The following is a 144,179-nucleotide window of genomic DNA, read 5'->3' as shown; positions in this document are numbered from 1 at the left end:
AAAGTGATTAAAACTACCAACTATTCTAAATAAAATTTCCTATAATTCAAATGGTCTACATTGTGAGTATTCCTGCCAACTGAGTATAGTCGCTGGTAAACTATGTTGTAATTTGACTTTTATCACGCCTCTTTCTTTGGTATTTTGATGCAAGAATTACAAAGTTTCGGAAGTTGTTCGTCCTTATATTCACCCCGGCTCTTTGGCTGGCCTTAAAGTCTCCGTTCTTACCCTTTGTATCATGTTTCAAATGTTTCTCTTAATGTTTTGCTTTATATCTTTGAAACATTTCATGTTGGTCTGGCTAAAATAATTTCTTAACTATTTCTCTTTGTTGTTCTTTGGAGTAGTTTGCATAATATCTTCTTTTGCTTTGAATTTTGCAAATTTGATTTCGTTTATTTGTGGCGAAATTTAATGAAATTGTACAAGTATGGATTGCAGCTGCTGGTTGTACTACTGCTTTGCGGGGTCTTTGGTAAGAATAGTCTTAGCCATAAATTATTCATTCTATCCGTAGAACAAATAAACTGCAGCTTTTGAAAAAAAATGTATAAGATGTGGTGTGGTTTAGTGTTTTGGTTGGCACCTTTGAAATATTTCAACAAAATGATATACAAAGTTCGTTTGGAGACAACCGTGGAAAGGGGTCCCATAAATAAAGATTTATTTCCTTATAGGAACAAATTTTCCTAGAAAATATTTTTTTCAAAATTTTCATTTCTAATGAAAGTTTATCTAAATCATTTAATATTTCATACTTGAGTACGGATTTTCTTTTCGTAAGTTTGTGTGCCTCACCAAAAATATCGTGCGTGAGTAAAAGTTTTCCGCCGTGAGTGTACGTGATTAAAATATTACGCCATCATAAACTACACGAAATTAGTTCTGCTGTATTTTGGTCCATTCAAAATTCCCCAATGGCAAAATTTCAACGGATTCAGATCCGAGGATTTTAGTGGCCATTATGCGGTAGAAATGAATAGAAGAAATTCCTTTTAAAGTTATTCTTGGTTGATGTATGCTGTGTGCTATAGAGTCCTCTTGGAGTGTCCATGGTCTCACAGTTGCCACAGATAGAATTCTACTAAAAATAGTAGATTTTTTACTGTTTGGTAGATAGGTAGTATTCTTGATGTTTTGATAGATTGTGCAAAATATTCCTCTAAGAGGTAATTCAAAAATTTTCTACAGGAACACAATTTTGAGTAAATTGTCTATAGAAGTAACATCTTGACAAAATTTCCTATAGAAATAAAATGTTGACAAAATTTTCCATAAAAATAAAATTTTGACAAAATTTTCTATAGAAATAAAATTTTGACATAATTTTCCATAAAAATAAAATTTTGACAAAATTTTCTACAGAAATAAAATTTTGACAAAATTTTCTATAGAAATAAAATTTTGACAAACTTTTCTATAGAAATAAAATGTTGACAAAATCTTCTTTAGAAATAAAAGTTTGACAACATTTCCCATAGAAATTAAATTTTGACAAAATTTTCTATAGAAATAAAATGTTGACCAAAATTCCTATATAAATAAATTTTTAAAAAAATTTCTATAGACATAAAATGTTGACAAAATTTTCCATAGGAATAAAGTTTTTGACAAAATTTTCTATAGACATAAAATTTTGACAAAATGTTCTATAGAAATAAAATTTTGACAAAATTTTCCATAGAAATAAAGTTTTTGGCAAAATTTTCTATAGAAATAAAATTTTGAAAAAAAATTTTTAGAAATAAAATTTTGACAAAATTTTCTATAGAAATAAAATTTAAAAAAACTATCCACAGGAATTAAATTTTGACAAAATTTTCTATAGAAATAAAATGTTGACCGAATTTCCTATATAAATAAAATTTTGAAAAAATTTACTATAGACATAAAATTTTGACAAAATGTTCTACAGAAATAAAATGTTTGTTTTGAATTTATTTCGGCATAAGTCGGCTATCAATGCAAAACCTTTTTTCGGAGGGTTCAAGTGTGGTTTTTGTTGGGTTTAATAAACTGCCTGAATTTATTCTGATAATTGGTTGATAGTTTTGCTGCAAGTAGAGGATGCTGATGAGGAATGTGGTAATTCCGAAACGTGCGTCCATCCAACCATCTTGCAGTCTATAGGGCTTTGCCCAAATAAATTTGACAAACATTCTTTCCCTCTGTTGGTTAAGCTACACTTGTAGTTTAATCAATGTATGGTTTTAAGCTGCAATAAAAAACGACAACGAAATAAAATTTTGACAAAATTTTGTATAGAAATAAAGTTTGACAAAATTTTGTACAGAAACAAAATTTTGTATAGAAACAAAATCTTGACAAAATTTTCTACACAGAGAATACAGATTGGTTGTGACAATCGAATTTATTGCCAACCTCCTTTTGGCAGTTATAGCAACTACCAGTTGGCAGTTGTGTCACCCGACTGATTCGGTCGACACAACTAATATGTCATATGGTGTAGGTTAGGTCTGCCGACGACATCGGTTGTTGCTACCTTCATTATTCGGTTGTGCTGCCCGACCTTAATAGTGCTCATGACCAAATTAAAGACCAATTTCTTCTCAATTAAATATTTTATTTTATTTTATTTTATTTTATTTTATTTTATTTAAATATATATAGTATAAATCGAAAAACAATGTATTTGATCAAATGTCTTGTAATTACGCTACAGCCTTCAATAATGAAGTTATCGTGTTGAAATTCTTTTGTCTGCAGGTAGGTCAAGTTTGAAAATGGACTATATCGGCCCATATTTTGCGTTCTTTATCATCGAGACATTGCAATTTCTATCCGATTTGCTTGAAAATTGAAATCTTAAGTTATTATAGGTTCGCAAATGTGTGTGTGGTATAAGAAGTGTATCGGTTTCGTCTAACCTCAATAAAGGCCGATCTTCCGATTTGAATTCTTGAATCTAGAAAACCGATATTTTTATCCGATTTGATTAAAATTTGAAATCTACATGTACTTTATTTTCCTGAAATTGTAAATCTGGAACCATTAATTGATATATCAAATTTGCTTTATACCGGTATGGGTTTGATATATTCCTCATTTACACCGCTCTCCCGTATTAACTTCAGTGAAAAAAGCGTACTAATCACCCAAATTGGATGTGACTAGAAGTAAAATTTCCGAGTTTAGTTTTGGTACTCATTCGATTAATGCGGGTAAAGATATGTAGAATTTAGATTTGACATCATATTAAGTCCAGAATCTTATGGAGACAACATATGTATAAACTTTATATTTATCTTCGGGAAGCATACCATTTGAACCAATATCTTGGGAGAGTACCGGAACCAGCAGGATTCAAGTTAAACCACTCCTCCATGTTTGTTTGCCATACATGCTAGAAATTCGGTACATGGAGTTATTTTGAGTTATCTAAAAAAATATTTTCAATACAAACCAATGTTTTGTTTTTTGTCCACAGGAAACATCCCTTTCATTATGTGTTACGATTCCATCCATGGTGAAGATTCCACATTCCTCGATTTAAAATTTCGATATTAAATATGAACATTTTTCTTCTTCACTTAATTTTAATATCATCAAATGACATTTAAAAAGTATTTGAAATATCATTCGGCTGTAACCACTAAATGAAAATGGTGGCTACTAACTGATACTTAAGAAATGTTTTTACGGTTGGTCGTATCAACCAATTTGAATCAAAATTATTAAAAGGAGGTAGATTTGGTTGCCACAACCATTTATCTTGTGACACGACAGAAAATTTGTTGAAAATCTCACCAAATGGTTATAAGTACGAACAAATACATGTAAATACTGAAAATTGATATGAACAACTTTTATATATTTCTAAATATAGAATGTTCCTAGCTACAACCGAATTCCAACCAATCTCTTCTCTGTGTGTACAGAAATAAAATTTTGACAAAATTTTATATAGAAATAAAATTTTTACAAAATTTTGTACGGTAATTAAATTTTGACAAAATTTTCTATAGAAATAAAATTTTGACAAAAATTTTTTACAGAAATAAAATTTTGACAAAATTTTGTATAGAAACTAAATTTTCTATAGAAATAAAATTTTGATAAAATTTTCTATAGAAACAAAATTTTCTGTAGAAATACAATTTTGACAAAATTTTCTATAGAAATAAAATTTTGACAAAATTTTCTATAGAAATAAAATGTTGACAAAATTTTATATAGAAACAAAATCTTGACAAAATTTTCTATAAAAATAAAATGATGACAAAATTTTGTACAGAAATTAAATTTTGACAAAATTTTGTACGGAAATAAAATTTTGACAAAATTTTCTAAACAAATAAAATTTTGTACAGAAATAAAATTTTGACAAAATTTTCTAAACAAATAAAATTTTGTACAGAAATAAAATTTTGACAAAAGTGTGTACAGGAATAAAATGTTGACTTAATTTCCTCTAGAGATAAAATTTTGAAAAAAATTTCTATAGATATAAAATTTTGACAAAATTTTCTATAGAAATAAATTTTTGGCAAAATTTTCTACAAAAATAAAATTTTGCCAAAATTTTCTATAGAAATAAAATGTTGACAAAATTTTCTATAGAAATAAAATGTTGACAAAATTTTTTACAGAAATAAAATGTTGCAAAATTTTCTATAGAAATAAAATGTTGACCAAATTTCCTATAGAAATAAAATTTTGACAAAATTTTGTATAGAAATTAAATTTTGACAAAATTTTCTACAGAAATAAAATTTTGACAAAACCTTCTATAGAAATAAAATTTTGACAAAATTTTCTATAGAAATTAAATTTTGACAAAATTTTCTATAGCAATAAAACTTTCACTAAATTTTCTATAGTAATAAAATATTGACCAAATTTCCTATCGAAATAAAATTTTGAAAAATTTTCTATAGACGTAAAATTTTGATAAAAGTTTCTACTGAAATAAAATTTGACAAAAATTTCTATATAAATAAAATTGTGCCAAAATTTTCTATAGAAATAAAATTTCAACAAAATATTTTAGACATAAAAATTTTTTACAATTATCTATAGAAATAAGATTTTAAAAAATAATGTTTATTTATCGATTAATTACGTTTAACATAAAATTATAAATTTAATTGTAAGCTTTGACTGCTATGGTCTTAAGCTTGACCAAATAATGTTTATTGACAGTTTTTTCTTTGGTAAACATTTCTCCAAAATTTGGTAGATTAGTTTTGTGCTTACAATAGTGTTTCAAGATATATTCCCCATAATATTCGGCATTTAATTTGGGATCCTGGTCAGTAAATACGAGCGGGTAATGACCAATGGGCGCTACGGCGGCCTACATTATTACTTACTTGAATTTTGGTGGCCAATCGTTGTTCCTTCTGGACAACGATAGAACTCACTTGTAAGAGCTTCAATAAAATACTTAATCTTTTTCTTGTCTTTATTTATAGAAATAAGATTTTACAATTAGAAGTGCCCTTTTTTGTAGAAAGAAATAATTGTACATTTTTGTGGGTTGTTCAATTTGTAATGGCTTCTCATTGGCGAAAAATTCCACTTTCGTGCAAGCGAAGCAAATCATTGACTCTTTCAGGTCTAATTTTTTTTGTGCGTCAACGAGTTCTCGCACTTTATGGAACTTCAATGGCTTTGGTGGAAATTAATTGTTCAATATGTAAAGCATACGTTTTCGCAATATGTTATGCTCACCAGCAAGTTTTCTACCACTGCGGCATTAATTTCGATCAAATCTGGTCTTCACTTTTCGAATCATTTCAAACGTTAAACGTTTTCTATCATCAACTTCTTGGACTCGATATAAAATCTCCAGTATCACAGTAAAGAGCAATAGAACGAGACACATAGTATTTATTAACATATAAATGCTGGCATATAAACAATCACACTGTCACAAATAATTTTATTTGAAAATGAAATAAATCAAAATGCTTCTGTGAGCGTGTAAACAATAAAATGAACTGTCACTGGAATAAATCTTATCCGAGTGATTTATTCCAGTGACAGCAACCTGAAATTGGTTTTTGTATATATTGCATTTTCACTTCAAATTAAACTTTGTTTCACATCAAATGAAAATTTAATGAAACAGTTTTCATATTTAATGAATTTTTTTTTCTTTCAATATAAATGAAACCGGCCCGTTGAGTTCGTGGGTAAATTTTGAATTTCAATTATTGGAGGTTCGATAACCGATCGACCCCATCTATTGCACTAAGGTGTCCTTTAACCATCTCTAGAACACTTCCCTATCTATAAACCAGAAAAATACTTGCATATCAAAAATTAGTGGACTGGGAACAAACTCAGTACAATTTTCGTTTTGATTGCGATTGTGGCAACTGGTCTATGCTATTCTAACACCACAGTCACAATTTCCCTTTACTAAGACAATGGAATAGAAAGAAGCCACAGTGCTACAGTACTACATTCATTTGTATGTTTAAGGACGCACATTATTGTCAGCAACAACATGGTGGAGAGCCAGCTACAAACACAAAAAATGAGGAAACCCTCACAGCAGCGGTATTCAACTGTGAATGCGGGAATCTAAAAATGTGGTACTGGAATTCGTGGCATCAAAAATTTCACCACTCTCCAGCCCCTCGATCGTAACACCATTAATAAATGTTTCACTGAAAATGCAATTTAATGGAGCTCCATTAAATTCTCACTTGTTTATTATTTTGTAAAGGCAATAGTTTTTACTAGATTTTATTGCGTTTTACAGTAAAAAGTATTGTTAAAGTTGCAATCTAAATGTATTTTAATTTTTTTTTCCAATATATATTTTTTTAATTTTTCGCATACAATATATATATTTTTAATTTTTCGAATGTATGACACGCGGTTTTAATAATTTTTTAATATTCTTTAGAATATTAAGCTCTCCTTTCGGTGTACATTTTAAAGATATTGTTTTATCTCAATTTTAGCAATTTACTATTAAATTAATTTGCATACCCTCCAACAAAGTATGGGGATATAATAACATTGTCATTATGTATATAATAACACTGTCGTTCGCCTGATAGCAGACTGATTTATTTCAATGATGGAAATCAAGCATAGTAGTCCGTTTGCTTAATATTTAGCTGGAAAATCAAAAAATATGTGCAAGTATAATTGATTCTACACCTACAGATTTGTTTACCACTTAAATTGAGTATATTATTAAACAAGTAAGTAAAGTAGAAAGTCGGGTGGGCCGACTGTATTATACCCTAAGCCGCCCCTACTGAATAAATGCAAATTTGAGTAAGAGAGGTTAATAAATAAGGGCAATATTGTCAAGAATAGGGCGATACATATATATTGGAGCTATATGTAAATCTGAACCGATTTGGATGATATTTCTCAGCTTTCTTTGATATCGCAGAAGGTTACGTTTTGCTAAATTTCAATAAGATCCGATTATAAATAAGGCTACAATGGCAAAATTTTACAAAATTTGATTTCGATTATTCTTTCTATATAAAGTGGGTACTATAGAAGATTCATTTCTGCAAACTTTGATAGAGATCGGTTAATAAATGAGAAAATCGGGCGATACATATATATAGGAGCTATGTCTAAATCTGAATTGACTTCAATGAATTTTTATACCCTTCGAAAGCCATATCGGGGGATCGGTTTATACGGCCGCTATATATAATTATGGACCGATGTGGACCAATTTTTGCATGGTTGTTAGAGACCATATACTAACACCATGTACCAAATTTCAGCCGAATCGGATGAAATTTACTTCTCTTAGAGGATTCGCAAGCCAAACTTGGGGGTCCGTTTATATGGGGGCTATACGTAAAAGTGTGCCGATATGGCCCATTTGCAATACCATCCGACCTACATCAATAACAACTACTTATGCCAAGTTTCAAGTCGATAACTTGTTTCGCTTGGAAGTTAGCGTGATTTCAACAGACGGACGGACGGACATGCTCAGATCTACTCAGAATTTCACCACCACCCAGAATATATATACTTTATGGGGTCTTAGAGCAATATTTCGATGTGTTATAAACGGAATGACAAAGTTAATATACCCCCATCCTATGGTGGAGGGTATAACAACAATAATGATTTTTTATGACAATAAAATAAGATCAAAATAGATTATTTTTATGATAACCAGTTGAACCGGTTATGCGGGTTAAAATACTGTCCGCCGGTTAGAAAAAAAGTCCGGACTTTTAAAACCGAGAAAAACGACTTACAAAAAACTCGGGGTTTGATCACTCTACTGCATACCAAAACCCGATACAATTTTTAATGAATGAGGTTCGTCATTAGAAATAAGAAATATGGCTTTAAAATATTTTTCTATTCGTCAAATCCCTATTTTAAATTTTTGACCTTAAAAACCTAAAAATGAATTTATATCGTAAAACACTGATTATTGGAGATCATACAGTCATTTCTATCCAACTAAAGTAAGTCTTGTTTAAATGGGGCAACAGGATACATAGTAGGCGCAAAGAAGAGCGTTGTTTTAGTGGGCGAAGTGAAGCCTCACACCGTTATTATTCCGTGAATATTCAATAGCATGGGCAATAGAGATGCCCTTTGTGACCATGGAATAGCATATGTCTGCCCCTTTTCATAAATTGTCAAGATGTTGTATTCACTTTTCTGTATTCACTTTGGACCTTGTCTACCACCAGTTGTGATAACAGTAAGAAAGAGATAAAAAAAAAACTAAAAAAACGAAACTTTTCAAACATCTTGAATTTTTCATGTGAAGCAGCAAGCATCTTATACATCGTGATATTGATGTAGTTTTTCTTTTGGACATTTCGTTCTTGTTTTTTTTTTCATGCTCATTTAGGGACTGTTGTGTAAACACTGTCCTTTTGCAAGTTTTAAGTTTTCTTAACATATTTCAAAACTTTATCATTTGTCACTTTTACTTAAGACGACCAACATCAACAAAATAAGACCAAAGAAAAAAAAAAACGGCACAGAAAACCAGAATGATAAATAACAACAGCTAGGAAATGGTAGAAAAAAAAACCGACAAGATAACAAATAAGAAATTTAGCAATCAGTATTAAGTGACCAGATGAAATCAACACTACTGTAGACCAGTCACAAGTGCAACACAACATTCTAGGAACTAATTCTAATTTATGGAAATGAAAAATAAACTTTCTTAAGCTTTGCAAGTAGATAAGATTTTTTCTTTTCTATTTGGCTTTGACTTTTGTCAACAAGTCTACAAAATTACATTTTATACAAAAATAAATCTAGAGAAATCGGAATTACTAAATTGAGATGATAAACGAACAAAAACTAAGTTACAAAGAAAAAAAAGAAACGAAGTGATAAGACTTACAATTTTGTTATTAAGAATTAGTTTATAATATACTTGATAGAAGTTGTAACCAAAAGGTCTTAAGGACATCTTATTGCATATGGAGCGATATATGAGGTTAGGTAGAGTGCTTGCCTGTTTTTCTTTTCGAAGATGGCGAACTTCTCTCTTTACGCCTTCTTTAAAAGCCATTAAAGCATAGAGCTCTACACTTCGCAGTAAGAAACAAGTAGGGGAAGTTTAAAGTCGGGCGGGACCGCCTGCCTATATTATACAATATAATTTGAAGTTCTTCAAATTTGTGTTGAACTATCTATAAAGACTTATATTGTCCTACATATATATTTAAATCTGAACCTATATAACATTTTTTATCCTCCACCATAGGATGGGGATATATTAACTATGCCATTCGGTTAACATATCGCAATATTGGCCTCTTTCAAATTTTTATACCCTCCACCATAGGATGGAGGGTATATTAATTTTGTCCCACATATATAGTTAAATCTGAACCGATTTGGATAACATTTTTTATCCTCCACCATGGGGTATATTAACTTTGGCATTCCGTTAACATATCGCAATATTGGTCTCTTTCATATTTTATACCCTCCACCATTGGATGAGTGGTATATTAATTTTGTCATTCCGTTTATAGCACATCGAAATACTGGTCTCAGACACCATAAATTATATATATTTTGGGTCGTGGTGAATGTCTGAGTCGATCTAGTGATGTCCGTCCGTCCGTCTGTTGAAATGACACTAACTTCCGAACGAAACAAGCTATCGACTTGAAACTTGGCACAAGTACTGGTTATTGATGTAGGTCGGATGGCATGGCAAATGGGTTATATCGAACCATCTTTTCGTATAGCACCCATATAAACGTACCCCCAAAATTGACTTGCAGAGGTTCTAGGTGGAGCAAATTTTGTCAGATCCGGTTGAAATTTGGTAAGTGGTTTTAATATATGAATTTTAATAATCAGGCAAATTGGTTCATATCAGTCTATAATTATACATAGCCCACATATAAACCGATACCCAGATTTAATTTGTGGAACCCCTGGAAGAAGCACATTTCATCCGATCCGGTTGAAACTTGGTACATGGTGTTATTATACGGCTTCTAACAACCATGAAAATATTGGTTTATATCGGTCGATAATTATATATAGCTTTTATATAAACCGATCCACATATTTTGGCTTGTAGAGCTTCCTCAAAGCCAATTTTCAACCGATCTGGTATAAATTAGACATATGGTGTTTAACAGCCCTGTAAAAATTGGTTCATATTGGTACATAATTATATATAGCCCCCTTATAACCGATCCCCAAATTAGATTTTCGTTGCCACATGGAGGTGAAATTTTCATCCGATCTAGTTGAAAATTGGTATGCGATATAAATATATGGCCTCTATTAACCATGCAAAAATTTATCCATATCGGCTGTATATATCCCTCTTATAAACCGATCCCCAAATTTGATTTTCGTAGCCACATGTAGATGAAAATGTCATCCAATCCAGTTTTAATTGAATGCGTGATGTTAATCTATGGCCTCTAACAACCATGCAAAAAAAAAATAATCAAAATCGGCTCCATATAGACATGTTTCTAGATTTTATTTTTCTAATAACAGTACTAAAATTGGTTCATAATTATTTATAGTCCGATCAAGAACTTAATTGTTTTATGAAAGTAATTAGTAGAGCTTTCTATGCAATCCATGGCGGAGGGTACATAAGATTCGACCTGAATGAACTTACGGCCATATATACTTGTTTTTGTTTCAACCTTAAGATTTAATATTATGAATTCAAATTCATGAATTCGAATCACACTAGATCGTGGCACAACTATTTGTGCCACGTTTCAAGTCGATAGCTTGTTTTGTTCGGAAATTATCGTGATTTCAACAGACGGACAGACATGCGTAGATCGGCTCAGAATTTCACCACGACCCAGAATATATATACTTTATGGGGTCTTAGAGCAATATTTCGATTTGTTACAAACGGAAAGACAATGTTAATATACTCCCCATCCTATGGTGGAGGGTATAAAAATCATGAACGTTAAAAGCAAGCTCAGGTACAAGAGCTCATTTTTATCAACAATTGTTAATTGGAAAAGTCTAAATACAGGTCGAATATAATAAAAAAACATTCATAATATAATGTGGAAAAATAATTTGTAAGAATTTTTTAATCCTGTACACTAACATTGATGAACCCTAATTTTCGCGTTTTCGCTTTTACACCAAATTTACATTACAAATTAATTTGAATGGATCCACGAATGGATCAATAGCATACTGTGCAAGATTAACATATGCTAATATAATCTACCCTACTAGATTTTAGATTTTAACTATATAACCTTATTAAGTTAAAACAAAACAAAAAAAAAACAAGTATATACGGCCGTAAGTTCGGCCAGGCCGAATCTTATGTACCCTCCACCATGGACTGCGTAGAAACTTCTACTAAAGACGGTCATCCACAATTAGAGTGGAGTAGACAAAATAAACGTCGATTAAATAAATACATATTCAGTTATTGACCGGTATATATAGGGAAGAAATATTTACGAACCGATATGAATTTTGGGCGGTAATTATAGAGCCAGAATTGAAATATGGGGGTCGGTTTATATGGGGGCTATGTACAAATATGAACACGAGTCTACCAAAAATGGCACATTTTTTACTGTTTGGTAGACTGGTATAATTCCTGATGTTTTGGAAGATTTTTCACAATAGTCCTCTACAACTACGAGATGCTTCATAAATTTTCTATAGAAATAACATTTTGACAAAATGTTCTATAGAAATATAAAATTTTGACAAAATTTTCTATGGCAATAAAATTTTGGTAGATTATTTTTGGCTCGAGTGGAAATCGTGATTTTTCTATGATTGTGGATCGGTATATTTGGGGGCTACATATAATATAGATCGATACGGACCAACTTTGGCATGGTTGTTATCGGCCATACACTAGCGAAATGTACCAAAATTCAACCGGATCGGATGAATTTTGCTCCTTCAAGAGGCTCCGGAGGTCAAATATGGGGATGGGTTTATATGGGGGCTATATATAATTATGAACCGATATAGACCAATTTTTAAATGGTTGTTAGAGACCATGTACTACCACCACGTACTAATTTTCAACCGAATCGGATGAATTTTGCTCCTCCAAGAGGCTCCGGAGGTCAAATATGGGGATCGGTTTATATAAGGGCTATATATAATTATGGACCGACGTGGGCCAATTTTTGCATGGTTGTTAAAGACCACATACTAACACCATGTACCAAATTTCAGCTGGATCGGATGAAATTTGTTTCTCTTAGAGGGTCTGCAAGCCAAATTTGGGGGTTCCTTTTATATGGTGGCTATACGTAAAAGTGGACCGATATAGACCACTTTTTTCATAGTTATTAAATACCATGCACAAACACCATGTACCAAATTTCAGCCAGATCGGATGAAATATGCTTCTCTTAGTGGCTCCCCAAACAAAATTTCGGGGCCCGTTTATATGGGGGCCCATTAGCGTAGCTAGACAATTTTCCTAGGGGGGCTATATCCCCCCTAGCTAAAAATTTATAGACTGAACTTATAGGTTCAATTAATGTTTTATTTCATAAAATTGAATAAAAAATTAGACATCAAAATAACACGACAATTAATTTATAATAAAGCAACTAAAAGTAGTTCTACACTTTTCCCGGCAAAACAATTGTGAGTTGTTCTAAAGGCACAACTTTAAAAGTACTTCCAAAAATGTCCTCAATTATTTTAACTACACAGGGAGCTAATCACGGCATTCGATATCGAGAACTTTTGATCGAAATCTAAATTTTTCGGATCACGGGAGTCGATATCGAGTATTTTGGATCGACAATTTTTTCGATTGGTAATTTGCAATCGTAAAACATTTTCACTTGTTTTTTACATTGTTTTCGCCATATATTAATAGTAAATATATTAGTTTTAGTTCGAATTGTTGCTAATTTGTAGTAAATTTACATGTAATGAACATATTTTGAATATTTAGGACTAATGCAACTCCAATAAAAGTTAATCAAAAATTGGTCATAGTCGAGTTCGGGAGCGAGCATCCTAGCTTGGCAAAGAACCATATATAAAGTGCATATGCTAGATCGATATCCAAGAGATTATGATCAACCAAATGCCGTATCTTTCCGTGACAACATAACGCTTCTGGACCACCTTGTAAGAATAGTGAATTATGAAGGCAGACAATTGTAAAGTGATCGAATTGACGTTGACATGCCACCATGTGATGGACGATTTCGTCAGCCGAAATCGTCTATTGAGCCTGCAAAAGGTGACTTTCTAACAGTGCACACCATTTCAAACCCATGTACTTACACCAATAACAATGTGCACTTTTATTCCTTATTTGTCGCCGAATTATTCTATATTCATCTCATTCTCCAATTAGGAAGGAATTCGGAGGAATGTATGGGTCCATAAGATATAATGCAATACAACTTACTTTTTACTTTGAAACCTCCACAAACATGGTTTTTTTTCTACATTCTATTTTGTGACGCTAACTTAATTTTGTCATTCCATTTTGTTCTGCTTCGTTTTTTGCTGTTGGCAACGCTTAAGAAATTGCATCAAATTTCGATCGAAACCCCTGATCCAAACTTTTAATCGTATCGACAATTTTTTCGATACGATTATGAATTCGATATCGAATGCCGTGATTAGCCTCCAGGACGTTTTTTTACTTCATTTTTTTTTTTTCATATTTTAATGTGTAATTTTTGTTTTCTTTTTTTTCAAATAGTTTAAAAGAAGAGTACGAATAAATAAATTGGTACAAATTATTCAAATTTTGGCACAAAACTGCTAAATCTATTATAGAAAAATCGATAATTGTGGAAATTATTCGAGGAAAAACGTTTTAAACAAGCGTCAGAATGCATTAAAAATCATAAAAACAATATAAAAATTATTTATTTGGGAAAATATCACAAAATTTTTGAATTCACATTGAAAACACTGAATCTCATCTTAAGAAGTGATGCAAATTCATTGCAACGTCTGTTGAAACGGTGGACATTTGTTCTATGACAAGCTCATATTACATTCATTGCTTCTCCGCCAATTTTGCACCATTTTCACTACTTTTTTGGCAACGCTTTTTCGCAGCATTATTAAGATATTAATTTATGTAAGAATAGTTTTAATATCAATTACTATTTTTTTAATTAAATTAAACTAAATCATAAGTTCAACCACAGCTTTATTTCATAAATATCTGACTTCAAACATTGCCATCGGCAACTGCTACCACAACCCAAGTTATTCGATTGTTAATGAGTCTTTAGCGGAACTTTGTGCGATTGTATATTCTTGTTTAATTTTTATAAAAATTAAAAAAACTATTGACATTTATTGAAAAATGGAAAATCATAAATAGAGTTTCAAATTCTGGGGGGGGCTAAAATTTTTCTGGGGGGGGTCTAAGCCCCCTCCCCAGAGGCCTTCCTACGCTTATGATGGGGGCTATACGTAAAAGTGAACCGATATGGCCCATTTGCAATACCATCCGACCTACATCAATAACAACTACTTGTGCCAAGTTTCAAGTCGATAGCTTCTTTCGTTCGGAATTTAGCGTGATTTCAACAGACGGGCGGACGGACGGACATGCTTAGATCGACTCAGAAATTCACCACGATCCAGAATATATATACTTTATGGGGTCTTAGAGCAATATTTCGATGTGTTACAAACGGAATGATAAAGTTAATATACCCATCATCCTATGGTGGAGGGTATAAAAAACATTCTTAAAACTGAATAAGTTACACCCTTAAATATATTGTACTCCTGTTCATCAAAGTCAATTGCTCACTATATTTCATTTTTCATTATTTCCAATTACAGGATGCCAATGCCTGACAAGCATTAAGCAGAAGAAACACCAACATCCAATAAAACCACATTCGTTCTATTAACTGCCTCATTTAATTCAACTGGGTGGGATGTCCAATCAATGACTATCCCCATATATAGAGTGAACGAAAGACAAACAACCAGAAAATCAACTTCTGAGTGACAGGACGGTTAATCAGTGATGATCAACAAGAAACGAGGAAACAGTACTTGGCGACTTGTTCAGTTGTGTGGTTCAATATTTGACAATTAACCAAATTCCACGAAGTCCACTGGAATTTCTGGGTGATGTGATGATTGGATGGATCGGACAAGTAGAAATATTTAATTAAGAAAGGCCACTTCACGAGAGATAATTCTTCAATTCATGGTAAGCTTGGAACAAACAACTTTACTAATTAGTCTCCCTCCAAGGGTAGATGAAATTTCGTAAAAAGAATAATTGCAAATTTTCATCGAACAAATATACATCGAGTAGTTGGAATATGGTAATCGGATTATAGTGAAAATAATCGAAATAATAGGATAATGTGGAATATATAAAATATTTTTTGGTCTTCTCAAAAAAACAAAAAATGTAAGAAAAGTCTTAAGTTGGAAGGGGACGACTATATTATACCCTTCACCACATTGAAGGCTGCACACAAGAAAACATGAACAGACAAACGAACAAATTGGAAATTCTTCCATAAATATTTCTCTTTAAACGCACGTTGCTCAATTAAATGTTGCAATAAGGAATGCAAAACCACCCAGCAAAAAAAGCGTCGCCATACAAGTAATGAAAATGTTCTTTTTGGATCCGGAAGTGGCGCAAAATTGACGCAGAAGCGATGAATATAACATGGACTTGTCATAGGACGGAAGTCCTCCATTTCAACAGCCGTTGCGCTGAATTAGCATCACTTCTTTAGGTGTGATCCGAATTCAATGTTTTGGATGTAAATTAAAAAATTCTGTGATATTTTGTCAAATAAATAATTTTTATAATTTTTTATAATTTTTAATGGATTCTAACGCATCTCGAAAAAGTTTGACCTTAAATATTTTCAAAAATTCACAATTTTTTCAGATTGGATTTAGCATTTTTTTCGACAAAATTTAAATAATTTGTACCATTTTATGAATTCTTACTCTGTTTTTAACCTATTTGAAATAAAAAAAGTTAAAATTATCCATTAAAAGTATGAAAAAACCAAGTTATAAAAAATTGAATTAAAAGAATTTCCTGGGTAGTTAAAATGAAGAACATCATTGGGAGTGCATCTTCTGGAAGTGCTTTTAAAGTTGTGCCTTTGGAAGAACTTCCAAAATTTTTTGCTGGGCAATAAAAAAGTAAAAAAAATATTGGTGTTAAATTCAAAATTTCACCCCCGTGAATATTTAAACATCCACCAGTTGAATTTTTTCCTTCCATTGTAATACTTTTGTATAAGTTAGTAGTATACTAACTTTGTCCTTCTGTTTGGGAAAACATGGAAATATTGTACTCGAACCCATTCTAACTAACTCTATCATTCCCTTTGTAACACGTCGAATAATCTGTTTCAAAATATATACATATATACTGGGTCATTGTAAAATTCTGAGTCGATCTAACGATGTCCGCCCGTATGTTGAAATCACGCCAAATTCCGAATGAAACAAACTCTCGAATTGAAACTTGGTACAAATAGTTGCTATTTGACTTGCGGAACCTCTTGGAAGAGCAAATTTTATCGATCCGATTGAAGTTAACATACGCCCTCTAACAATTATATCGGTCAATAATTATACGAGGATTGCGACTTATATTTCAGGATTACAGAACAAATACAAATAAATATTAATAATCGAAAATCAATTTACTGTTTTTCAAAATGTTCCCCAGTAAGATCCATACACTTTTATATACGTGTGAAACAATTGTCTAAGCACTTTTGCCACTTTGCTTGAGTTATCTTAAAAAAATGCGTTCTGAACACATCAAAAGCTTCTGCAGGTGTCGAAAAACGTTGAATTCTCATTTTATTTTTTATGTGTGAGAATAAAAAGAAGTTATGTGGTGCCAAGTCCCAACGCGAAAGACCCACCAAATCGTTGTTTTGAGTGCTCAAAAATGCAGTTTTTACGCTGATGTGTGAGAAATCGAATTGTCGTTGTGAAGAGCGATCTGTATTTTATGGTTGCTTTTCCTAATTTCTTGGAAGATAATTGGCAAAATAATGGTTGTTTATCACTCTGAGTTGAGTGTTCTGCGTTGTTCTAGTGGTATGATTGCGAAATGTCCAGTTTTTCGAAAAATCAACACTATTGTCAGATTAGGGGATTTTTTTCTCGTGGTTGGGGATATTTTTTTTTACTTTGGCGATCTGGGGATTTGGATGGGGATAACGTGGTGTTTTTGGGGATTTTTCTGGGGATATTTCCACCTTCAATCACATAGTATTTTAATTTGTTATAGAAAGTGCAAAAGCGAAGTACAATAAGGCTTATGGGCTAAACAGCGTTCCGCTTTACCATCGCAGCTTCATATTTATGTAACACATTTTTAAGAAAGCCCAACTTCCATTAATACTTGGGGTTCTATATCTGTCCGATCATACACAATTCTTATTAAGTACCATGAAAATTTTCTTGTAGTTTCATTTTGCTTTCATTTCGTTTGTTCCTGCGGTCGGTCATCAGAAAGTAACAATTTAAAATGGGAATAACGTAATCGTAAAACGTAATTTTAATCTAAATGTTTTCAATACAATATAAAATTCGATAATATAAGATTGTTTTTCTTTTTTATAGAAATTTAAATTTACATATATACAATTATTATATGAATTTTCCTTTGGAGATTTTTCATGGGGAAAAATATTTCAGTTGGGGATTTTTTGGGGATATAATTTCGAAATTTGTGGAAATCTCTCGAAAAAATCGGGCAACCGTGAAAAACAGGCGATCATTTTTTCGAAAAAGCTTCGTGCTCGAGCAATTTTTGTTAGGCAGGGGTCATCTTGAAACACTCATACTGCCAACTGCTGTTTACTTTCGGGATTATTCACGTTTCATCATCTGTCACGATGGCATAGTGTTTCGAAGCACCGTGATTATATTTTTGGAGCATTTCTTTCGACCAATCGTCTCGAGACTTTTTGTGGAATCCAACCAGACAAACAATTTTTTTTGACGCTCAAATTTTCATCCAACGTTGGAGATTATTTTCATGGGCCCATTTTCATAACGTCAAGTTCATCGAAACAAGTTGCAAAGCATATCCGCACGATTTAATTCCATTTTTTGGGCGAGATGAATTTTTTAAATTGCTGTAACCAACACAAATAACACTCGTATGTCAAAATGTTCTGAGTACATATAACCTTTGAAATGTCAAGCCCTTGCGATAGAACTGTCATTTGGCAGATTACTAAAGTAAGGTTGCCCAATGCCTACGTTGTTCCTCTTGGAGGAACAAATTTCATCCTATATGGTTGAGCTTGGTCTTTTTTCGACTTAAAAATCATAAAAATGACAATGAAATATTATTTTATAAAAATCTTGGAATCCGAGAAATTTACCTTTTATACCCTCCACCATAGGGAGGGTCATTCCGTTTGTAACACATCGAAATATTGCTCTAAGACCCCATAAAGTATATATTCTGGGTCGTGGTGAAATTCTGTTATGGATGTAGGTCGGATGGTATTAAAAATGGGTCATATCGGTCCACTTTTACGTATAGCCCCCATATAAACGGACCCCCAAACTTGGCTTGCAGACCCTCTAAGAGAAGAAAATTTCATCTGATCCAGCTGAAATTTTAAACATGGTGTTAGGTTAGGTTAGGTTAGGTTAGGTTAGGATAGGTGGCAGCCCGATGTATCAGGCTCACTTAGACTATTCAGTCCATTGTGATACCACATTGGTGAACTTCTCTCTTATCACTGAGTGCTGCCCGATTCCATGTTAAGCTCAATGACAAGGGACCTCCTTTTTATAGCCGAATCCGAACGGCGTTCCACATTGCAGTGAAACCACTTAGAGAAGCTTTAAAACCCTCAGAAATGTCACCAGCATTACTAAGGTGGAATAATCCACCGCTGAAAAACTTTTTGGTGTTCGGTCGAAGCAGGAATCGAACCAACGACCTTGTGTATGCAAGGCGGGCATGCTAACCATTGCACCACGGTGGCTCACTACATGGTGTTAGTATGTGGTTTTTAACAACCATGCAAAAATTGGTCCTTATCGGTCCATAATTATATATAGCCCCCATATAAACCGATCCCCAGATTTGGCTTGCGGAGCCTCTAAGAGAAGAAAAGTTCATCCAATCCGGCTGAAATTTGGTACATGGCGTTAGTATATGGTCTCTAATGACCATGCAAAAATTGGTCCACATCGGTGCATAATTATATATAGCCCCCATATAAACCGATCACCAGATTTGACCTCCAGAGCCTCTCGGAAGACCAAAATTCATCTGATTCAGTTGATATTTAATACGTGGTGTTAATATATGGCCTCAAACGCCCATGCAAAAATTGGTCGAAATCGGTCCATAATTATATATAGGCCCCATAGAAACCGATCCCCAGATTTGACCTCCGGTGCCTTTTGGAGAAGCAAAATTCATCCGATCTGGTTGAAATTTGGTACGTGGTTGTAGTATATGATATTTAACAACAATGCCAAAAGTGGTCCATATCAGTCCATAATTATATATAGCCCCATATAAACCGATCCCGAGATTTGGTTTTGGAGCCTCTTGGTACATTGTTCTAGTATATGGCCTTTAACAACCATGCCTAACTAGTTCCATATCGGTCTATAGTTATATATAGCCCTCAGATAAATCGATCCCCATATATCAATTCTGGCTCCCTACGTACCGTGCAAAAGTCCATATCGATTCGTAATTATTTCTAGACTTACCTACACATACCTTTTTTGTCTAATATATACCACGTATGGACTAACTCACAATTTAGAAAACGATTTAAGATACCACAACCCAAGTAATTCGATTCTGGATTACAGTCTTTCGTAGAAGTGTCTACGCTATCCATGGTGGAGGGTAAATAAGATTCGGCCTGGCCGAACTTACGGCCATATATACTTGTTATGTTTTTCGTATTTGGTTGCATATTTCAATGGATTACTAACATAATGTCATACTCATTCTTTGACTGCTAACGTTGACTAACTTGGTTTTGAAGCCAATAATACCAAAAACACCTTATATTTTTAATCTCTTAATATTTCCAGAGCATATTTTTTCTATATATATTTTTATGCGTATATAATATTAATTAGCTTTCTGTACCAAAAAAAAAACATATTAAGAAGCAATAATGTCCTCCTCAAAATTCCTTGATCATCAAAAACTCTCTTCAATTTAATTGGGTGTGGGTTCTATGGCTTTTAATTAATTTTCAAATCGTTCTATATGCTACACACATACACCCACACTACTCACACAACGAATTTCGAACACTCCTCCTGATGTTGTAATGACAGGCACGCAGGTCTAGAGTTAATTAAATAATGTTCATTAAATGCCCTACTAATAGAATGATTGAGGTTTCGACAAAAGCAAAAACAAAAATGCCACCATAGCATCATCAGTGTGGTAGATAGAGTTACCGTTTAGAAGCAAAAAAGAAGTTCATTGAATATAACGATGATGAAGATTCGGCACTTACACCTGATGCATACAAATTGGCTTGGATGTTGTTGCTCTGTGTGTATTTTCCAATGTAGTCAATTTTCCAAGAAATTCATCAAAATGCTGTAAAACAACATCTCCCTTGACTCATCGTAAGGATGGTTAGGAAGGTAAGGAATATTGGCCGAGTGGTGGTGAGGCCTTCGCATAAAAATAGACTGAGTAGGATTTTAATAAAAGTAAGGTTAAGGGTTAAAAGTAATTGTAGACGGTCCTACACCCAGAAAAGGAATTAATCACAATCAAAATTTTTGCCACAAAAAATTTGTTTCCTCACCAACCATAAAATTTTTGTCGAAATCAGATACTTAATATCCATAAAATGACATGATTGCGACAAATATGTTGTATGTTCCCCGTCTAAACATAACATTTTGCTCTAGGGGAGTAAAAAATAAAATATTTTTACGAACTACCGAGTTCTTCTTAGACTTATTTATCTACAACAAAGTAGATCGCCATATTTTTCATTTTTTATACCCTCCACCATAGGATGGGGGTATATTAACTTTGTCATTCCGTTTGTAACACATCGAAATATTGCTATAAGACCCCATAAAGTATATATATTCTGGGTCGTGGTGAAATTCTGAGTCGATCTGAGCATGTCCGTCCTTCTGTTGAAATCACGCTAACTTCCAAACTTAACAAGCTATCGACTTGAAACTTGGCACAAGTAGTTGCTATTGACGTGGGTCGGATGGTATTGCAAATGGGCCATATTGGTCCACTTTTACGTATAGCCCCCATATAAACGGACCCCTAAATTTGGCTTGCGAGGACTCTAAGAGAAGCAAATTTCATCCGATCCGGCTGAAATTTGGTACATGGTGTCAACATATATTCTGTAATAACCATGCAAAAATTGGTACACATCGATCCATAATTATAAATAGCCCCCATATAAACCGATCACCCGATTTGGCTTGCGGAGCCTCTAAGAGAAGCAAATTTCATCCGATCCGGCTGAAATTTGGTACATGGTGTAAGTATATGGTCTATAATAACTATGCAAAAATTGGTCCACATCGGTTCACAATTATATATAGCCCCCATATAAACAGATCCCCCGATTTGGCTTGCGGAGCCTCTAAGAGAAGCAAATTTCATCCGATCTGGTTGAAATTTGGTACATGGTGTTAACATATGATCTCTAACCATCATGCAAAAATTGGTCCACATCGGTCCATAAGTATATATAGCCCCCATATAAACCGATGCCCAGATTTGGCTTGCGGAGCCTCTAAGAGAAGCAAATTTCATCCGATCTGGCTGAAATTCAGTACATGGTGTTGGTATATGGTCTCTAACACCCATGTTAAAATTGGTTCATAATTTATATAGCCCCATATAAACCGATCGCCAGATTTGGCCTGCAGAAGCTCAAAGAGAAACAAATTTCATCCGATCCGTCTGAAATTTGGTGCATGATGTTAGTATTGGTCTCTAACAACCCTGCCAGAATTGGTCCATATCGGTCCATAATATCGGTCCGGAGCCGCTTGGAGGAGCAAAATTCATCCGATCCGGTTCAAATTTGGAACGTGGTGTTAGTATATGGCCGCTACCAACCATTCCAAAATTGGTCCATATCGGTCTATAGTTATATATAGCCGATCCCCATTTTGTCAAACCGAATTATATACGTATTTAGTTAGTCTTTTTTAATTTAATATATACCACGTATGGACTTACTTATAATTTAGAAGACGGTGTTAGGAGGTTTTAAGATACCTTGCCATCGGCAAGCGTTACCGCAACCCAAGTAATTCGATTGTGGATGGCAGTGTTTCTACGCAATCCATAGTGGAGGGTACATTAGCTTCGGCCTGGCCGAACTTACGGCCGTATATATTTGTTTTTATTTATTCTTTCGAACAATAAATAAAAAAATGAAAAATATGGCGATCTACTCTGTTGTAAATAAATAAGTCTAAGAAGAACTCGGCAGTTCGTAAAATATTTTATTTTTTACTCCCCTAGAGCAAAACATTATTTTTAGACGAGGACCATACAATATATTTGTCGCAACCATGTCATTTTATGGATAGTAAGTATCTGATTTCGACAACAATTTGGATTTGGATCAAATATGGCCTTCACTTTTCGGATCAGTCCTGCACGCAAAAAAATAATTATTTCCTCCCAAACGAAATTTTAGACAAACAAAGTTCGTTCCACATTTGCTTTTCGTTGAAACGAAGTGTATTTGGAAAAAAGAATATATTTTTTGTGATAAACGTTTATTCTTTTCCAGGATGTAAAAACAATTTCATAAAGACTAACTAAAAAAATTTTTTCTGGCTAATTGCGTTTTCCCTCACATCTTTTTCAGAAGTTTTTTATTGTAATGTAGAATGTAGACAATGTAGAAGAAATTATACGATTTTATAAATCTTATAATTTTTTTTTACCTTTCGCCTGGACGGAGAATCGAACCGCGGACCATGCAATTTGTAAGCCAACACACTATCCACTGAGCTATGTAGCCGTTATTGTCATCAATAGACAATTACCCATATAAGTTATATTTATATAGCATACCTTGCGGCTATGCTATATTAAACAATTAAACAAAGTTTACAGAAAAATAAATTCAGTTGGGCACCGTGGAGCAGTGGTTGCTACGTCCGACTTGCATGCTAAGGCTCGTGGGTTCGATCCCTGCTTCGACCAAAGTTTTTTTTTTTTTTTTACATATATTCCAGATATGGTCGGAAAATTCCGAAGAAATGTTCAACATTACATTCTATTATATTAAATTTTTACTATGAACTGTAAAATGTGTCTTATTAAAGACCTAAAGTCACAAAAGAACAGTGTTTGATATAAATGAAATGGATTGAAAAAATAAAAATTTTGTAACAAAGTAATTTTTTTGGTGATGAAAGTGTATGCGTTTCGAAGCAAATCAAAAAACTCTAACAAAAGCAAATCGTTTTCGGTACACGTTTTCCAAACGTTTTTTTTTTTTTTCTTTGCGTGTGGTGTTGTTACCGTTTTTTTCATCCACTTTTTGGACGCTATGCAATACTACCAGTATCATTTTAATGGGCAATGATATGAGAAACAAATAACTTATTCACATTTTAATGATGAAGAGCCATAGCCATATGTGATTTTCCAATCAAATGTAAAGCAATCACAGTAATCACGCTTGAACTCCACCACGAACAACTTTATTTCCGAATTCAATAGCTTAAAATGCTTGTGTAAGCTTATAAAAAGAATTAACTAACAATGGAATAATTCTCTCAGTTCGGAAGTATTAGCAAACTGAAATTAGTTACAATAATTATCAGACATACTGTATACTAACATCACATACCAAATTTCAACGGGACCTTATGAAATTTATTTTTCCAGGAGACTCCAGAAGTCAAATCTGGGTATCGGTTTATATGGGGGCTATAGCTAAAAGGTATCCGATATGGTCCATTTGCAATACCATCCCACCTACATCAACTACTTGGGCCAAGTTTAGAGCCGATAGCTTTTTTCATTCAGAAGTTAGCATGATGTTAACAGACGGACGGACATAGCAATACCGATTATGAATTTCACAAAATATCACGAATATATAATTCATGGGGTCTGAAAACTATATTTCGGAGTGTTTCAAATGGAATGAATAAGTTAGTTTGGAGGGAGCCACCGTGGTGCAATGGTTAGCATGCCCGCCTTGCATACATAAGGTCGTGGGTTCGATTCCTGCTACGACCGAACACCAAAAAGTTTTTCAGCGGTGGATTATCCCACCTCAGTAATGCTGGTGACATTTCTGAGGGTTTCAAAGCTTCTCCAAGTGGTTTCACTGGAATGTGAAACGCCGTTCGGACTCGGCTATAAAAAGGAGGTCCCTTGTCATTGAGCTTAACATGGAATCGGGCAGCACTCAGTGATAAGAGAGAAGTTCACCACTGTGGTATCACAATGGACTGAATAGTCTAAGTGAGCCTGATATATTGGGCTGCCACATAACCTAACCTAACCTAACCTTGGAGGGTATAATAAGTCGTAGTAAGATAACTAAAATAAAAGTTTGCAATCTTATGTTAGACCCACTGTCGAATTTATTTTAATGAGGAGAATACATTTTTGTTTCCAAAATTCAACATTATAATTTTGCCAGAGTTTGAATAAAGCTACAAATGTGCTGATTTGTAAGGCCTTTTGTTATAAAAAGTGACCCCTAAAACCACGAATACCCTCAATAGCAGTAGCCACCACGGCAACAATCGCTCTTTCACAGGTCTGGCCCTTTAATGCATTTTGTGTCAATAGTGGTTGTGGTGCTGTCTATGTTTTAATTCCCGTTGTGCTAGCGTTGCGTTAATAATTGTACGTGAGCTGTCAGTTTGATGTACCGGAAGGATACACTCTTTAAGACACACACATGTAGTACGCGGCACGACTACAATATCCTACACGTACACAATTTAACACTCACATGTACTGTGCACACATGTATGGCAAGTTTTTATATTTCCTAGTGTTTGTTTCCATGTTGTTGTATATGGTTCGTTGTTATTCATGTATAAGCTTCCGGACAAGGATTATTTGTTAAATAAACTACTATTTTCTAGATTCATTCGTCATATGAAGATTAGTAAGTCTTTCCAGTAAGTTTTTCTAGTCATTTATTTACATTGAAAACCTGACTTGGTCAAAAGTTTACTCATTCATATTTGTGTGATGCAGTGGGACACTATGTTTCATTGACTCTTTCTTCTGTTTCTTTAATGTCACTTATAAGCAAGGACGGTTACTACAGTGGATGGATCAACCTGTGGTATAGGGGATCGTAAGATCACATTCCATGTACTAACAAAAATGTTGGGTTTCCCTAAAAACTATTAACCTCAATTGAAAGATAATGCAACCTATATTTTGGGACACACAATTTTCACAGTAGTAATGACAAGTGTCTAATAAAATAAAATAAAAACTAAGATTAAAGTATTGTAACAAATGAAGAGGTGATGCACGGACGAAAAAGGCTGTTTTTCATATGTTTCGGTGTAAAAATTATATGTTTTGAACTCAAATTTTTGGCACATCATTTTTTAGTGCTAGAATATAATGTTCATAAAATAGCATAACATATTTGTGACATATATGTTAATATGTCAGAACACATTATATTTGGGACATACAATTTTTTATATAATATGTGTGTTGACCACAAAAAAAAAGTCGCTTCTGTAACATATCCTCCCAAACACATCCTGCTTCAAGCATATATATTTTCAGGATTGGTCCAAACAAACATTATATGCTTGTATTTAAAATTTGAGTTCCAAACATATAATTTTCATACCGAAACATATGAAAAACAGTATTTTTCGCCCTTGTATATGCACAACTTTAAAAGCACTTCCAGAAGATGTACTCCCAATGATGTTCTTTATTTTAACTACACAGGAAGTTGTTTTCATTCAATTTTTTGTAACATGTCTTTTTCATATTTTTATACCCTCCACCATAGGATGGAGGGTATATTAACTTTGTCATTCCGTTCGTAACACATCGAAATATTGTTCTAAGACCCCATAAAGTATATATATTCTGGGTCGTGGTGAAATTCTGAGTCGATCTACACTGAAAAAAATATTGTCGTGAGGTCAAAGATTTCATGTCTTTAAAATACGAATACAAATTTTGCTTAGCATAGAAGACGCATTTTTCTAAAATAAAGTTATTTTCCTTGTCCAAAAGTCGATAAACTTTTCAATGAAGTCGTATTGTCCTTATAATTAAGTGATTTGACTTAAATATGGGTATCTTAACATGAGAGAAAAAATTTATAGGCTAAGGTCAACTTGACTTTAATAATTCAGAAAATTTCTTTAAATTTAATGAAATTGTCTTTAAATTTGTTGTCTTTTTGCATTTTGACTACAAAGCAAAAATCGTTCAAATATAGGACATGTTTTTCAAAACTTTATTTTAAAGAAGTTTTTTTTCAAACATAGCATAATTTCTACTGGAAGTCGAGTCTTAATTTGGAAAATAAAGTTGCCGTTAACTCGTTTTTAAAGGTCTTTGATAGCATATGAAGAAAAAAAGATGAGAAAGCGAAAAATTAAAATTTGCTTCCTAGAAGCAAGTACACAAAACCTAAATTTAAAAGAGAATTGTGTCTTAAAAGTATCCTTACTTGTATTCTCCGCTTCTTTGGCTCGGAATCAATACCAAATTTTTTAAAGGAAAGACGAAATCTTTTGAACCGAGTATGCTTTTTTTCAGTGTAAGCATGTCCGTCTGTTGAAATCACGCTAACTTCCGAACAAAACAAGCTATCGACTTCAAACTTGGCACAAGTAGTTGTTATTGATGTAGATTGGATGGTATTGCAAATGGGCCATATCGGTCCACTTTTACGTATAGCCCCCATATAAAGGGACCCCCAGATTTGGCTTGCGGAGCCTATAAGAGTACCATATTTCATCCGATCCGGCTGAAATTTGGTACATGGTGTAAGTATATGGTCTCTAACAACCATGCAAAAATTGGTCCATATCGGTCCATAATTATATATAGCCCCCATATAAACCGATCCCCAGATTTGACCTCCGGAGCCTCTTAGAGGAGCAAACTTCATCCGATCCGGTTGAAATTTGGTACGTGGTGTAAATATATGGTCTCTAACAACCATGCACAAATTGGTCCATATCGGTCCATAATTATATATAGCCCAAATATAACCCGATCCTCAGATTTGGTTTGCGGATCCTCTAAGAGAAGCAAATTTCATCCTATCCTTCTGAAATTTGGTACATGGTATTAGTATATGGTCCCTAATAACCATGTCAAGATTGATCCATATCGGTCCATAATTATATATAGCCCCAATATAAACCGATCCCCAGCCCCTTGGAGGAGCAAAATTAATCCGATCCGGTTGAAGTTTGCAACGTGGTGTTAGTATAAGGCCGCTAATAACCATGCCAAAATTGGTCCATATCGGTCTATAGTTATATATAGCCGATCCCCAATCACGCAAAAATTGGTCCATATCGGTTCATAATCATGGTTGCCACTCGAGCCAAAAATAATCTACCAAAAATTTATTTTTTATAGAAAATTTTGTCAAAATGTTATTTCTATAGAAAATGTTGTCAAAATTTTATTTCTATAGAAAATTTTTTCCAAATTTTATTTCTATAGAAAATTTTTTCAAAATTTTACTTCTATAGAAAATGTTGTCAAAATTGTATTTCTATAGAAACTTTAAAATTAATTATATACGTATTTAATCGGCCTTTTTTAGTTTAATATATACCAAGTATGGACTATGTGGTATATATTACGGTGTTAGGAAGTTTTAAGATACCTTGCCATCGGCAAGTGTTACCCTAACCCAAGTAATTCGATTGTGGATGACAGTCTTCAGTAGAAGTTTCTACGCAATCCAAGGTGGATGGTACATAAGCTTCGGCCTGGCCGAACTTACGGCCGTATATACTTGTTAATGGGTAATTTTAATTTAATAAATCCAATCTGAAAATATTGTGAATTTTTGAAGATATTTGAGGTCAAACGTTTCAGACAAGCGTTAGTATCCATTAAAAATTATAAAAATTATTGATTTGGCAAAATATCACAGAATTTTTTAATTTACATCCAAAACATTGAATTCGGATCACACCTAAAGGAGTGATGCACATTCAGTGCACGGGCTGTTGAAATGGAGGACTTTTGTCCTATGACAAGCCCATGTTAAATTCTTCGCTTCTGCGTCAATTTTGCACCACTTCCGGATCCAAAAAGAACATTTTCTTTACTTTTTTGGCGACGCCTTTTTGCTGGGTTATTTTATGTTCAATAACTTAAAACGCTCATAATAAAATTGTAACGATTTACAGATGTGAATGTAAAGTCAGGGAAAACAATATTTCGGAGTGCTGCAAATGGAATGAAGAAGTTAGTTTAAACTAAAACAAAACTTTGCAATCTTATGTTAGACCCAATGTTGAATTTATTTTAATAAACAGAATACATTTATGTTTTCAAATTTCAACATTAGAATTTTGCCAGAGTTTGAATAGAGCTATATATGATGTAAAGCCAGGGAGCCACCGTAGTGCAATGGTTAGCATGTACGCCTTGCATACATAGGGTCGTGGGTTCAACCCCAGTATCGATCGAACACCAACAAGTTTTCAGCGGTGGATAATCCCTTCTCAGTAATGCTGGTGATATTTCTGAGTGTTTCAAAGCTTCTCTAAGTGGTTTATATTCAGTTCTTGACCGGTATATACAGGGAAGAAATAATTCCGAACCTATATGAACTTTTGTGCGGTAATTATAGAGCCAGAATTGAAATATGGGGGTCACTTTATATGGGGGCAATATACAATTATGAACACGAGTCTAAAAAAAATGACAGATTTTTTAGTGTTTGGTAGATTGGTAGAATTCTTGATGTTTTGGGAGATTTTGCAAAATATTCCTCACCAACTATGAAATGCTTCACAAATTTTCTATATAAATAACATTATGACAAAATTTTCTACAAAAATGAAATTCTGACAAAATTTTCTATAGAAATAAAATTTTGACAAAATTTTCTATAGAAAAAAAAAATGTGACAAAAGTTTGTATAGAAATTATATTTTGAAAAAATTTCGTAAAGACATAAAATGTTGACAAAATTTTCTATAGAAATATAAAATTTTGACAACACTTTCTATGGCAATAAAATTTTGGTAGATTACTTTTGGCTCAAGTGGTAATCGTGATTTTTCTGTGATTGGGGATCGGTTTATTTGGGGGCTATATATAATATAGATCGATACGGACCAATTTGGGCATGGTTGTTGTCGGTCATACACTAGCGAAAATTACCAAATTTCGGATGAATTTTGCTCCTTCAAGGGGCTCCGGAGGTCTAATCTGGGGATCGGTTTATATGGGGGCTATATATAATTATGAACCGATATGGACCAATTTTTGCATGCTTGTTAGAGACCATATACGAACACCACGTACCAAATTTCAACCGGATCGGATGAAATTTGCTTCTCTTCGAAGCTCCGCAAGCCAAATCTGGTTTATATGGGGGCTATATATAATTATGGACCGATGTGGACCAATTTTTGCATGGTTGTTAGAGATCATAATCCAACACAATGTACCACATTTCAGCCGGATTGGATGAAATTTGCTTCTATTTGAGGCTCCGCATGCCAAATCTGGGGATCAGTTTATATGGGGGACTATATATAATTATGGACCGATGTGAACCAATTTTTGCATGGTTGTTAGAGACCATATACCAACACCATGTACCAAATTTCAGCCAAATCGGATAAAATGTGCTTCTCTTGAAGGCTCCGCAAACCAAATCTGGGGGCCCGTTTATTGTTGGAAGCCGTTAGCTTGTTTCGTTAACCATTAAAAAATTGGTTCATATTGATCCGGTTTAAATTTGATATGCTATGTCAGTGTTCTATCCCTTGGTTTCCAAATTTGATTTCTTGGCTCCTGGAGGAACGAATCTCATACGATCTCGTTATATGCCTTCAGAATATATGCGAACATTGATCTTTATCGGTTGCTAAATATGTTTAGACTCCTTTATTGGTATTAAATCGGCCTTTTTTCTAACGTAGACTCTATATGAAGCAATCTACAATTTAGAATAAAATGTTAAGAACACCCAGAGAAGCAAAATGATCACCTCAAACATGTTTTAAGAGCAAAATGTTATTTTTTTGTGATGACCATGTAACATGGTTTTCGCAACCATGTTATTTTCTCGGAAATCATGTATCTGATTTCGGCAAATAGGTTATATTTGACGAGAAAATATCATTTTAGTGACAAACATGTTACATGGTCACCATACAAAACTAACATTTTGCTCTTGAAACATGTTTGAGGTGATCATATTCCTTCTCTGCGTGAAGGTTTAAGACACCATGTCATGGACAACTTAAATGTTTGATTGCGTTATATCGGTCTATCCTTGTCTGACATCGCCTCCTGGAAGACTTTTGTACATATGCTTAAAAGGAAAGGGAAAATTCTTGAATTGTGTACTAAAGTTCAGTATTTGGAGCCTTCACTCACCATTAAATTGCTTCCCAGGAATACCCTTACTGCAAGAAAACTGCATTTTTGGCTCAATACCCAAGTCTTACAACGAAGGACCTATTCGTTAGACCAAAGTCAACTTTTTACACTACTCAAAAATAGATCAATTTACTTTCCTTTTATTATCATGCTCATTGTTTTCCAATCTCGTGTACTGTGGCTTTCATGTCATCCTCATATGAGGTCATTTTGGTTTTGTCGGTTTAACCACTTTTATTCTTTGTCTGACATCATATGTCAATATCTCTGAAATCTGTACACGTTTTTCTCTTTAGTTTTTTTTTTGAAAGTTTCGTCGTTCCGGAAAATACGTTTACCAGTGTTAATTTCTGTACTCATTTTCATTTCGGACAATGTCAGTAATGTCAGCGAACATGACATTGCGTACGAACTGATGATTCAGCTGAAATACCACCATCATCTGGGCTATACACAAACCACACAACGACCAAACTAAAAGGCAAACCAGGCAAACCCTGATTGTAACCAAACTAAAAACACACGTCACCAAGGAGACAAAGAAGTACAATGTCATTGCCAATAAGGCTATGTAAGCTTTACCCATAGACGAGGATGAAAATCAAAAGGATTTAAGGTGGATGGTGAAAGAGGAGTAAAAACCAATATGGGGAAGACAAATATTTTTTGCTTTTCAAAAGTCATTGGTTTTAACAAAAATTCTTTATGTTGCCTTCACTTGTAGACACCGTAGAGGTATGAGATTGATTGACCGGAAAGAAAAGTCGCATTAGATTGGTACCACATAAATTGTGACTGATAGGAACTATATAGAATCGTGTGATTTTAATTGACAGCTACCAGTCTTCCATACAAAGAGCGATGGATTACGATGCCACCTTTTGACCAAATTTTCTATAAAAATAAAACTTTGACCAAATTTTCTATAAAGATAAAATTTTGTCAAAATTTTCTATAAAAATAAAATTTTGACAAAATTTTCTATAAAAATAAAATGTTGACAAAATTTTCTATAAAAGTAATATTTTGACAAAATTTTCTATAAAAATAAAATTTTAACAAAATTTTCTATAAAAATAAAAATTTGACAAATTTTTCTATAAAAATAAAATTTTTACAAAATTTTTACAAAATTTTCTATAAAAATACAATTTTGACAAAATTTTCTATAAAACTAAAATTTTGACAAAATGTTCTAATAAAATAAAATTTTCTAAAAATTTTCTAAACATTTGACAAATTTTTCTATAAAAATAAAATTTTGGCAAAATTTTCTATAAAAATAAAATTTTGACAAAAATTTTCTAAAAAAAATAAAATTTTGACAAAATTTTCTATAGAAATAAAATTTTCACAAAATTTGCTATAGAAATAAGGTATTGACAAAATTTTCTTTAGAACTAAAATTTTCACAACATTTTCTATAGAAATAAGGTATTGACAAAATTTTCGATAAAAATTTTGTAAAATAAAATTTCTTGATAACATTTTCTGCAAATTTTGCTAGATTATTTTTGGCTCGAGTGGCAATCGTGGTGACATCATTCCAGATTACAATATAGCTCCATATAAAAAAAATCTCCCAACTTTACTTCCTGGTTTCTTGATATCTCAATTTTCATACAAGTTGCCTTAAATGCGAAATCTAGAAAGGTTCAATGTCTACATAGCTACCATACATACCGTTCTCCCGATTTGACTTCTTGAGCTTCTAGACATCGTAATTTTTGAAATCTGGAGGTATTGTAGATCCACACTTTTGTGGTATTAATCAAACTCGCAAAATATTATGCAAATTGGTTCAGTTTTAGACATAGCTTCCATATATATGCATCGACAGAATTTGTAATTATTTTAGGTGGCTATAGAGGAGGAAATTAGAAGCCGGCAATGCTTAATCTTTAACAATGTGTGGTAACAACTGCTTAAAATTTAACAAAACAAAAGATTACCACAAATTACAACAAATCTACCAAACAAATATTTCTAAAGAAATTTTTGTCAAAACTTTATTCCTGTAGTAAATTTTGTCAACATTTTATTTCTATAGAAAATTATTTGGGAATGTATGAATGTATAGGGAAAATTATTTGGGAATGTATGGGAAAGTAGGGAACTTTTTTTGTCTTTGTAGGGTAAACCGAACATTTTCCCTGGCAACATTGACTATGAGCTATAGTCAGATTGAGACAAAGAACCCATAAACATGTACCCCTTGAATTTCTTAAATATGCAACTGCGGTTTATCTCCCAGACCTATATCAATGTTACCCCATGCTTATGATTACTAATTCAGTAAGGGTGGCTTAGGGTGTGATATAGTCTGCCCCGCCCGACTTTCTACTTTACTTATTTGTTTTAAAGAACTTTTATAGCACACGAAGAAAAAATCTGAAAAAAACTAATCAATCAAAATTTATTTCCTAGAATCCATTACGCAAAACTCAAATTTAAAAGAGAATTGTGTCTTATATGCATCCTTATTGCAATTCTCCGCTACTTTGGCTCGGAATCAATACCAAAATCATTAGTGTAAAGACAACATTTTTGGAACCGGGCATCCTACTTTTTCAGTGTGTATAGACAATATCATTCATTTTACAAATGATGTTATATATGTACAGACATACTGCAAAATATCGATTTTTCCAAATTTTGAATAAGTCGAAATATCCACAAGTCGTCCTTTTGATTGTGATAACAATCCCTAATTCGAACAGTCAACCCTTCTAACTAGGAGGAAAGACAACTTTCTGATTTTGATTACAAAACAGCGAAATCTCAAATATCAAATTTGGACACTCCGAAAAAAGGACACCTCTCAAAAGTGGAAAACTTTTGTGAGACGTTTGCTACACAATAAAATTAACCTCTCATAAGTGAACACCTCCTAAATGTGGACAAAACTTGGACGTCCACTTTTGCGAGGATTCACTGTCCCTAGTCGAATTTTGGTCAGAAAATCGAATTTTCAGCTTTTGATTCTGATTATAATCCCCATGGAAGCAATTGTTTGCACCAAATAATTTACACATACAATGTACTCATGCTTTGTTAGTATATGGCCTACGTAGTTACATTGGAGATAGTATAGGAGGCGGTTATGTTTTCTTCTTCTACTTCTGTATGCTTGTTTTCGATTAATATGTTAGCCATTTCCAATAATCCATAAGGCCTGACATAACAAGACTTGCGATAGCAGATTTTCCTAATTATTTGTTTATTATGTGCAAGACCCCACTTGCCCCTCCCTCTCTCTCGAACTACTGTTAAGTATTTCATTGAATTATTTAGTGGGCGTAGGCATTGTTAGTTTTTCGATTGTTTTGCCTTAATGCATGCCTGAATGGTTATTTAGCAGCTTGTTTGCGGTTGGCCGTATCGGAAATTATGTGTTTGCTTTGGATGCTTCCCCTGCTACCCGTTTGAAAGGAGGATGGTCATTTGCTTTAAGTTGTGTGCATAGTTGGGGATTGTGTATTTAATTGTTATCTCTGGGGTGTGAACATCAAATGTGATTAAGTTGTCGCCAGCCTAAGGAGTTCCTTTGTTCGTTGTGCAAATAATTAAATGACTGTCTTGATTTCGGCATGCCATTCCTAAATGGCCACACTGAAAGAATTAGTTTCATCTCGAAGAGAGGAGTTTTTAAACAAAGTTTTTTGTCTCTGGAAAAAAACTTTATATACATTATGACATTAATTGCTATAAATAAATTCTAGCTAGTTACGCATAATACGAAAATCGACTATTTGACTAATCTACTTTTTGTAAAAAAATCAATAATAATCAATATACTCCACGTCTTTTGATATTTTTGGTAAACGACTCAAATCGATTAACCATCGATTTGTTGGTACTAATAATCGATTTTTGATTATAAGCAAAACCAAAAAATTTGTTTTAACTTTAAGTATCTAGATGACATCCTTTATTTGCTTCTATCGTATCTACAAATGATTTTTATAGGCCATAAAAGGGTTATGGGTCCTTTTTGTTTGCGTTTCGCAATTGATTACTAATGGCAAGTACACCGACAAAAATAAATTGTTTGTGTATGAGAAAAAATATTTATTATTGTTTCGAACTAAGCTTAAAACCATGCGTTGAATAAACTGCAAGAGTAGCTTAACGCAGATTGGTTAGGTGGCAGCCCTATGTATCAGTCTCACTTAGACTTTTCAGTCCATTGTGATACCACAGTGGTGAATTTCTCTCTTATCACTGAGTGCTGCCCGATTCTATGTTAAGCTCAATGACATGGGACCTCCTATTTATAACCGAGTCCACATTGCAGTGAAACCACTTAGAGAAGCTTTGAAACCCTCAGAAATGTCACCAGCATTACTGAGGTGGGATAATCCACCGCTGAAAAACTTTTTGGTGTCGGTCGAAGCAGGAATCGAACCCACGACCTTGTGTATACATGCATGCTAACCATTGCACCACGGTGGCTCCCAAACCAACATAGGAAAGGTGTGTTTATGAAATTAATTTGAGCAAATTTCTGAATATGGCAAAATTGAAAGGTGAAAACGTGGCAAAGTCGGCCATTACCAACCTCGAATATTCGGAAGTCAACTTTTCCAAATTTTAAAATAAAGGGTGATTTGTTAAGAGCTTGATAACTTTTTTAAAAAAAAAAACGCATAAAATTTGCAAAATCTCATCGGTTCTTTATTTGAAACGTTAGATTGGTCCATGACATTTACTTTTTGAAGATAATTTCATTTAAATGTTGACCGCGGCTGCGTCTTAGGTGGTCCATTCGGAAAGTCCAATTTTGGGCAACTTTTTCGAGCATTTCGGCCGGAATAGCCCGAATTTCTTCGGAAATGTTGTCTTCCAAAGCTGGAATAGTTGCTGGCTTATTTCTGTAGACTTTAGACTTGACGTAGCCCCACAAAAAATAGTCTAAAGGCATCAAATCGCATGATCTTGGTGGCCAACTTACCGGTCCATTTCTTGAGATGAATTGTTCTCCGAAGTTTTCCCTCAAAATGGCCATAGAATCGCGAGCTGTGTGGCATGTAGCGCCATCTTGTTGAAACCACATGTCAACCAAGTTCAGTTCTTCCATTTTTGGCAACAAAAAGTTTGTTAGCATCGAACGATAGCGATCGCCATTCACCGTAACGTTGCGTCCAACAGCATCTTTGAAAAAATACGGTCCAATGATTCCACCAGCGTACAAACCACACCAAACAGTGCATTTTTCGGGATGCATGGGCAGTTCTTGAACGGCTTCTGGTTGCTCTTCACTTCTGGTTGCTCTGGCTTCTGGTTGCTCTTCACTCCAAATGCGGCAATTTTGCTTATTTACGTAGCCATTCAACCAGAAATGAGCCTCATCGCTGAACAAAATTTGTCGATAAAAAAGCGGATTTTCTGCCAACTTTTCTAGGTAATAAAATTCAATGATTTGCAAGCGTTGCTCGTTAGTAAGTCTATTCATGATGAAATGTCAAAGCATACTGAGCATCTTTCTCTTTGACACCATGTCTGAAATCCCACGTGATCTGTCAAATACTAATGCATGAAAATCCTAACCTCAAAAGAATCACCCTTTAGTCGACTTTTATATTCTGATTACAATCCCTACTATTCAAACCGGATATTTTACACATTTATGTTCACTGTATTTTGCCACTTGAAGTATAAGCAGGAAAGTTTTTGAGATTCTCCTTCCAAGGTAATCTTAGTAATCTTAAAAAACAACGAAAATAAACATGGTCGAAAATCGGCCAGGCCTAATGGCCTTGTGTTCCTCTATTCATCGATAGACAACAATTAACATTTGTCGATAGCAAGGTATCTTAAAATTTCTTAACATTGTCTTCTAAATTGTAAGTTAGTCCACATGAAGTCTATAGGCGGATTAAATATAACCCAATTCTCTTATGGATCGGTTTATATAGAGGAATTTATGAATAATTATGAACCGATATAAACCAATTATCGCCAGGTAATTGGAGAGCGCCTGAAGGATGTCCCGGTAATCAAATCAGGGGATCGGTTTACATCGGGTTACATCGGGCCAAGTTTATAGTGGATATCTTGTGTCGTTCGGATGAATTCAAAAGACGGACGAACAACCGAGATCAGAATTTCACCACGTCCCAGAATCACGGCTGCACTCGAGTCAAAAATAATCTACCAAAATTTTAAGAAAATTTTACCAAAAAACTATAAACAACAAGTATATACGGCCGTAAGTTCGGCCAGGCCGAAGCTTATGTACCCTCCATCATGGATTGCTTAGAAACTTCTTCTAAACACTGCCATCCACAATCGAATGACCTAAGTTGCGGTAACGCTTGCCGATGGCAAGGTATCTTAAAACCTCCTAACACCATCTTCTATATTGTATGTAAGTCCATACGTGGTATATATTAAATCAAAAAAGATCGATCCAATACGTATATAATTCAGTTTGAAAAAGTAGAAATAAAATTTTAACAAAATTTTCGATAGAAATAAAATTTTCACAAAATTTTCTATAGAAATAAAAATTTTGACAAAATTTTCTATAGAAAGAAAATTTTGACAAAAATTTCTACAGAAATAAAATTTAAAAAAAATTTTCTATAGAAATAAAATCTTGGTAGATTATTTTTGGCTCGAGTGGCAACCATGATTATGAACCGAATAAAATTTGAACAAAATTTTCTATAGAAATAAAATTTTGACAAAATTTTTTATAGAAATAAAATTCTGACAATGATGAAAATTTTATTATGAACCGAATAAAATTTTTACAAAATTTTCTCTAGAAATAAAATTTTGACAAAATTTTCTATAGAAATAAAAATTTGGTAGATTATTTTTGGCTCTAGTGGCAACCATGATTATGAACCGATATGGACCAATTTTTGTGTCATTGGACCAATTTTGGTATGGTTGTTAGCGACCATATACTAACACCACGTTCCTAATTTGAACCGGATCGGATGCATTTTGCTCCTCCAAGAGGCTCCGGAGGTCAAATCTGGAGAACGTTTTATATGGGGGCTATATATAATTATGGACCGATATGGACCAATTCTGCCACGTTTGTTAAAGATCATATACTAACACCATGTTCCAAATTACAACCGGATTGGATGAAATTTGCTTCTGTTGGAGACTTCGCAAGCCAAATATGGGGATCGGTTTATATGGGGGCTATATATAATTATGAACCGATGTGGACCAATTTTTGCATGGTTGTTAGAGACCATATACCAATATAATGTACCAAATTTCAGGCGGATCGGATGAAATTTGCTTCTCTTTGAGGCTCCGCAACCCAAATCTGGGGATCGGTTTATATGGGCGCTATATATAATTATGGACCGATGTGGACCAATTTTTGCATGGTTGTTAGAGACCATATACCAACATCATGTACCAAATTTCAGCCGGATCGGATAAAATTTTCTTCTCTTTGAGGCTCCGCAAGCCAAATCTGAGATCGGTTTATATGGGGGCTATATATAATTATGGACCGATGTGGACCAATTTTTGCATGATTGTTAGAGACCATATACCAACACCATGTACCAAATTTCAGCCGGATCGGATGAAATATGCTTCTCTTAGAGGCTCCACAAGCGAAATCTGGGGATCGGTTTATATGGGGGCTATATATAATTAAGGACCGATATGGACCAATTTTTGCATGGTTGTTAGAGACCATATACCAACATCATGTACCAAATTTCAGCCGGATCGGATGAAATTTTCTTCTCTTTGAGGCTCGGCAAGCCAAATCTGGGGATCGGTTTATATGGGGGCTATATATAATTATGGACCGATGTGAACCAATTTTTGCGCGGTTGTTAGAGACCATATACCAACACCATGTACCAAATTTCAGCCGGATCGGATGAAATTTGCTCCTCTTTTATGCTCCGCAACCCAAATCTGGGGATCGGTTTATATGGGGGCTATATATAATTATGAACCGATGTGCACCAATTTTTGCATGATTGTTAGAGACCATATACCAACACCATATACTAAATTTCAGCCGGATCGGATGAAATATGCTTCTTTTAGAGGCTCCACAAGCCAAATCTGAGGGTCCCTTTATATGGGGGCTATACGTAAAAGTGGACCGATATGGCCCATTTTCAATACCATCCGACCTACATCGATAACAACTACTTGTGCCAAGTTTCAAGTCGATAGCTTGTTTCGTTCGGAAGTTAGCGTGATTTCAACAGACGGACGGACGGACGGACATGCTTAAATCGACTCAGAATTTCACCACGACCCAGAATATATATACTTTATGGGGTCTTAGAGCAATATTTCGATGTGTTACAAACGGAATGACAAAGTTAATATACCCCCATCCTATGATGGAGGGTATAAAAATGTCTTACTTTGCAAAATGTTCTATCTATAGAATATTTTCTCAATGGAATTTTCTATGGAAATTCTTTTCAAAACTTTATTTCTCTAGAAAATTTTCTCAAAATGTTATTTCTATAGAATTTTTTTTTCAAAATTTTATTTCTATAAAAGACTTTCTTAAAATTTTATTTCTATAGAAAATGTTCTCTAAATTTTCTTCCCATAAAAATATGTGAATTACCTCCGAATTGGAGAAAAATTTTGTATAAAATCTGCCAAAACGTCAAGAATTCTACTAATCTACCAAATAGTAAAAAATATACCTTTTTTTGGTAGAATTCTACCAATTGTGACAACCGTGCCAGGAATATATATACTTTATGGGATCTGGCACCAATATTTCGATTTATTACATACTGAATGACAATATTAGTATATGTTCCATCCTATATTGATGGCGGTTATAGCTAGTCACTACTTCTTCCCATCTTTCTAGATACATACCATGAAAAACCCAGTCGTCTTTTAAATCAATCCGCGAATCGACCCAATGTTAGGATTTATCATTGCAACGAAAACGTAGCAAATTCATCTTGTGATCTTGTGTGCCATTTTTTGGAACACCTGATCGCAAGCTTTCCACAAATGCTGTTTTTTGAGTACCAAAATTAACATATTGACTATATAGTTCACACTTCGAGGAAATGACAACCACTGAAAATGTAATCATTGCAATGAGGTTCTGACATGAGCATGATTTCAGTATTGCCTGATGCGTAAATCCCAAACTACGTCATTTGTTGTAAATGCCTTATTACCAATACAACTATGACAACTATTTGTGCCAAGATTCAAGCCGATAGCTGGTTTGGTTAAAGGTTAATATACGGACGGACATTGCTAGATCGACTCATAATTTAATTATATGATATGAGGCTAATATTTCGAAGTGTAATAAACAGAATAACTAAGTTAGTATACCCCAATCCTATGGTGGAGGATATAATAAATACCGCCATTATAGACCAACCTATAAAAATTTTTGCCTGATTGCTGGGCACATAACCAATTTCGGGCGGATTGAATGAAACGCAGGCCTTCAGGATGCTCATGAAGTCAAGTATGATTATCAGATTATATGGGGGTTATATTCAATTTTTTTGTGCTTTCTTAAGAGCGAATATCATCAAGTTCCGCATTTCACGGGAAACAAGTATATACGGCCGTAAGTTCGGCTAGACCGAAGCTTATGCACCCACCACCATGGATTTCGTAAAAACTTCTTCTAAACACAGCCATCCACAAACTAATTACTTGGGTTGCGGTAACGCTTGCGATGGCAAGGTATATTAAAACCTCCCAGCACCGTCTTCTAAATTGTAAGTAAGTCCATACGTGGTATATATTAAATTAAACAAGACCGATCAGTTCAGTTTGACAAAATTTTGTATAGAAATTAAATTTTAACAAAATTTTCTATAGAAATAAAATTTTGACAAAATGTTCTATAGAAAGAAAATTTTGGTAGATTATTTTTAGCCCAAGTGGCAACCATGATTATGAACCGATATGGACCAATTTTTTGTGATTGGGGATCGGCCATATATATAACTATATACCGATATGGACCAATTTTGGTATGGTTGTTAGCGGCCAAATACTAACACAACGTTCCAAATTTGAACCGGATCGGATGTTAGAGACCATATACTAACACCATGTTCTAAATTTCAACCGTATCGGATGAAATTTGCTTCTCTTAGAGGCTCCGTAAGCCAAATTTGTGGATCGGTTTATATGGGGGCTATATATAATTATGATCCTATGTGAACCAATTTTTGCATGGATGTTAGAGACTATACACTAACACCACGTGCCACATTTGAACCGGATCGGATGAATTTTTCTCCTCCAAGAGGATCCGCAGGTCAAATCTGGAGAACGGTTTATGTGGGGGGTATATATAATTATAGTCCGATATGGACCAATTCTGGCACGGTTGTTAGAGACCATATACTAACACCATGTTCCAAATTTCAACCGGATCGGATGAAATTTGCTTCTAGTAGAGGCTCCGCAAGCCAAATCTGGGGATCGGTTTATATAAGGGATATATATATAATTATGAACCGATGTGGACCAATTTTTGTATGATTGTCAGAGACCATATGCCAAAACCATGTTCCAAATTTCAGCCGGATCGGATGAAATTTGCTTCTCTTTGACGATCCGCCAGCCAAATCTGGCGATCGGTTTATATGGGGGTTATATATAATTATGGACCGATGTAGACCAATTTTTGCATAGTTGTTAGAGACCATATACCAAAACCATGTTCCAAATTTCAGCCGGATCGGATGAAATTTGCTTCTCTTTGACGATCCGCCAGCCAAATCTGGCGATCGGTTTATATGGGGGCTATATATAATTATGGACCGATATAGACCAATTTTTGCATGGTTGTTAGAGACCATATACCAAAACCATGTTCCAAATTTCAGCCGGATCGGATGAAATTTGCTTCTCTTTGAGGATCGGCCAGCAAAATCTGGCGATCGGTTTATATGGGGGCTATATATAATTATGGACCGATGTGGACGAGTTTTTGCATGGTTGTTAGAGACCATATACCAACACCATGTACCAAATTTCAGCCAGATCGGATGAAATATGCTTTCTCAGAGGCGACGCAAGCCAAATTTGGGGGTCCGTTTATATGGGGGCTATACGTAAAAGTGGACCGATATGGCCCATTTGCAATACCATTCAGGTAGAATGGATGGAAACTAAGCTTTCATGATGTTCAATAAATCAAATCTAGGGATCAGGCTATATGTGGGCTATATGGAATTATAAGTCGATATAGACCAATTTGAAATATAGGCCATCAGGACGCTCATGAAGTCAGAACTGGGAATCAGTCTATATATACACACATTTTTTTTTTTTATTCAATCACGAACTTGATTGATCTAATAAAGTTTTTAATTGAAATGTCTTCACAGAAATGATAGTATCAATTCAAAAATTAATTGAAAATCAATTAAAAAAATAATTTATCCACGGAACTTAATCACTCATCGGAGGGAGAAAATCAATACTGTCGTGACAAAATTGCATGGAATTTCATGGATGGAAACTAATGCCCTCTTCCTGTAATTCGTAGAAAAATATATGCAGTATTTTGACTTTTTAAATACAAGAACTAAAATAATACGAAAAGGGAATAGTGCATAAGACTTTGTGGCGGTCAATAAATCGAATCGGAGTCTTATGGGAGCTATATCCACCTATAGTCTTAATTGCAATACCTGACGACCTATAGCAATAAGAAATATTTGTGCAATGTTTGAAACAAACAGCTATTTCCTTCGGAAATTAACGTCATTTGACCAAACGGACACACTGGTGGATGGCAAGAAGGACGTTGATTCAGAATTTCAACACGACCCTGAGTGTACATACTTTAAGGGATCTAAGCTGCTATACATTATACACAGATGTTAGTCTACCTCCATCCTATGGTTATAAAAATGAAAAGATTTTACAACAACAAAAACCTTAAAACCACTTTTGCAAACTGACAACGAAATGTACAAGGAAATTGTATTTCTTTAGACTAAGTGTACTGCAATCTATTGAGATCTCTGATCCCTTCCGCTTCCGGGCCATGCTAAAGTCCTTACAAAGTCAATCAACAGCTTAATTGCAAATATACTGTTCCTCATCAACTCTGGAGCAAATTTATTTTTTCCCATAATCCCGAGAATCTTTCATCATTTTATTTAATTAAATATTTTCTTCACAGTCATGTTTTCGACTTTGTGTCTTTATCCCACCATCATCAGCATCAGAGGCAGGGAAAATGGCAAAGAAATTTTTTCTGAATTTTCTCTTCATACATTTAACAGGAAAATGAGTTAATTTATGAAGAGGTTTTTATTTTGTGTTTTCATCGTTTTTTTTAATATTCCTTTTTTTGGTTATTATCGCTGACCTCTCTAATGAAAGGAGCAGATAAGAAAAAAAGTCTCAGTACTTTAATCACTTCCTTTCTATGGCTAAATATAACTGTCATGAACAATATCCTTTTATATTTTTTATACTCGTCCCTTAAGTTGGAAGCGAAAAACCGCTTTGACAGTTTTATCGTGACCAAGACTTAAACGTGAAATAATTTTCATGTACGTGTGTGTATGCGTGTGGCTTATCCTTTAATGTGCTTTTAAGCAATTTTGAGAAAATTTATTATTTTGTTTTGCCCCCTCCAATTTCATTATTTTCTTTCGGTCCTATTAATGTTTTTTTCTCATATTTTCAACGACCAAAATATCAACGCAAAGGTTAGTATATATGACCTAGAAAAATTACCCTCTATTTTAATGTTAAAACTGCGTAATTTTTGTTGAACAATTTTCTAAGCACAAAGGTTATAAATCTAAATCGAATTTTATTAATGCAGTAATTGAAAATACCTAGCCGAAGTATGTATTCTGGAAAAATAAGTCGTTGTGTACAAAGGGTTTTTATTGAAGTTTTATGCTAAAACACACCCAGAGAAGGAATATGATCACCTAAAACATGTTTCAAGAGCAAAATGTTTTTTTTGGATGGTGAACATAGAACATTTTTGTCGCAAAAATGTTATTTTCTCGAAAAATATGTATCTGATTTCGGCAACCATGTATATGTTTGCCGAGAAAAGAACATTTTTGCTACAAAAATGTTCCATGTTCACCATCCAAAAATAACATTTTGCTCTTGAAACAGGTTTCAGGTGATCAAATTCCTTATCTGCGTGCAGACATCAGATCCAAATATACGATCGATGAAGTCCAAGTTGTAGAAATATTGGTCGGCTAGGCTCTTTATTTTTATGTTAGGCAAAGAAATATTTGTTGATACCGGATACGGAAGTGTGAGAAGAAATATTAGGGAAAACAAGAGCCGATTTCCCGGTACGATTAGAAAATACAAGGTCGACTGTATGCTTGGATAAGTATTCGCTATCATTGCCAATACCAACCACTCTACAGTGAGAACAAATTTTTGCCAATCCGATTTGGTTTACATATAATGACATCTGAAATTAAACAACCAGGGTCAAACAAGGCCCTAAGTTCAAAGATTCCACGGCTCGTAGAAACGATTAGTCTTATGGTGTACCAAAGTACAGAAGAAAATCATTGTAGACTGTGTGAAGCGACCTGGTCAGTAGGATTTGTGGCTGGGATTACAGGTTCGGTGTCATGAAGAACTGTATTGTATTGTCGTTGGCAAATTATAACAGTTTGGCTGATAAGTCCCCGGTCTGACATAGACATAGATAGATAGCGTCCATGCCTAAATGCATATTATTTTTATATAGTACCACCCTCAAATGATTCGTGTCAAAATTTGACATCTGTAAGTCAATTAGTTTGTGAGATAGAGCGTCTTTTGTGAAGGAACTTTTGTTATTGTGATAAAAATGGAAAAAAGGAATTTCCAGTTTTGATAAAATACTGTTTTCTGAAGGGCAAAAATACGGTGGAAGCAAAAACTTGGCTTGATAATGAGTTTCCGGACTCTGCCCCAGGGAAACCAACAATAATTGATTGGTATGCAAAATTCAAGCGTGTTGAAATGAGCACGGATGACGGTGAACATAGTGGACGCCCGAAAGAGGTGGTTACCGACGAAAACATCAAAAAAATCAAAATGATTTTGAATGACCGTAAAATGAAGTTGATCGAGATAGCAGAAGCCTTAAAGATATCAAAGGAACGTGTTGGCCGTATCATTCATCAATATTTGGATATGCGGAAGCTCTGTGCAAAATGGGTGCCGCGCGAGCTCACATTTGACCAAAAACAACAACGCGTTGATGATTCTGAGCGGTGTTTGCAGCTGTTAACTCGTAACATACCCGAGTTTTTCCGTCGATATGTGACAATGGATGAAACATGGCTCCATCACTACACTCCTGAGTCCAATCGACAGTCGGTTGAGTGAACAGCGACCGGTGAACCGTCTCCGAAGCGTGGAAAGACTTAAAAGTCCGCTGGCAAAGTAATGGGCTCTTTTTTTTGGGATGCGCATGGAATAATTTTTATCGATTATCTTGAGAAGGGAAAAACCATCAACAGTGACTATTATATGGCGTTATTGGAGCGTTTGAAGGTCGAAATCGCGGCAAAACGGCCCCATATGAAGAAGAAAAAAGTGTTGTTCCACCAAGACAACGCACCGTGCCACAAGTCATTGAGAACGATGGAAAAAAATCATGAATTGGGCTTCGAATTACTTCCCCACCCACCGTATTCTCCAGATCTGGCCCCAGCGACTTTTTCTTGTTCTCAGACCTCAAAGGGATGCTCGCAGGGAAAAATTTGGCTGCAATGAAGAGGTGATCGCCGAAACTGAGGCCTATTTTGAGGCAAAACCGAAGGAGTACTACCAAAATGGTATCAAAAAATTGGAAGGTCGTTATAAACATTGTATCCCTCTTGAAGGGAACTATGTTGAATAATAAAAACGAATTTTGACAAAAAAAAAATGTGTTTTTCTTTGTTAGAGCGGGGACTTATCAGCCAACCTGTTACAGAGGAAAATCAATAGACAACTGTTCGTGTCAAGACCATCTACAAAACAATTGTGGCAAATATTATCTTCCGCAAGAAAATTATTTTTATTTGACTTAGGTAAACCAAGAAATTTGTAGCATTTTTCAAGAAAATGATTTTTTTCACGTTTTTTGCGAAGAAGCTTTTACAGTGTGGCATGAAGAATTTTCCGATCAGCAAAATGATTAGAATTATATTTTGTTGAAGAAGGAATCACTTCATTAATGGACTCCAGGCTTCTGGAACATTCTAAGATAGTCTTTATCGACTGATCATGGTATCAAAAATTTTGGTCTTCAAAATGGTGAAAGGTAAAATATAGTCACCGACACGCCCCGCCCGACATTCGACATTACTTACTTGTTGGTGTTGTAACTGTGTTTTTTTTCTTCCAATTATGGAACGGAATACAACACTGCTATTATAACTGTTGCGAGAAATGGTACGAAAAATAAAAGTCTTATTCACATTTAAATGCTGCCATATATAAATCAATCTCTCTATCACGCGGTAATTCAATTATGAGTAATTTTATTTCTGAATTAAATAGATCAAAATGGTTTTGTAAGCTTGTAAACAATTAAATGAACTGTCACTGGAATAAAAACAGACTGAAGTTGGTTGCCTTACATATCAGCTACCCCGCATATGTTATTATTACTTATTACACTTATAACTTAAATTTTGGACAGGATGTGAAATAATCGGCTCGGGCTGGCGGTAATTTTTATATGCCCAAAAAGTAAACATTTTTTTCAATTTAATACAAAATATTTACAATTTGCTGAAACAGACTACCTACAAATTTATTTGCTAATGAGATTTGTTGCTGCATACCATAAAAATGGGAAATTTTCCAAAGTACAACAATAATGAAGTAGCATTTTGATTTGAGCATACACACTCAAAAAAAAAAATAGAGGACAAAATTATACCCAAATGAAGCATAAAGATTAACTAAATTCGTACTTTTCGCAAAATAGTTCATTATTTCTTTAAATTTGTAAATTTTACTAAAAATGCGCCCATCTTGAACTTCGTATGGCACTAAAGACATTCTTGCAATTTTGAACTCCAATTTTTTCCTTCAAACTGCAAAATTTTCTATAAAAAGCGAAAAAAATTAATTATGTCTAATAAATTTTCTTGAATTTGTCGAAAAACGTTTACTTATTTTTTTTTTTTGATATCGGCGTGATGTCAGCGTTTGTAATACTGTTTAGTTAAAATTTTCTAAAAATAATCGAAATTTTCTAAAATTAACCAAAAATTTTCTTCATGGTCGGTTCACTGTTTTTTCAGTACAGCTTTAACATCTAACAATTTAAAGATAAAGAATGCTCTTTTCATTGACACATGCAGTTGTTAAAATACAACAGGGACACGAAGTGAACAAGTTCAACAAGATACAATTGAAATGATTCTTGCTATGGCCTCTATAGTATACTCGCGCGCCTTTCCATGGCAAAAAAAGCAAAAGGTGTTCTTTTTTCAACTGGCAACGATAACGATGAGAGCACGAAATGTACTATGACATTGATGTTTGCTGTCGTGTCTTTGAATATATGTATTATGTGTGTGTGTGTAGTTGCATCAGTAAGTTCTCTTCTAGCTCTTCAGTGTACAGAAAGATGGAGTCCTTAAGGAATTAATGTCAACAAATGTCGCTTCTAGAGTGAAAGATGAATTCGTTGCATAGGGATTTGTGTCGGTAAGAGTATCCATGTGTGTGTGTGTGAGTGTGAGGATTTTTGCAGAATTTTCCTCTTATTTCTTTATGTAGCTAGCTTTATTTGTTTTATATATAGTGTTTCGCCAAAGCCTTTTTCATAGGAACAATTCCTACTTCAGTGAGAGGGCGATTGAGGGAGATAGAGCGAGAGAAAACAAAAAGTAAATGTTAAGGCTCTTTATTGAAGTATGTATGCAAACGTGGCCTCCCAAGTTTTGTATATGTCTTTGTTTTTCCCTCTTCCTTCGTTGTACATGGCCATCGTGCAAAAACAATTACTCTGAAGTGTTAAAAGTCTAAAAACAAAAGATAAAAATTTATGCAAATAACTTCATTGGAGTACACTTAAGAATTTCATGTCCAAGAAGTTTAACATTTTTTTTTTGTTGCTTTTATTTCGCCAAACAAAAATAGTTCGCTTTAGATTGTATAAAAGTTTTAAAACTTGATATTTGTTTTAAATACATGTGTGATAGATTGAGATAGATAGATTAGTTTAAAGGATGATGATACGAAATTTTCTCATATTATATTAAACAAGTATATACGGCCGTAAGTTCGGCCAGGCCGAAGCTTATGTACCCTCTCCATGGATTGCGTAGAAACATCTTCTAAACACTGCCATCCATAATCGAATTACTTGGGTTGCGGTAACGCTTGCCGATTTATTTTTATTTATTTATTAGTAATCCTAGCACTACAAGAAATAAATGTGGTAATAAATTTACGAATACAATTTTTATACCCTCCACCATAGGATGGGGGGTATATTAACTTTGTCATTCCGTTTGTAACACATCGAAATATTGCTCTAAGACCCCATAAAGTATATATATTCTGGGTCGTGGTGAAATTCTGAGTCGATCTGAGCATGTCCGTCCGTCCGTCCGTCTGTTGAAATCACGCTAACTTCCGAACGAAACAAGCTATAGACTTGAAACTTGGCACAAGTAGTTTTTATTGATGTAGGTCGGATGGTATTGCAAATGGGCCATATCGGTCCATTTTTACGTATAGCCCCCATATAAACGGACCCCCCAAACTTGGCTTGCAGAGCCTATAAGAGAAGCATATTTCATCCGATCCGGCTGAAATTTGGAACATGGTGTTGGTATACAAAAATTGGTCCATATCGATCAATAATTATATATAGCCCCCATATAAACCGATCCCCCGATTTGGCTTGTTGAGCCTCAAAGAGAAGCAAATTTCATCCGATCCGGCTAAAATTTGGCACATAGTGTTGGTATATGGTCCTTAACATCCAAGCAAAAATTGGTCCACATCGGTCCATAATTATATAGCCCCCATATAAACCGATCGCCAGATTTGGCTTGCGAAGCCTCAAAGAGAAGCAAATTTCATCCGATACGCCTGAAATTTGGTACATGGTATAAGTATATGGTATCTAACAACCATGCAAAAATTGGTCCATATCGGTCCATAATTATATATAGCCCCCATATAAACCGACCCCAGATTTGAACTCCGGAGCCTCTTAGAGGAGCAAAGTTCATCCGATCCGGTTGAAATTTGGTACGTGGTGTTAGTATATGGTCTCTAACAACCATGTAAAAATTGGTTCATATTGGTCCATAATTATATATATCCCCCATATAAACCGATTCACAGATTTGGTTTGCGGATCCTCTAAGAGAAGCAAATATCATCCGATCCGGCTGAAATTTGGTACATGGTATTAGTATATAGTCTCTAACAACCATTCAAAAATTTGTCCATATCAGTACATAATTATATATGGCCCCCATATAAACCGATCCCCATATTTGAACTCCGGAGCCTCTTGGAGGAGCAAAATTCATCCGATCCGGTTCAAATTTGCAACGTGGTATTTTATTCCTATAGAAAATGTTGTCAAAATTTTAATTCTATAGAGAATGTTGTCAAAATTTTAAATCTTTTGAAAATTTTGTCAAAATTTTGTCAAAATTTTATTTCTATAGAAAATTTTGTCAAAATTTTACTTCTATAGAAAATGTTGTCAAAATTTTATTTCTTTAGAAAATTTTGTCAAGCTTAATTATATATGTATTTACACAAGTAATTCGATTGTGAATGACAGTCTTCAGTAGAAGTTTCTACGCAATCCATGGTGGAGGGTACATAAGCTTCGGCCTGGCCGAACTTACGGCCGTATATACTTGTTTTATTTCATTTTTAAATACAATTGCGTTGCTTATAATCTGTAGATGAATTGGCACACTGTTCCAAAGACGCGCTGTGTGTATCAAAAATTGTCTTTCAGATGTCAAACATGTATACCTTTATTGAATAATTCTGGGGCCTCTATTCGATCTTCCAAACGTCAGCTTATTATAAAAATGGCAAGGTAAAATACCTCCTAAAATTTTGACAAAATTTTCTATATGATTGGCGATGGGCTATATATAACTATAGACCGTTATGGACCAATTTTAGTATGGTTGTTAGCGGCCATATACTAACACAACGTTCCACATTTGAACCGGATCGTGTGAATTTTGCTCCTCCAAGAGGCTCCGGAGGTCAAATCTGGAGAAAGGTTTATATGGGGGCTATATATAATTATGGACCGATATGAACCAATTATGGCACGGTTGTTAGAGATCATATACTAACATCATGTTCCAAATTTCAACCGAATCGGAAGAAATTTGCTTCTCTTTGAGGCTCCGCAAGCCAAGTCTGGGGATCGGTTTATATGGGAGCTATATATAATTATGGACCGATATGGACCAATTTTTGCATGATAGTTAGAGACCATATACCAAAATCATGTACCAAATTTCGGATCGGGATCGGAAGAAATTTGCTTCTCTTTGAGGGTCCGCAAGCCAAATCTGGGTATCGGTTTATACGGGGCTTTATATAATTATGGACCGATGTGGACCAATTTTTGCACGATTGTTAGAGACCATATACCAACACCATGTACCAAATTTCAGTAAGATCGAATGAAATGTGCTTCTCTTTGAGGCTCCGCAAACCAAATCGCTTATTTATTTGCTATAATTGCTTATTATATTGGAAAAATATCACATAATTGGTTAATTCACGTCCAAAACATTGAATTTGGTTCACACCTTAAGCGTAGTACTAAGATCACGTTTTCGCACGAAAAACTGTTATACTTCATATAAAAAACGTTAGCGCGGAATAAATGCGAAATCTTTGTTTTGAGCATTTTCAGACACATATTGATTCAACCCTGGATTTTTCGCACGAAAAAATACGCAGGCATATTATTTCGCATAAATAAGTTAACATCTCTGGGTTTGAAACCCTATTTACGGGGATAGAGGAAGATGTTCGTTTTTCGCAGAAACGAACTTAGTACTAAGCATTAAGAAGTGATGCATTTTCAGTACTATTTAAATAATGGACATCCGTGCTATGAGAATTAAATTCATCGCTTCTGCGCCAATTTTGTACCACTTCTCTATGCAAAAATAACATTTTCACTACTTTTTTGAAATGTGATTAACACCCATAACAATATTATGGCTAAATCGGGCGATGCATATATGGGAGCTATATCTAAATCTGAATCGATTCTATGATTGCAGCTTTAATTAATACTAAAGAAAATAACATTGTGTCAACTTTGAGGCCTAATATTGCAAAATCGGGCGATACATATATATGGGAGCTATTTGTACCAAATTTTATCCAAATCGGTTAATAATTGCGAACGAAATGCTGGGAAAAACAAATACAAGGACAGACGGACGGACGAAAACCAAGTGCTAGATCGATTCAGAAGGTGATTCTGAATCGATCGGAAGCTATCAGAGACCTTAAAAGATGTGTTAGCGAAAACTTAATTCTCAGTTCAGACTCAACTACTTAATGTTAGTCTATGACCTCTCATAATTTGGTCCGTATCGATCCATAGTTACATATATAGCCCCAATATAAACCGATCCCCAGATTTAGCTCGCGGAGCCTCTTGGAGTAGCAAATTTCATCCTATCCGTTTGAAATGTGGTACCTAGTGTTAGTCTATAGCCTCTTACAACCTTGCTAAAATTGATTCATATTAGTCCATAATTACGTATATATCCGCCATATAGAACCAGGCCAGGCCGAATCCTATGTACCCTCCACCATGGATTGCGTAGAAACTTCTGCGAAAGACTGTCATCCACAATCGAATTACTGGCGTTGGGGTAATACTTACCGATGGCAAGGTATCTTAAAACTTCTTAACATCGTTTCTAAATTGTGAGTTAGTCCATACGCTGTATATATTAGACAAAAAAGTTATGTATAGGTAAGTCTACACATAATTACGAATCGATATGGACTTTTGCATGGTACGTGGAGAGCCAGAATTGAAATATGGGGGTCGCTTATATGGGGGCTACAATTATGAACTTGATTTGGACCAATTTTTGTGTGATTGGGGATCGATTTATCTGAGAGCTTTATATAACTGCAGACCGATATGGACCTAATTAGGCATGGTTGCTAACGGCCATATATTAGCACAATGTACCAAATTTCAACCAGATCGGATGAATTATGCTTCTCCAAGAGGCTCCAAAACCAAATCTAGGGATGGGTTTATATGAGGGCTATATATGATTATGGACTGATATGAACCAATTCCTTCATGGTTGTTGGATACCATATACTTACACCAAGTACCAAATTTCAACCGAATCGGGTGAATTTTGCTCTTCCAAGGACTCCGGAGGTCAAATCTGGGGATCGGTTTATATGGGGGCTATATATAATTATGGGCCGATTTCGACCAATTTTTTCATGGTTGTTTGAGGCCATATATTAACACCACGTACCAAATTTCAACTGAATCAGATGAATTTTGTCCTTCAAGAGGCTCCGGAGGTCAAATCTGGGGATCGATTCATATGGGGGCTACATATAATTATGAACCGATGTGGAGCAATTTTTGCATGGTAATTAGAGACCCTATACTAACACCATGTACCAAATTTCAGCCATAAGGACCATTTACATTTTTTTCGTGACCATTTAATTTTTAACTTTTTTGCAGCGAAAAGAATTTTATAAAAACATTGAGCAGGTACACACGATTTTCATTTTGCGCGTCAGTCGTGTGTTGATTGTTTCTTGGAATGGACGGAGAATACGGATTTACTGTGTTTTGTGTTAATTTATCTATTCAGAAGTGGCACGTGGTTTTATGTGAACACAAAAAAGGAAAGTGTAATTGAAAAAATTTATCTTTTTTGTTCTGAGTTTTGCTGTATGGATCATTTATTTTTATTTGCAGTTACATGATGTCTGCGTTTGTACATTTGATGGCCACGATGTAAATATGGAATAATTACTTATTTTTGAAATTGAAATAAAATAGAGTGTGTAAAAATATATGATATTTGCTTGAACGGCATTATAAATACAAATAAACAATGAATTAGTTTATAAATAAATAAATAATAAAGTTAATTTTACGGTTTATTTTCTCAAGTGGCGTCCTTTTTTCGACGATGAAAAAAGTTTTTTCATAAAGATCAAAACATTTTAGGTTGTGACCATGTTCTTTTAACTAGAAGAAAAGCATTTTTAATGAATACCATAACATTTTAAGTCGTGACCATTGTATTTTCATTCAAACAAAATTCTTTTATCAATATAATAACATTTTAGATTATGACAATTACATTTTTCTTAGAACCATGTTCACTGAGCCAACATGATTACAGGTTAAAATGTTACCTGGTCGCCGCAAAAAAAAGCTCTTATCATATTATTTGCTCTTCGAATATGATTGTGACAATCGTGTTTCTTCTCTGCGTGTATGGGGGCTATATTTACCCAGCAAAAAAATTGGAAGTTGTTCCACAAACATTTCTTTTAAAGCCCATCCCAGAATTTCCTTTAAAGCCCATCCCAGAACATTTCTTTTAAAACCCATCCCATCGAGTTTTTTCAACTTCCGATGCAGTCCTTTTGGACAAGTTCACAAACATTTCTTCTAAATCGCATCTTGGGATCCCCCAATGATTTTTTTTCTACTTCCAATGAAGTCCTTGTAGACAAGTGTTAGAAAAAACGCAATCACCCGAGTAAAAATTGAGAGATCTAATTTGATACGATTAGATATAAGCAGATCCGAAAAATGGTAAGATCTAATCATATCTAATTACTATGGAATTATATCTGATTAGATCTCAATATTGGCCTAGATCTAATGTCTTAGATATAATCATATCTATCCTTACATATAGTTAGATCTTATGTTAGATCTCGTCACATATGGAATTATATATAATTATATCTTATTCTGTCTCATCATATCTTGGTAAATCTACTTAGATCTAAAGAGGCCAATTTTGAGATCTAATCATATCTAATTATATCCACCAATTTTTACACGGGCAGGCTATTTTAAGTGCAAATTTTGGACAATTATAGTTTACAAAAAAATAGAAAACTAATAAAAAAAATAGAAAATTAATAAAAAAAGTAAAAAACGAATAATAATAATAATAAATAATTATACAATTATTTTTCGAGCTTTATGGACAGATATAGAACATAAAGTGGTGAACAGTCGAACAATGCTTATTGTTTCTACAGTCAACTACAACATGTGACAATTAACAGAAACTGGTTTCCAGGATACAACAACAATTCTAACGCGTACATTAGTCGTGTTTTTCCTAGTTTTACGACGGGCTCATCGTTGCTTATTATATTTCATGTTAGCCTGATACCGAAACAGGCAATTGACGTCCAAATGCATTATATCTAATTATACAATTATTTTTCGAGCTTTATGGACAGATATTGATTAAGGAACATGGTTAATAGAGCCATTGAAAAGAAAACGTCAGATACAAATCTATACACTCCTAGACTGTACATGTAAGTTATATGAAAAGATGATGTACAGTGGGAGAAAACATGATTCAATTTGTAAGAGGAAATTTCCCAAATGGTTTCTCCATAAGGAGTTAGCATAAAAGGCCCAAAATTGAGTTATCTCTCCCAGCCAGATCTATACTAAAGGCTGTGGAAAAGTTCATTCGCCCGAACCGAAACATGTGCAGTCTAGGCGTGTATAGATTTGTATCTGGCGTTTTCTTTTCAATGGCTCTACTAACCATGTTCCTTAATCTATATCTGTCCATAAAGCTCGAAAAATAATTGTATAATTAGATATAATGCATTTGGACGTCAATTGCCTGTTTCGGTATCAGGCTAACATGAAATATAATAATAAATAAATTTCATCCCCGCTGGGATTTGAACCTGCACCGTTTGACTTTTTACGAGAATTTTTAATTTTTTTGTTGATTTTTAATGGAAGAAATATATTTTTTCGAAAATAAAAAATAAAAACGATGCATAACATAGAAAAATATTTTTTTAGAAAAATATTTGATTAAAAAAAAATTGCCGCTGGTGAGATTTGAACTTGCGTTTCTTATTTTTTCGTTCACACTAATAAAGAACATCTCGAGAAGCAATTAGAATGTTATTCCTTGGTGTCGTATTACGATCATATCACAAACATTTGAATTGACCTTTCGACGCTTTATGTTCAATGGCGTTTGTTCTCTTATGGTGCCAGGTTCAACCCCTGGTCGGAGCGAAAATGTTTTTCAAATTGTAAAAATTAGATAATAGGAAAATAATAGTGTTAATAAAACATATGGATGAAAAAAAGTGAAATTGGTTGGAAAATTTTTTTTTCGCTTTTTAAATTTCTTCATTCAAATTAACTTCCAGGGCACAACTTCTAAAGCAATGCAAAGGATCCAAAAACGGAGTACTTCCGTCCTATGACAAGCCCATGTAAAATTCATTGGAGATGATCCAAGTTTGCACTCCTTCCGGATTACCGATAAAAATTATGTCATGGTGTCTTAGCCCACCATAGAAAAATTGTAAACCCCCTCCTCTTCAGAACCCATAGCTACACCAATGTATTGCCATCTAGTGTAATAAATTGACAAACAACATATTGTCGAAATTTATTGTATATATTTGTAACTTAATTTTCACTTGGTCAAAACTGTATGTTCGAAATTGTTAAACTAACAAAAACTAATAGTCACAAAACTTCATCCGAAATTGTAATTGTTAATATTATTGGCGATAAATAACAAAAAAAACCTTATAGTGTATGTTATGTGTAAATTGTAAAATGCTATACAAAAGCAATTAGTGAAAAAATGCATGAAAATAAAAAACACATCCCAAATCACAAAAACAAAGGATAATAGGGGAGGGAATAAATACAATGTACATTTTAGTTACAAAGTGAGTTTTATTGTCAACTGAATATCTGGATATTGTTGGTCTTGTTTCTGTTTTCTGTTTTTTTTTTTTTTTGTTTTGTTTTGTTTTGTTTTATTACAAAAGCCTAATGGATTTTAAAAATGTGTATTTAAATACCAAGATTTTTATATTTAATTGTACCAAACAATGTGACTTAATTCTTGTCTATAGATATAAAAGTGATTTTAATGCATACAAAAAACATTTGTTTTAATTAAATTTTATTTAAAAACAATTAAGTTTGATTTGAACAACGCTGTATGTAGCTGGTTGGCATCGGGTCAGATCTGTTTATTTAAAAGTATTTGGTCCCCTTCAACCAGCTGTAGCAGTGGTTGATATCTACAAAAACAAAATGAAATCTTTAGTGTTATGCAAATAAAATGTGATTAGTGTTGAAATTTTTTATATTAATCATGTAAGAGAGTTATAAATAAAATGGGGACTTGAAGTATTACATTTAACAATAATTATCACATCTCATAAGAAAACGAGCATTGTTCAAAGCCTAGGTAAGTAAAATCTGCCATCTTTGCGATATATCTCCTTTAGCTTTAATTTCGGGATATTAGTATATATGATATCCCGTCGTGATTGAATAATAAATGCTCTATCAGTCTATTGTAAAGTACAACGCCTAATTCATTAATAGAGCTATCAAAAAACCGTTTTTTTTTAAAGTCGATTGTTCTCGGTTCTAAAAAACCGGACCATTTTTTGAAACCGGTGGGCGGTGTTTTAAAAATTAAATAACCGGCATAACCGCCCAAACCGGGGTTTCCCAAAAAGTAGCAAAAACCCTTAATTAAATATAAATGAAGGAAACAATACTTCACTGTTTTAATGTAAAAACAAGTATATAAGGCCGTAAGTTCGGCCAGGCCGTAAGTTCGGCCAGGCCGTAAGTTCGGCCAGGCCGTAAGTTCGGCCAGGCCGTAAGTTCGGCCAGGCCGAAGCTTATGTACCCTCCACCATGGATTGCGTAGAAACTTCTACTGAAGACTGTCATCCACAATCGAATAACTTGGGTTCCGATGGCAAGGTATCTTAAAACTTCCTAATACCGTAATATATACCGCATAGTCCATACGTGGTATATATTAAACTAAAAAGGCCGATTAAATGCGTATATAATTAAGATTAAAGTTTCTATAGAAATAAAATTTTAACAAAATAAAATGTTGACAACATTTTCTATAGAAGTAAAATTTGGAAAAAATTTTCTATAGAAATAAAACTTGGAAAAAATTTTCTATAGAAATAAAATTTTGACAAAATTTTCTATAGAAATAAAATTTTGACAAAAATTTCTATAGAAATAAAATTTGGAAAAAATTTACTATAGAAATAAAATTTTGACAAAATTTTCTATAGAAATAAAATTTTCTATAGAAATAACATTTTGACAATGTTTTCTATAAAAATAAAATTTTGGTAGATTATTTTTGGCTGGAGTGGCAACCATGATTATGAACCGATATGGACCAATCTTTGGTGTGATTGGGGATCGGCTATATATAACTATAGCCGATACAGACCAATTTTGGCATGGTTATTAGCGGCCTTATACTAACACCACGTTGCAAATTTCAACCGGCTCCGGAGATCAAATCTGGGAAACGGTTTATATGGGGGCTATATATAATTATTGACCGATATGGACCAATTCTTGCGTATTTCTTAGAGACCACATTCTAACACCATTTTCCAAATTTCAACCGGATCGGATGAATTTTGCTCCTCCAAGAGGCTCCGGAGGACAAATTTGGGGATCGATTTATATGGGGGCTATATATAATTATGGACCGATATGGACCAATTCTTGCATGGTTGTTAGAGACCATATACTAACACCATGTACCAAATTTCAACCGGATCGGATGAGTTTTGCTCCTCTAAGAGGCTCCGGAGGTCAAATCTGAGGATCGGCTTATATGGGGGCTATATATAATTATGGACCGATATGGAGCAATTTTGGCATGGTTCTTAGAGACAATATACTAACACCACGTACCAAATTTCAATCGGATCGTATGACTTTTGCTCCTCTAACAGGCTCCGGAGGTCAAATCTGGGGATCGGTTTATATGGGGGCTATATATAATTATGGGCCGATGTAGACCAATTTTTGCATGGTTTTTAGAGACCATATACTAACACCATGTACCAAATTTCAGCCGGATCGGATGAAATTTGGTTCTCTTAGAGGCTCCGCAAGCCAAATCTGGGGATCGGTTTATATGGGGGCTATATGTAGTTATGGACCGATATGGACCAATTTCTGCATGGTTTTTACATATATATATATAAAAAGGGTGATTTGTTAAGAGCTTGATAACTTTTTTAAAAAAAAAAAACGCATAAAATTTGCAAAATCTCATCGGTTCTTTATTTGAAACGTTAGATTGGTCCATGACATTTACTTTTTGAAGATAATTTCATTTAAATGTTGACCGCGGCTGCGTCTTAGGTGGTCCATTCGGAAAGTCCAATTTTGGGCAACTTTTTCGAGCATTTCGGCCGGAATAGCCCGAATTTCTTCGGAAATGTTGTCTTCCAAAGCTGGAATAGTTGCTGGCTTATTTCTGTAGACTTTAGACTTGACGTAGCCCCACAAAAAATAGTCTAAAGGCGTCAAATCGCATGATCTTGGTGGCCAACTTACCGGTCCATTTCTTGAGATGAATTGTTCTCCGAAGTTTTCCCTCAAAATGGCCATAGAATCGCAAGCTGTGTGGCATGTAGCGCCATCTTGTTGAAACCACATGTCAACCAAGTTCAGTTCTTCCATTTTTGGCAACAAAAAGTTTGTTAGCATCGAACGATAGCGATCGCCATTCACCGTAACGTTGCGTCCAACAGCATCTTTGAAAAAATACGGTCCAATGATTCCACCAGCGTACAAACCACACCAAACAGTGCATTTTTCGGGATGCATGGGCAGTTCTTGAACGGCTTCTGGTTGCTCTTCACTCCAAATGCGGCAATTTTGCTTATTTACGTAGCCATTCAACCAGAAATGAGCCTCATCGCTGAACAAAATTTGTCGATAAAAAAGCGGATTTTCTGCCAACTTTTCTAGGGCCCATTCACTGAAAATTCGACGTTGTGGCTCGTTAGTAAGTCTATTCATGATGAAATGTCAAAGCATACTGAGCATCTTTCTCTTTGACACCATGTCTGAAATCCCACGGGATCTGTCAAATACTAATGCATGAAAATCCTAACCTCAAAAGAATCACCCTTTACTAACACCACGTACCAAATTTTAGCCGGACCGGATGAAATTTGCTTCTCTTAGAGCAATCGCAAGCCAAATTTGGGGGTCCGTTTATATGGGGGCTATACGTAAAAGTGGACCGATATGGCCCATTTGCAATACCATCTGACCTACCTCCATAACAACTACTTGTGCCAAGTTTCAAGTCGATAGCTTTTTTCGTTCGGAAGTTAGCGTGATTTCAACAGACGGACGGACATGTTCAGATCGACTCAGAATTTCACCATTAACCAGAATATATATACTTTATGGGGTCTTAGAGCAATATTTCGATGTGTTACAAACGGAATGACAAAGTTAATATACCCCCATCCTATGGTGGAGGGTATAATTAAATTTCTTGGCTGTAATTGCGGTAACAATACTGTGAATAAACATTAAAATGTTGATTTAAACAAATAAAAATTTTCTTGTTCATACTCGCACTGGATTTGGCTTTCGAAGAATCATTTTGTTGTTTTACAAAATATTCACAAACAGAGCTCATTTTCTACAGAAAGGTACACCAATAATAACGACGTAAGAAATATAATAGATTTTGTTGACCAAATATACGCTTTCTTATTTCAGTTTACATTGAAAATAAAAAAACCGAAAACTGGTTTTTATGATATTAAATACACCGGTTCTATCGGTCCAACGAAAATGAGATTTTATACAAAACCAACAATCGGTGCAAAACGACAAATCGGTCCACCGGTTTTGATCACTCTATTCGTTAAGCAAATTAACATTATCAAACGTACTACCATCAATAAAGTATTTCGTCGAAAAAGGCACATTCCCTTTTTATACCCAACACCATGATTATGGGGTTATAATACATTTGTCATTCTATTTGTAACATCGAAATATCGATTTCCGATTATATATATATATATATATATATATATATATATATATATATATATATATATATATATATATATATATATATATATATATATATATATATATATATATATATATATATATATATATATATATATATATATATATATATATATATATATATATATATATATATATATATATATATATATATATTCTTGATCAGAGAGAAATTCTAAGACAATTCCATAATGTCTATCGTTCTGTTATAATCATGCTACATCGTTACAAATGGCGCCTATCGTCCTGAAATTTTGCATGCAGGCCCAGTTTGAAAATGGCTTATGTAGGTTCACGTTTTGATATTGCCCACATCCCCACCCCCCCCCCCCCCCCTTTATAATCTAATCCGCCGATTTGTGGTCTTGAGCATCCAGACACACTGCAATTTTCATTCGATTTACCTGAAATTGGAAATCTAGAGCTATTATAGGTCCACAAAGAGGCGTGCCGAATATGGTGTATATCGGACCATGTTTTGATATAGCCCCCATATAGACCTATTTCCCGATTTGAGTTCCTGAGCTTCAAGACATTGCAAATTTGAAATCTAGACGTACTTAAGGCTCACAAAACCTTGTGTCCAAGATGTTTTATATCTTTCCATATTTTGGTAAGTCCTCCAACCGATCGATAACCCGTCTTGGATGTCCAGATACCGAAATTTTTATCCGATTATCCTGAAAATGTAAATCTAGATATATGTATAAGAGATATGTCAAATTTGGTTTATTTTATATAATCCTTCATCACTAGTGTCCCTTTTTAACTTCACAAAACTAGAAGTAAAATCTCCAGATGTTAACTCTAACGCTCATTCGGTTCCATTACTCTGGTAAAAATCTATACAACATCGATTTCTAATCATATGGAAGGCTTCTATTCCATTGTATTTTTAGGCACGTTTGGACGAGATATTTAAGATTACTACATTATTACGAAAAATGGTAAGATCTAATCATATCTAATTACTATGGAGTTAGATCTGATCAGATCTCAATATTGGCCTAGATCTAATGCCTTAGATATGATTATATCTATCCCTATACATAGTTGGATCTGATGTTAGATCTCGTCATATGTGAAATTATATATAATTATATCTAATTCTGTCTTACCATATCTAGGTAAATCTGCTTAGATCTAAAGTGACCAATTTTGAGATCTAATCATATCCAATTAGATTCCCCAAATTTTACACTGGATGTTTCATTCATGGTGGTGGGTATTTAAGATTCGGCTGGCCCGATGACAGATTACTAATGCTGTATTGCTTGTTTTTGTTTTTTGTAAATTTTGGGAGACGCATCCTTGAAAATCTCTCTCCTTTAAGTCATATGACGTTGAAGTAAGGACAAGTGTTATTCAAATAAAGATTTGATTTAAATAAATATTCGTTACCTTAACTAAGATATTGGATTTTTCACATACTGATAAAAACAATTCAATATATAAGCTAAGGCTCAGTATGAGAAAAATATTAGCACTAATTTTTCGTGACCAGCTTTATTAATATATCGCAAAAAATACAAAAAAAAACGATAAATAAGATACGTATCCTAATTTTAATTTCTGAGATACTAATCTTAACTCTAGAATATTTCCTAAAAAGAAAATTTTAAAGAAACAGAATCTTTGGCTTCGCACCAATGCGACACTCCTTTGCGGAGTCAATTTCTTTGGATCCAATATTCTTTTTTTTTTTTTTTTGAGTATAGAAATAAACCTACTTTTAAACAAGTATATACAGCAGTAAGTTCGGCCAGGCCGAATCTTATATACCCACCACCATGAATCAAATATAATAGTTTCTTTTGAAAATTTCGGGTTTGATGACAGATATTTTCCCAAGCAGCTCAACCAGTACGCTTCCCACAGATAAATGTAAAGATTTTACCTATGAAGACTAGATCAGATTCTAAATTTATAAGAACCATTTTTGTTTGAGTTTTAGAGGGATCATAAACATCTCTTTTAAGTGTGCAAGAAAATGATGAAATAACGCCTTGATTTGAAATCTAAAATCTGTAGATTTTCATCCCAATTATTTAAATGATTACGAGAAGTAAAATCCGGAAATTTTGCATTCAGTTTCAAGCAATTTTCACGATCAGTGCGCCTTCTATACCCTCAATAAGTGAAATCGGTCTATATGGCCTTACCAAATGGACCGATAAAACTAAATCATATACATTTTGTTATGGGTCTAAAATGCCAGTATATTTTTAATTTCTAGAAACCCTAGGAGTTAAATCGGGAGTTCGGTGTAATGGGAGCTATACCAAACAAGTAAGCAAAGTCTAAAATAGGGCGGGGCCGACTATATTATACCCTGCACCACTTTGTAGATCTAAATATTCGATACCATATCACATCCGTCAAATGTGTTGGGGGCTATATGTATTTGTCCCAAATACATACATTTAAATATTACTCGATATGGACAGAATTTGATATACTTCTACAAAATCTATGGACTCAAAATTTAAGTCGGCTAATGCACTAGGGTGGAACACAATGTTAGTAAAAAACAAGTATATACGGCCGTAAGTTCGGCCAGGCCGAATCTTATGTACCCTCCACCATGGATTGCGTAGGAACTTCTACTAAAGGCTGTCATCCACAATCGAATTACTTGGGTTGCGATAACACTTGCCGATGGCAAGGTATCGTAAAACTTTTTAACACTGTCTTCTAAATTGTAAGTTAGCCCATACAAAAAAAAGGCCGATTAAATACGTATATAATCTAGTTTGACAAAATTTTCTATAGAAATAAAATGTTGACAAAATTTTCTATAGAAATGAAACCTTGACAAAATTTTCTATAGAAATAAAATTTTGACAAAATTTTCTATAGAAATAAAAATTTGACAAAATTTTCTATAGAAATAAAAACTTGACAAAATTTTCTATAGAAATAAAATGTTGACAAAATTTTCTATGGAAGTAAAATGTTGACAAAATTTTCTATAGCAATACAATTTTGACAAAAATTTCCATAGAAATAAAATGTTGACAAAATTTTGTATAGAAATGAAATTTTGACAAAATTTTGTATAGAAATAAAATGTTGACAAAATTTTCTATAGAAATAAAATTTTGACAAACATTTCTATAGAAATAAACTTTTGACAAAACTTTCTATAGAAATGAAATTTTAACAAAACTTTCTATAGTAATAAAATTTGACAAAATTTTCTATGGAAATAAAGTTTTGGTATATTACAAAATTTTCTATAGAAATAAAATTTTGACAAAATTTTCTATGGAAATAAAATTTTGACAAACATTTGTATAGAAATAAACTTTTGACAAAACTTTCTATAGAAATGAAATTTTGACAAAACTTTCTATAGTAATAAAATTTGACAAAATTTTCTATGGAAATAAAGTTTTGGTAGATTATTTTTGGCGATATTGACCAATTTTTGTGTAATAAGTCATCGGCTATATATAACTAAAGACCGATATGGACCAATTTTTACATGGCTGTTAGAGGCCATATATTGACAAAATGTACCAAATTTCAACCGTATCGGATGACTTTTGCTCCTCCAAGGGGTTCCGGACGTCAAATCTGGGGACGGTTTATATGGGAACTATATATAATTATGGACCGATATGGACCAATTTTTGCATGGTTGTTAGAGACCATATACTAACACCATCTACCAAATTTCAACTGGATCGGATGAATTTTGCTCTTCCAAGAGGCTCCGGAGGTCAAATCTGAGGATCGGTTTATATGGGGGCTATATATAATTATGGACCGATATGGACCAATTTTTGCATGGTTATTAGAGGCCGTAAACTAACATCAGGTACCAAATTTCAACCGGATCGGATGAATTTTGCCCCTCCAAGAGGCTCCGGAGGTCAAATCTGGGGATCGGTTTATATGGGGGCTATATATAATTATGGACCGATATGGACCAATTTTTGCATGGTTGTTAAAAACCGTATACTAAGACCACGTACTAAATTTCAACCGGATCGGATGAATTTTGCTCCTCCAAGAGGCTCCGGTGGTCAAATCTGGGGATCGGTTTATATGGGGGCTATATATAATTATGGACCGATATGGACCAATTTTTGCATGGTTGTTAGAGGCCGTATACTAACATCAGGTACCAAATTTCAACCGGATCGGATGAATTTTGCTGCTCCGGGAGGCTCCCCAAGCCAAATTTGGGGATCGGTTTATATGGGGGCTATACGTAAACGTGGTCCGATATGGCCCATTTTCAATACCATCCGACCTACATCAATAACAACTACTTGTGCCAAGTTTCAAGTCGATAGCTTGTTTCGTTCGGAAGTTAGCGTGATTTCCACAGACGGACGGACAGCCGGACAGACGGACAGACGGACAGACGGACGGACGGACGGACGGACGGACATGCTTAGATCGACTCAGAATTTCACCACGACCCAGAATATATATACTTTATGGGGTCTTAGAGCAATATTTCGATGTGTTACAAACGGAATGACAAAGTTAATATACCCCCATCCTATGGTGGAGGGTATAAAAAAATATGGGAAACATTTATATCTGAAGCAATGTAAGGAAACTTCGCAAACGTTTATTTATGATTTATCGCTCGATATATATGTATTAGAAGTTTAGGAAAATTACAGTCATTTTTACAACTTTTCGACTAAGCAGTGGCGATTTTACAAGGAAAATGTTGGTATTTTGAGCATTTTTGTCGAAATCAGAAAAACATATATATGGGAGCTATATCTAAATCTGAACCGATTTCAACCAAATTTAGTACGCATAGCTACAATGCCAATTCTACTCCCTGTGCAAAATTTCAACTAAATCGTAGCAAAAAATTGGCCTCTGTGGTCATATGAGTGTAAATCGGCCGAAAGCTATATACTGGAGCTATATCTAAATCTGAACCGATTTCAATTTGGCACGCATAGCTACAATGCTAATTCTACTCCCTGTGCAAAATTTCAACTAAATCGGAGTTAAAAATTGGCATCTGTGGTCATATGAGTGTAAATCGGGCGAAAGCTATATATGGGAAATATACCTAAATCTGAACCGATTTCAACCAAATTTGGTACGCATAGCTACACTGCTAATTCTACTCCCAGTGCAAAATTTCAACTAAATCTTAGTTAAAAATTGGCCTCTGTGGTCATATGAGTGTAAATCGGCCGAAAGCTATATACTGGAGCTATATCTAAATCTGAACCGATTTCAACCAAATTTGGCACGTATAGCTGCAATGCTAATTCTACTCCCTGTGCAAAATTTCAACTAAATCGCAGCAAAAAATTGGCCTCTGTGGTCATATGAGTGTAAATCGGGCGAAAGCTATATATGGGAGATATATCTAAATCTGAACCGATTTCAACCAAATTTTGTACGCATAGCTACAATGCTAATTCTACTCCCAGTGCAAAATCTCAGCTAAATCGGAGCAAAAAATTGGCCTCTGTGGTCATATGAGTGTAAATCGACCGAAAGCTATATACTGGAGCTATATCTAAATCTGAACCGATTTGAACCAAATTTGGCACGTATAGCTGCAATGCTAATTTTACTCCCTGTGCAAAATTTCAACTAAATCGCAGCAAAACATTGGCTTCTGTGGTCATATGAGTGTAAATCGGGCGAAAGCTATATATGGGAGCTATATCTAAATCTGAACCGATTTCAACCAAATTTGGCACGCATAGCTACAATACCAATTCTACTCCCTGTGCAAAACTTCAACCAAATTGGGGTAAAACTCTGGCTTCTGGGACCGTATTAGTCCATATCGGGCGAAAGATATATATGGGAGCTATATCTAAATCTGAACCGATTTCTTCCAAAATAGAGATCTATTCTGAGCCAAAACACATACTTGTGCCAATTTTGAAGTCGATTGGACTAAAACTGCGACCTAGACTTTGGTTACAAAAATGTGTTCACGGACAGACGGACAGACGGACATGGCTATATCGACTCAGGAGCCCACCCTGAGCATTTTTGCCAAAGACACCATGTGTCTATCTCGTCTCCTTCTGGGTGTTGCAAACATATGCACTAACTTATAATACCCTGTTCCACAGTGTGGCACAGAGTATAAACATGGAAGGATACATACAGTATTCAGCACATCTAATTGTAGACCCCATATCGGAGGCCCGGTTTATAAGGGGGCTATATAAAAAACTGTATCGATACACAATATATTCGGCACACTCTTCTTGGTCCTAGATTACCTCTAGATTTCCAATTTCAGGCAAATTGGATAAAAACGACGGATTCTAGAAGCCAAACAAGTAAAATCGGAAGATCGGTTTACATGGGGGCTATATCAAAACATGGTCCGATAATCAACATTTTCGGCACATCTCTTTATTTTCCTAGAATACCTCCAGATTTCCAATTTCAGGCAAATTGGGTAAAAACTACGGATTCTAGAAGCCCAAGAAGTAAAATCGGGAGATCGGTCTATATGGGGATATATGAAAACATAGAGCGGTACTCACCATTTTCGACACACGTCTTTATGGTCCTAGAATACCTCTAGATTTCAAATTACAGGCAAATTGGATAAAAACTACGGATTCGATATTTCGATGTGTTAAAAACGGAATGACAAACTTATTATACCCCCGTCACCATTCTATGGTTGTGGGTATAAAAAGGGAATGCCTTTATAACCTAACCTACACTGGTAAAAAGACGATAAAGTTTTCAGTGATGACATTTTTCACTTCTGATTCGACAATTCTGTGCTTCTTTGGCTCGGGATCAATACAAACAGGATTTGTGTAAAGACAAAATCTTTGCAACAGGGCATGTTTTTTTTCAGGGTATAGTAGTCTAATTCTCTTTTAGAGCCGCTTGCTTGCCCAGAAGGAGCCGTCATAGACACATCTTTTAGTATACAGATCGACTTAGAATTAAATTCGGAGTCGATTTAGCCATATCCGTCTGCCTGTCCGTCTGTCTGTCTGTCTGTCTGTCTGTCTGTCTGTCTATTGATGTATGCAAAGTCCAGCTCGCAGTTTCAGATTTCGGATTTAGATACAGCTCCCATGTATATCTTTCGCCCGATATGCACTTATATGATCACAGAGACCATAGTATTACTTTTTTTATGTTACGTGAAATTTTGCACAGAGAGCAGAATTACTATTCCAACTGTGTATGCCAAGTTTGATTGCAATCGATTCAGATATAGCTTTCGCCGATTTACACTCATATGGCTCCAGGACAACAGTGGTTTTATTATTATTTTAAATCCGATTAAGAAATACCATTAAACATTGTACCTACAACAACTACATTCACTCGTCAACTAACAACCAATCCACTCTAAGAAGGATATACATACGATGATAAAATTCATTTGCCCATATCTTTTATGAACACTCGGGTGTTACTTGAACATTCTTCCTCGTAATAAATTATGCACACTTCAAATGAATGCCTCAACGACCATGATGCTAAGGAATTTCCATTTTTAGCCACTCTAATGGAATAACATAAAGTACTGTGTGTGGAAAGATGTGGATGAATGGAATGACTTATAGATATTTTCTAATGTCCAAATGAAAGTACACATTATTACACAAACAGGATGGCCATATGGAAGTGTGAAAGGTATTTCTCTTATCCAGCATGTCATGGTGAGGAGGTGTTGAATATTTTTGGGTATTAGTCCTTAGAAGACTGAAAACATGTTACTACTGTCCTATGCTTCCAACAATAATGGAAAAGCAACATTTTTAACATTTTAATGAAATTGTGTTAAAAAGGATCTACCATATGCATGAAACGAAGATGGATTAATGGGAATATTTTCAATGATGAAACAACCAGTGTTTTAAATATCTATCATGTCGGATATTGTTTTAATATCCATGTCAAGAAATATACGTACGACCTATTGAATAAGGATGCTTTGAGGATATTTTATTTAAAATATTTATCCTAGCAGGATATCCACTACAAGTGTATACACATATGAAATACCTATGTACGGGATATACAACATTGTATATAACATCATTATTAAATATTCAAAAATATTGGTGATTGCTTTTGTCGTGAATGGGACGAAATTATTGATTTTGGGAGTTTTCGAACACTTTTCAGTATTAGCAAAATAAATATAATATATTAACAATAAAAACACCTTTGTATTATCTCTTTATGTATTATTGTGAATTAGAGGTGTGCGCGTGACACGAAATTGTCGTGACATACGTGATTCACGCATGAATCACATGAGTCGCGAACAAAATCCAAGCAACTCTCGTGAATGGGACTAAAATAAATATGTCGGGCGTGAGCGTGCGTGAGAAATAACATCGGTTCGTGAATGTGCGTGAATAAAATTTCTGCAAAATCACGCTCACGAAAAAAAAAATTAAAATTTAATTCATACGCGTATGTCAACTGAAATAAATTTAGCTATCGAACTATATTCTATTTTTGAATTTTGTTACCTTTGCTGATTTCCGTTTGGAAAATGTCGTGAGTCTCGTGAATCGTTCGTGAGCGTGAGCCTTTAAAAGTAGTTCGTGCGTGAGCGTGCATGAGTACTGGTTTTCATTTCGTGAATGTGCGTGAGTGTGATTGGTTAACACACGTATCGTGCGTGAGCGTGCGTGAGCGTGCGTGAGCGTGCGTGAGCGTGCGTGAATAAACATTTTGATTCGTGAATGTGCGTGAGTGTGAATGAAATTTCAGTCACGCTCACACCTCTATTGTGAATTATACATATTTCTTATTCATTCTGTTTGCAACGCATATTGGTCTGTTCGTTGATTGAAACTAATAAGGGAAATCCAAAGTCGACCGGGACTGACCCTTTTGTAGATCTACATTTTCGATACCATCTCAAATCCTTCCATTTTTTTGGGTGCGATATTTAAAGGTTTATGTACACACAAAAAAAATTCTTTTTATACCCTAAACCACATAGTGGTCAGGGTATAATAAGTTTGGTCGGCCAAAAAATGTGCCTACCAGAAATATTGATTTTAGACCCCATAAAATATATACCGATCGACTCAGAATCACCTCCTGAGTCGATCTAGCCCTTGGTGTCCGTCCGTCCGTCTGTCCATGTATTTGTTGTTCACAGGATTCCGGTCGCAATTATTAACCGATTTTGATGAAATTTGGCACAGGGAGTTTTTTGGGCACAAGCTATTGAATTTAGAAGAAATCGGATCAAATTTAGATATAGCTCCCATATATATGTATCGCCCAATTTCGACAAATGGGGTCACGTTGCGCTTTTTTTTTAACGGATCGTCACGAAATTTGGCAAAAGGTAATCTTTTCCATTGCCCTTCAAATCTGCAAAATTTCATCCAAATCGGTTCAGATTTAGATATAGCTCCCATATATATGTATCGCCCGATTTTTCTAAATTTGGCCATAAAACCTTTATTTATCAACCGATCTTACTCAAAGTTGGCTAAATATAATCTTCTATAGCACTAACTATATGTGCAAAAAATCATTGAAATCGGTTCAGGTTTAGCTATAGCTCCCATATATATGTACCGCCCGATTTTTCTAAATTTGGCCATAAAACCCTTATTTATCAACCGATCTTACCCAAATTTGGCTACATATAGTCTTCTATAGCACTAACTATTTGTGCGAAAAATCATCGAAATCGGTTCAGATTTAGATATAGCTCCCATATATATGTATAGCCCGATTTTCCCAAATTTGGCCATAGAACCCTTATTTATTAACCGATCTTACTAAGAGTTGGCTAGATCCAGTCCTCTATAGTACTAATTATATGTGCAAAATTTCATCGAAATCGGTTCAGATGTAGATATAGCTCCCATATATGTATCACCCGATTTTGAAAAATTCGCCCCTAATAACCTTATGTTTGACCATACAGGCCTCATTTCTTAACTGATCTTACTCAAATCTTGCACAAGGTAACCTTTTGTGGTATTAATCAAACCTGCAAAATATTATGCAAATTGGTTCACATTTAGATATAGCTTCCATATATATGCATCGCTCGATTTTCCCAAATTTTATCATAGTACTCTTATTTATTAACCAATGTTACTCAAATTTCAAATTTTGATGTACTAGCCGATCGTACTTATACGTACATGTAGCTCTTACATAAGAATATTGCTCGATTTTTACAAATTTGTATTTATTACCCACACTTATTTAACGATTTTCTCTTTTTTAATAATGGGTTCAATATTAGTGGCATACTAACTCCGTAGGTGCAATATCAACACAGCCAGTGTTGCTAGAAGTAGGGGAAATTCCCTATATGTTTTTCTAATATTTAGCGTCTTGTAGGGACGTAGGGCCACAATGTAGGACATTTTCACTCAACCCATTTTGTAATAATTTTTACATTTTGGTGGCTATAGAGGAGGAAATTAGAAGCCGGCAAGGCTTGATCTTTAACAATGTGTGGTAAACTTTATTCCTGTAGACAATTTTGTCAACATTTTATTTCTATAGAACATTTTGTCAAAATTGTATTTCTATAGAATTTTTTTTTTCAAAATATTATTTCTATAAAAAATTTTCTCAAAATTTTATCCTGTGGAATTTTTTCTCAAAATTTTATTTCTATAGAATTTATTGTCAAAATTTTATTTCTATAGAAAAATTTCTCACAAAAATTTGTTTATAGAAACTTTGTCCACAATTTTATTTTTATAGAGATTTAACAAAAAAGATTACTAATTTGGGTAGAATTCTACCAACTGTGGCAACCGTGGTGGTAATACAAATTTATATTCTATGTTATATACGTTGCATATTCATGTTTTAAGATAATAAAGTACTTAGAACCATTTTTGTTTTGTAATTTTTTTTAAATTTAACGAAAAATATAGTAGGGAAAATTGTTTGAGAATGTATGGGAAAGTAGGGAACTTTTTTGTCCTTGTAGGGTAAACGGAACATTTTCCCTGGCAACATTGACTATGAGCAATAGTCAAATTGACACAAAGCACCCATAGACATGTACCCCTTAATTTTCTTAAATATGCAACTGCGGTTTATATCCCAGACCTATATGTTACCCCACAAATGCTTATGATTACTAATTTTGTAATGGTGGTTTAGGGTATGATATAGTCGGCCCCGCCCGACTTTCTACTTAACTTACTTGTTTTTTTTTATTCAATCACGAATTTAATTGATCCAATTAAATTTTTAATTGCAATGTCTTCAATCACAGAAATGATAGTATCAACTAAAAAATTAATTGATCCAATTAAACTAATTACTATTAATTTCTGAGACTGATTTTTATTTCAATTAAAAAATTTGTTGAATCAATTAAAGTTTTAATAGAATATTTTTTAAAACTCAATTTTAATTGGAAAAATGTTCGTGACATTTTTTTCTGTTCAAATCGAAAACGATTTTGAAAATCATTTTTAGATTTCTACAAATTGTCTAGAATAAAAATTTAAATCGACTAATCTCCTGAGGCAGAGCGCAATGTCTTACTTATGTTGTCCTTATGATTTATTAGAGGTATAGGAAAATTGTAGTAATTTTTACAACTTTTCTATATTGGCGATTTTACAAGTAAAATGTGGATATCAAGGCCATATTTTTTTAAATCAGAAGAACATTTAACAGGTTGGCTGATAAGTCCCCGGTCTAACAAAGAAAAACATATTTTTTGTCAAATTCGTTTTTATTATTCAACATAATTCCCTTCAAGAGCGATACAACGATTATAACGACCTTCCAATTTTTTGATACCATTTTGGTAGTACTCCTTCGGCCTCAGTTTCGGCGATCACCTCTTCATTGCAGCCAAATTTTTTCCCTGCAAGCATCCTTTTGAGGTCTGAGAACAAGAAAAAGTCGCTGGGGGCCAGATCTGAAGAATACGGTGGGTGGGGAAGCAATTCGAAGCCCAATTCATGAATTTTTGCCATCGTTCTCAATGACTTGTGGCACGGTGCGTTGTCTTGGTGGAACAACACTTTTTTCTTCTTCATATGAGGCCATTTTGTCGCGATTTCGACCTTCAAACGCTCCAATAACACCATATAACACCGTGGTGCAATGGTTAGCATGCCCGCCTTGCATACACAAGGTCGTGGGTTCGATTCCTGCTACGACCGAACACCAAAAAGTTTTTCAGCGGTGGATTATCCCACCTCAGTAATGATGGTGACATTTCTGAGGTTTTCAAAGCTTCTCTAAGTGGTTTCACTGGAATGTGGAACGCCGTTCGGACTCGGCTATAAAAAGGAGGTCCCTTGTCATTGAGCTTAACATGGAATCGGGCAGCACTCAGTGATAAGAGAGAAGTTCACCACTGTGGTATCACAATGGACTGAATAGTCTAAGTGAGCCTGATACATCGGGCTGCCACATAACCTAACCTAACCTAACACCATATAATAGTCACTGTTGATGGGTTTTCCCTTCTCAAGATAATCGATAAAAATTATTCCATGCGCATGCCAAAAAACAGAGGCCATTACTTTGCCAGCGGACTTTTGAGTCTTTCCACGCTTCGGAGACGGTTCACCGGTCGCTATCCACTCAGCCGACTGTCGATTGGACTCAGGCGTGTAGTGATGGAGCCATGTTTCATCCACTGTCACATATCGATGGAAAAAACTCGGGTGTATTACGAGTTAACAGCTGCAAACACCGCTCAGAATCATCAACACGTTGTTGTTTTTGGTCAAATGTGAGCTCGCGCGGCACCCAACACGTTCCTTTGATATCTTTAAGGCCTCTGCTATATCGATCAACTTCATTTTACAGTCACTCAAAATCATTTTGTGGATTTTTTTGATGTTTCTATCGGTAACCACCTCTTTCAGGCGTCCACTGCGTTCACCGTCCTCCGTTTTATCAAAACACGAAATTCCTTTTTTCCATTTTTTTTTTGTCACAATAACAAAAGTTGCTTCACAAAAGACGCTCTATCTCACAAACTAATTAACTTACAGACGTCAAATTTTGAAACGAACCTTCAAATGAAGGTTGGTACTATATAAAAACAATAAGCATTTAATAATAGCGACGCCATCTATGTGTCAGACCGCGGACTTATCAGTCAACCTGTTAGTATATGGGCGCTTTATTTAATCTGATCCGATTTTGATCAAATTTGGCCCACATCAAAAAAAAATGCTAACTGCATTCTCTGTGCAATATTGCATGTGTTTATATGTGGGAGCTAACTATATCTAAACCTGAACCAATTTCAACCCAAGACGGCATGCGTAGTAAGAATGTTAATTCAATTCCCTGGACAAAATTTCACGTAAATCGCAGTAGAAATGTGGCCTCTGTGGTCATATGAGTATAAAAGTCTTCCAGCTCAGTAATGCTGGTGACATTTCTGAGGGCTCAAAACTTCTCTAAGTGGTTTCACTGCAATGTGGAACGCCGTTCGGACACGGCTATAAAAAGGAGGTCCCTTGTCATTGAGCTTAACATGGAATCGTGCAGTGATAAGAGAGAAGTTCACCAATGTGGTATCACAATGGACTGAATAGTCTACACAGTCTTACACGAGTTTACATACCTTTGAGTTTTTAACCTTCTAACTAAACATGTTTCTTGTTGTTGTTTATAAACCACACCAAAAATTTTTCTTAAAAATTAACAAATACTTTGTTTTTCAAATTATTTTACAAAAATTAAACCATGTATATGCATAGTTTATATTATTTTATTATTTAAAGAAAATACAAATTCTTTAATCGTATGTAAACTTGTGTGAGACTATGTAAGTGAGCCTGATACATCGGGCTAACCTAACCTAACCTTAATCTGAACCGATTTTTCCAAAATCAATAGGATTCTATTCTGACCCAACAAATATAATTGTGCTAAATTGGATGCCGATTGGACTAAAACTGCGACCTAGACTGTGATCACAAAAATGTGTTCACTGGCAGACGGACGAATAAACGGAGATGGCTAGATTGACTCCGGGACCTACCCTGATCATTTTTGCCAAAGGCACCATGTGTCTATCTCATCTCCTTCTGTTTCACAGTGTTGTTTAGGGTATAAAAACTTCTTTTGTAATAGATCCACGAATATTAAAATGGAGCATTTGGACTAGAAACGGACATTGGTTTATTTTTGATGGGGGCCAAGGTCTAATTCACACATTACTTTGCTTGATGAAGACATTTTTCCACTAGTGTGAAATCGTTTTAGAAGACACTGACACACCCCAAGAAAAACAAGTAAGTAAAGTCTAATGTGGGGTAAGGCCGACTATATTATATACCCTTCCCCACTATCTAGACCAAAATTTTTGATACCATCTCAACATCTACAAATTTTTCTTTGTCGATTTTACAAAGATATTTGGCTCGCCAACATAGGTAGCCAATTGTGGGTTGTGAGATATTATATGAGCAAATCGGGCGACATTTACACAAGTCAGAGCCTTATTTAAATCTCAAACGTTCTGTGGAAAGTCTGTCATTACAATACTCGTATGTATGCTTTGACAACACTATAGGAAAATCATCACAGAATTTTTTGTAAAATATGGGTATTTTAGCCATATTTGCCTAAACATGCCTTTATTTAAATCTGGACCAAATTCACTCAAAAAAAGTTTACTTGAATCCAAAGATTTTGACCTCCCCTAAGGATTTTGGTACTGATTCCGAACCAAAGATGCGACTTCTTTGAAATAAAGAATTTCTTTAGCGACCTATCCGGCTTTAAATCTAGGATCAATAAAATTAGACTTTGGATAAAGATTTGTAGTTCGATTTTTCGCTCTCTTTTAGTGGTAATGTACCCAGCAAAAAAAAACGTCGCCAAAAATGTAACGAAAATGTTCTTTTGGGATCCGCAAGTGGTGCAAAATTGACGCAGAAGTGATGAATTTAACATGGGCTTGTCATAGGAAGGAAGTCCTCCATTTCAACAGCCGTTGCACTGAATTTGCATCCCTTCTTTAGGTGTGATCCGAATTCAATGTTTTGGATGTAATTTAAAAAATTCTATGAAATTTTGTCAAATAAATAATGTTTATAATATTTTATAATATTTAATGGATTCTAAATAACGCTTGTCTGAAACGTTTGACCTCAAATATTTTCAAAAATTCACAATTTTTTCAGATTGGATTTAGAATTTTTTTCAACAAAATTTAAATGATGTGTACCATTAATGAATTCTTACTCTGTTTTTAACCTATTTGAAACACGAAAAGTTAAAATTACCCATTAAAAGTATGAAAACAGCTTGTTATAAAAAAATTGAATGAAACTAACTTCCTGGGTAGTTAAAATAAAGAACATCATTGGGAGTGCATCCTATGGATGTGCTTTTAAAGTTGTGCCTTTGGAAGAACTTCCAAATTTTTTGCTGGGTAATAAAGCTACCCAGCAAAAAAAAATGGAAGGTCTGCGAAAAGCACGACTATGAAAGCACTTCCAAAAATGCCCTCCTAAACAGTTCTTTATTATACCCTTCACCACTACTGTGGTACAGGGTATAATAAGTTTGTGCATTTGTATGTAACGCTCAGACGTCTGCTGATGTATTTTTGTGTGCAAAGTACAGCTCGCAGTTTTAGCCGGATCGTCCTCAAATTTGGCACAGTGTCGTTTCCTGGCTCAAAGACGATCCTCATGGATTTTGGAAACAATCGGTTCAGTTTTACATATAGCTGTCATATATATTTATAACCGATCTGGCTATAAATGACGTATTTATCAACCGATCTTCTTCAAATTTCGGATAGTCTTGTAAATCTTGCAAAATATCAGACAAGTCGGTTAAGATTTAGATATAGCTCCCATATATATCTTTCGGCCGATATGTATTTATATAACCCCAGAAGCTAGAGTTCTACACTGATTTGTTTTAAATTTTGCACAATGTGTGAAATTTAAAAATCCACCAAAATCCCAAAAAAAATTGAAATTTTTTAATGAAAAACTTGTTTTGCCCATATCTCCTAAACTGAGCGTCCTAGAGCGAAACGGACCACCCCCAAAAAATTGAAAAATCCAGCCAAACGTAAAAAAATTGAAATTTTTATATGAAAAACTTCTTTAGCCATATCTCCTAAACTAAGGGTCCTAGAGCGAAAAGGACAATAATTCGTGACCACCTTCATTGAAAAATCCACCCAAAACCTAAAATAATTGAAATTTTTATATGAAAAACTTTTTTTTGGCCGTATCTCCTTTAATATGCGTCCTAGAGCCATATCTCCTAAACTAAGCGTCCTATTTGAAACACGAAAAGTTAAAATTACCCATTAAAAGTATGAAAACAGCTTGTTATAAAAAATTGAATGAAACTAACTTCCTGGGTAGTTAAAATAAAGAACATCATTGGGAGTGCATCCTCTGGAAGTGCTTTTAAAGTTGTGCCTTTGGAAGAACTTCCAAATTTTTTGCTGGGTAATAAAGCTACCCAGCAAAAAAAATGGAAGGTCTGCGAAAAGCACGACTATGAAAGCACTTCCAAAAATGCCCTCCCAAACAGTTCTTTATTATACCCTTCACCACTACTGTGGTACAGGGTATAATAAGTTTGTGCATTTGTATGTAACGCTCACAAGTCTGCTGATGTATTTTTGTGTGCAAAGTACAGCTCGCAGTTTTAGTCGGATCGTCCTCAAATTTGGCACAGTGTCGTTTCCTGGCTCAAAGACGATCCTCATTGATTTTGGAAACAATCGGTTCAGTTTTACATATAGCTGTCATATATATTTATAACCGATCTGGCCATAAATGACGTATTTATCAACCGATCTTCTTCAAATTTCGGATAGTCTTGTAAATCTTGCAAAATATCAGACAAGTCGGTTAAGATTTAGATATAGCTCCCATATATATCTTTCGGCCGATATGTATTTATATAACCCCAGAAGCTAGAGTTCTACACTGATTTGTTTTAAATTTTGCACAATGTGTGAAATTTAAAAATCCACCAAAATCCCAAAAAAAATTGAAATTTTTTAATGAAAAACTTGTTTTGCCCATATCTCCTAAACTGAGCGTCCTAGAGCGAAACGTACCACCCCCAAAAAATTGAACTATCCACCCAAACGTAAAAAAATTGAAATTTTTATATGAAAAACTTCTTTTGCCCATATCTCCTAAATATGCGTCCTAGAGCGAAAAGGACTTTAATTCGTGAACATCCTCAAAAAATTGAAAAATCCACCCAAAACCTAAAAAAAAATTAATTTTTATATGAAAAACTTTTTTGTCCATATCTCCTTAAATATGCGTCCTAGAGCGAAAAGGACGATAATTCGTGACCACCTTCAAAAAATTCAAAAATCCACCCAAAACATAAAAAAAATTAAATTTTTATATGAAAAACTTCTTTTGCCCATATATCCTAAACTAAGCGTCCTAGAGCGAAAAGGACTTTAATTCGTGACTACCCCCAAAAAATTGAAAAATCCACCCAAAACCTAAAAAAATTGAAATTTTTATATGAAAAACTTCTTTTGCCCATATCTCCTTAAATATGCGTCCTAGAGCGAAAAGGACTTTAATTCGTGACCACCCCCAAAAAATTGAAAAATCCACCCAAAACCTAAAATTATTGAAATTTTTATATGAAAAACTTCTTTTGCCCATATCTCCTTAAATATGCGTCCTAGAGCGAAAAGGACGTTAATTCGTGACCACCCCCAAAAAGTTGAAAAATCCACCCAAAACCTAAAAAAAAAATTAAATTTTTATATGAAAAACTTCTTTTGCCCATATCTCCTTAACTAAGCGTCCTAGAGCGAAAAGGACATTAATTCGTGACCACCCTCAAAAAAATTAAAAATCCACCCAAAACCTAAAAAAATTTAAATTTTTATATGTAAAACTTCTTTTGCCCATATCTCCTTAAATATGCGTCCTAGAGCGAAAAGAACTTTAATTCGTGACCACCCCCAAAAAATTGAAAAATCCACCCAAAACCTAAAAAAATTGAAATTTTTATATGAAAAACTTCTTTTGCCCATATCTCCTTACATATGCGTCCTAGAGCGAAAAGGATGATAATTCGTGACCACCCTCAAAAAATTGAAAAATCCACCCAAAATCTAAAAAAAATTGAAATTTTTATATGAAAAACTCTTTTGGCCATATCTCCTTAAATATGCGTCCTAGAGCGAAAAGGATGATAATTCATGACCACCCTCAAAAAATTGAAAAATCCACCCAAAATCTAAAAAAATTGAAATTTTTATATAAAAAACTTCTTTTGGCCATATCTCCTTAAATATGCGTCCTAGAGCGAAAAGGATGATAATTCGTGACCACCCTCAAAAAATTTAAAAATCCACACAAAACCAAAAAAATTGAAATTTTTATATGAAAAACTTCTTTTGCCCATATCTCCTTAAATATGCGTCCTAGAGCGAAAAGGACGATAAATCGTGACCACCCTCAAAAAAATTCAAAAATCCACCCAAAACCTAAAAAAATTGAAATTTTTATATGAAAAACTTCTTTTGGCCATATCTCCTTAAATATGCGTCCTAGAGCGAAAAGGATGATAATTCATGAGCACCCTCAAAAAATTGAAAAATCCACCCAAATCCTAAAAAAAATTAAATTTTTGTATGAAAAACTTTTTTTGGCCATATCTCCTAAACAAAAAAAATTGAAATTTTTATATGAAAAACTTCTTTGCCCATATCTCCTAAACTAAGGGTCCTAGAGCGAAAAGGACGATAATTCGTGACCACCTTCAAAAAATTGAAAAATCCACCCAAAACCTAAAAAAATTGAAATTTTTTTATGAAAAACTTCTTTTGGCCATATCTCCTTAAATATGCGTCCTAGAGCGAAAAGGACGATAATTCGTGACCACCCTCAAAAAATTGAAAAACCCACCCAAAACCTAAAAAAATTGCAATTTTTATATGAAAAACTTCTTTTGGCCATATCTCCTAAACTAAGCGTCCTAGAGCGAAAACTACGATAATTCGTGACCACACTAAAAAAATTGAAAAATCCACCCAAAACCTAAAAAAATTTAAATTTTTATATGAAAAACTTCTTTAGCCATATTTCCTAAACTAAGGGTCCTAGAGCGAAAAGGACGATAATTCGTGACCACCATCAAAAAATTTAAAATCCACCCAAAACCTAAAAAAATTGAAATTTTTATATGAAAAACATCTTTTGGCGGTATCTCCTTAAATATGCGTCCTTGAGCGAAAAGAACGATAATTCGTGACCACCCTCAAAAAATTGAAAAATCCACCCAAAACCTAAAAAAATTTACATTTTTTATGAAAAACTTCTTTTGGCAATATCTCCTTAAATATGAGCGAAAAGGACGACAATTCGTGACCATCCTCAAAAAATTTAAAAATCCACCCAATACCTAAAAAAATTTAAATTTTTATATGAAAAATTTTTTTGTCCATATCTCCTTAAATATGCGTCCTAGAGCGAAAAGGATGATAATTCGTGACCACCCTAAAAAATTGAAAAATCCACCCAAAACCTAAAAAAATTGAAATGTTTATATGAAAAACTTCTTTGGCCATATCTCCTTAAATATGCGTCCTAGAGCGAAAAGGACGATAATTCGTGGCCCCCCTCAAAAAATTTAAAAATCCATCCAAAACCTAAAAAAATTTAAATTTTTATATGAAAAACTTCTTTTGACCATATCTCCTTAAATATGCGTCCTAGAGCGAAAACGACGATAATTCGTGACCACCCTCAAAAAATTCAAAAATCCACCCAAAACCTAAAAAAATTGAATATTTTATATGAAAAACTTCTTTTGGCCATAACTCCTTAAATATGCGTCCTAGAGCGAAAAGGACGATAATTCGTGATCACCCTCAAAAAAATTCAAAAATCCACCCAAAACCTAAAAAAATTGAAATTTTTATATGAAAAACTTCTTTTGGCCATATCTCCTTAAATATGCGTCCTAGAGCGAAAAGGATGATAATTCATGACCACCCTCAAAAAATTGAAAAATCCACCCAAAATCTAAAGAAATTGAAATTTTTATATGAAAAACTTCTTTTGGCCATATCTCCTTAAATATGCGTCCTAGAGCGAAAAGGATGATAATTCGTGACCACCCTCAAAAAATTGAAAAATCCACACAAAACCAAAAAAAAATTGAAATTTTTATATGAAAAACTTCTTTTACCCATATCTCCTTAAATATGCGTCCTAGAGCGAAAAGGATGATAATTCGTGACCACCCTCAAAAAAATTCAAAAATCCACCCAAAACCTAAAAAAATTGAAATTTTTATATGAAAAACTTCTTTTGGCCATATCTCCTTAAATATGCGTCCTAGACCGAAAAGGATGATAATTCATGACCACCCTCAAAAAATTGAAAAATCCACCCAAAATCTAAAAAAATTGAAATTTTTATATGAAAAACTTCTTTTGGCCATATCTCCTTAAATATGCGTCCTAGAGCGAAAAGGATGATAATTCGTGACCACCCTCAAAAAATTTAAAAATCCACCCAAAACCTAAAAAAATTGAAATTTTTATATGAAAAACTTCTTTTGGCCTATCTCCTTAAATATGCGTCCTAGAGCGAAAAGGATGATAATTCGTGACCACCCTCAAAAAATTGAAAAATCCACCCAAAACCTAAAAAAAGTGAAATTTTTATATGAAAAACTTCTTTTGGCCATATCTCCTTAAATATGCGTCCTAGAGCGAAAAGGATGATAATTCGTGACCACCCTCAAAAAATTGAAAAATCCACCCAAAACTTAAAAAATTTAAATTTTTAGATGAAAAACTTCTTTTGCCCATATCTCCTTAAATATGCGTCCTAGAGCGAAAAGGACGATAATTCGTGACCGCCATCAAATATTGAAAAATCCACCCAAAACCTAAAAAAGTGAAATTTTTATATGAAAAACTTCTTTTGGCCATATCTCCTTAAATATGCGTCCTAGAGCGAAAAGGACGATAATTCGTGACCACCATCAAAAAATTGAAAAATCAACCCTAATCCTAAAAAAAATTTAAATTTTTATATGAAAAACTTCTTTTGGCCATATCTCCTAAACTAAGCGTCCTAGAGCGAAAAGGACGATCATTCGTGACCACCCTCAAAAAATTGAAAAATACACCCAAAACATAAAAAAATTGAAACTTTTATATGAAAAACTTATTTTGGCCATATCTCCTTAAATATGCGTCCTAGAGCGAAAAGGACGATCATTCGTGACCACCCTCAAAAATTTGGGAAATCCACCCAAAACCTAAAAAAATGAAATTTTTATATGAAAAGCTTCTTTTTGTCATATCTCCTTAAATATGCGTCCTAGAGCGAAAAGGACGATAATTCGTGACCACCATCAAAAAATTTAAAAATCCACCCAAAACCTAAAAAAAATAAAATTTTTATATAAAAAACTTCATTTGGCCATATCTCCTTAAATATGCGTCCTAGAGCGAAAAGGACGATAATTCGAGACCACCCTCAAAAAATTGAAAAATCCACCCAAAACCTAAAAAAATTGAAATTTTTATATAAAAAACTTCTTTTGGCCATATCTCCTTAAATATGCGTCCTAGAGCGAAAAGGATGATCATTCGTGACCACCATCAAAAATTGAAAAATCCACCCAAATCCTAAAAAAATTGACATTTTTATATGAAAAACTTCTTTTGGTCATATCTCCTAAACTAAGCGTCCTAGAGCGAAAAGGACGATAATTCGTGACCACAATCAAAAAATTGAAAAATCCACCCAAAACCAAAAAAAAATTGAAATTTTTATATGAAAAACTTCTTTTGGCCATATCTCCTTAAATATGCGTCCTAGAGCGAAAAGGATGATAATTCGTGACCACCCTCAAAAAATTGAAAAATCCACCCAAAACCTAAAAAATTGAAATTTTTATATGAAAAACTTCTTTTGCCCATATCTCATTAAATATGCGTCCTAGAGCGAAAAGGACGATAATTCGTGACCGCCATCAAATATTGAAAAATACACCCAAAACCTAAAAAAGTGAAATTTTTATATGAAAAACTTATTTTGGCCATATCTCCTTAAATATGCGTCCTAGAGCGAAAAGGACTTTAATTCGTGACCACCCCCAAAAAATTTAAAAAGCCACCCAAAACCTAAAAAAATTTAAATTTTTATATGAAAAACTTCTTTTGCCCATATCTCCTTAAATATGCGTCCTAGAGCGAAAATGACTTTAATTCGTCACTACCCCCAAAAAATTGAAAAATCCACCTAAAACCTAAAAAAATTGAAATTTTTATATGAAAAACTTCTTTTGCCCATATCTCCTAAACTAAGCGTCCTAGAGCGAAAAGGACTTTAATTCGTGACTACCCCCAAAAAATTGAAAAATCCACCCAAAACCTAAAAATATTGAAATTTTTATATGAAAAACTTCTTTTACCCATATCTCCTTAAATATGCGTCCTAGAGCGAAAAGGACTTTAATTCGTGACTACCCCCAAAAAATTGAAAACTCCACCCAAAACCTAAAAAAATTGAAATTTTTATATGAAAAACTTCTTTTGCCCATATCTCCTTAAATATGCGTCCTAGAGCGAAAAGGACTTTAATTCGTGACCACCCCCAAAAAATTGAAAAATCCACCCAAAACCTAAAAAAATTGAAATTTTTATATGAAAAACTTCGTTTGCCCATATCTCCTAAACTAAGCGTCCTAGAGCGAAAAGGACTTTAATTCGTGACTACCCCCAAAAAATTGAAAAATCCACACAAAACCTAAAAAAATTTAAACTTTTATATGAAAATTTTTTTGCCCATATCTCCTTCAATATGCGTCCTAGAGCGAAAAGGACTTTAATTCGTGACCACCCCAAAAAAATTGAAAAATCCACCCAAAACCTAAAAAAATTGAAATTTTTATATGAAAAACTTCTTTTGCCCATATCTCCTTAAATATGCGTCCTAGAGCGAAAAGGACGATAATTCGTGACCGCCATCAAATATTGAAAAATCCACCCAAAACCTAAAAAAGTGAAATTTTTATATGAAAAACTTCTTTTGGCCATATCTCCTTAAATATGCGTCCTAGAGCGAAAAGGACGATAATTCGTGACCACCATCAAAAAATTGAAAAATCAACCCTAATCCTAAAAAAAATTGAAATTTTTATATGAAAAACTTCTTTTGCCCATATCTCCTAAACTAAGCGTCCTAGAGCGAAAAGGACGATCATTCGTGACCACCCTCAAAAAATTAAAAAATCCACCCAAAACATAAAAAAATTGAAATTTTTATATGAAAAACTTCTTTTGGCCATATCTCCTTAAATATGCGTCCTAGAGCGAAAAGGACGATCATTCGTGACCACCCTCAAAAATTTGGAAAATCCACCCAAAACCTAAAAAATTGAAATTTTTATATGAAAAGCTTATTTTTGTCATATCTCCTTAAATATGCGTCCTAGAGCGAAAAGGACGATAATTCGTGACCACCATCAAAAATTTAAAAATCCACCTAAATCCTAAAAAAATTGAAATTTTTATATGAAACACTTCTTTTTGCCATATCTCCTAAACTAAGCGTCCTAGAGCGAAAAGGACGATAATTCGTGACGACCATCAAAAAATTGAAAAATCCACCCAAATCCTAAAAAAATTGAAATTTTTATATGAAAAACTTCTTTTGGCCATATCTCCTAAACTAAGCGCCCTAGAGCGAAAAGGACGATAATTCGTGACCACCATCAAAAAATTTAAAAATCCACCTAAACCTAAAAAAATTAAAATTTTTATATAAAAAACTTCATTTGGCCATATCTCCTTAAATATGCGTCCTAGAGCGAAAAGGACGATAATTCGAGACCACCCTCAAAAAATTTAAAAATCCACCCAAAACCTAAAAAAATTGAAATTTTTATATGAAAAACTTCTTTTGGCCATATCTCCTTAAATATGCGTCCTAGAGCGAAAAGGACTATAATTCGTGACCACCCTCAAAAAATTCAAAAATCCATCCAAAACCTAAAAAAATTGAAATTTTATATGAAAAACTTCTTTTAGCCATATCCCCTTAAATATGGGTCCTAGAGCGAAAAGGATGATCATTCGTGACCACCATCAAAAATTGAAAAATCCACCCAAATCCTAAAAAAATTGACTTTTTTATATGAAAAACTTCTTTTGGTCATATCTCCTAAACGAAGCGTCCTAGAGCGAAAAGGACGATAATTCGTGACAACCCAAAAAAAAATTAAAAATCCACCCAAAACCTAAAAAAATTAAAATTTTTATATGAAAAACTTCTTTTGGCCATATCTCCTTAAATATGCGTACTAGAGCGAAAAGGACGATAATTCGTGACCACCCTTAAAAAAATTGAAAAATCCACCCAAAACCTAAAAAAAATGAAATTTTTATATGAACAACTTCTTTTGCCCATATCTCCTTAAATATGCGTCCTAGAGCGAAAAGGACGATAATTCGTGACCACAATCAAAAAATTGAAAAATCCACCCAAAACCTAAAAAAATTGAAATTTTTATATGAAAAACTTCTTTTGGCCATATCTCCTAAACTAAGCGTCCTAGAGCGAAAAGGACAATAATTCGTGACAACCGAAAAAAATTTTAAAAATCCACCCAAAACCTAAAAAAATTAAAATTTTTATATGAAAAACTTCTTTTGGCCATATCTCCTTAAATATGCGTCCTAGAGCGAAAAGGACGATAATTCGTGACCACCATCAAAAATTGAAAAATCCACCCAAATCCTAAAAAAATTGACATTTTTATATGAAAAACTTCTTTTGGTCATATCTCCTAAACTAAGCCTCCTAGAGCGAAAAGGACGATAATTCGTGACCACAATCAAAAAATTGAAAAATCCACCCAAAACCTAAAAAAAATTTAAATTTTTATATGAAAAACTTCTTTTGCCCATATCTCCTTAAATATGACTTTTTTATATGAAAAACTTCTTTTGGTCATATCTCCTAAACGAAGCGTCCTAGAGCGAAAAGGACGATAATTCGTGACAACCCAAAAAAAAATTAAAAATCCACCCAAAACCTAAAAAAATTAAAATTTTTATATGAAAAACTTCTTTTGGCCATATCTGCTTAAATATGCGTACTAGAGCGAAAAGGACGATAATTCGTGACCACCCCCAAAAAATTGAAAAATCCACCCAAAACCTAAAAAAAATGAAATTTTTATATGAACAACTTCTTTTGCCCATATCTCCTTAAATATGCGTCCTAGAGCGAAAAGGACGATAATTCGTGACCACAATCAAAAAATTGAAAAATCCACCCAAAACCTAAAAAAATTGAAATTTTTATATGAAAAACTTCTTTTGGCCATATCTCCTAAACTAAGCGTCCTAGAGCGAAAAGGACAATAATTCGTGACAACCGAAAAAAAATTTAAAAATCCACCCAAAACCTAAAAAAATTAAAATTTTTATATGAAAAACTTCTTTTGGCCATATCTCCTTAAATATGCGTCCTAGAGCGAAAAGGACGATAATTCGTGACCACCATCAAAAATTGAAAAATCCACCCAAATCCTAAAAAAATTGACATTTTTATATGAAAAACTTCTTTTGGTCATATCTCCTAAACTAAGCGTCCTAGAGCGAAAAGGACGATAATTCGTGACCACAATCAAAAAAATGAAAAATCCACCAAAACCTAAAAAAAATTTAAATTTTTATATGAAAAACTTCTTTTGCCCATATCTCCTTAAATATGCGTCCTAGAGCGAAAAGGACTTTAATTCGTGACTACCCCCCAAAAATTGAAAAATCCACCCAAAACCTAAAAAAATTGAAATTTTTATATGAAAAACTTCTTTTGCCCATATCTCCTTAAATATGCGTCCTAGAGCGAAAAGGACTTTAATTCGTGACCACCCCCAAAAAATTGAAAAAGCCTCCCAAAACCTAAAAAAATTTAAATTTTTATATGAAAAACTTCTTTTGCCCATATCTCCTTAAATATGCGTCCTAGAGCGAAAAGGACTTTAATTCGTCACTACCCCCCAAAAAATTGAAAAATCCACCCAAAACCTAAAAAAATTGAAATTTTTATATGAAAAAACTTCTTTTGCCCATATCTCCTAAACTAAGCGTCCTAGAACGAAAAGGACTTTAATTCGTGACTACCCCCAAAAAATTGAAAAATCCACCCAAAACCTAAAAATATTGAAATTTTTATATGAAAAACTTCTTTTACCCATATCTCCTTAAATATGCGTCCTAGAGCGAAAAGGACTTTAATTCGTGACTACCCCCAAAAAATTGAAAAATCCACCCAAAACCTAAAAAAATTGAAATTTTTATATGAAAAACTTCTTTTGCCCATATCTCCTTAAATATGCGTCCTAGAGCGAAAAGGACTTTAATTCGTGACCACCCCAAAAAAATTGAAAAATCCACCCAAAACCTAAAAAATTGAAATATTTATATGAAAAACTTCTTTTGCCCATATCTCCATATCTCCTAAAAAAATTGAAATTTTTATATGAAAAACTTCGTTTGCCCATATCTCCTAAACTAAGCGTCCTAGAGCGAAAAGGACTTTAATTCGTGACTACCCCCAAAAAATTGAAAAATCCACCCAAAACCTAAAAAAATTTAAATTTTTATATGAAAAATTTTTTTGCCCATATCTCCTTCAATATGCGTCCTAGAGCGAAAAGGACTTTAATTCGTGACCACCCCAAAAAAATTGAAAAATCCCCCCAAAACCTAAAAAAAATTGAAATTTTTATATGAAAAACTTCTTTTGCCCATATCTCCTTAAATATGCGTCCTAGAGCGAAAAGGACTTTAATTCGTGACTACCCCCAAAAAATTGAAAAATCCACCCAGAACCTAAAAAAATTTAAATTTTTATATGAAAAACTTCTTTTGCCCATATCTCCTTAAATATGCGTCCTAGAGCGAAAAGGACGATAATTCGTGACCACAATCAAAAAATTGAAAAATCCACCCAAAACCTAAAAAAATTGAAATTTTTATATGAAAAACTTCTTTTGGCCATATCTCCTAAACTAAGCGTCCTAGAGCGAAAAGGACAATAATTCGTGACAACCGAAAAAAATTTAAAAATCCACCCAAAACCTAAAAAAATTAAAATTTTTATATGAAAAACTTCTTTTGGCCATATCTCCTTAAATATGCGTCCTAGAGCGAAAAGGACGATAATTCGTGACCACCATCAAAAATTGAAAAATCCACCCAAATCCTAAAAAAATTGACATTTTTATATGAAAAACTTCTTTTGGTCATATCTCCTAAACTAAGCGTCCTAGAGCGAAAAGGACGATAATTCGTGACCACAATCAAAAAAATGAAAAATCCACCCAAAACCTAAACAAAATTTAAATTTTTATATGAAAAACTTCTTTTGCCCATATCTCCTTAAATATGCGTCCTAGAGCGAAAAGGACTTTAATTCGTCACTACCCCCAAAAAATTGAAAAATCCACCCAAAACCTAAAAAAATTGAAATTTTTATATGAAAAAACTTCTTTTGCCCATATCTCCTAAACTAAGCGTCCTAGAACGAAAAGGACTTTAATTCGTGACTACCCCCAAAAAATTGAAAAATCCACCCAAAACCTAAAAATATTGAAATTTTTATATGAAAAACTTCTTTTACCCATATCTCCTTAAATATGCGTCCTAGAGCGAAAAGGACTTTAATTCGTGACTACCCCCAAAAAATTGAAAAATCCACCCAAAACCTAAAAAAATTGAAATTTTTATATGAAAAACTTCTTTTGCCCATATCTCCTTAAATATGCGTCCTAGAGCGAAAAGGACTTTAATTCGTGACCACCCCAAAAAAATTGAAAAATCCACCCAAAACCTAAAAAATTGAAATATTTATATGAAAAACTTCTTTTGCCCATATCTCCTTAAATATGCGTCCTAGAGCGAAAAGGACTTTAATTCGTGACCACCCCCAAAAAATTGAAAAATCCACCCAAAACCTAAAAAAATTGAAATTTTTATATGAAAAACTTCGTTTGCCCATATCTCCTAAACTAAGCGTCCTAGAGCGAAAAGGACTTTAATTCGTGACTACCCCCAAAAAATTGAAAAATCCACCCAAAACCTAAAAAAATTTAAATTTTTATATGAAAAATTTTTTTGCCCATATCTCCTTCAATATGCGTCCTAGAGCGAAAAGGACTTTAATTCGTGACCACCCCAAAAAAATTGAAAAATCCCCCCAAAACCTAAAAAAAATTGAAATTTTTATATGAAAAACTTCTTTTGCCCATATCTCCTTAAATATGCGTCCTAGAGCGAAAAGGACTTAAATTCGTGACTACCCCCAAAAAATTGAAAAATCCACCCAGAACCTAAAAAAATTTAAATTTTTATATGAAAAACTTCTTTTGCCTATATCTCCTTAAATATGCGTCCTAGAGCGAAAAGGACTTTAATTCGTGACCACCCCAAAAAAATTGAAAAATCCACCCAAAACCTAAAAAAATTGAAATTTTTATATGAAAAACTTCTTTTGCCCATATCTCCTAAACTAAGCGTCCTAGAGCGAAAAGGAAAAAAAAATTAAATTTTTATATGAAAAACTTATTTTGCCCATATCTTCTAAACTAAGCGTCCTAGAGCGAAAAGGACTTTAATTCGTGACTACCCCCCAAAAATTGAAAAATCCACCCAAAACCTAAAAAAATTGAAATTTTTATATGAAAAACTTCTTTTGCCCATATCTCCTTAAATATGCGTCCTAGAGCGAAAAGGACTTTAATTCGTGACCACCCCCAAAAAATTGAAAAAGCCACCCAAAACCTAAAAAAATTTAAATTTTTATATGAAAAACTTCTTTTGCCCATATCTCCTTAAATATGCGTCCTAGAGCGAAAAGGACTTTAATTCGTCACTACCCCCAAAAAATTGAAAAATCCACCCAAAACCTAAAAAAATTGAAATTTTTATATGAAAAACTTCTTTTGCCCATATCTCCTAAACTAAGCGTCCTAGAGCGAAAAGGACTTTAATTCGTGACCACCCCCAAAAAATTGAAAAATCCACTCAAAACCTAAAAAAATTTAAATTTTTATATGAAAAGCTTTTTTTTGCCCATATCTCCTTAAATATGCTTCCTAGAGCGAAAAGGACTTTAATTCGTGACCGCCCCCAAAAAATTGAAAAATTCACCCAAAACCTAAAAAAAATTAAATTTTTATATGAAAAACTTCTTTTGGCCATATCTCCTAAACTAAGCGTCCTAGAGCGAAAAGGACTTTAATTCGTGACCACCCCAAAAAAATTTAAAAATCCACCCAAAACCTAAAAAAATTGAAATTTTTATATGAAAAACTTCTTTTGGCCATATCTCCTTAAATATGCGTCCTAGAGCGAAAAGGACTTTAATTCGTGACCACCCACAAAAAACTGAAAAATCCACTCAAAACCTAAAAATATTGAAATTTTTATATGAAAAACTTCTTTTGCCCATATCTCCTTAAATATGCGTCCTAGAGCGAAAAGGACTTTAATTCGTGACCACCCCAAAAAAATTGAAAAATCCACCCAAAACCTAAAAAAATTTAAATGTTTATGTGAAAAACTTCTTTTGCCCATATCTCCTAAACTAAGCGTCCTAGAGCGAAAAGGACTTTAATTCGTGACTACCCCCAAAAAATTGAAAAATCCACCCAAAACCTAAAAAATTTAAATTTTTATATGAAAAACTTCTTTTGCCCATATCTCCTTAAATATGCGTCCTAGAGCGAAAAGGACTTTAATTCGTGACTACCCCCAAAAAATTGAAAAATCCACCCAAAACCTAAAAAAATTGAAATTTTTATATGAAAAACTTCTTTTGCCCATATCTCCTAAACTAAGCGTCCTAGAGCGAAAAGGACTTTAATTCGTGACTACCCCCAAAAAATTGAAAATCCACCCAAAACCTAAAAAAATTTAAATTTTTATATGAAAAACTTCTTTTGCCCATATCTCCTTAAATATGCGTCCTAGAGCGAAAAGGACTTTAATTCGTGACCACCCCCAAAAAATTGAAAAATCCACCCAAAACCTAAAAAATTGAAATTTTTATATGAAAAACTTCTTTTGCCCATATCTCCTTAAATATGCGTCCTAGAGCGAAAAGGACTTTAATTCGTGACTACCCCCAAAAAATTGAAAAATCCACCCAAAACCTAAAAAAAATTAAATTTTTATATGAAAAACTTCTTTTGCCCATATCTCCTTAAATATGCGTCCTAGAGCGAAAAGGACTTAAATCGTGACTACCCCCAAAAAATTGAAAAATCCACCCAAAACCTAAAAATATTGAAATTTTTATATGAAAAACTTCTTTTGCCCATATCTCCTAAACTAAGCGTCCTAGAGCGAAAAGGACTTTAATTCGTGACTACCCCCAAAAAATTGAAAAATCCACCCAAAACCTAAAAATATTGAAATTTTTATATGAAAAACTTCTTTTACCCATATCTCCTTAAATATGCGTCCTAGAGCGAAAAGGACTTTAATTCGTGACCACCCCAAAAAAATTGAAAAATCCACCCAAAACCTAAAAAAATTTAAATTTTTATATGAAAAACTTCTTTTGCCCATATCTCCTTAAATATGCGTCCTAGAGCGAAAATGACTTTAATTCGTGACCATCCGCAAAAAATTGAAAAATCCACCCAAAACCTAAAAAATTGAAATTTTTATATGAAAAACTTCTTTTGCCCATATCTCCTTAAATATGCGCCCTAGAGCGAAAAGGACTTTGATTCGTGACCACCCCCAAAAAATTGAAAAATCCACCCAAAACCTAAAAAAATTTAAATTTTTATATGAAAAACTTCTTTTGCCCATATCTCCTTAAATATGCGTCCTAGAGCGAAAAGGACTTTAATTCGTGACTACCCCCAAAAAATTGAAAAATCCACCCAAAACCTAAAAAAATTTAAATTTTTATATGAAAAACTTCTTTTGCCCATATCTTCTAAACTAAGCGTCCTAGAGCGAAAAGGATTTTAATTCGTGACCACCCCCAAAAAACTGAAAAATCCACTCAAAACCTAAAAATATTGAAATTTTTATATGAAAAACTTCTTTTGCCCATATCTCCTTAAATATGCGTCCTAGAGCGAAAAGGACTTTAATTCGTGACCACCCCAAAAAAATTGAAAAATCCACCCAAAACCTAAAAAAATTGAAATTTTTATATGAAAAACTTCTTTTGCCCATATCTCCTTAAATATGCGTCCTAGAGCGAAAAGGACTTTGATTCGTGACCACCCCCAAAAAATTGAAAAATCCACCCAAAACCTAAAAAAAATTGAAATTTTTATATGAAAAACTTCTTTTGCCCATATCTCCTTAAATATGCGTCCTAGAGCGAAAAGGACTTTAATTCGTGACCACCCCCAAAAAATTGAAAAATCCACCCAAAACCTAAAAAAATTGAAATTTTTATATGAAAAACTTCGTTTGCCCATATCTCCTAAACTAAGCGTCCTAGAGCGAAAAGGACTTTAATTCGTCACTACCCCCAAAAAATTGAAAAATCCACACAAAACCTAAAAAAATTTAAATTTTTATATGAAAATTTTTTTGCCCATATCTCCTTCAATATGCGTCCTAGAGCGAAAAGGACTTTAATTCGTGACCACCCCAAAAAAATTGAAAAATCCACCCAAAACCTAAAAAAATTGAAATTTTTATATGAAAAACTTCTTTTGCCCATATCTCCTTAAATATGCGTCCTAGAGCGAAAAGGACTTTAATTCGTGACTACCCCCAAAAAATTGAAAAATCCACCCAAAACCTAACAAAATTGAAATTTTTATATGAAAAACTTCTTTTGCCCATATCTCCTTAAATATGCGTCCTAGAGCGAAAAGGACTTTAATTCGTGACCACCCCCAAAAAATTGAAAAATCCACCCAAAACCTAAAAAAATTGAAATTTTTATATGAAAAACTTCTTTTGCCCATATCTCCTAAACTAAGCGTCCTAGAACGAAAAGGACTTTAATTCGTGACTACCCCCAAAAAATTGAAAAATCCACCCAAAACCTAAAAATATTGAAATTTTTATATGAAAAACTTCTTTTACCCATATCTCCTTAAATATGCGTCCTAGAGCGAAAAGGACTTTAATTCGTGACTACCCCCAAAAAATTGAAAAATCCACCCAAAACCTAAAAAAATTGAAATTTTTATATGAAAAACTTCTTTTGCCCATATCTCCTTAAATATGCGTCCTAGAGCGAAAAGGACTTTAATTCGTGACCACCCCAAAAAAATTGAAAAATCCACCCAAAACCTAAAAAATTGAAATATTTATATGAAAAACTTCTTTTGCCCATATCTCCTTAAATATGCGTCCTAGAGCGAAAAGGACTTTAATTCGTGACCACCCCCAAAAAATTGAAAAATCCACCCAAAACCTAAAAAAATTGAAATTTTTATATGAAAAACTTCGTTTGCCCATATCTCCTAAACTAAGCGTCCTAGAGCGAAAAGGACTTTAATTCGTGACTACCCCCAAAAAATTGAAAAATCCACCCAAAACCTAAAAAAATTTAAATTTTTATATGAAAAATTTTTTTGCCCATATCTCCTTCAATATGCGTCCTAGAGCGAAAAGGACTTTAATTCGTGACCACCCCAAAAAAATTGAAAAATCCCCCCAAAACCTAAAAAAAATTGAAATTTTTATATGAAAAACTTCTTTTGCCCATATCTCCTTAAATATGCGTCCTAGAGCGAAAAGGACTTAAATTCGTGACTACCCCCAAAAAATTGAAAAATCCACCCAGAACCTAAAAAAATTTAAATTTTTATATGAAAAACTTCTTTTGCCTATATCTCCTTAAATATGCGTCCTAGAGCGAAAAGGACTTTAATTCGTGACCACCCCCAAAAAATTGAAAAATCCACCCAAAACCTAAAAAAATTGAAATTTTTATATGAAAAACTTCTTTTGCCCATATCTCCTAAACTAAGCGTCCTAGAGCGAAAAGGAAAAAAAAATTAAATTTTTATATGAAAAACTTATTTTGCCCATATCTTCTAAACTAAGCGTCCTAGAGCGAAAAGGACTTTAATTCGTGACTACCCCCCAAAAATTGAAAAATCCACCCAAAACCTAAAAAAATTGAAATTTTTATATGAAAAACTTCTTTTGCCCATATCTCCTTAAATATGCGTCCTAGAGCGAAAAGGACTTTAATTCGTGACCACCCCCAAAAAATTGAAAAAGCCACCCAAAACCTAAAAAAATTTAAATTTTTATATGAAAAACTTCTTTTGCCCATATCTCCTTAAATATGCGTCCTAGAGCGAAAAGGACTTTAATTCGTCACTACCCCCAAAAAATTGAAAAATCCACCCAAAACCTAAAAAAATTGAAATTTTTATATGAAAAACTTCTTTTGCCCATATCTCCTAAACTAAGCGTCCTAGAGCGAAAAGGACTTTAATTCGTGACCACCCCCAAAAAATTGAAAAATCCACTCAAAACCTAAAAAAATTTAAATTTTTATATGAAAAGCTTTTTTTTGCCCATATCTCCTTAAATATGCTTCCTAGAGCGAAAAGGACTTTAATTCGTGACCGCCCCCAAAAAATTGAAAAATTCACCCAAAACCTAAAAAAAATTAAATTTTTATATGAAAAACTTCTTTTGGCCATATCTCCTAAACTAAGCGTCCTAGAGCGAAAAGGACTTTAATTCGTGACCACCCCAAAAAAATTTAAAAATCCACCCAAAACCTAAAAAAATTGAAATTTTTATATGAAAAACTTCTTTTGGCCATATCTCCTTAAATATGCGTCCTAGAGCGAAAAGGACTTTAATTCGTGACCACCCACAAAAAACTGAAAAATCCACTCAAAACCTAAAAATATTGAATTTTTTATATGAAAAACTTCTTTTGCCCATATCTCCTTAAATATGCGTCCTAGAGCGAAAAGGACTTTAATTCGTGACCACCCCAAAAAAATTGAAAAATCCACCCAAAACCTAAAAAAATTTAAATGTTTATGTGAAAAACTTCTTTTGCCCATATCTCCTAAACTAAGCGTCCTAGAGCGAAAAGGACTTTAATTCGTGACTACCCCCAAAAAATTGAAAAATCCACCCAAAACCTAAAAAATTTAAATTTTTATATGAAAAACTTCTTTTGCCCATATCTCCTTAAATATGCGTCCTAGAGCGAAAAGGACTTTAATTCGTGACTACCCCCAAAAAATTGAAAAATCCACCCAAAACCTAAAAAAATTGAAATTTTTATATGAAAAACTTCTTTTGCCCATATCTCCTAAACTAAGCGTCCTAGAGCGAAAAGGACTTTAATTCGTGACTACCCCCAAAAAATTGAAAATCCACCCAAAACCTAAAAAAATTTAAATTTTTATATGAAAAACTTCTTTTGCCCATATCTCCTTAAATATGCGTCCTAGAGCGAAAAGGACTTTAATTCGTGACCACCCCCAAAAAATTGAAAAATCCACCCAAAACCTAAAAAATTGAAATTTTTATATGAAAAACTTCTTTTGCCCATATCTCCTTAAATATGCGTCCTAGAGCGAAAAGGACTTTAATTCGTGACTACCCCCAAAAAATTGAAAAATCCACCCAAAACCTAAAAAAAATTAAATTTTTATATGAAAAACTTCTTTTGCCCATATCTCCTTAAATATGCGTCCTAGAGCGAAAAGGACTTAAATCGTGACTACCCCCAAAAAATTGAAAAATCCACCCAAAACCTAAAAATATTGAAATTTTTATATGAAAAACTTCTTTTGCCCATATCTCCTAAACTAAGCGTCCTAGAGCGAAAAGGACTTTAATTCGTGACTACCCCCAAAAAATTGAAAAATCCACCCAAAACCTAAAAATATTGAAATTTTTATATGAAAAACTTCTTTTACCCATATCTCCTTAAATATGCGTCCTAGAGCGAAAAGGACTTTAATTCGTGACCACCCCAAAAAAATTGAAAAATCCACCCAAAACCTAAAAAAATTTAAATTTTTATATGAAAAACTTCTTTTGCCCATATCTCCTTAAATATGCGTCCTAGAGCGAAAATGACTTTAATTCGTGACCATCCGCAAAAAATTGAAAAATCCACCCAAAACCTAAAAAATTGAAATTTTTATATGAAAAACTTCTTTTGCCCATATCTCCTTAAATATGCGCCCTAGAGCGAAAAGGACTTTGATTCGTGACCACCCCCAAAAAATTGAAAAATCCACCCAAAACCTAAAAAAATTTAAATTTTTATATGAAAAACTTCTTTTGCCCATATCTCCTTAAATATGCGTCCTAGAGCGAAAAGGACTTTAATTCGTGACTACCCCCAAAAAATTGAAAAATCCACCCAAAACCTAAAAAAATTTAAATTTTTATATGAAAAACTTCTTTTGCCCATATCTTCTAAACTAAGCGTCCTAGAGCGAAAAGGATTTTAATTCGTGACCACCCCCAAAAAACTGAAAAATCCACTCAAAACCTAAAAATATTGAAATTTTTATATGAAAAACTTCTTTTGCCCATATCTCCTTAAATATGCGTCCTAGAGCGAAAAGGACTTTAATTCGTGACCACCCCAAAAAAATTGAAAAATCCACCCAAAACCTAAAAAAATTGAAATTTTTATATGAAAAACTTCTTTTGCCCATATCTCCTTAAATATGCGTCCTAGAGCGAAAAGGACTTTGATTCGTGACCACCCCCAAAAAATTGAAAAATCCACCCAAAACCTAAAAAAAATTGAAATTTTTATATGAAAAACTTCTTTTGCCCATATCTCCTTAAATATGCGTCCTAGAGCGAAAAGGACTTTAATTCGTGACCACCCCCAAAAAATTGAAAAATCCACCCAAAACCTAAAAAAATTGAAATTTTTATATGAAAAACTTCGTTTGCCCATATCTCCTAAACTAAGCGTCCTAGAGCGAAAAGGACTTTAATTCGTCACTACCCCCAAAAAATTGAAAAATCCACACAAAACCTAAAAAAATTTAAATTTTTATATGAAAATTTTTTTGCCCATATCTCCTTCAATATGCGTCCTAGAGCGAAAAGGACTTTAATTCGTGACCACCCCAAAAAAATTGAAAAATCCACCCAAAACCTAAAAAAATTGAAATTTTTATATGAAAAACTTCTTTTGCCCATATCTCCTAAACTAAGCGTCCTAGAGCGAAAAGGACGATCATTCGTGACCACCCTCAAAAAATTGAAAAATCCACCCAAAACATAAAAAAATTGAAATTTTTATATGAAAAACTTCTTTTGGCCATATCTCCTTAAATATGCGTCCTAGAGCGAAAAGGACGATAATTCGTGACCACCATCAAAAAATTGAAAAATCAACCCTAATCCTAAAAAAAATTGAAATTTTTATATGAAAAACTTCTTTTAGCCATATCTCCTTAAATATGGGTCCTAGAGCGAAAAGGATGATCATTCGTGACCACCATCAAAAATTGAAAAATCCACCCAAATCCTAAAAAAATTGACTTTTTTATATGAAAAACTTCTTTTGGTCATATCTCCTAAACGAAGCGTCCTAGAGCGAAAAGGACGATAATTCGTGACAACCCAAAAAAAAAAATTAAAAATCCACCCAAAACCTAAAAAAATTAAAATTGTTATATGAAAAACTTCTTTTGGCCATATCTCCTTAAATATGCGTACTAGAGCGAAAAGGACGATAATTCGTGACCACCCTTAAAAAAATTGAAAAATCCACCCAAAACCTAAAAAAATGAAATTTTTATATGAACAACTTCTTTTGGCCATATCTCCTTAAATATGCGTCCTAGAGCGAAAAGGACGATAATTCGTGACCACAATCAAAAAATTGAAAAATCCACCCAAAACCTAAAAAAATTGAAATTTTTATATGAAAAACTTCTTTTGGCCATATCTCCTAAACTAAGCGTCCTAGAGCGAAAAGGACAATAATTCGTGACAACCGAAAAAAAATTTAAAAATCCATTCAAAACCTAAAAAAATTAAAATTTTTATATGAAATACTTCTTTTGGCCATATCTCCTTAAATATGCGTCCTAGAGCGAAAAGGACGATAATTCGTGACCACCATCAAAAATTGAAAAATCCACCCAAATCCTAAAAAAATTGACATTTTTATATGAAAAACTTCTTTTGGTCATATCTCCTAAACTAAGCGTCCTAGAGCGAAAAGGACGATAATTCGTGACCACAATCAAAAAATTGAAAAATCCACCCAAAACCTAAAAAAAATTTAAATTTTTATATGAAAAACTTCTTTTGCCCATATCTCCTAAACTAAGCGTCCTAGAGCGAAAAGGACTTTAATTCGTGACCACCCCCAAAAAATTGACAAAGCCTCCCAAAACCTAAAAAAATTTAAATTTTTATATGAAAAACTTCTTTTGCCCATATCTCCCTAAATATGCGTCCTAGAGCGAAAAGGACTTTAGTTCGTCACTACCCTCAAAAAATTGAAAAATCCACCCAAAACCTAAAAAAATTTAAATTTTTATATGAAAAACTTCTTTTGCCCATATCTCCTAAACTAAGCGTCCTAGAACGAAAAGGACTTTAATTCGTGACTACCCCCAAAAAATTGAAAAATCCACCCAAAACCTAAAAATATTGAAATTTTTATATGAAAAACTTCTTTTACCCATATCTCCTTAAATATGCGTTCTAGAGCGAAAAGGACTTTAATTCGTGACTACCCCCAAAAAATTGAAAAATCCACCCAAAACCTAAAAAAAATTGAAATTTTTATATGAAAAACTTCTTTTGCCCATATCTCCTTAAATATGCGTCCTAGAGCGAAAAGGACTTTAATTCGTGACCACCCCCAAAAAATTGAAAAATCCACCCAAAACCTAAAAAAATTGAAATTTTTATATGAAAAACTTCTTTTGGCCATATCTCCTAAACTAAGCGTCCTAGAGCGAAAAGGACAATAATTCGTGACAACCGAAAAAAAATTTAAAAATCCACCCAAAACCTAAAAAAATTGAAATTTTTATATCAAAAACTTCTTTTGCCCATATCTCCTTCAATATGCGTCCTAGAGCGAAAAGGACTTTAATTCGTGACCACCCCAAAAAAATTGAAAAATCCACCCAAAACCTAAAAAAATTGAAATTTTTATATGAAAAACTTCTTTTGCCCATATCTCCTTAAATATGCGTCCTAGAGCGAAAAGGACTTTAATTCGTGACTACCCCCAAAAAATTGAAAAATCCACCCAGAACCTAAAAAAATTTAAATTTTTATATGAAAAACTTCTTTTGCCCATATCTCCTTAAATATGCGTCCTAGAGCGAAAAGGACTTTAATTCGTGACCACCCCCAAAAAATTGAAAAAGCCACCCAAAACCTAAAAAAATTTAAATTTTTATATGAAAAACTTGTTTTGCCCATATCTCCTTAAATATGCGCCCTAGAGCGAAAAGGACTTTGATTCGTGACCACCCCCAAAAAATTGAAAAATCCACCCAAAACCTAAAAAAATTTAAATTTTTATATGAAAAACTTATTTTGCCCATATCTTCTAAACTAAGCGTCCTAGAGCGAAAAGGACTTTAATTCGTGACCACCCCCAAAAAACTGAAAAATCCACCCAAAACCTAAAAAAATTTAAATTTATATATGAAAAACTTCTTTTGCCCATATCTCCTTAAATATGCGTCCTAGAGCGAAAAGGACTTTAATTCGTGACCACCCCCAAAAAATTGAAAAAGCCACCCAAATCCTAAAAAAATTTAAATTTTTATATGAAAAACTTCTTTTGCCCATATCTCCTTAAATATGCGTCCTAGAGCGAAAAGGACTTTAATTCGTCACTACCCCCAAAAAATTGAAAAATCCACCCAAAACCTAAAAAAATTGAAATTTTTATATGAAAAACTTCTTTTGCCCATATCTCCTAAACTAAGCGTCCTAGAGCGAAAAGGACTTTAATTCGTGACCACCCCAAAAAATTTTAAAAATCCACCCAAAACCTAAAAAAATTGAAATTTTTATATGAAAAACTTCTTTTGGCCATATCTCCTAAACTAAGCGTCCTAGAGCGAAAAGGACTTTAATTCGTGACCACCCCCAAAAAACTGAAAAATCCACTCAAAACCTAAAAATATTGAAATTTTTATATGAAAAACTTCTTTTGCCCATATCTCCTTAAATATGCGTCCTAGAGCGAAAAGGACTTTAATTCGTGACCACCCCAAAAAAATTGAAAAATCCACCCAAAACCTAAAAAAATTGAAATTTTTATATGAAAAACTTCTTTTGCCCATATCTCCTTAAATATGCGCCCTAGAGCGAAAAGGACTTTGATTCGTGACCACCCCCAAAAAATTGAAAAATCCACCCAAAACCTAAAAAAATTGAAATTTTTATATGAAAAACTTCTTTTGCCCATATCTCCTTAAATATGCGCCCTAGAGCGAAAAGGACTTTGATTCGTGACCACCCCCAAAAAATTGAAAAATCCACCCAAAACCTAAAAAAATTGAAATTTTTATATGAAAAACTTATTTTGCCCATATCTTCTAAACTAAGCGTCCTAGAGCGAAAAGGACTTTAATTCGTGACCACCCCCAAAAAACTGAAAAATCCACTCAAAACCTAAAAATATTGAAATTTTTATATGAAAAACTTCTTTTGCCCATATCTCCTTAAATATGCGTCCTAGAGCGAAAAGGACTTTAATTCGTGACTACCCCCCAAAAATTGAAAGATCCACCCAAAACCTAAAAAAATTGAAATTTTTATATGAAAAACTTCTTTTGCCCATATCTCCTTAAATATGCGTCCTAGAGCGAAAAGGACTTTAATTCGTGACCACCCCCAAAAAATTGAAAAAGCCACCCAAAACCTAAAAAAATTGAAATTTTTATATGAAAAACTTCTTTTGCCCATATCTCCTTAAATATGCGTCCTAGAGCGAAAAGGACTTTAATTCGTCACTACCCCCAAAAAATTGAAAAATCCACCCAAAACCTAAAAAAATTGAAATTTTTATATGAAAAACTTCTTTTGCCCATATCTCCTAAACTAAGCGTCCTAGAGCGAAAAGGACTTTAATTCGTGACCACCCCCAAAAAATTGAAAAATCCACCCAAAACCTAAAAAAATTTAAATTTTTATATGAAAAACTTTTTTTTGCCCATATCTCCATAAATATGCGTCCTAGAGCGAAAAGGATTTTAATTCGTGACCACCCCCAAAAAATTGAAAAATCCACCCAAAACCTAAAAAAATTTAAATTTTTATATGAAAAACTTCTTTTGCCCATATCTCCTTAAATATGCGTCCTAGAGCGAAAAGGACTTTAATTCGTGACCACCCCCAAAAAATTTAAAAATCCACCCAAAACCTAAAAAAATTGAAATTTTTATATGAAAAACTTCTTTTGCCCATATCTCCTTAACTAAGCGTCCTAGAGCGAAAAGGACTTTAATTCGTGACTACCCCCAAAAAATTGAAAAATCCACGCAAAACCTAAAAAAATTGAAATTTTTATATGAAAAACTTCTTTTGCCCATATCTCCTTAAATATGCGTCCTAGAGCGAAAAGGACTTTAATTCGTGACCACCCCAAAAAAATTGAAAAATCCACCCAAAACCTAAAAAAATTGAAATTTTTATATGAAAAACTTCTTTTGCCCATATCTCCTTAAATATGCGTCGTAGAGCGAAAAGGACTTTAATTCGTGACCACCCCCAAAAAATTGAAAAATCCACCCAAAACCTAAAAAAATTTAAATTTTTATATGAAAAACTTCTTTTGCCCATATCTCCTTAAATATGCGCCCTAGAGCGAAAAGGACTTTGATTCGTGACCACCCCCAAAAAATTGAAAAATCCACCCAAAACCTAAAAAAATTTAAATTTTTATATGAAAAACTTATTTTGCCCATATCTTCTAAACTAAGCGTCCTAGAGCGAAAAGGACTTTAATTCGTGACCACCCCCAAAAAACTGAAAAATCCACCCAAAACCTAAAAAAATTTAAATTTATATATGAAAAACTTCTTTTGCCCATATCTCCTTAAATATGCGTCCTAGAGCGAAAAGGACTTTAATTCGTGACCACCCCCAAAAAATTGAAAAAGCCACCCAAAACCTAAAAAAATTTAAATTTTTATATGAAAAACTTCTTTTGCCCATATCTCCTTAAATATGCGTCCTAGAGCGAAAAGGACTTTAATTCGTCACTACCCCCAAAAAATTGAAAAATCCACCCAAAACCTAAAAAAATTGAAATTTTTATATGAAAAACTTCTTTTGCCCATATCTCCTAAACTAAGCGTCCTAGAGCGAAAAGGACTTTAATTCGTGACCACCCCAAAAAAATTTAAAAATCCACCCAAAACCTAAAAAAATTGAAATTTTTATATGAAAAACTTCTTTTGGCCATATCTCCTAAACTAAGCGTCCTAGAGCGAAAAGGACTTTAATTCGTGACCACCCCCAAAAAACTGAAAAATCCACTCAAAACCTAAAAATATTGAAATTTTTATATGAAAAACTTCTTTTGCCCATATCTCCTTAAATATGCATCCTAGAGCGAAAAGGACTTTAATTCGTGACCACCCCAAAAAAATTGAAAAATCCACCCAAAACCTAAAAAAATTGAAATTTTTATATGAAAAACTTCTTTTGCCCATATCTCCTTAAATATGCGCCCTAGAGCGAAAAGGACTTTGATTCGTGACCACCCCCAAAAAATTGAAAAATCCACCCAAAACCTAAAAAAATTGAAATTTTTATATGAAAAACTTCTTTTGCCCATATCTCCTTAAATATGCGCCCTAGAGCGAAAAGGACTTTGATTCGTGACCACCCCCAAAAAATTGAAAAATCCACCCAAAACCTAAAAAAATTGAAATTTTTATATGAAAAACTTATTTTGCCCATATCTTCTAAACTAAGCGTCCTAGAGCGAAAAGGACTTTAATTCGTGACCACCCCCAAAAAACTGAAAAATCCACTCAAAACCTAAAAATATTGAAATTTTTATATGAAAAACTTCTTTTGCCCATATCTCCTTAAATATGCGTCCTAGAGCGAAAAGGACTTTAATTCGTGACTACCCCCCAAAAATTGAAAGATCCACCCAAAACCTAAAAAAATTGAAATTTTTATATGAAAAACTTCTTTTGCCCATATCTCCTTAAATATGCGTCCTAGAGCGAAAAGGACTTTAATTCGTGACCACCCCCAAAAAATTGAAAAAGCCACCCAAAACCTAAAAAAATTGAAATTTTTATATGAAAAACTTCTTTTGCCCATATCTCCTTAAATATGCGTCCTAGAGCGAAAAGGACTTTAATTCGTCACTACCCCCAAAAAATTGAAAAATCCACCCAAAACCTAAAAAAATTGAAATTTTTATATGAAAAACTTCTTTTGCCCATATCTCCTAAACTAAGCGTCCTAGAGCGAAAAGGACTTTAATTCGTGACCACCCCCAAAAAATTGAAAAATCCACCCAAAACCTAAAAAAATTTAAATTTTTATATGAAAAACTTTTTTTTGCCCATATCTCCATAAATATGCGTCCTAGAGCGAAAAGGATTTTAATTCGTGACCACCCCCAAAAAATTGAAAAATCCACCCAAAACCTAAAAAAATTTAAATTTTTATATGAAAAACTTCTTTTGCCCATATCTCCTTAAATATGCGTCCTAGAGCGAAAAGTACTTTAATTCGTCACTACCCCCAAAAAATTGAAAAATCCACCCAAAACCTAAAAAAATTGAAATTTTTATATGAAAAACTTCTTTTTCCCATATCTCCTAAACTAAGCGTCCTAGAGCGAAAAGGACTTTAATTCGTGACCACCCCCAAAAAATTGAAAAATCCACCCAAAACCTAAAAAAATTTAAATTTTTATATGAAAAACTTTTTTTTGCCCATATCTCCATAAATATGCGTCCTAGAGCGAAAAGGACTTTAATTCGTGACCACCCCCAAAAAATTGAAAAATCCACCCAAAACCTAAAAAAATTTAAATTTTTATATGAAAAACTTCTTTTGCCCATATCTCCTTAAATATGCTTCCTAGAGCGAAAAGGACTTTAATTCGTGACCGCCCCCAAAAAATTGAAAAATTCACCCAAAACCTAAAAAAAAATTAAATTTTTATATGAAAAACTTCTTTTGCCCATATCTCCTTAAATATGCGTCCTAGAGCGAAAAGGACTTTAATTCGTGACCACCCCCAAAAAATTGAAAAATCCACTCAATTCGTGACTACCCCCAAAAAATTGAAAAATCCACCCAAAACCTAAAAAAATTTAAATTTTTATATGAAAAACTTCTTTTGCCCATATCTCCTTAAATATGCGTCCTAGAGCGAAAAGGACTTTAATTCGTGACCACCCCCGAAAAATTGAAAAATCCACTCAAAACCTAAAAATATTGAAATTTTTATATGAAAAACTTCTTTTGCCCATATCTCCTAAACTAAGCGTCCTAGAGCGAAAAGGGCTTTAATTCGTGACTACCCCCAAAAAATTGAAAAATCCACCCAAAACCTAAAAATATTGAAATTTTTATATGAAAAACTTCTTTTACCCATATCTCCTTAAATATGCGTCCTAGAGCGAAAAGGACTTTAATTCGTGACCACCCCAAAAAAATTGAAAAATCCACCCAAAACCTAAAAAAATTGAAATTTTTATATGAAAAACTTCTTTTGCCCATATCTCCTTAAATATGCGTCCTAGAGCGAAAATGACTTTAATTCGTGACCACCCGCAAAAAATTGAAAAATCCACCCAAAACCTAAAAAAATTGAAATTTTTATATGAAAAACTTCTTTTGCCCATATCTCCTTAAATATGCGCCCTAGAGCGAAAAGGACTTTGATTCGTGACCACCCCCAAAAAATTGAAAAATCCACCCAAAACCTAAAAAAATTTAAATTTTTATATGAAAAAAAAGGACTTTAATTCGTGACTACCCCCAAAAAATTGAAAAATCCACCCAAAACCTAAAAAAATTTAAATTTTTATATGAAAAACTTCTTTTGCCCATATCTTCTAAACTAAGCGTCCTAGAGCGAAAAGGACTTTAATTCGTGACCACCCCCAAAAAACTGAAAAATCCACTCAAAACCTAAAAATATTGAAATTTTTATATGAAAAACTTCTTTTGCCCATATCTCCTTAAATATGCGTCCTAGAGCGAAAAGGACTTTAATTCGTCACTACCCCCAAAAAATTGAAAAATCCACCCAAAACCTAAAAAAATTGAAATTTTTATATGAAAAACTTCTTTTGCCCATATCTCCTAAACTAAGCGTCCTAGAGCGAAAAGGACTTTAATTCGTGACCACCCCCAAAAAATTGAAAAATCCACCCAAAACCTAAAAAAATTTAAATTTTTATATGAAAAACTTTTTTTTGCCCATATCTCCTTAAATATGCGTCCTAGAGCGAAAAGGACTTTAATTCGTGACCACCCCCAAAAAATTGAAAAATCCACCCAAAACCTAAAAAAATTTAAATTTTTATATGAAAAACTTCTTTTGCCCATATCTCCTTAAATATGCTTCCTAGAGTGAAAAGGACTTTAATTCGTGACCGCCCCCAAAAAATTGAAAAATTCACCCAAAACCTAAAAAAAATTAAATTTTTATATGAAAAACTTCTTTTGCCCATATCTCCTTAAATATGCGTCCTAGAGCGAAAAGGACTTTAATTCGTGACCACCCCAAAAAAATTGAAAAATCCACCCAAAACCTAAAAAAATTGAAATGTTTATATGAAAAACTTCTTTTGCCCATATCTCGTAAACTAAGCGTCCTAGAGCGAAAAGGACTTTAATTCGTGACCACCCCCAAAAAATTGAAAAATCCACCCAAAACCTAAAATAATTGAAATTTTTATATGAAAAACTTCTTTTGCCCATATCTCCTTAAATATGCGTCCTAGAGCGAAAAGAACTTTAATTCGTGACTACCCCCAAAAAATTGAAAAATCCACCCAAAATCTAAAAATATTGAAATTTTTATATGAAAAACTTCTAGAGCGAAAAGGACTTTAATTCGTGACCACCCCCAAAAAATTTAAAAAACCACCCAAAACCTAAAAAAATTGAAATTTTTATATGAAAAACTTCTTTTGCCCATATCTCCTTAAATATGCGTCCTAGAGCGAAAAGGACTTTAATTCGTGACCACCTCCAAAAAATTGAAAAATCCACCCAAAACCTAAAAAAAATTAAATTTTTATATGAGAAACTTCTTTTGCCCATATCTCCTTAAATATGCGTCCTAGAGCAAAAAGGACTTTAATTCGTGACCACCTCCAAAAAATTGAAAAATCCACCCAAAACCTAAAATTATTGAAATTTTTATACGAAAAACTTCTTTTGCCCATATCTCCTTAAATATGCGTCCTAGAGCGAAAAGGACTTTAATTCGTGACTACCCCCAAAAAATTGAAAAATCCACCCAAAACGTAAAAAAATTTAAATTTTTATATGAAAAACTTCTTTTGCCCATATCTCCTTAAATATGCTTCCTAGAGCGAAAAGGACTTTAATTCGTGACCGCCCCCAAAAAATTGAAAAATTCACCCAAAACCTAAAAAAAAATTAAATTTTTATATGAAAAACTTTTTTTTGCCCATATCTCCATAAATATGCGTCCTAGAGCGAAAAGGACTTTAATTCGTGACCACCCCCAAAAAATTGAAAAATCCACCCAAAACGTAAAAAAATTTAAATTTTTATATGAAAAACTTCTTTTTCCCATATCTCCTAAACTAAGCGTCCTAGAGCGAAAAGGACTTTAATTCGTGACCACCCCCAAAAAATTGAAAAATCCACCCAAAACCTAAAAAAATTTAAATTTTTATATGAAAAACTTTTTTTTGCCCATATCTCCATAAATATGCGTCCTAGAGCGAAAAGGACTTTAATTCGTGACCACCCCCAAAAAATTGAAAAATCCACCCAAAACCTAAAAAAATTTAAATTTTTATATGAAAAACTTCTTTTGCCCATATCTCCTTAAATATGCTTCCTAGAGCGAAAAGGACTTTAATTCGTGACCGCCCCCAAAAAATTGAAAAATTCACCCAAAACCTAAAAAAAAATTAAATTTTTATATGAAAAACTTCTTTTGCCCATATCTCCTTAAATATGCGTCCTAGAGCGAAAAGGACTTTAATTCGTGACCACCCCCAAAAAATTGAAAAATCCACTCAATTCGTGACTACCCCCAAAAAATTGAAAAATCCACCCAAAACCTAAAAAAATTTAAATTTTTATATGAAAAACTTCTTTTGCCCATATCTCCTTAAATATGCGTCCTAGAGCGAAAAGGACTTTAATTCGTGACCACCCCCGAAAAATTGAAAAATCCACTCAAAACCTAAAAATATTGAAATTTTTATATGAAAAACTTCTTTTGCCCATATCTCCTAAACTAAGCGTCCTAGAGCGAAAAGGGCTTTAATTCGTGACTACCCCCAAAAAATTGAAAAATCCACCCAAAACCTAAAAAAATTGAAATTTTTATATGAAAAACTTCTTTTGCCCATATCTCCTTAAATATGCGTCCTAGAGCGAAAAGGACTTTAATTCGTGACCACCCCCAAAAAATTGAAAAATCCACCCAAAACCTAAAAAAATTGAAATTTTTATATGAAAAACTTCTTTTGCCCATATCTTCTAAACTAAGCGTCCTAGAGCGAAACGGACTTTAATTCGTGACCACCCCCAAAAAACTGAAAAATCCACTCAAAACCTAAAAATATTGAAATTTTTATATGAAAAACTTATTTTGCCCATTTCTCCTTAAATATGCGTCCTAGAGCGAAAAGGACTTTAATTCGTGACTACCCCCAAAAAATTGAAAAATCCACCCAAAACCTAAAAAAATTGAAATTTTTATATGAAAAACTTCTTTTGCCCATATCTCCTAAACTAAGCGTCCTAGAGCGAAAAGGACTTTAATTCGTGACTACCCCCAAAAAATTGAAAAATCCACCCAAAACCTAAAAATATTGAAATTTTTATATGAAAAACTTCTTTTACCCATATCTCCTTAAATATGCGTCCTAGAGCGAAAAGGACTTTAATTCGTGACCACCCCAAAAAAATTGAAAAATCCACCCAAAACCTAAAAAAATTGAAATTTTTATATGAAAAACTTCTTTTGCCCATATCTCCTTAAATATGCGTCCTAGAGCGAAAATGACTTTAATTCGTGACCACCCGCAAAAAATTGAAAAATCCACCCAAAACCTAAAAAAATTGAAATTTTTATATGAAAAACTTCTTTTGCCCATATCTCCTTAAATATGCGCCCTAGAGCGAAAAGGACTTTGATTCGTGACCACCCCCAAAAAATTGAAAAATCCACCCAAAACCTAAAAAAATTTAAATTTTTATATGAAAAAAAAGGACTTTAATTCGTGACTACCCCCAAAAAATTGAAAAATCCACCCAAAACCTAAAAAAATTTAAATTTTTATATGAAAAACTTCTTTTGCCCATATCTTCTAAACTAAGCGTCCTAGAGCGAAAAGGACTTTAATTCGTGACCACCCCCAAAAAACTGAAAAATCCACTCAAAACCTAAAAATATTGAAATTTTTATATGAAAAACTTCTTTTGCCCATATCTCCTTAAATATGCGTCCTAGAGCGAAAAGGACTTTAATTCGTCACTACCCCCAAAAAATTGAAAAATCCACCCAAAACCTAAAAAAATTGAAATTTTTATATGAAAAACTTCTTTTGCCCATATCTCCTAAACTAAGCGTCCTAGAGCGAAAAGGACTTTAATTCGTGACCACCCCCAAAAAATTGAAAAATCCACCCAAAACCTAAAAAAATTTAAATTTTTATATGAAAAACTTTTTTTTGCCCATATCTCCTTAAATATGCGTCCTAGAGCGAAAAGGACTTTAATTCGTGACCACCCCCAAAAAATTGAAAAATCCACCCAAAACCTAAAAAAATTTAAATTTTTATATGAAAAACTTCTTTTGCCCATATCTCCTTAAATATGCTTCCTAGAGTGAAAAGGACTTTAATTCGTGACCGCCCCCAAAAAATTGAAAAATTCACCCAAAACCTAAAAAAAATTAAATTTTTATATGAAAAACTTCTTTTGCCCATATCTCCTTAAATATGCGTCCTAGAGCGAAAAGGACTTTAATTCGTGACCACCCCAAAAAAATTGAAAAATCCACCCAAAACCTAAAAAAATTGAAATGTTTATATGAAAAACTTCTTTTGCCCATATCTCGTAAACTAAGCGTCCTAGAGCGAAAAGGACTTTAATTCGTGACCACCCCCAAAAAATTGAAAAATCCACCCAAAACCTAAAATAATTGAAATTTTTATATGAAAAACTTCTTTTGCCCATATCTCCTTAAATATGCGTCCTAGAGCGAAAAGAACTTTAATTCGTGACTACCCCCAAAAAATTGAAAAATCCACCCAAAATCTAAAAATATTGAAATTTTTATATGAAAAACTTCTAGAGCGAAAAGGACTTTAATTCGTGACCACCCCCAAAAAATTTAAAAAACCACCCAAAACCTAAAAAAATTGAAATTTTTATATGAAAAACTTCTTTTGCCCATATCTCCTTAAATATGCGTCCTAGAGCGAAAAGGACTTTAATTCGTGACCACCTCCAAAAAATTGAAAAATCCACCCAAAACCTAAAAAAAATTAAATTTTTATATGAGAAACTTCTTTTGCCCATATCTCCTTAAATATGCGTCCTAGAGCAAAAAGGACTTTAATTCGTGACCACCTCCAAAAAATTGAAAAATCCACCCAAAACCTAAAATTATTGAAATTTTTATACGAAAAACTTCTTTTGCCCATATCTCCTTAAATATGCGTCCTAGAGCGAAAAGGACTTTAATTCGTGACTACCCCCAAAAAATTGAAAAATCCACCCAAAACGTAAAAAAATTTAAATTTTTATATGAAAAACTTCTTTTGCCCATATCTCCTTAAATATGCGTCCTAGAGCGAAAAGGACTTTAATTCGTGACCACCCCAAAAAATTGAAAAATCCACCCAAAACCTAAAAAAATTTAAATTTTTATATGAAAAACTTTTTTTTGCCCATATCTCCTTAAATATGCGTCCTAGAGCGAAAAGGACTTTAATTCGTGACCACCCCCAAAAAATTGAAAAATCCACCCAAAACCTAAAAAAATTTAAATTTTTATATGAAAAACTTCTTTTGCCCATATCTCCTTAAATATGCTTCCTAGAGTGAAAAGGACTTTAATTCGTGACCGCCCCCAAAAAATTGAAAAATTCACCCAAAACCTAAAAAAAATTAAATTTTTATATGAAAAACTTCTTTTGCCCATATCTCCTTAAATATGCGTCCTAGAGCGAAAAGGACTTTAATTCGTGACCACCCCAAAAAAATTGAAAAATCCACCCAAAACCTAAAAAAATTGAAATTTTTATATGAAAAACTTCTTTTGCCCATATCTCCTAAACTAAGCGTCCTAGAGCGAAAAGGACTTTAATTCGTGACTACCCCCAAAAAATTGAAAAATCCACCCAAAACCTAAAAATATTGAAATTTTTATATGAAAAACTTCTTTTACCCATATCTCCTTAAATATGCGTCCTAGAGCGAAAAGGACTTTAATTCGTGACCACCCCAAAAAAATTGAAAAATCACCCAAACCCTAAAAAAATTGAAATTTTTATATGAAAAACTTCTTTTGCCCATATCTCCTTAAATATGCGTCCTAGAGCGAAAATGACTTTAATTCGTGACCACCCGCAAAAAATTGAAAAATCCACCCAAAACCTAAAAAAATTGAAATTTTTATATGAAAAACTTCTTTTGCCCATATCTCCTTAAATATGCGCCCTAGAGCGAAAAGGACTTTGATTCGTGACCACCCCCAAAAAATTGAAAAATCCACCCAAAACCTAAAAAAATTTAAATTTTTATATGAAAAACTTCTTTTGCCCATATCTCCTTAAATATGCGTCCTAGAGCGAAAAGGACTTTAATTCGTGACTACCCCCAAAAAATTGAAAAATCCACCCAAAACCTAAAAAATTGAAATTTTTATATGAAAAACTTCTTTTGCCCATATCTCCTAAACTAAGCGTCCTAGAGCGAAAAGGACTTTAATTCGTGACCACCCCCAAAAAATTGAAAAATCCACCCAAAACCTAAAAAAATTGAAATTTTTATATGAAAAACTTTTTTTGCCCATATCTCCTTAAATATGCGTCCTAGAGCGAAAAGGACTTTAATTCGTGACCACCCCCAAAAAATTGAAAAATCCACCCAAAACCTAAAAAAATTTAAATTTTTATATGAAAAACTTCTTTTGCCCATATCTCCTTAAATATGCTTCCTAGAGTGAAAAGGACTTTAATTCGTGACCGCCCCCAAAAAATTGAAAAATTCACCCAAAACCAAAAAAAAATTAAATTTTTATATGAAAAACTTCTTTTGCCCATATCTCCTTAAATATGCGTCCTAGAGCGAAAAGGCCTTTAATTCGTGACCACCCCAAAAAAATTGAAAAATCCACCCAAAACCTAAAAAAATTGAAATTTTTATATGAAAAACTTCTTTTGCCCATATCTCGTAAACTAAGCGTCCTAGAGCGAAAAGGACTTTAATTCGTGACCAACCCCAAAAAATTGAAAAATCCACCCAAAACCTAAAATAATTGAAATTTTTATATGAAAAACTTCTTTTGCCCATATCTCCTTAAATATGCGTCCTAGAGCGAAAAGGACTTTAATTCGTGACTACCCCCAAAAAATTGAAAAATCCACCCAAAATCTAAAAATATTGAAATTTTTATATGAAAAACTTCTAGAGCGAAAAGGACTTTAATTCGTGACCACCCCCAAAAAATTTAAAAAACCACCCAAAACCTAAAAAAATTGAAATTTTTATATGAAAAACTTCTTTTGCCCATATCTCCTTAAATATGCGTCCTAGAGCGAAAAGGACTTTAATTCGTGACCACCTCCAAAAAATTTAAAAATCCACCCAAAACCTAAAAAAAATTAAATTTTTATATGAAAAACTTCTTTTGCCCATATCTCCTTAAATATGCGTCCTAGAGCAAAAAGGACTTTAATTCGTGACCACCTCCAAAAAATTGAAAAATCCACCCAAAGCCTAAAATTATTGAAATTTTTATACGAAAAACTTCTTTTGCCCATATCTCCTTAAATATGCGTCCTAGAGCGAAAAGGACTTTAATTCGTGACTACCCCCAAAAAATTGAAAAATCCACCCAAAACCTAAAAAAATTTAAATTTTTATATGAAAAACTTCTTTTGCCCATATCTCCTTAAATATGCGTCCTAGAGCGAAAAGGACTTTAATTCGTGACCACCCCAAAAAATTGAAAAATCCACCCAAAACCTAAAAAAATTTAAATTTTTATATGAAAAACTTTTTTTGCCTATATCTCCTTAAATATGCGTCCTAGAGCGAAAAGGACTTTAATTCGTGACCACCCCCAAAAAATTGAAAAATCCACCCAAAACCTAAAAAAATTGAAATTTTTATATGAAAAACTTCTTTTGCCCATATCTCCTTAAATATGCGCCCTAGAGCGAAAAGGACTTTGATTCGTGACCACCCCCAAAAAATTGAAAAATCCACCCAAAACCTAAAAAAATTTAAATTTTTATATGAAAAACTTCTTTTGCCCATATCTCCTTAAATATGCGTCCTAGAGCGAAAAGGACTTTAATTCGTGACTACCCCCAAAAAATTTAAAAATCCACCCAAAACCTAAAAAAATTGAAATTTTTATATGAAAAACTTCTTTTGCCCATATCTCCTAAACTAAGCGTCCTAGAGCGAAAAGGACAATAATTCGTGACAACCGAAAAAAAATTTAAAAATCCACCCAAAACCTAAAAATATTGAAATTTTTATATGAAAAACTTCTTTTGCCCATATCTCCTAAACTAAGCGTCCTAGAGCGAAAAGGGCTTTAATTCGTGACTACCCCCAAAAAATTGAAAAATCCACCAAAACCTAAAAAAATTTAAATTTTTATATGAAAAACTTCTTTTGCCCATATCTCCTTAAATATGCGTCCTAGAGCGAAAAGGACTTTAATTCGTGACTACCCCCAAAAAATTGAAAAATCCACCCAAAACCTAAAATAATTGAAATTTTTATATGAAAAACTTCTTTTGCCCATATCTCCTTAAATATGCGTCCTAGAGCGAAAAGGACTTTAATTCGTGACTACCCCCAAAAAATTGAAAAATCCACCCAAAATCTAAAAATATTGAAATTTTTATATGAAAAACTTCTAGAGCGAAAAGGACTTTAATTCGTGACCACCCCCAAAAAATTTAAAAAACCACCCAAAACCTAAAAAAATTTAAATTTTTATATGAAAAACTTCTTTTGCCCATATCTCCTTAAATATGCGTCCTAGAGCGAAAAGGACTTTAATTCGTGACCACCTCCAAAAAATTGAAAAATCCACCCAAAACCTAAAAAAAATTAAATTTTTATATGAAAAACTTCTTTTGCCCATATCTCCTTAAATATGCGTCCTAGAGCAAAAAGGACTTTAATTCGTGACCACCTCCAAAAAATTGAAAAATCCACCCAAAACCTAAAATTATTGAAATTTTTATACGAAAAACTTCTTTTGCCCATATCTCCTTAAATATGCGTCCTAGAGCGAAAAGGACTTTAATTCGTGACTACCCCCAAAAAATTGAAAAATCCACCCAAAACCTAAAAAAATTTAAATTTTTATATGAAAAACTTCTTTTGCCCATATCTCCTTAAATATGCGCCCTAGAGCGAAAAGGACTTTGATTCGTGACCACCCCCAAAAAATTGAAAAATCCACCCAAAACCTAAAAAAATTTAAATTTTTATATGAAAAACTTCTTTTGCCCATATCTCCTTAAATATGCGTCCTAGAGCGAAAAGGACTTTAATTCGTGACTACCCCCAAAAAATTTAAAAATCCACCCAAAACCTAAAAAAATTGAAATTTTTATATGAAAAACTTCTTTTGCCCATATCTCCTAAACTAAGCGTCCTAGAGCGAAAAGGACAATAATTCGTGACAACCGAAAAAAAATTTAAAAATCCACCCAAAACCTAAAAATATTGAAATTTTTATATGAAAAACTTCTTTTGCCCATATCTCCTAAACTAAGCGTCCTAGAGCGAAAAGGGCTTTAATTCGTGACTACCCCCAAAAAATTGAAAAATCCACCAAAACCTAAAAAAATTTAAATTTTTATATGAAAAACTTCTTTTGCCCATATCTCCTTAAATATGCGTCCTAGAGCGAAAAGGACTTTAATTCGTGACTACCCCCAAAAAATTGAAAAATCCACCCAAAACCTAAAATAATTGAAATTTTTATATGAAAAACTTCTTTTGCCCATATCTCCTTAAATATGCGTCCTAGAGCGAAAAGGACTTTAATTCGTGACTACCCCCAAAAAATTGAAAAATCCACCCAAAATCTAAAAATATTGAAATTTTTATATGAAAAACTTCTAGAGCGAAAAGGACTTTAATTCGTGACCACCCCCAAAAAATTTAAAAAACCACCCAAAACCTAAAAAAATTTAAATTTTTATATGAAAAACTTCTTTTGCCCATATCTCCTTAAATATGCGTCCTAGAGCGAAAAGGACTTTAATTCGTGACCACCTCCAAAAAATTGAAAAATCCACCCAAAACCTAAAAAAAATTAAATTTTTATATGAAAAACTTCTTTTGCCCATATCTCCTTAAATATGCGTCCTAGAGCAAAAAGGACTTTAATTCGTGACCACCTCCAAAAAATTGAAAAATCCACCCAAAACCTAAAATTATTGAAATTTTTATACGAAAAACTTCTTTTGCCCATATCTCCTTAAATATGCGTCCTAGAGCGAAAAGGACTTTAATTCGTGACTACCCCCAAAAAATTGAAAAATCCACCCAAAACCTAAAAAAATTTAAATTTTTATATGAAAAACTTCTTTTGCCCATATCTCCTTAAATATGCGTCCTAGAGCGAAAAGGACTTTAATTCGTGACCACCCCCAAAAAATTGAAAAATCCACCCAAAACCTAAAAAAATTGAAATTTTTATATGAAAAACTTCTTTTGCCCATATCTCCTAAACTAAGCGTCCTAGAGCGAAAAGGACTTAAATTCGTGACCACCCCCAAAAAATTGAAAAATCCACCCAAAACCTAAAAAATTTAAATTGTTATATGAAAACTTCTTTTGCCCATATCTCCTAAACTAAGCGTCCTAGAGCGAAAAGGACTTTAATTCGTGACTAACCCCAAAAAATTGAAAAATCCACCCAAAACCTAAAAAAATTTAAATTTTTATATGAAAAACTTCTTTTGCCCATATATCCTAAACTAAGCGTCCTAGAGCGAAAAGGACTTTATTTCGTGACCACCCCCAAAAAACTGCAAAATCCACTCAAAACCTAAAAATATTGAGATTTTTATATGAAAAACTTCTTTTGCCCATATCTCCTTAAATATGCGTCCTAGAGCGAAAAGGACTTTAATTCGTGATTACCCCCAAAAAATTGAAAAACTAAGCGTCCTAGAGCGAAAAGGACTTTAATTCGTGACTACCCCCAAAAAATTGAAAAATCCACCCAAAATCTAAAAATATTGAAATTTTTATATGAAAAACTTCTAGAGCGAAAAGGACTTTAATTCGTGACCACCCCCAAAAAATTTAAAAAACCACCCAAAACCTAAAAAAATTTAAATTTTTATATGAAAAACTTCTTTTGCCCATATCTCCTTAAATATGCGTCCTAGAGCGAAAAGGACTTTAATTCGTGACCACCTCCAAAAAATTGAAAAATCCACCCAAAACCTAAAAAAAATTAAATTTTTATATGAAAAACTTCTTTTGCCCATATCTCCTTAAATATGCGTCCTAGAGCAAAAAGGACTTTAATTCGTGACCACCTCCAAAAAATTGAAAAATCCACCCAAAACCTAAAATTATTGAAATTTTTATACGAAAAACTTCTTTTGCCCATATCTCCTTAAATATGCGTCCTAGAGCGAAAAGGACTTTAATTCGTGACTACCCCCAAAAAATTGAAAAATCCACCCAAAACCTAAAAAAATTTAAATTTTTATATGAAAAACTTCTTTTGCCCATATCTCCTTAAATATGCGTCCTAGAGCGAAAAGGACTTTAATTCGTGACCACCCCCAAAAAATTGAAAAATCCACCCAAAACCTAAAAAAATTGAAATTTTTATATGAAAAACTTCTTTTGCCCATATCTCCTAAACTAAGCGTCCTAGAGCGAAAAGGACTTAAATTCGTGACCACCCCCAAAAAATTGAAAAATCCACCCAAAACCTAAAAAATTTAAATTTTTATATGAAAAACTTCTTTTGCCCATATCTCCTAAACTAAGCGTCCTAGAGCGAAAAGGACTTTAATTCGTGACTAACCCCAAAAAATTGAAAAATCCACCCAAAACCTAAAAAAATTTAAATTTTTATATGAAAAACTTCTTTTGCCCATATATCCTAAACTAAGCGTCCTAGAGCGAAAAGGACTTTATTTCGTGACCACCCCCAAAAAACTGCAAAATCCACTCAAAACCTAAAAATATTGAGATTTTTATATGAAGAACTTCTTTTGCCCATATCTCCTTAAATATGCGTCCTAGAGCGAAAAGGACTTTAATTCGTGATTACCCCCAAAAAATTGAAAAACTAAGCGTCCTAGAGCGAAAAGGACTTTAATTCGTGACTACCCCCAAAAAATTGAAAAATCCACCCAAAACCTAAAAAAATTTAAATTTTTATATGGAAAACTTCTTTTGCCCATATCTCCTTAAATATGCGTCCTAGAGCGAAAAGGACTTTAATTCGTGACCACCTCCAAAAAATTGAAAAATCCACCCAAAACCTAAAATTATTGAAATTATTATATGAAAAACTTCTTTTGCCCATATCTCCTAAACTAAGCGTCCTAGAGCGAAAAGGACTTTAATTCGTGACCACCCCCAAAAAATTGAAAAATCCACCCAAAACCTAAAAATATTGAAATTTTTATATGAAAAACTTCTTTTGCCCATATCTCCTTAAATATGCTTCCTAGAGCGAAAAGGACTTTAATTCGTGACCACCTCCAAAAAATTGAAAAATCCACCCAAAACCTAAAATTATTGAAATTTTTATATGAAAAACTTCTTTTGCCCATATCTCCTTAAATATGCGTTCTAGAGCGAAAAGGACTTTAATTCGTGACTACCCCACAAAAAGTTGAAAAATCCACCCAAAACCTAAAAAAATTGAAATTTTTATATGAAAAACTTCTTTTGCCCATATCTCCTTAAATATGCGTCCTAGAGCGAAAAGGACTTTAATTCGTGACCACCTCCAAAAAATTGAAAAATCCACCCAAAACCTAAAATTATTGAAATTTTTATATGAAAAACTTCTTTTGCCCATATCTCCTAAACTAAGCGTCCTAGAGCGAAAAGGACTTTAATTCGTGACCACCCCCAAAAAATTGAAAAATCCACCCAAAACCTAAAAAAATTGAAGTTTTTATATGAAAAACTTCTTTTGCCCATATCTCCTTAAATATGCGTCCTACAGCGAAAAGGACTTTAATTCGTGACCACCTCCAAAAAATTGAAAAATCCACCCAAAACCTAAAATTATTGAAATTTTTATATGAAAAACTTCTTTTGCCCATATCTCCTTAAATATGCGTCCTAGAGCGAAAAGGACTTTAATTCGTGACCACCCCCAAAAAAATTGAAAAATCCACCCAAAACCTAAAAATATTGAAATTTTTATATGAAAAACTTCTTTTGCCCATATCTCCTTAAATATGCTTCCTAGAGCGAAAAGGACTTTAATTCGTGACCACCTCCAAAAAATTGAAAAATCCACCCAAAGCCTAAAATTATTGAAATTTTTATATGAAAAACTTCTTTTGCCCATATCTCCTTAAATATGCGTCCTAGAGCGAAAAGGACTTTAATTCGTGACCACCCCCAAAAAATTGAAAAATCCACCCAAAACCTAAAAATATTGAAATTTTTATATGAAAAACTTCTTTTGCCCATATCTCCTTAAATATGCGCCCTAGAGCGAAAAGGACTTTGATTCGTGACCACCCCCAAAAAATTGAAAAATCCACCCAAAACCTAAAAATATTGAAATTTTTATATGAAAAACTTCTTTTGCCCATATCTCCTTAAATATGCGCCCTAGAGCGAAAAGGACTTTGATTCGTGACCACCCCCAAAAAATTGAAAAACCACCCAAAACCTAAAAAAATTTAAATTTTTATATGAAAAACTTCTTTTGCCCATATCTCCTTAAATATGCGTCCTAGAGCGAAAAGGACTTTAATTCGTGACCACCCCCAAAAAATTGAAAAATCCACCCAAAACCTAAAAAAATTGAAATTTTTATATGAAAAACTTCTTTTGCCCATATCTCCTAAACTAAGCGTCCTAGAGCGTAAAAGACTTTAATTCGTGACTAACCCCAAAAAATTGAAAAATCCACCCAAAACCTAAAAAAATTTAAATTTTTATATGAAAAACTTCTTTTGCCCATATCTCCTTAAATATGCGTCCTAGAGCGAAAAGGACTTTAATTCGTGACCACCCCCAAAAAATTGAAAAATCCACCCAAAACCTAAAAAAATTGAAATTTTTATATGAAAAACTTCTTTTGCCCATATCTCCTAAACTAAGCGTCCTAGAACGAAAAGGACTTTATTTCGTGACCACCCCCAAAAAACTGCAAAATCCACTCAAAACCTAAAAATATTGAAATTTTTATATGAAAACCTTCTTTTGCCCATATCTCCTTAAATATGCGTCCTAGAGCGAAAAGGACTTTAATTCGTGACTACCCCCAAAAAATTGAAAAACTAAGCGTCCTAGAGCGAAAAGGACTTTAATTCGTGACTACCCCCAAAAAATTGAAAAATCCACCCAAAACCTAAAAAAATTTAAATTTTTATATGGAAAACTTCTTTTGCCCATATCTCCTTAAATATGCGTCCTAGAGCGAAAAGGACTTTAATTCGTGACCACCTCCAAAAAATTGAAAAATCCACCCAAAACCTAAAATTATTGAAATTTTTATATGAAAAACTTCTTTTGCCCATATCTCCTAAACTAAGCGTCCTAGAGCGAAAAGGACTTTAATTCGTGACCACCCCCAAAAAATTGAAAAATCCACCCAAAACCTAAAAAAATTGAAGTTTTTATATGAAAAACTTCTTTTGCCCATATCTCCTTAAATATGCGTCCTACAGCGAAAAGGACTTTAATTCGTGACCACCTCCAAAAAATTGAAAAATCCACCCAAAACCTAAAATTATTGAAATTTTTATATGAAAAACTTCTTTTGCCCATATCTCCTAAACTAAGCGTCCTAGAGCGAAAAGGACTTTAATTCGTGACCACCCCCAAAAAATTGAAAAATCCACCCAAAACCTAAAAATATTGAAATTTTTATATGAAAAACTTCTTTTGCCCATATCTCCTTAAATATGCTTCCTAGAGCGAAAAGGACTTTAATTCGTGACCACCTCCAAAAAATTGAAAAATCCACCCAAAACCTAAAATTATTGAAATTTTTATATGAAAAACTTCTTTTGCCCATATCTCCTTAAATATGCGTCCTAGAGCGAAAAGGACTTTAATTCGTGACTACCCCCAAAAAATTGAAAAATCCACCAAACCTAAAAAAATTTAAATTTTTATATGAAAAACTTCTTTTGCCCATATCTCCTTAAATATGCGTCCTAGAGCGAAAAGGACTTTAATTCGTGACCACCCCAAAAAAATTGAAAAATCCACCCAAAACCTAAAAAAATTTAAATTTTTATATGTAAAACTTCTTTTGCCCATATCTCCTAAACTAAGTGTCCTAGAGCGAAAAAGACTTTAATTCGTGACTAACCCCAAAAAATTGAAAAATCCACCCAAAACCTAAAAAAAATTAAATTTTTATATGAAAAACTTCTTTTGCCCATATCTCCTTAAATATGCGTCCTAGAGCGAAAAGGACTTTAATTCGTGACCACCCCCAAAAAATTGAAAAATCCACCCAAAACCTAAAAAAATTGAAATTTTTATATGAAAAACTTCTTTTGCCCATATCTCCTAAACTAAGCGTCCTAGAGCGAAAAAGACTTTAATTCGTGACTAACCCCAAAAAATTGAAAAATCCACCCAAAACCTAAAAAATTTAAATTTTTATATGAAAAACTTCTTTTGCCCATATCTCCTTAAATATGCGTCCTAGAGCGAAAAGGGCTTTAATTCGTGACCACCCCCAAAAAATTGAAAAATCCACCCAAAACCTAAAAAAATTGAAATTTTTATATGAAAAACTTCTTTTGCCCATATCTCCTAAACTAAGCGTCCTAGAGCGAAAAAGACTTTAATTCGTGACTAACCCCAAAAAATTGAAAAATCCACCCAAAACCTAAAAAAATTTAAATTTTTATAAGAAAAACTTCTTTTGCCCATATCTCCTTAAATATGCGTCCTAGAGCGAAAAGGACTTTAATTCGTGACCACCCCCAAAAAATTGAAAAATCCACCCAAAACCTAAAAAAAATGAAATTTTTATATGAAAAACATCTTTTGCCCATATCTCCTAAACTAAGCGTCCTAGAGCGAAAAGGACTTTATTTCGTGACCACCCCCAAAAAACTGACAAATCCACTCAAAACCTAAAAATATTGAAATTTTTATATGAAAAACTTCTTTTGCCCATATCTCCTTAAATATGCGTCCTAGAGCGAAAAGGACTTTAATTCGTGACTACCCCCAAAAAATTGAAAAATCCACCCAAAACCTAAAAAATTGAAATTTTTATATGAAAAACTTCTTTTGCCCATATCTCCTAAACTAAGCGTCCTAGAGCGAAAAGGACTTTAATTCGTGACTACCCCCAAAAAATTGAAAAATCCACCCAAAACCTAAAAAAATTTAAATTTTTATATGGAAAACTTCTTTTGCCCATATCTCCTTAAATATGCGTCCTAGAGCGAAAAGGACTTTAATTCGTGACCACCCCCAAAAAATTGAAAAATCCACCCAAAAGCTACAAAAATTGAAATTTTTATATGAAAAACTTCTTTTGCCCATATCTCCTAAACTAAGCGTCCTAGAGCGAAAAGGACTTAAATTCGTGACCACCCCCAAAAAATTGAAAAATCCACCCAAGACCTAAAAAATTTAAATTTTTATATGAAAAACTTCTTTTGCCCATATCTCCTAAACTAAGCGTCCTAGAGCGAAAAGGACTTTAATTCGTGACTACCCCCAAAAAATTGAAAAATCCACCCAAAACCTAAAAAAATTTAAATTTTTATATGAAAAACTTCTTTTGCCCATATCTCCTAAACTAAGCGTCCTAGAGCGAAAAGGACTTTAATTCGTGACTACCCCACAAAAAGTTGAAAAATCCACCCAAAACCTAAAAAAATTGAAATTTTTATATGAAAAACTTCTTTTGCCCATATCTCCTTAAATATGCGTCCTAGAGCGAAAAGGACTTTAATTCGTGACCACCTCCAAAAAATTGAAAAATCCACCCAAAACCTAAAATTATTGAAATTTTTATATGAAAAACTTCTTTTGCCCATATCTCCTAAACTAAGCGTCCTAGAGCGAAAAGGACTTTAATTCGTGACCACCCCCAAAAAATTGAAAAATCCACCCAAAACCTAAAAAAATTGAAGTTTTTATATGAAAAACTTCTTTTGCCCATATCTCCTTAAATATGCGTCCTACAGCGAAAAGGACTTTAATTCGTGACCACCTCCAAAAAATTGAAAAATCCACCCAAAACCTAAAATTATTGAAATTTTTATATGAAAAACTTCTTTTGCCCATATCTCCTAAACTAAGCGTCCTAGAGCGAAAAGGACTTTAATTCGTGACCACCCCCAAAAAATTGAAAAATCCACCCAAAACCTAAAAATATTGAAATTTTTATATGAAAAACTTCTTTTGCCCATATCTCCTTAAATATGCTTCCTAGAGCGAAAAGGACTTTAATTCGTGACCACCTCCAAAAAATTGAAAAATCCACCCAAAACCTAAAATTATTGAAATTTTTATATGAAAAACTTCTTTTGCCCATATCTCCTTAAATATGCGTCCTAGAGCGAAAAGGACTTTAATTCGTGACCACCCCCAAAAAATTGAAAAATCCACCCAAAACCTAAAAATATTGAAATTTTTATATGAAAAACTTCTTTTGCCCATATCTCCTTAAATATGCGCCCTAGAGCGAAAAGGACTTTGATTCGTGACCACCCCCAAAAAATTGAAAAATCCACCCAAAACCTAAAAATATTGAAATTTTTATATGAAATACTTCTTTTGCCCATATCTCCTTAAATATGCGCCCTAGAGCGAAAAGGACTTTGATTCGTGACCACCCCCAAAAAATTGAAAAATCCACCCAAAACCTAAAAAAATTTAAATTTTTATATGAAAAACTTCTTTTGCCCATATCTCCTTAAATATGCGTCCTAGAGCGAAAAGGACTTTAATTCGTGACCACCCCCAAAAAATTGAAAAATCCACCCAAAACCTAAAAAAATTGAAATTTTTATATGAAAAACTTATTTTGCCCATATCTCCTAAACTAAGCGTCCTAGAGCGAAAAAGACTTTAATTCGTGACTACCCCCAAAAAATTGAAAAATCCACCCAAAACCTAAAAAAATTTAAATTTTTATATGAAAAACTTCTTTTGCCCATATCTCCTTAAATATGCGTCCTAGAGCGAAAAGGACTTTAATTCGTGACTACCCCCAAAAAATTGAAAAACTAAGCGTCCTAGAGCGAAAAGGACTTTAATTCGTGACTACCCCCAAAAAATTGAAAAATCCACCCAAAACCTAAAAAAATTTAAATTTTTATATGGAAAACTTCTTTTGCCCATATCTCCTTAAATATGCGTCCTAGAGCGAAAAGGACTTTAATTCGTGACCACCTCCAAAAAATTGAAAAATCCACCCAAAACCTAAAATTATTGAAATTTTTATATGAAAAACTTCTTTTGCCCATATCTCCTAAACTAAGCGTCCTAGAGCGAAAAGGACTTTAATTCGTGACCACCCCCAAAAAATTTAAAAATCCACCCAAAACCTAAAAAAATTGAAGTTTTTATATGAAAAACTTCTTTTGCCCATATCTCCTTAAATATGCGTCCTACAGCGAAAAGGACTTTAATTCGTGACCACCTCCAAAAAATTGAAAAATCCACCCAAAACCTAAAATTATTGAAATTTTTATATGAAAAACTTCTTTTGCCCATATCTCCTAAACTAAGCGTCCTAGAGCGAAAAGGACTTTAATTCGCGACCACCCCCAAAAAATTGAAAAATCCACCCAAAACCTAAAAATATTGAAATTTTTATATGAAAAACTTCTTTTGCCCATATCTCCTTAAATATGCTTCCTAGAGCGAAAAGGACTTTAATTCGTGACCACCTCCAAAAAATTGAAAAATCCACCCAAAACCTAAAATTATTGAAATTTTTATATGAAAAACTTCTTTTGCCCATATCTCCTTAAATATGCGTCCTAGAGCGAAAAGGACTTTAATTCGTGACTACCCCCAAAAAATTGAAAAATCCACCAATTCTAAAAAAATTTAAATTTTTATATGAAAAACTTCTTTTGCCCATATCTCCTTAAATATGCGTCCTAGAGCGAAAAGGACTTTAATTCGTGACCACCCCCAAAAAATTGAAAAATCCACCCAAAACCTAAAAAAATTGAAATTTTTATATGAAAAACTTCTTTTGCCCATATCTCCTAAACTAAGCGTCCTAGAGCGAAAAAGACTTTAATTCGTGACTAACCCCAAAAAATTGAAAAATCCACCCAAAACCTAAAAAAATTTAAATTTTTATATGAAAAACTTCTTTTGCCCATATCTCCTTAAATATGCGTCCTAGAGCGAAAAGGACTTTAATTCGTGACCACCCCCAAAAAATTGAAAAATCCACCCAAAACCTAAAAAAATTGAAATTTTTATATGAAAAACTTCTTTTGCCCATATCTCCTAAACTAAGCGTCCTAGAGCGAAAAAGACTTTAATTCGTGACTAACCCCAAAAAATTGAAAAATCCACCCAAAACCTAAAAAAATTTAAATTTTTATATGAAAAACTTCTTTTGCCCATATCTCCTTAAATATGCGTCCTAGAGCGAAAAGGACTTTAATTCGTGACCACCCCCAAAAAATTGAAAAATCCACCCAAAACCTAAAAAAATTGAAATTTTTATATGAAAAACTTCTTTTGCCCATATCTCCTAAACTAAGCGTCCTAGAGCGAAAAGGACTTTATTTCGTGACCACCCCCAAAAAACTGAAAAATCCACTCAAAACCTAAAAATAGTGAAATTTTTATATGAAAAACTACTTTTGCCCATATCTCCTTAAATATGCGTCCTAGAGCGAAAAGGACTTTAATTCGTGACTACCCCCAAAAAATTGAAAAATCCACCCAAAACCTAAAAATATTGAAATTTTTATATGAAAAACTTCTTTTGCCCATATCTCCTTAAATATGCTTCCTAGAGCGAAAAGGACTTTAATTCGTGACCACCTCCAAAAAATTGAAAAATCCACCCAAAACCTAAAATTATTGAAATTTTTATATGAAAAACTTCTTTTGCCCATATCTCCTTAAATATGCGTCCTAGAGCGAAAAGGACTTTAATTCGTGACCACCCCCAAAAAATTGAAAAATCCACCCAAAACCTAAAAAAATTTAAATTTTTATATGAAAAACTTCTTTTGCCCATATCTCCTTAAATATGCGTCCTAGAGCGAAAAGGACTTTAATTCGTGACCACCCCCAAAAAATTGAAAAATCCACCCAAAACCTAAAAAAATTGAAATTTTTATATGAAAAACTTCTTTTGCCCATATCTAATAAACTAAGCGTCCTAGAGCGAAAAGGACTTTATTTCGTGACCACCCCCAAAAAACTGCAAAATCCACTCAAAACCTAAAAATATTGAAATTTTTATATGAAAAACCTCTTTTGCCCATATCTCCTTAAATATGCGTCCTAGAGCGAAAAGGACTTTAATTCGTGACTACCCCCAAAAAATTGAAAAACTAAGCGTCCTAGAGCGAAAAGGACTTTAATTCGTGACTACCCCCAAAAAATTGAAAAATCCACCCAAAACCTAAAAAAATTTAAATTTTTATATGGAAAACTTCTTTTGCCCATATCTCCTTAAATATGCGTCCTAGAGCGAAAAGGACTTTAATTCGTGACCACCTCCAAAAAATTGAAAAATCCACCCAAAACCTAAAATTATTGAAATTTTTATATGAAAAACTTCTTTTGCCCATATCTCCTAAACTAAGCGTCCTAGAGCGAAAAGGACTTTAATTCGTGACCACCCCCAAAAAATTGAAAAATCCACCCAAACCTAAAAAAATTGAAGTTTTTATATGAAAAACTTCTTTTGCCCATATCTCCTTAAATATGCGTCCTACAGCGAAAAGGACTTTAATTCGTGACCACCTCCAAAAAATTGAAAAATCCACCCAAAACCTAAAATTATTGAAATTTTTATATGAAAAACTTCTTTTGCCCATATCTCCTAAACTAAGCGTCCTAGAGCGAAAAGGACTTTAATTCGCGACCACCCCCAAAAAATTGAAAAATCCACCCAAAACCTAAAAATATTGAAATTTTTATATGAAAAACTTCTTTTGCCCATATCTCCTTAAATATGCTTCCTAGAGCGAAAAGGACTTTAATTCGTGACCACCTCCAAAAAATTGAAAAATCCACCCAAAACCTAAAATTATTGAAATTTTTATATGAAAAACTTCTTTTGCCCATATCTCCTTAAATATGCGTCCTAGAGCGAAAAGGACTTTAATTCGTGACTACCCCCAAAAAATTGAAAAATCCACCAATTCTAAAAAAATTTAAATATTTATATGAAAAACTTCTTTTGCCCATATCTCCTTAAATATGCGTCCTAGAGCGAAAAGGACTTTAATTCGTGACCACCCCCAAAAAATTGAAAAATCCACCCAAAACCTAAAAAAATTTAAATTTTTATATGAAAAACTTCTTTTGCCCATATCTCCTAAACTAAGCGTCCTAGAGCGAAAAAGACATTAATTCGTGACTAACCCCAAAAAATTGAAAAATCCACCCAAAACCTAAAAAAATTTAAATTTTTATATGAAAAACTTCTTTTGCCCATATCTCCTTAAATATGCGTCCTAGAGCGAAAAGGACTTTAATTCGTGACCACCCCCAAAAAATTGAAAAATCCACCCAAAACCTAAAAAAATTGAAATTTTTTTTATGAAAAACTTCTTTTGCCCATATCTCCTAAACTAAGCGTCCTAGAGCGAAAAAGACTTTAATTCGTGACTAACCCCAAAAAATTGAAAAATCCACCCAAAACCTAAAAAAATTTAAATTTTTATATGAAAAACTTCTTTTGCCCATATCTCTTTAAATATGCGTCCTAGAGCGAAAAGGACTTTAATTCGTGACCACCCCCAAAAAATTGAAAAATCCACCCAAAACCTAAAAAAATTGAAATTTTTATATGAAAAACTTCTTTTGCCCATATCTCCTAAACTAAGCGTCCTAGAGCGAAAAGGACTTTATTTCGTGACCACCCCCAAAAAACTGAAAAATCCACTCAAAACCTAAAAATAGTGAAATTTTTATATGAAAAACTTCTTTTGCCCATATCTCCTTAAATATGCGTCCTAGAGCGAAAAGGACTTTTATTCGTGACTACCCCCAAAAAATTGAAAAATCCACCCAAAACCTAAAAAAATTGAAATTTTTATATGAAAAACTTCTTTTGCCCATATCTCCTAAACTAAGCGTCCTAGCGCGAAAAGGACTTTAATTCGTGACCACCCCCAAAAAATTGAAAAATCCACCCAAAACCTAAAAATAGTGAAATTTTTATATGAAAAACTTCTTTTGCCCATATCTCCTTAAATATGCTTCCTAGAGCGAAAAGGACTTTAATTCGTGACCACCTCCAAAAAATTGAAAAATCCACCCAAAACCTAAAATTATTGAAATTTTTATATGAAAAACTTCTTTTGCCCATATCTCCTTAAATATGCGTCCTAGAGCGAAAAGGACTTTAATTCGTGACCACCCCCAAAAAATTGAAAAATCCACCCAAAACCTAAAAAAATTTAAATTTTTATATGAAAAACTTCTTTTGCCCATATCTCCTTAAATATGCGTCCTAGAGCGAAAAGGACTTTAATTCGTGACCACCCCCAAAAAATTGAAAAATCCACCCAAAACCTAAAAAAATTGAAATTTTTATATGAAAAACTTCTTTTGCCCATATCTAATAAACTAAGCGTCCTAGAGCGAAAAGGACTTTATTTCGTGACCACCCCCAAAAAACTGCAAAATCCACTCAAAACCTAAAAATATTGAAATTTTTATATGAAAAACTTCTTTTGCCCATATCTCCTTAAATATGCGTCCTAGAGCGAAAAGGACTTTAATTCGTGACTACCCCCAAAAAATTGAAAAACTAAGCGTCCTAGAGCGAAAAGGACTTTAATTCGTGACAACCCCCAAAAAATTGAAAAATCCACCCAAAACCTAAAAAAATTTAAATTTTTATATGGAAAACTTCTTTTGCCCATATCTCCTTAAATATGCGTCCTAGAGCGAAAAGGACTTTAATTCGTGACCACCTCCAAAAAATTGAAAAATCCACCCAAAACCTAAAATTATTGAAATTTTTATATGAAAAACTTCTTTTGCCCATATCTCCTAAACTAAGCGTCCTAGAGCGAAAAGGACTTTAATTCGTGACCACCCCCAAAAAATTGAAAAATCCACCCAAACCTAAAAAAATTGAAGTTTTTATATGAAAAACTTCTTTTGTCCATATCTCCTTAAATATGCGTCCTACAGCGAAAAGGACTTTAATTCGTGACCACCTCCAAAAAATTGAAAAATCCACCCAAAACCTAAAATTATTGAAATTTTTATATGAAAAACTTCTTTTGCCCATATCTCCTAAACTAAGCGTCCTAGAGCGAAAAGGACTTTAATTCGCGACCACCCCCAAAAAATTGAAAAATCCACCCAAAACCTAAAAATATTGAAATTTTTATATGAAAAACTTCTTTTGCCCATATCTCCTTAAATATGCTTCCTAGAGCGAAAAGGACTTTAATTCGTGACCACCTCCAAAAAATTGAAAAATCCACCCAAAACCTAAAATTATTGAAATTTTTATATGAAAAACTTCTTTTGCCCATATCTCCTTAAATATGCGTCCTAGAGCGAAAAGGACTTTCATTCGTGACCACCTCCAAAAAATTGAAAAATCCACCCAAAACCTAAAATTATTGAAATTTTTATATGAAAAACTTCTTTTGCCCATATCTCCTTAAATATGCGTCCTAGAGCGAAAAGGACTTTAATTCGTGACCACCCCCAAAAAATTGAAAAATCCACCCAAAACCTAAAAAAATTGAAATTTTTATATGAAAAACTTCTTTTGCCCATATCTCCTAAACTAAGCGTCCTAGAGCGAAAAAGACTTTAATTCGTGACTAACCCCAAAAAATTGAAAAATCCACCCAAAACCTAAAAAAATTTAAATTTTTATATGAAAAACTTCTTTTGCCCATATCTCCTTAAATATGCGTCCTAGAGCGAAAAGGACTTTAATTCGTGACCACCCCCAAAAAATTGAAAAATCCACCCAAACCTAAAAAAATTGAAATTTTTTTTATGAAAAACTTCTTTTGCCCATATCTCCTAAACTAAGCGTCCTAGAGCGAAAAAGACTTTAATTCGTGACTAACCCCAAAAAATTGAAAAATCCACCCAAAACCTAAAAAAATTTAAATTTTTATATGAAAAACTTCTTTTGCCCATATCTCCTTAAATATGCGTCCTAGAGCGAAAAGGACTTTAATTCGTGACCACCCCCAAAAAATTGAAAAATCCACCCAAAACCTAAAAAAATTGAAATTTTTATATGAAAAACTTCTTTTGCCCATATCTCCTAAACTAAGCGTCCTAGAGCGAAAAGGACTTTATTTCGTGACCACCCCCAAAAAACTGAAAAATCCACTCAAAACCTAAAAATAGTGAAATTTTTATATGAAAAACTTCTTTTGCCCATATCTCCTTAAATATGCGTCCTAGAGCGAAAAGGACTTTAATTCGTGACTACCCCCAAAAAATTGAAAAATCCACCCAAAACCTAAAAAAATTGAAATTTTTATATGAAAAACTTCTTTTGCCCATATCTCCTAAACTAAGCGTCCTAGAGCGAAAAGGACTTTAATTCGTGACCACCCCCAAAAAATTGAAAAATCCACCCAAAACCTAAAAATAGTGAAATTTTTATATGAAAAACTTCTTTTGCCCATATCTCCTTAAATATGCTTCCTAGAGCGAAAAGGACTTTAATTCGTGACCACCTCCAAAAAATTGAAAAATCCACCCAAAACCTAAAATTATTGAAATTTTTATATGAAAAACTTCTTTTGCCCATATCTCCTTAAATATGCGTCCTAGAGCGAAAAGGACTTTAATTCGTGACCACCCCCAAAAAATTGAAAAATCCACCCAAAACCTAAAAATATTGAAATTTTTATATGAAAAACTTCTTTTGCCCATATCTCCTTAAATATGCGCCCTAGAGCGAAAAGGACTTTGATTCGTGACCACCCCCAAAAAATTGAAAAATCCACCCAACACCTAAAAAAATTTAAATTTTTATATGAAAAACTTCTTTTGCCCATATCTCCTTAAATATGCGTCCTAGAGCGAAAAGGACTTTAATTCGTGACCACCCCCAAAAAATTGAAAAATCCACCCAAAACCTAAAAAAATTTAAATTTTTATATGAAAAACTTCTTTTGCCCATATCTCCTAAACTAAGCGTCCTAGAGCGAAAAAGACTTTAATTCGTGACTAACCCCAAAAAATTGAAAAATCCACCCAAAACCTAAAAAAATTTAAATTTTTATATGAAAAACTTCTTTTGCCCATATCTCCTTAAATATGCGTCCTAGAGCGAAAAGGACTTTAATTCGTGACCACCCCCAAAAAATTGAAAAATCCACCCAAAACCTAAAAAAATTGAAATTTTTATATGAAAAACTTCTTTTGCCCATATCTCCTAAACTAAGCGTCCTAGAGCGAAAAGGACTTTATTTCGTGACCACCCCCAAAAAACTGCAAAATCCACTCAAAACCTAAAAATATTGAAATTTTTATATGAAAAACTTCTTTTGCCCATATCTCCTTAAATATGCGTCCTAGAGCGAAAAGGACTTTAATTCGTGACTACCCCCAAAAAATTGAAAAACTAAGCGTCCTAGAGCGAAAAGGACTTTAATTCGTGACTACCCCCAAAAAATTGAAAAATCCACCCAAAACCTAAAAAAATTTAAATTTTTATATGGAAAACTTCTTTTGCCCATATCTCCTTAAATATGCGTCCTAGAGCGAAAAGGACTTTAATTCGTGACCACCTCCAAAAAATTGAAAAATCCACCCAAAACCTAAAAAAATTTAAATTTTTATATGAAAAACTTCTTTTGCCCATATCTCCTAAACTAAGCGTCCTAGAGCGAAAAGGACTTTAATTCGTGACCACCCCCAAAAAATTGAAAAATCCACCCAAAACCTAAAAATATTGAAATTTTTATATGAAAAACTTATTTTGCCCATATCTCCTTAAATATGCTTCCTAGAGCGAAAAGGACTTTAATTCGTGACCACCTCCAAAAAATTGAAAAATCCACCCAAAACCTAAAATTATTGAAATTTTTATATGAAAAACTTCTTTTGCCCATATCTCCTTAAATATGCGTCCTAGAGCGAAAAGGACTTTAATTCGTGACCACCCCCAAAAAATTGAAAAATCCACCCAAAACCTAAAAATATTGAAATTTTTATATGAAAAACTTCTTTTGCCCATATCTCCTTAAATATGAGCCCTAGAGCGAAAAGGACTTTGATTCGTGACCACCCCCAAAAAATTGAAAAATCCACCCAAAACCTAAAAAAATTTAAATTTTTATATGAAAAACTTCTTTTGCCCATATCTCCTTAAATATGCTTCCTAGAGCGAAAAGGACTTTAATTCGTGACCACCCCCAAAAAATTGAAAAATCCACCCAAAACCTAAAAAAATTGAAATTTTTATATGAAAAACTTCTTTTGCCCATATCTCCTAAACTAAGCGTCCTAGAGCGAAAAAGACTTTAATTCGTGACTAACCCCAAAAAATTGAAAAATCCACCCAAAACCTAAAAAAATTTAAATTTTTATATGAAAAACTTCTTTTGCCCATATCTCCTTAAATATGCGTCCTAGAGCGAAAAGGACTTTAATTCGTGACCACCCCCAAAAAATTGAAAAATCCACCCAAAACCTAAAAAAATTGAAATTTTTATATGAAAAACTTCTTTTGCCCATATCTCCTAAACTAAGCGTCCGAGAGCGAAAAGGACTTTATTTCGTGACCACCCCCAAAAAACTGCAAAATCCACTCAAAACCTAAAAATATTGAAATTTTTATATGAAAAACTTCTTTTGCCCATATCTCCTTAAATATGCGTCCTAGAGCGAAAAGGACTTTAATTCGTGACTACCCCCAAAAAATTGAAAAACTAAGCGTCCTAGAGCGGAAGGACTTTAATTCGTGACTACCCCCAAAAAATTGAAAAATCCACCCAAAACCTAAAAAAATTTAAATTTTTATATGGAAAACTCTTTTGCCCATATCTCCTTAAATATGCGTCCTAGAGCGAAAAGCACTTTAATTCGTGACCACCTCCAAAAAATTGATAAATCCACCCAAAACCTAAAATTATTGAAATTTTTATATGAAAAACTTCTTTTGCCCATATCTCCTAAACTAAGCGTCCTAGAGCGAAAAGGACTTTAATTCGTGACCACCCCCAAAAAATTGAAAAATCCACCCAAAACCTAAAAAAATTGAAGTTTTTATATGAAAAACTTCTTTTGCCCATATCTCCTTAAATATGCGTCCTACAGCGAAAAGGACTTTAATTCGTGACCACCTCCAAAAAATTGAAAAATCCACCCAAAACCTAAAATTATTGAAATTTTTATATGAACAACTTCTTTTGCCCATATCTCCTAAACTAAGCGTCCTAGAGCGAAAAGGACTTTAATTCGTGACCACCCCCAAAAAATTGAAAAATCCACCCAAAACCTAAAAATATTGAAATTTTTATATGAAAAACTTCTTTTGCCCATATCTCCTTAAATATGCTTCCTAGAGCGAAAAGGACTTTAATTCGTGACCACCTCCAAAAAATTGAAAAATCCACCCAAAACCTAAAATTATTGAAATTTTTATATGAAAAACTTCTTTTGCCCATATCTCCTTAAATATGCGTCCTAGAGCGAAAAGGACTTTAATTCGTGACTACCCCCAAAAAATTGAAAAATCCACCAAAACCTAAAAAAATTTAAATTTTTATATGAAAAACTTCTTTTGCCCATATCTCCTTAAATATGCGTCCTAGAGCGAAAAGGACTTTAATTCGTGACCACCCCAAAAAAATTGAAAAATCCACCCAAAACCTAAAAAAATTGAAATTTTTATATGGAAAACTTCTTTTGCCCATATCTCCTAAACTAAGCGTCCTAGAGCGAAAAAGACTTTAATTCGTGACTAACCCCAAAAAATTGAAAAATCCATCCAAAACCTAAAAAAATTTAAATTTTTATATGAAAAACTTCTTTTGCCCATATCTCCTTAAATATGCGTCCTAGAGCGAAAAGGACTTTAATTCGTGACCACCCCCAAAAAATTGAAAAATCCACCCAAAACCTAAAAATATTGAAATTTTTATATGAAAAACTTCTTTTGCCCATATCTCCTTAAATATGAGCCCTAGAGCGAAAAGGACTTTGATTCGTGACCACCCCCAAAAAATTGAAAAATCCACCCAAAACCTAAAAAAATTTAAATTTTTATATGAAAAACTTCTTTTGCCCATATCTCCTTAAATATGCTTCCTAGAGCGAAAAGGACTTTAATTCGTGACCACCCCCAAAAAATTGAAAAATCCACCCAAAACCTAAAAAAATTGAAATTTTTATATGAAAAACTTCTTTTGCCCATATCTCCTAAACTAAGCGCCCTAGAGCGAAAAAGACTTTAATTCGTGACTAACCCCAAAAAATTGAAAAATCCACCCAAAACCTAAAAAAATTTAAATTTTTATATGAAAAACTTCTTTTGCCCATATCTCCTTAAATATGCGTCCTAGAGCGAAAAGGACTTTAATTCGTGACCACCCCCAAAAAATTGAAAAATCCGCCCAAAACCTAAAAAAATTGAAATTTTTATATGAAAAACTTCTTTTGCCCATATCTCCTAAACTAAGCGTCCGAGAGCGAAAAGGACTTTATTTCGTGACCACCCCCAAAAAACTGCAAAATCCACTCAAAACCTAAAAATATTGAAATTTTTATATGAAAAACTTCTTTTGCCCATATCTCCTTAAATATGCGTCCTAGAGCGAAAAGGACTTTAATTCGTGACTACCCCCAAAAAATTGAAAAACTAAGCGTCCTAGAGCGAAAAGGACTTTAATTCGTGACTACCCCCAAAAAATTGAAAAATCCACCCAAAACCTAAAAAAATTTAAATTTTTATATGGAAAACTTCTTTTGCCCATATCTCCTTAAATATGCGTCCTAGAGCGAAAAGCACTTTAATTCGTGACCACCTCCAAAAAATTGAAAAATCCACCCAAAACCTAAAATTATTGAAATTTTTATATGAAAAACTTCTTTTGCCCATATCTCCTAAACTAAGCGTCCTAGAGCGAAAAGGACTTTAATTCGTGACCACCCCCAAAAAATTGAAAAATCCACCCAAAACCTAAAAAAATTGAAGTTTTTATATGAAAAACTTCTTTTGCCCATATCTCCTTAAATATGCGTCCTACAGCGAAAAGGACTTTAATTCGTGACCACCTCCAAAAAATTGAAAAATCCACCCAAAACCTAAAATTATTGAAATTTTTATATGAACAACTTCTTTTGCCCATATCTCCTAAACTAAGCGTCCTAGAGCGAAAAGGACTTTAATTCGTGACCACCCCCAAAAAATTGAAAAATCCACCCAAAACCTAAAAATATTGAAATTTTTATATGAAAAACTTCTTTTGCCCATATCTCCTTAAATATGCTTCCTAGAGCGAAAAGGACTTTAATTCGTGACCACCTCCAAAAAATTGAAAAATCCACCCAAAACCTAAAATTATTGAAATTTTTATATGAAAAACTTCTTTTGCCCATATCTCCTTAAATATGCGTCCTAGAGCGAAAAGGACTTTAATTCGTGACTACCCCCAAAAAATTGAAAAATCCACCAAAACCTAAAAAAATTTAAATTTTTATATGAAAAACTTCTTTTGCCCATATCTCCTTAAATATGCGTCCTAGAGCGAAAAGGACTTTAATTCGTGACCACCCCAAAAAAATTGAAAAATCCACCCAAAACCTAAAAAAATTGAAATTTTTATATGGAAAACTTCTTTTGCCCATATCTCCTAAACTAAGCGTCCTAGAGCGAAAAAGACTTTAATTCGTGACTAACCCCAAAAAATTGAAAAATCCACCCAAAACCTAAAAAAATTTAAATTTTTATATGAAAAACTTCTTTTGCCCATATCTCCTTAAATATGCGTCCTAGAGCGAAAAGGACTTTAATTCGTGACCACCCCCAAAAAATTGAAAAATCCACCCAAAACTTAAAAAAATTGAAATTTTTATATGAAAAACTTCTTTTGCCCATATCTCCTAAACTAAGCGTCCTAGAGCGAAAAAGACTTTAATTCGTGACTAACCCCAAAAAATTGAAAAATCCACCCAAAACCTAAAAAAAATTAAATTTTTATATGAAAAACTTCTTTTGCCCATATCTCCTTAAATATGCGTCCTAGAGCGAAAAGGACTTTAATTCGTGACCACCCCCAAAAAATTTGCAAAATCCACCCAAAACCTAAAAAAATTGAAATTTTTATATGAAAAACTTCTTTTGCCCATATCTCCTAAACTAAGCGTCCTAGAGCGAAAAGGACTTTATTTCGTGACCACCCCCAAAAAACTGAAAAATCCACTCAAAACCTAAAAATATTGAAATTTTTATATGAAAAACTTCTTTTGCCCATATCTCCTTAAATATGCGTCCTAGAGCGAAAAGGACTTTAATTCGTGACTACCCCCAAAAAATTGAAAAATCCACCCAAAACCTAAAAAAATTGAAATTTTTATATGAAAAACTTCTTTTGCCCATATCTCCTAAACTAAGCGTCCTAGAGCGAAAAGGTCTTTAATTCGTGACTACCCCCAAAAAATTGAAAAATCCACCCAAAACCTAAAAAAATTTAAATTTTTATATGGAAAACTTCTTTTGCCCATATCTCCTTAAATATGCGTCCTAGAGCGAAAAGGACTTTAATTCGTGACCACCCCCAAAAAATTGAAAAATCCACCCAAAACCTACAAAAATTGAAATTTTTATATGAAAAACTTCTTTTGCCCATATCTCCTAAACTAAGCGTCCTAGAGCGAAAAGGACTTAAATTCGTGACCACCCCCAAAAAATTGAAAAATCCACCCAAAACCTAAAAAATTTAAATTTTTATATGAAAAACTTCTTTTGCCCATATCTCCTAAACTAAGCGTCCTAGAGCGAAAAGGACTTTAATTCGTGACTACCCCCAAAAAATTGAAAAATCCACCCAAAACCTAAAAAAATTTAAATTTTTATATGAAAAACTTCTTTTACCCATATCTCCTAAACTAAGCGTCCTAGAGCGAAAAGGACTTTAATTCGTGACTACCCCACAAAAAGTTGAAAAATCCACCCAAAACCTAAAAAAATTGAAATTTTTATATGAAAAACTTCTTTTGCCCAAAAAATTGAAAAATCCACCCAATACCTAAAATTATTGAAATTTTTATATGAAAAACTTCTTTTGCCCATATCTCCTAAACTAAGCGTCCTAGAGCGAAAATGACTTTAATTCGTGACCACCCCCAAAAAATTGAAAAATCCACCCAAAACCTAAAAAAATTGAAGTTTTTATATGAAAAACTTCTTTTGCCCATATCTCCTTAAATATGCGTCCCTACAGCGAAAAGGACTTTAATTCGTGACCACCTCCAAAAAATTGAAAAATCCACCCAAAACCTAAAATTATTGAAATTTTATATGAAAAACTTCTTTTGCCCATATCTCCTAAACTAAGCGTTCTAGAGCGAAAAGGACTTTAATTCGTGACCACCCCCAAAAAATTGAAAAATCCACCCAAAACCTAAAAATATTGAAATTTTTATATGAAAAACTTCTTTTGCCCATATCTCCTTAAATATGCTTCCTAGAGCGAAAAGGACTTTAATTCGTGACCACCTCCAAAAAATTGAAAAATCCACCCAAAACCTAAAAAAATTGAAGTTTTTATATGAAAAACTTCTTTTGCCCATATCTCCTTAAATATGCGTCCCTACAGCGAAAAGGACTTTAATTCGTGACCACCTCCAAAAAATTGAAAAATCCACCCAAAACCTAAAATTATTGAAATTTTATATGAAAAACTTCTTTTGCCCATATCTCCTAAACTAAGCGTCCTAGAGCGAAAATGACTTTAATTCGTGACCACCCCCAAAAAATTGAAAAATCCACCCAAAACCTAAAAAATTGAAGTTTTTATATGAAAAACTTCTTTTGCCCATATCTCCTTAAATATGCGTCCCTACAGCGAAAAGGACTTTAATTCGTGACCACCTCCAAAAAATTGAAAAATCCACCCAAAACCTAAAATTATTGAAATTTTATATGAAAAACTTCTTTTGCCCATATCTCCTAAACTAAGCGTCCTAGAGCGAAAAGGACTTTAATTCGTGACCACCCCCAAAAAATTGAAAAATCCACCCAAAACCTAAAAATATTGAAATTTTTATATGAAAAACTTCTTTTGCCCATATCTCCTTAAATATGCGCCCTAGAGCGAAAAGGACTTTGATTCGTGACCACCCCCAAAAAATTGAAAAATCCACCCAAAACCTAAAAAAATTTAAATTTTTATATGAAAAACTTCTTTTGCCCATATCTCCTTAAATATGCGTCCTAGAGCGAAAAGGACTTTAATTCGTGACCACCCCCAAAAAATTGAAAAATCCACCCAAAACCTAAAAAAATTGAAATTTTTATATGAAAAACTTCTTTTGCCCATATCTCCTAAACTAAGCGTCCTAGAGCGAAAAAGACTTTAATTCGTGACTAACTCCAAAAAATTGAAAAATCCACCCAAAACCTAAAAAAATTTAAATTTTTATATGAAAAACTTCTTTTGCCCATATCTCCTTAAATATGCGTCCTAGAGCGAAAAGGACTTTAATTCGTGACCACCCCCAAAAAATTGAAAAATCCACCCAAAAGCTAAAAATATTGAAATTTTTATATGAAAAACTTCTTTTGCCCATATCTCCTTAAATATGCGTCCTAGAGCGAAAAGGACTTTAATTCGTGACTACCCCCAAAAAATTGAAAAATCCACCCAAAACCTAAAAAAATTGAAATTTTTATATGAAAAACTTCTTTTGCCCATATCTCCTAAACTAAGCGTCCTAGAGCGAAAAGGACTTTAATTCGTGACTACCCCCAAAAAATTGAAAAATCCACCCAAAACCTAAAAAAATTTAAATTTTTATATGAAAAACTTCTTTTGCCCATATCTCCTAAACTAAGCGTCCTAGAGCGAAAAGGACTTTAATTCGTGACTAACCCCAAAAAATTGAAAAATCCACCCAAAACCTAAAAAAATTTAAATTTTTATATGAAAAACTTCTTTTGCCCATATCTCCTTAAATATGCGTCCTAGAGCGAAAAGGACTTTAATTCGTGACCACCCCCAAAAAATTGAAAAATCCACCCAAAAGCTAAAAATATTGAAATTTTTATATGAAAAACTTCTTTTGCCCATATCTCCTTAAATATGCGCCCTAGAGCGAAAAGGACTTTGATTCGTGACCACCCCCAAAAAATTGAAAAATCCACCCAAAACCTAAAAAAATTTAAATTTTTATATGAAAAACTTCTTTTGCCCATATCTCCTTAAATATGCGTCCTAGAGCGAAAAGGCCTTTAATTCGTGACTACCCCCAAAAAATTGAAAAATACACCCAAAACCTAAAAAAATTTAAATTTTTATATGAAAAACTTCTTTTGCCCATATCTCCTAAACTAAGCGTCCTAGAGCGAAAAGGACTTTAATTCGTGACTAACCCCAAAAAATTGAAAAATCCACCCAAAACCTAAAAAAATTTAAATTTTTATATGAAAAACTTCTTTTGCCCATATCTCCTTAAATATGCGTCCTAGAGCGAAAAGGACTTTAATTCGTGACCACCCCCAAAAAATTGAAAAATCCACCCAAAACCTAAAAAAATTTAAATTTTTATATGAAAAACTTCTTTTGCCCATATCTCCTTAAATATGCGTCCTAGAGCGAAAAGGACTTTATTTCGTGACCACCCCCAAAAAACTGAAAAATCCACTCAAAACCTAAAAATATTGAAATTTTTATATGAAAAACTTCTTTTGCCCATATCTCCTTAAATATGCGTCCTAGAGCGAAAAGGACTTTAATTCGTGACTACCCCCAAAAAATTGAAAAATCCACCCAAAACCTAAAAAAATTGAAATTTTTATATGAAAAACTTCTTTTAACCATATCTCCTAAACTAAGCGTCCTAGAGCGAAAAGGACTTAAATTCGAGACCACCCCCAAAAAATTGAAAAATCCACCCGAAACCTAAAAAATTTAAATTTTTATATGAAAAACTTCTTTCTTTTGCCCATATCTCCTAAACTAAGCGTCCTAGAGCGAAAAAGACTTTAATTCGTGACTAACTCCAAAAAATTGAAAAATCCACCCAAAACCTAAAAAAATTTAAATTTTTATATGAAAAACTTCTTTTGCCCATATCTCCTTAAATATGCGTCCTAGAGCGAAAAGGACTTTAATTCGTGACCAGCCCCAAAAAATTGAAAAATCCACCCAAAAGCTAAGAATATTGAAATTTTTATATGAAAAACTTCTTTTGCCCATATCTCCTTAAATATGCGTCCTAGAGCGAAAAGGACTTTAATTCGTGACTACCCCCAAAAAATTGAAAAATCCACCCAAAACCTAAAAAAATTGAAATTTTTATATGAAAAACTTCTTTTGCCCATATCTCCTAAACTAAGCGTCCTAGAGCGAAAAGGACTTTAATTCGTGACTACCCCCAAAAAATTGAAAAATCCACCCAAAACCTAAAAAAATTTAAATTTTTATATGAAAAACTTCTTTTGCCCATATCTCCTAAACTAAGCGTCCTAGAGCGAAAAGGACTTTAATTCGTGACTAACCCCAAAAAATTGAAAAATCCACCCAAAACCTAAAAAAATTTAAATTTTTATATGAAAAACTTCTTTTGCCCATATCTCCTTAAATATGCGTCCTAGAGCGAAAAGGACTTTAATTCGTGACCACCCCCAAAAAATTGAAAAATCCACCCAAAAGCTAAAAATATTGAAATTTTTATATGAAAAACTTCTTTTGCCCATATCTCCTTAAATATGCGCCCTAGAGCGAAAAGGACTTTGATTCGTGACCACCCCCAAAAAATTGAAAAATCCACCCAAAACCTAAAAAAATTTAAATTTTTATATGAAAAACTTCTTTTGCCCATATCTCCTTAAATATGCGTCCTAGAGCGAAAAGGCCTTTAATTCGTGACTACCCCCAAAAAATTGAAAAATACACCCAAAACCTAAAAAAATTTAAATTTTTATATGAAAAACTTCTTTTGCCCATATCTCCTAAACTAAGCGTCCTAGAGCGAAAAGGACTTTAATTCGTGACTAACCCCAAAAAATTGAAAAATCCACCCAAAACCTAAAAAAATTTAAATTTTTATATGAAAAACTTCTTTTGCCCATATCTCCTTAAATATGCGTCCTAGAGCGAAAAGGACTTTAATTCGTGACCACCCCCAAAAAATTGAAAAATCCACCCAAAACCTAAAAAAATTTAAATTTTTATATGAAAAACTTCTTTTGCCCATATCTCCTTAAATATGCGTCCTAGAGCGAAAAGGACTTTATTTCGTGACCACCCCCAAAAAACTGAAAAATCCACTCAAAACCTAAAAATATTGAAATTTTTATATGAAAAACTTCTTTTGCCCATATCTCCTTAAATATGCGTCCTAGAGCGAAAAGGACTTTAATTCGTGACTACCCCCAAAAAATTGAAAAATCCACCCAAAACCTAAAAAAATTGAAATTTTTATATGAAAAACTTCTTTTAACCATATCTCCTAAACTAAGCGTCCTAGAGCGAAAAGGACTTAAATTCGTGACCACCCCCAAAAAATTGAAAAATCCACCCGAAACCTAAAAAATTTAAATTTTTATATGAAAAACTTCTTTTGCCCATATCTCCTAAACTAAGCGTCCTAGAGCGAAAAGGACTTTAATTCGTGACTACCCCCAAAAAATTGAAAAATCCACCCAAAACCTAAAAAAATTTAAATTTTTATATGAAAAACTTCTTTTGCCCATATCTCCTAAACTAAGCGTCCTAGAGCGAAAAGGACTTTAATTCGTGACTACCCCACAAAAAGTTGAAAAATCCACCCAAAACCTAAAAAAATTGAAATTTTTATATGAAAAACTTCTTTTGCCCATATTCTCTTAAATATGCGTCCTAGAGCGAAAAGGACTTTAATTCGTGACCACCTCCAAAAAATTGAAAAATCCACCCAAAACCTAAAATTATTGAAATTTTTATATGAAAAACTTCTTTTGCCCATATCTCCTAAACTAAGCGTCCTAGAGCGAAAAGGACTTTAATTCGTGACCACCCCCAAAAAATTGAAAAATCCACCCAAAACCTAAAAAAATTGAAATTTTTATATGAAAAACTTCTTTTGCCCATATCTCCTTAAATATGCGTCCTAGAGCGAAAAGGACTTTAATTCGTGACCACCTCCAAAAAATTGAAAAATCCACCCAAAACCAAAAATTATTGAAATTTTTATATGAAAAACTTCTTTTGCCCATATCTCCTAAACTAAGCGTCCTAGAGCGAAAAGGACTTTAATTCGTGACCACCCCCAAAAAATTGAAAAATCCACCCAAAACCTAAAAAAATTGAAATTTTTATATGAAAAACTTCTTTTGCCCATATCTCCTTAAATATGCGTCCTAGAGCGAAAAGGACTTTAATTCGTGACCACCCCCAAAAAATTGAAAAATCCACCCAAAACCTAAAAAAAATTAAATTTTTATATGAAAAACTTCTTTTGCCCATATCTCCTAAACTAAGCGTCCTAGAGCGAAAAAGACTTTAATTCATGACTAACCCCAAAAAATTGAAAAATCCACCCAAAACCTAAAAAAATTTAAATTTTTATATGAAAAACTTCTTTTGCCCATATCTCCTTAAATATGCGTCCTAGAGCGAAAAGGACTTTAATTCGTGACCACCCCCAAAAAATTGAAAAATCCACCCAAAAGCTAAAAATATTGAAATTTTTATATGAAAAACTTCTTTTGCCCATATCTCCTTAAATATGCGTCCTAGAGCGAAAAGGACTTTAATTCGTGACTACCCCCAAAAAATTGAAAAATCCACCCAAAACCTAAAAAAATTGAAATTTTTATATGAAAAACTTCTTTTGCCCATATCTCCTAAACTAAGCGTCCTAGAGCGAAAAGGACTTTAATTCGTGACTAACCCCAAAAAATTGAAAAATCCACCCAAAACCTAAAAAAATTTAAATTTTTATATGAAAAACTTCTTTTGCCCATATCTCCTTAAATATGCGTCCTAGAGCGAAAAGGACTTTAATTCGTGACCACCCCCAAAAAGTTGAAAAATCTACCCAAAACCTAAAAAAATTGAAATTTTTATATGAAAAACTTCTTTTGCCCATATCTCCTTAAATATGCGTCCTAGAGCGAAAAGGACTTTAATTCGTGACCACCCCCAAAAAATTGAAAAATCCACCCAAAACCTAAAAAAATTGAAATTTTTATATGAAAAACTTCTTTTGCCCATATCTCCTTAAATATGCGTCCTAGAGCGAAAAGGCCTTTAATTCGTGACTACCCCCAAAAAATTGAAAAATCCACCCAAAACCTAAAAAAATTTAAATTTTTATATGAAAAACTTCTTTTGCCCATATCTCCTTAAATATGCGTCCTAAAGCGAAAAGGACTTTAATTCGTGACTACCCCCAAAAAATTGAAAAATCCACCCAAAACCTAAAAATATTGAAATTTTTATATGAAAAACTTCTTTTGCCCATATCTCCTTAAATATGCGCCCTAGAGCGAAAAGGACTTTGATTCGTGACCACCCCCAAAAAATTGAAAAATCCACCCAAAACCTAAAAAAATTTAAATTTTTATATGAAAAACTTCTTTTGCCCATATCTCCTTAAATATGCTTCCTAGAGCGAAAGGGACTTTAATTCGTGACCACCCCCAAAAAATTGAAAAATCCACTCAAAACCTAAAAATATTGAAATTTTTATATGAAAAACTTCTTTTGCCCATATCTCCTTAAATATGCGTCCTAGAGCGAAAAGACTTTAATTCGTGACTACCCCCAAAAAATTGAAAAATCCACCCAAAACCTAAAAAAATTGAAATTTTTATATGAAAAACTTCTTTTGCCCATATCTCCTAAACTAAGCGTCCTAGAGCGAAAAGGACTTAAATTCGTGACCACCCCCAAAAAATTGAAAAATCCACCCGAAACCTAAAAAAATTAAATTTTTATATGAAAAACTTCTTTTGCCCATATCTCCTAAACTAAGCGTCCTAGAGCGAAAAGGACTTTAATTCGTGACTACCCCCAAAAAATTGAAAAATCCACCCAAAACCTAAAAAAATTTAAATTTTTATATGAAAAACTTCTTTTGCCCATATCTCCTAAACTAAGCGTCCTAGAGCGAAAAGGACTTTAATTCGTGACTACCCCACAAAAAGTTGAAAAATCCACCCAAAACCTAAAAAAATTGAAATTTTTATATGAAAAACTTCTTTTGCCCATATTCTCTTAAATATGCGTCCTAGAGCGAAAAGGACTTTAATTCGTGACCACCTCCAAAAAATTGAAAAATCCACCCAAAACCTAAAATTATTGAAATTTTTATATGAAAAACTTCTTTTGCCCATATCTCCTAAACTAAGCGTCCTAGAGCGAAAAGGACTTTAATTAATAAAATTATTAAAATTTTTATATGAAAAACTTCTTTTGCTCATATCTCCTTAAATATGCGTCCTAGAGCGATAAGGGCTTTAATTCGTGACTACCCCCAAAAAATTGAAAAATCCACCCAAAACCTAAAAAAATTGAAATTTTTATATGAAAAACTTCTTTTGCCCATATCTCCTAAACTATGCGTCCTAGAGCGAAAAGGACTTTAATTCGTGACCACCCCCAAAAAATTGAAAAATCCACCCAAAACCTAAAAAAATTGAAATTTTTATATGAAAAACTTCTTTTGCCCATATCTCCTTAAATATGCGTCCTAGAGCGAAAAGGACTTTAATTCGTGACTACCCCCAAAAAATTGAAAAATCCACCCAAAACCTAAAAATATTGAAATTTTTATATGAAAAACTTCTTTTGCCCATATCTCCTTAAATATGCGCCCTAGAGCGAAAAGGACTTTGATTCGTGACCACCCCCAAAAAATTGAAAAATCCACCCAAAACCTAAAAAAATTTAAATTTTTATATGAAAAACTTCTTTTGCCCATATCTCCTTAAATATGCGTCCTAGAGCGAAAGGGACTTTAATTCGTGACCACCCCCAAAAAATTGAAAAATCCACTCAAAACCTAAAAAAATTAAATTTTTATATGAAAAACTTCTTTTGCCCATATCTCCTAAACTAAGCGTCCTAGAGCGAAAAGGACTTTAATTCGTGACTACCCCCAAAAAATTGAAAAATCCATCCAAAATCTAAAATTATTGAAATTTTTATATGAAAAACTTCTTTTGCCCATATCTCCTTAAATATGCGTCCTAGAGCGATAAGGGCTTTAATTCGTGACTACCCCCAAAAAAATGAAAAATCCACCCAAAACCTAAAAAAATTGAAATTTTTATATGAAAAACTTCTTTTGCCCATATCTCCTTAAATATGCGTCCTAGAGCGAAAAGGACTTTAATTCGTGACTACCCCCAAAAAATTGAAAAATCCACCCAAAACCTAAAAAAATTTAAATTTTTATATGAAAAACTTCTTTTGCCCATATCTCCTTAAATATGCGTCCTAGAGCGAAAAGGACTTTAATTCGTGACCACCCCCAAAAAATTGAAAAATCCACCCAAAACCAAAAAAAATTGAAATTTTTATATGAAAAACTTCTTTTGCCCATATCTCCTAAACTAAGCGTCCTAGAGCGAAAAGGACTTTAATTCGTGACCACCCCCAAAAAATTGAAAAATCCACCCAAAACCTTAAAAAATTGAAATTTTTATATGAAAAACTTCTTTTGCCCATATCTCCTAAACTAAGCGTCCTAGAGCGAAAAGGACTTTAATTCGTGACTACCCCCAAAAAATTGAAAAATCCACCCAAAACCTAAAAAAATTTAAATTTTTATATGAAAAACTTCTTTTTCCCATATCTCCTTAAATATGCGTCCTAGAGCGAAAAGGACTTTAATTCGTGACCACCCCCAAAAAATTGAAAAATCCACCCAAAACCTAAAAAAATTGAAATTTTTATATGAAAAACTTCTTTTGCCCATATCTCCTAAACTAAGCGTCCTAGAGCGAAAAGGACTTAAATTCGTGACCACCCCCAAAAAATTGAAAAATCCACCCAAAACCTACAAAATTTAAATTTTTATATGAAAAACTTCTTTTGCCCATATCTCCTAAACTA

This window comes from Haematobia irritans, chromosome 2, assembly GCF_050003625.1.
Source record: "Haematobia irritans isolate KBUSLIRL chromosome 2, ASM5000362v1, whole genome shotgun sequence".
Lineage (NCBI taxonomy): Eukaryota > Metazoa > Arthropoda > Insecta > Diptera > Muscidae > Haematobia > Haematobia irritans.
This window is presented reverse-complemented; position numbering follows the sequence as displayed.